General features: G+C 37.6%; 4 protein-coding genes across 4 annotated transcripts; 1 reads left to right on the forward strand and 3 right to left on the reverse strand.

The window, feature by feature from the left end:
• Positions 1 to 3,501: 3,501 nt before the first annotated feature.
• On the forward strand, positions 3,502 to 5,375 carry LOC140234204 (uncharacterized). The gene is given in 2 exon segments (XM_072314270.1): positions 3,502 to 3,661; positions 3,664 to 5,375. Coding segments are annotated over 2 exon segments (1,872 nt in total).
• Positions 5,376 to 35,588: 30,213 nt separating this feature from the next.
• Positions 35,589 to 37,253, reverse strand: LOC140234518 (small ribosomal subunit protein RACK1-like). Its single transcript, XM_072314559.1, has one exon. The coding sequence runs from the start codon at positions 37,181 to 37,183 to the stop codon at positions 36,227 to 36,229; it is 957 nt and encodes a 318-aa protein (XP_072170660.1). The 5' UTR covers positions 37,184 to 37,253; the 3' UTR covers positions 35,589 to 36,226.
• Positions 37,254 to 62,419: 25,166 nt separating this feature from the next.
• LOC140233679 (minor histocompatibility antigen H13-like) lies at positions 62,420 to 79,612 on the reverse strand. Its single transcript, XM_072313778.1, has 9 exons — positions 79,418 to 79,612; positions 75,905 to 76,003; positions 74,460 to 74,542; positions 71,820 to 71,908; positions 69,806 to 69,891; positions 68,243 to 68,426; positions 66,896 to 67,016; positions 65,899 to 66,087; positions 62,420 to 62,566 (listed from the first exon to the last, which is right to left on the reverse strand). The coding sequence occupies exons 1-9, from the start codon at positions 79,610 to 79,612 to the stop codon at positions 62,482 to 62,484; spliced, it is 1,131 nt and encodes a 376-aa protein (XP_072169879.1). The 3' UTR covers positions 62,420 to 62,481.
• Positions 79,613 to 89,193: 9,581 nt separating this feature from the next.
• LOC140233990 (phenolphthiocerol/phthiocerol polyketide synthase subunit C-like) lies at positions 89,194 to 105,963 on the reverse strand. The gene is made up of 5 exons (XM_072314077.1): positions 105,858 to 105,963; positions 101,856 to 102,143; positions 96,508 to 97,976; positions 95,358 to 95,451; positions 89,194 to 94,817 (listed from the first exon to the last, which is right to left on the reverse strand). Exons 1-5 carry the CDS (start codon positions 105,961 to 105,963, stop codon positions 89,194 to 89,196), a joined length of 7,581 nt encoding a protein of 2,526 aa, XP_072170178.1.
• Positions 105,964 to 133,804: the final 27,841 nt, after the last annotated feature.

Consider the following 133,804-nt stretch of genomic DNA (forward strand, 5'->3'; position numbering starts at 1 on the left):
TACAAGTTTTATATTCCATTTGATTTAAATTTTCTTTTTTAACACAATGGTCAGTTTGAAACAAAATTGCACAAAATGTATAAGGACGTATAATTGACGTGTAATATGAGGAACCCACCATGTGCCCACAAAAAAGCAAAGCTTGTAGGATGTAGGTTCCAAAAATATAATATGTGACCCTGCACCTCAAAACAAACAAAAAGTCGCCAGACATGAATTTTAGTTAAGAAATATTCTGAAAGAGCAGACTTTGAGCTTTAAAATGATGTATAACTCAAATCAAATGGACTCTCCTAACTAATACTAAATCTGAAGAGATTTTATTGTGTTACTGAAAACCATATAATTAGTCTTATTTATATTAAGCGACAATTTATTTTCCTGGATCCACTCAAATACCAACTGCAGTTCATTATTTAATAGAATTGAGCAAAACATAAGGATCTGAGTGAAAATAAAAGAGACGTGTTATCTGCAAACAGAAGAAAAAGACAGCAGAGAGGATGAGTTCCGGAAGTCATTGATATATATATATATATATATATATATATATATATATATATATATATATATATATATATAATATAATATATAATAGAATCAGCATGTTGACTGTGCGGTAGGCCAACTTGTTGCAGCGCCCAGAGGTGATCGTGATTACAGTTCAGAGAAGATCTTACTTTAAAACTGCTGCTTAAAGAGGAGGGGGGGGGGGGTACAGTTCTTCATCAACAAACTGTAGCATACATTTTTCTCTTTCTCCCGGTACATTATAGGCGCACGTGCTTTTTCATTATCTAGATGGCCCGTCAACATTGGAACGGACAGATATGACCTAAGATGATATAACTATTGTAAGAATCACGCTCTCTGTGAAGACCATTTCGAAGCAGAATGATTTGTAAAGGAAGACATGTTTGCGAAGATGATGAATTACAAGACGACGAAAAAGATGCTCAAGCCAAACGTCATTTCTTCAATTTTGGTTCATCGGTCATGCACATTACACTATGATAACTTATTTAGCTTCATAAAGTCATTACGTACGAATGAAATAAATGTAATAAAATGTCCTGCTGACATTAACATACTCTCCTATGCGAGTGTGAGCTAAGTAAGATACTAAGTTCAGTGCAGTGTGTGTACTACGAGAGGATCGGTTGTGAGGCTGCTACGTCACTCACAATAGTGTTGTGGGTAATTGCGCAATATTATTGTCCATATCTAGGCTGGGTCTTCCGGGAATAAAAAAAAAAAGAAGAAATCCTTAAAATGCTTCACTGGCACGTTTTGTAAGATTGAGACATATTTTCAATGCATACTTTCTCTCGGAAAGGCCGATAAACCGTCCGATCCTTCCCTTTAATCATGAGAACAAAAAATATTTTGACATGAACTACGATTTCAAGTAACAGTGACGAGTCCAAAGTTCACAACAGCTCACATCCGTTTGTTGTAAGAATGAATAATGGCATTACTATCGATGTTTAAGTAACCGGATTTAACCCTTTGTGTGCCACGTTTATTTAATGTCCATAGGCATGTATATGAAAATAATTACGCGCATAGTAAATTGACTAACTGGCACAGAATCGGTTAGCAGAGCCTGATTTGGTGTACACCATTACGGCAGACATCTTTCGATATTTCAGTTCAGTGCAGAAACTCCGTGAGTACATGCCAAGATTATCTATCCGAATACACATTCAAGGGTAAGTGAAGTGAAAAATTAATTTCCTACTTCAGTTTGTAATTACTGCACTATTCGTCTACATTTCTGTTCAGATTGATTCCTATACATGGAGTTTCGTCTGCATTGATTCAGTAGATTATCTCATATCCCGAAAACACTAGTGAATTATTTTTTGCATATGAACCTGTCTTTCATTTTTATTTTTGCGTTATTTCGAAAGCTTTTCCAGTCGCCTTTTGTTAGTGATACTATCACTTCTACAGGCTTCTTCTAGGTAAGCAGGGCATGTGTATAATCATATATGAAGAGTTTGCTCGCAAAAACCGATAAGTCCACTTTTGAAGATTTTGAAGTACGGTCTCTGTGATAAAGTACGAAATAATACCTTTTAAATGATAAATTGGCCACTACATTTTTGAAGTTATGGTCAAAAGAAGCATTTTTTTTTAAATCATTCTCTGTATTTTTCTTGACCTTTAATCGCAAAAATCTCAATTTGGCAAATATGGACTTATCGGTTTTTGCAAACAACTCTACATATATATATTTTTTTTTGGTGTGTGTGTGGATAATGTATTACAGATAATGATGTTTTATCGTCTCCTCCCCCTCTCTCCCCCTCTCTTTCACTCCTCTAATCTCTCCTGTTCGTCTCTCTCCCTCTCTCTCGCTTTTCTTGCTTGATTTCTTTGTCACTGCGTAATATTATTGTTTGTTGGTTACAGAACTACAACTGGCAAAAATTACAAATGTATTATTACACATCATTGCCGGAATATTATCTTGACCACGAAACATATGCATTAAAAATGGATTTGTTGCACGTTTAGTCGAAAGTGGTAATCATATCATGATTGAAACGTAGGCCATATACAGAAAGTCGAGTTCACGACTCAATCAGATGCAGTGTTTTTGTTTGATAGATACTTTACTTTCTGCAAATCAATACATACATAAATTACATAATCATGAACATGGGAAACATACAAAGTATATTTGAAACAGAGTCGCTTGACTTGCATAAACAACGATATAAAAGGAAATTAATGATATAATATTACAGTATGCATGTCTATGCAGCAGGGATTACAATAACAATATTATATTTAAGAAGCGTTAATGCAGAGGGCCGCCATTGTAAGCATTGCTTGAAAAGATGGCCGGCCCGAGAAAAAGGTAAGGACGTATAAGATTCGTAACAATACAAATTCTGCTGTGAAGATAGGAGAAAATAAACTCTGATGTGTGATGGTGGTGAATGTGCGTGCAAGTGCTTGTAAGTGCACAGGGGCAGATAGGCTGGAATTTAGAATAATAAAATTGGTTTGCTGGAAGAGGGAACGACATACGATGTTGCTATCGGGAGACCAACATGAGTCAATAAATTATTCGTGCTTAATTCGTATTTGAAGTATATACTGTAGTAAAATATGCTTCTATGTCCCGGTCTGTCGCAGTTTTCGTTTAAAATAATGTTTTGCCAGTCCGAATTTAAAACTATAATCACATCACATAGCTAGTGTATGCCAATACCTGCTAAGAAACCTCGCAAAGTGAGATCTAGGAGTTAAAGTGACGTTTGAGCTTTGGAATTTAAATTTTCCCTAATATGTCATAGTTAGGGATTTCTTTCTTTTTTCAGAATTCTTCTACTGAAAAGCTCGCAACGAGAAATTAGACCGAATTAAAAGAGTTGAGGTAAAGGGTTTACTTGCTGCTTTACATTTCCCTAATGTCATGCTAAACAAAAGGGATTTGTTTTGTTTTGTTTTGTTTTGTTTTGTTTTTTTGCTTCAGAATACTTCACAATGTCTTCACTGGAACAAGCTGTCACGAAAAGTCTGCAATGTCCACTGTGTATCGATCTTCTGAAAATGCCGAAACTTCTGTCATGCGGTCACACTTTCTGCAAGAACTGCCTCTGTCTCCTTCAAGCTTCAGGCGGGAATCCCAATCATATTTCCTGTCCACGGAGGTGAAAGAAGGGAATGTTTCGAACCTTAAGACTAACCTTCATGTCCAGTCTTTGGTAGACGAGATGGCAGGAGCAATTCAGTCATGCACGATATGTACCTCGGCGGATCGACCTAGCGCAAAGACCTACTGTCAAAATTGTAAGGTTTACATGTGTGATGAATGTCGCGTGAAGCACAATGAGTGGCCAGCACACACCATCCACCAGGTGGTCACCGTTGAAGACATCAAACAGGGGAGGGCGCTCATCAAAAAAAAAAAGGTTTTATGTCCAAGTCATGACCAGGACGAAGGAGAGCAGTACTGTTCGGAAGTCTGCCTTGATTGCCTGAAAATCATGTGTATGAGGTGTCGAATGCTGGATCACGAGCGGAACGGTCACGAAGTCTTGAGTAACGCCGAGTACAATAAAAGAAGATTACACGAAATGAATGGGCTAAATGAACAAAGTAAAGTTTATAAAGATGATTTACAAACTTTCATGAAGAACGTAAGTCAGAAGAGAACAAAAACCTTCGCACATATCGAAGAGAAAAAGAAAGAAATCAATAAGACTTACGACGAATATGTGAGGAAACTGACGATGAGGAAAGAGAAACTGATTCGTCAACTTGAGGAACAGAAGACGCAGGCAAAACAAAGGTTCAAGGATATGTTAGAGGATACTGAGGCGTGCATTTCAAGAATCATAGGTTCCCTGGAATTGACAAGCAAGAGTTTAAAGGCGCCGCTAGAGGGCGGCACAATCGCTATGCACCAGTCACTTTTCGACGAATTGAAATTTGCGATTGGGAAAGATAAACCAGATCTAACTAACGCCAGTTCTCTCGAGGCACGTGTAAAATGTCTTCAATTTAAATCAAACCCAACGAGAGACGAGCTCCATCTTGGCAAACTTCTGAGAGTAGAGTGGAGACTGGTCGTGGAAAAAGAACTTTATAAAAAGGATTGTATGAACAGAATGGTTGCAGCGCCTACCGGTCCAATAGCGGTAGGATTTCGCTTCGGTGGGGTTTATTATTACACGCGAATCGGCGAGCTATCGCCGACAAGTGAACATGAGGACATAAAAGTCAGCACATTAGGGTTTCTCTCAGATGGTCGCTGCATCGTTGTTGACCTGTCAAACAACATATTACTTTTTGCTGTAAACGGTGAAAAGTGTGATGTAGAATTTGACACTATGACGCACAGTGAGGGCGGAATTTGCGAAGTTTCAGTAGACGGTGAAGATCGCATTTATGTCAGCTACAGGAAAGCTCAGCTGATCAAAGTCTTTGTGAAGTCAGGAGGTAAGGCTGTACATGAGATGCCTTGCAAAGACTACACACCTCTACAGCACCACACGTTTAAATCAAAGAAGGAGCTTGTCATGAAAACCCATTATAACTCCGTCAGCGTAATCGACGAGTTCGGTACGGTGAAGAGCACCGTCACGAAGGATGCCGACATCTACCGTGGTTACCCAGCCGTTTGCAGCGATGACTCCATCTTGATAGCCTGGCTTAATGTGAAAGAAAATCTCCTTAGCATCGATCATTACACTGCTGACCTGAAGCACAATAAAACGCATTTTGATGGTCAGCGCATTGACATCCCTGTGAAGCGAAAATGGTTCAACCTTCAGGAATTTAAATGTACGGGGGACGTTGCTTTTAGTACTACCGACAAACTCTACATCTTTCAGAAATCAATAATGGAAGTATGAGATAAAATACATTTTTCACGCTGACGATGGTTTTGAATAACACACACATACACACACACACACACACACACACATGAAACGGATTCATACATTCACAGAGTCAATGCATTAAAACGATAAAGGCAGAGATATACATTCAGGGATATGTTTATCTCATTCCTAATGTTTATCTCAACATTGCATGCCTGACTCATCAATAATAATATTCTGACCATGTTATGATAAGCAATCATAGAAGATATTGCGCCATTTTAGATTTCAGTGATATTTTCTGTTCCCCATTATACATAATATAGTTCGCAAAATAGCAATGATAATACAAAGAACTATAATAATCAAGTAAAGATTTAGTTCATCGGAATGCTAACCCGAAAATGCATTTCTTTGAAATACTTCTTCATTCGTTATAAGATCAAATAACAATGCTCCTTTTTCCGCAATTGACAAATCTGTAAAGTGGCTAGGTAACACTTATAATCTTAAAACTCTTTGTTCTGATTGTTTGAGATATACAGAGGTGGCGAGGTTGCTCTTATTTATGACCAACTGCATTTAAAATCGACAATTGATATTCATACCGAATGCTGCATATGTCATTGTAAGTGTGTTTGTGGAGTTCACTGAAGATGAGATGAAACAATAGGATAATCTGAATATTGTTTTGGCCACAAACTTAACAGAAGCAATCTTTTGTTTTGTTTTGTGTTTTTTTTTTACAGAGAATTTTTGACAAATGTCTCCATAATAGATTAACTCAAAGAGAATAAAGAAAGTTATTTTATGAGGAAATGATACATCATTATTTTGATTGCTTAAAACAAAAGAAAATGTATCTTATTCTATTCAGGATAATAAAGAACTCATCAATGATAATACTTATCTGATATCCATATGCCGTATTCATTGGTCCACAATAAGTTTCCTCAATGAAACATGCAAATGCTCATTCACATCTTTTTACAACATTTCTTCCACAATATTTTCCCTTTTTTTTTTCGGGAAGGGATAATAACAGGGCGGCTATTCATGTGCGGAGAATGTAAGCCTCATGAAATAATAAGCCAGTTCGGAGTTCCACTTTGCGCATGAGCAGAAACAAGGTCATTCGGACAAACATGCATGTTGGTTTTTAAATTCACTCGGATAAGCATCTGTGAGGTAATGATTATTCATATAATCCTTATAAATGCCGCTTGCCAGCACATCCACCTGACAGCAAAAGTGGTATTTGGCAATATCAATAAAAAGAGATTGTCAATACATCCAATGCAAAATAATGAAATGGATGCTTTCTCAAGTGTAATTGACAGATCATTCTGCTCATCTGGTCTTCGTAAGTTTATTCTTTGTTTGAACAGGATTGATGAATCCCATGTATCGTTACGTAAAACTTATATGCATTATGTCAGGTGTATGAAAGCGAGTGAAGTGCCCCTAACCAACTGGGAAAAAAGAAAGGTCATTCGTACCAATGTGCTCATGAGCTAACTCCGAACTGGCTTATTGAAAACGATATCAGTTAATCGTAATGAGAAAAAAAAAATCCATTATGACTTCAAAAATAGGCAAGACTTGCCCATCAAACGACCCCAACACTCACACACATTATGTACACACGTTATGTACACACATTTTGTATACTGGCGGTGAGTTGGCTCAGTCGGTAACGCGTCTGCCACCGACCCAAGCGACCTGGGTTCGAACCAGAGTCTGGACTGAGCAATGCTGTGTGTAATCATGCAGTCTGGCCCTCCTGTAAGAGGCAAAGCACTGTCCCTCGGATAGGACATGAAATGGGGGTGCCCACTACACCTAATTGCATGAGAATGAACTCGTAGTTCGTAACTGATAATATCACTCTGTTCTAAACAATTTTCTGTGGAAAATGTAAATATACAACAAAACTGTATACAGGGATGGTGCAGCCCCTAGTCCCATGTGCATTAAGTGTTACATACAATGCTATATCAAATCATTGCAATAACCGTAATTGGAACATAACTGTTTCAATCAATACGGTTATTGGAACAGTTATGTTTCAATTATGGTTATAGGAACAATTATGTTCCAATAACGCTTCTTGTTTCAATAGGCCTATATAATGTGGCTCAGGTCGAGATAAAATTGCACGAAAGACTCACAATTATGTCTATAACTTTAGTAAGAATAATCATGATTACGATTATAGTGCTTAAAGTCAAATTCAATCCAATACCTATGTACAGCAGAAGAAAATATGGAATCTCTAACAGAATTAATTGTTAGTACTTACGTCACTTTGAGTGCTATTAGATTTATACACTTGTCTATCCCCTTAAGTTTATGTAATAATACTAATGTGCGTGTTCATTTGCAAGAGCGCGCTGTCACTCCTACATCTGCACATTGGGAGTAATTGCACGTCGCTCCATTATACTATGGTATGAAATGAAAGGAAGTAAAATTTATTCATTTACCAAACAAACAATGAGAAACAAACATGAAATAAAAAAAAATAATGAAAATGACAGTACGGTAAATAAAAGCGCTGGCAATAGCTTAAATGCTAATCGAGGCCAGTCTTTTCAATAATGCAAATTATATTACCTATTATATGCGATTTTACAGACGTAATGCTATATATACATATTTATACGTTTTTATTGGGAAGCACTTAAACAATATTCGATAAAAGACAGATTCTTAATGATCTACGAAAAAGTTTTATGTGATTTTACACTCATGAAAATCTCTCCAAATTACACTACCCGCATATGGCATGGATAATTGTTTACCAATTTCAGATTCATTTTTTACTGCCTCATAATTCATATTTGGTTTCAGTCTTGTATCATAACCATGCTCAATTTCAAAACAATAATCAGACATAACGCGCGACAAATTGTGATGAGGGCACACATTACGGATCCAATAATATTACAAATCGGTATTAATCTATAAACATCTAGCATTTGTACATTATGATATAAAGCGCCAGTATGCTCTTTATGTCCTTTGAAGCAGATTGCACTCGCTAATTTCCTTTAAACAAATGTACAGATTGCAGATATGCATGGTATGTACATCTCCAAACTTCTAAATCATATTAAGTTATACGTGGAAGTTTAAGAGTGTTAGACAATAATTGTAAAATTTTTCTTGGTACAAGTTGTCGAATTCTAAATACAATTCTAATTGTTTTCCTGATTGAAGAAGAGACAAGCTCAATATATATATATATATATATATATATATATATATATATATGAAGGGTTTGTTTGCAAAAACCGATAAGTCAATTTTTGAAGATTTTGAAGTACGATCTCTGTCATAAAGTACAAAATAATACCTTTTAAATGATATATTGGTCACTACATATCAAGGTATATATTTGAAGTTATGGTCAAAAGAAGCAAATATTTTCTTATTATTCTCGTTATTTTTCTTGACATTTAATCGCAAATATCTCCATTTGGCAAATATGGACTTATCGGTTTTTGCAAACAAACTCTTCATATATATGTATATAATTTCATATGTATATATGTATACAATGTACTTGATCTCATACCTGTGCGTACTATCATATTATTCCCAGTTATTTCCAAAATATTTGATGTCTACGTTTACTTTTAAAAACTACATATTTTGCTTTGGACGTGTCATAATTTGTTAGCATAACACCATTCAAAACGTCTAATAAATTATGTTCAACTACCTCCAATAAGTCAATATTCTTATTTCCAGATGGAAAAGAATGAAGTACAGACAGATAATGCCTCATAAGCGTAATAAAACGTAGCGATGGATTTTGGTTGATGTCATCTTTTCCCAACAGCTGCTTTTACGTGTCTCTTTCAACATAATTATGTAAATGTACATAATATTTACATGCATAAATGATGCATATTGATATGCAACACAAAAGCTGGATCATTTTGTTCTAGCTTTTCTTATCATGTCTTTACTCATTAATACCAGAGTTTGTGATCTCGTTTACTTTGTATTTGCTGGGATGCTGTCGATCTACTATGAACATGATGTCAAACAAAACTGAGAATTTAATGGAACTCCTGTTGAGAAAAATACAAACCCTATAAAGCTCATAAATAAGGTCGGTATTGTCTACGACTATTTTGTAATGTGGACGTTCTCGTGAAACAATTTTAGTTAGACGACAAGATAAGATTGTAAGCCATGCGTTCCGGTGTGTATTTATCATTACAAATCGTTCTAACTCACTGCGTCTTGATTTTATTCATGTCACGCGGCTCTCTCTAGGTTTATATGGTTGGAATTTTGCTGAAGACCTGCCAGCGGTCGCTTGTTCAAAGGGTGCCTCCCTGGGTTATCATACGAAAGCATTGTGGTTGTTACTGAAGGACGGGGTACTTGTAATATGCATGGAAACGCATATATTAAAAGCTATAGCCTGTCCAAGATACTGATAAAGAAACTGTGAAAGCATTACACTTGTGGAGGTCCCGAGGAGGGTAAAGATACTAATGATGTAAGTCTTTATCATCGAGTCTTCAAAAGCTTGCAGGGAATGATATACGCCTTTTAGAGCCTTTTCTGAGGTACCTCGTACAGAGAATGATGACCGGTATGTCCGGAGGCAAGAGAGTCTGCTCCCCAGAGTTCTGGGGGAGGGACACCACCATGGGGTCTTGGCGGGTATGCTACCTGCTGGCCGTTACACTCAGGACTCTCGCCATAAAAGGGTTCATACGTAGACTGGGTGGTATTTGGTTCCTGTCGCGGGTTGCAGATGGCTCCGGAAATAAGGAAGTCCGGAAATTCGTAGGTGCTGTTGAGCAACGGTCTATTACACGAGGTAAGTTCATAGGGGCACCAGTACTCCGACTCGGGATTGTAGCCCGAGGGATATTGATCGGATGTAGCCCCGCAGATTGGATCGTCAGCTCTGTCATATTCTTCTTGATCACCTGTTGGGTCAGACGTATCCAAATCGTGATAGAACAGGGATAAACCTGGACTCTAAGGGCTGGGTCAAGTTGCTTTCTGGTAATCATTGCAATAAAGTCATGTCGAATAGTAAGAGTAGGAAGACACAATTTTCCTGGGAACAAGTCAATGCAAGAATCATAGTTGCGGAATATATTTTCCTGGGAACAAGTCAATGCAAGAATCATAGTTGCGGAATATATTGATGTCAATTGAAAAAAAAAAAAGAATATTGATCACCGATGTGGAGTCAAATAAAATACTCCTTCTGATCCCTCAATAAAAAAAAAAAAAAAATCAAAAACAAACAAACAAAAAACACTCGAAGGTTTAGAGTCGTGATGTTTATACCAGACAAACAGTTAATGTCGAAGTAATATCAAGAACACTTTCATCATGCAGAACTTGTAAACTTGCCCAACTCCGTCAGTCTGGTTTTGATTTAAGAAAACGTTTTTTCATTGAAATTGCCCTATAAATCTTGGTGCACACAAATAAAAAAAAAATGGAGAGAAAAGAGGCCTTACCGGATTTGAAAAGGTGAGTCCAATACATCCCATCTTCATCAACTCTCATGTCTTCGTACTTTTCGTCATTGCTCATGCCTGTATTCGGGAGAAGAAGAGATGCAGGAAACAAAGATTTCGAAAAATAAAACGAAGACTTTCTTTTCCTTTGCATACGTAGATCAACAAACTACATACATAGACAATTACATATTTTTTGTTTTAATAGATACTTTATTTTCTGCAAATCAACAAATCAATCAGCAAATCAATATACATAAGGCACATGATCATGAACATGTGGGAAATATACAAAATAGATTCAAAACAGAGTCGTTTGACTTGCGTAAACAAAGATATAAAAGGTAATTAATGATACAATATACAGTATGCATGTCTATGCAGCGGGGATTACAACAATTATAATTATGGAGCGATAATGCAGAGGGCCGCCATTGTAAGCATAGCTTGAAAAGATGGCCGGCCAGAGGAAAAGGTAGGGGCGTATACTGGTAATACTACAATACAATACAAATTCTGCTGCGAAGATAGCAGGGGAAAAACGTGATGGTGGTGGATGTGCGTGCAAGTGCTAGAAAGTGCAGAAGGGCAGATATGCTGGAATGTAGAATAATCGAATTGGTTTGCTGAAAAGGGGAACGGTATGCGATGTTGCTATTTGGGAGACCAACATTAATCATATGAATTATTTGTTTTTAATTTGTATTTGAAGTATACTGTAATAAAATGTGCTTCTTTAAGTTTGCTTTAAATGAAAACAAGGAGGCACATTGTTTCAACCCCTCAGGAAGAGTGTTCCATGTATCCGGACCGTGATGTCTAATCGATTTTTGAGCAAGTAAAAGCTTTGGATTACTTAAATGAAAATCATGGGAACGACGGGTTGGGTATGAATGAATATGGTCATTGGTTACTAAGGCATTATGAAAAAATGGTAATAAATTTCGAGTGTGTTTATACATGAATATAGCAGTTAGATATATATGTATGTCATGGGCTTTTAAAGTTTTTAGGCGATGAAATATAGGATCGGTGTGAGCCAAAAAATTTGAGTGTGTGCATATACGAAGAGCCTTTTTCTGAAGAATAAAAATTGTATTTAATTTACTTTTGCTACAGTTGCCCCATACAATATTGCAATACATTACATATGGTAAAAATAAAGTGTTATATAACATTATTAAAGTTTGATCATTAATCAAATACTTTATTCTCCTTAAAACACCAGTTGTTTTAGATATTGCTGTAGTAATATTCTGCACATGAGTATTCCAAGTTAAATTGCTATCTAGGGTCACTCCTAGAAACTTGGTTGAGTGTTTCTCAGCAATGTTTATACCATCAATATAAATACTTTTGGGAAGGGTGGGTTGGGATTGAAGAGTATGAAAATGTACAAAACATGTCTTATCAATATTCAATGAAAGCTTGTTACTTCTAAACCATTTCGAAATATTACCTAATTCCATATTAAGTGTATCAATCAGTGTTGCAATATCCTTATGAGAATAAAAAACGTTAGTGTCGTCTGCAAATAAGATGAAGTTCAAATGTGGGGAGCAATTGGTGATGTCATTAATGTAAATCAAAAAAAGTAGGGGCCCGAGGATAGATCCCTGAGGGACACCACATGACACGTTAGAATATAATGAATGACTAGATTTAAATGCAACATATTGTTTGCGATGACTTAGATAACTTCTGAACCATGACAAAGTAATCCCTCTCACGCCATAATTCTGTAATTTTCCAAGTAAAATGTCATGATCAATAGTGTCAAATGCCTTACTAAGATCCATAAAAACTCCAATTATATGTTCTTTTTTACTAAGCGCATCAATAATATTATCGACAGATTTGATTATAGCATAATCGGTAGAAAATCCTTTCCTAAAACCAAACTGATTCGTATTCAATATATCATTTCCAATCATAAACGAGTAAAGACGCTTGTAAACTACTTTTTCTAAGATTTTCGATAGAACAGGCAACAATGAGATGGGTCTATAATTTTTCACCATTAATGGATTTTCTCTTTTATAGATGGGGATAACTTTGGCGATTTTAAAAGAGTCTGGAGACTTGCCATTAAGTAGGGATAGATTGAATATATGGGTGAGAGGGGCTGCTAGGGTGTAAATTATCTTTTTCAATAAATTCACCCTCAAATTATCGGGCCCACAGGATTTACTACATTTCAAAAGTCGAACAATATCAATAATTTCAGATTCATTAATTGGAGTAAAAAACAAAGAATTTTGATTATTTTCAGATAAATATTCTTTATAATTTTTTATATCATTTATGGGAATAGATGCTGCTAAAGAAGGACCAACATTAACAAAAAAATTATTAAAAATATTTGCAATTTGGTCAGGATTAGTGATAACATTATCATTATGAGTAATACTATCAGGACATTCCATAGGTTTCTTTTTAAGTATTTCATTAACAGTCCGCCAAAGAGCACTTTTATCATCCTTGTTAGATTCGAGTTTATTTGAAATATATGATTTACGTGAAACTCGAATTAAAGTAGTTAATTTATTTCTATATGTTTTATACCTTTTCACATTTTCAGGAGTGGGTTTTCTCAGAGATATCTTATAAAGACGGTTTCGAGTAAGAATGGAATGTATAAGACCTTGAGTAATCCAGGGTTGCCGGGCTCTTTTCCTTCCATTTCTCTTTGTAGTTAAAGGAATATGTTTGTCATAATAATCTAATAATTTTTGTAAAAAAATTTCATAAGAAGAATCAACGTCTTGGAGTTCAAAGACGTCATCCCATTGTTCTTCAAATAAATCTTGATTCAATGAATCAATACTTTGTGGTGTTTCATTTCTATACATTTTCAAGTATTGTTTGGGTTGGCGGCGTATTGGGGTTGTTACAGATTTGTCTTTAATCATAAAAATCGGTAGATGATCAGATATGTCTGAATAAAGAATGCCGTTCGTGCAGGTTTCAGTAATGACATTAGACAGTATATTATCTATTAATGTTTTACTATGGGTGTTATTGTTTATTCTGGTGGGTTTATTGATGTGGGGATGCAGTGAGTTGGAAAGTAATATGTCATGAAAATGGGTGGGTTGTAATAAATCTATATTGTAATCTCCCATCAAAAAAAAAAAATGATTTTCTCTCTCCAAGAATTTCATTAGCACATTGATCGAAATTGTCAAAAAAAGATTGAATATCATTTTGCGGAGGACGGTAGATGGTACCAACTATAATATTTTTCTCATTGTCATTTAAAATTTCAATAAATAAGCTTTCTGCTCCTTGAATATGCAAATCAGTTCGAATTCTGAACTTAATTTGATTATTAACATACATGGCAACCCCACCTCCTATGCCATGCTTTCTGTCATTACGAATAAAATTGTAATTGTCAATGCCAAACAGGTCCGGGGAATTGGAGTGCAACCATGTTTCGGTAATTCCTATAACGGAAAATGGAAAATCATTGAGAGAATTTAGAAATAATTCAAACAATTCAAAGTTTCTATTCAAACTCTTTGAATTAAAATGAATTAAGCTAAAATTAGCACAAATCTGTGCTAAATTTCTATGTCAACATCAAATTGTAATTATTACCTTACCGCGTCTACTGCATAATCAGTGTTAGAGTTGATGGAAATTAGTACTGGTTAATCTTTTTCTGTTTCTCAAAACAGCATTGTTACGACAGCCTTAAGTCATTCATTAAATTCTTGTCTACCTATTCATTTATTTTCCCATTGTCAAACAGGAAATGAAGTGCGGTCGTCATAATACTAATGATGAATCATGACACAAACTATATAAAATAACTTTAGAACCCCAAGGTCATGATTGTAACGACGATAAACAATGACTTAGATGAATGACGAAAAAAAAAGCAATACACAACATATTTCCATTGCTTGCTTTTGAAATAGGAGAACATACGTCTTGAAATCTAGTTGTCAAAACTTCGTGTTCCTAACCAACCAAAAATAAACAAAGTTTGACATGTACAAATGCCACTCTTGAGGAAATGGGTTGTGAAGTTAATTCTATTATGCGAGGAACGCAAACAAAAAGCAAATGAAAGGACTACATGGATCCATCCCTGGATCAATTGTGATTAATAATTAATCTGCTTTAAGACTTGACATATTTCTAACAGTGTTCCGTTCGTGATTAGAAGTATCAGAGCACCTGCATGTTGATTTCAAATGATTTTCATAAAGCTAACATGAAACATTAAAAAAATCCACGTAATCAAAAAATAACGTGCATTGAAAACAATACCCTCGTTCCTTCCCCCCCCCCCGTCCGTCTTTTTTCATTAATCAAGCTTTGTAACTATTTGGTTTTCCTTCCATTTCATTTTCACATAGGACATTCTTGGTACAGGGTGCCTCAATGAAACTTAGATTCAGAAATTCTGTCTTCCCATTAATCTTCCTCGCATAAACCATTTGCGAGAGAATGTAGCAGTAAAATTATTTCCGTGCATGCGGTAACTTCTTCAAGTTCTATTTTCCCAGGATCGACAAAATGGTGAAAAAATAGTTTTGATACCAATCTTTTATACTTTTACCAGTGAACCTACATTGTTTGCTCTGCTCCACCTTCATTGCACCAGCCTTTAAGAGGTCGAATCCGGAATCCCAACTACAGGCACTGCTCTGTCTGCTCGCACGGGAGTGGCAGCTCAAGTGTGCTATGTTCAAGAACAACGGGGAAAAAATAGAAAATTTGCTCGATTACAAACCAGCTAATCTCCGCGATACGTTGAAGGGACAGATGCAGAGACAAGGTGTTTATATATATATATATATATATATATATATATATATGTGTGTGTGTGTGTGTGTGTATGTATATATATATATATATATATATATATATATATATATATGTACATAATATTTATGTAAAGTTCCTAAAATTTGATTTGATCACCAAGGCATGGACCAATAATGGCAGAGTTCGTGGACTGGTAAGAGACGAGATTGTGAACATCCGTCCTCGGGCAGACCTTGAAACCCTATGCTATTTATTTTCAGAACACTTTTGCATTTTTCAATATCATGTGGTTTAGATTGATTTGTCAAACTACATGATCATGTGACAAGTCACAGACGTCTATATAAACAGAAAGGCATATTTTGTGTCTCCTGTTTATAAAAGTAGACACACCTATCGTGTTTAGATGTTTCTCATGAAATTTTCGATTCTGATTTTAAAAGAAGGATTAGATGGAATTGGATAGAATGGCCATTTAATACACTTTAATAAATCGATTTCAAATTATACGATAAAAGGGCTCTGAGAATCATTTCAAATGGAGACTATCGTTTCAATTCTCAAACGTATAATATATTGAAAGCTGACTACGTATTTCATCATTAGAAAAATCAAGCACTAATTCTCATCTTTAAACTTCTTGACAACTTTTTTTTTTTAAATTCTAAGAAAATGTCATGAGGGGTGAGAAAAATCACGTGCATAATGTATTGTACAGGTGGCCTTACCTGACCCTGCCTGGCAAGATAGTGATGTGTCATGCCAGGTCTGCCTGGAGATGGTTGACATGTCCATGTATTGATTCCACTCTGTGGTTTGTAATGCTAGAGAAACAGAGAGAGAGAGAGAGAGAGGGAGAGAGAGGGGAAAAAATCATGGGTGTTGCCAAGATAATATAGCACGAGAGAAAGACCAAGACAAGGGAACAGTATGTCTATCTGTGTTGTGTCGGTTTATTAGGAAAATTGAGAGAGCGTTGGCCATTTACTAATTAAAGAAGACAAAGAAAGGAACAGTATTCCCTCTTTCAATGGAGCAGCTAGCTCTACCGATCAATTAAAAAAAAAACTTAATTATCATTTTTGCTGTTTGACTATTTGTGACCGTGCATCACCAAACGAACAAAAAGTCGCACACACTGGTTTTGTGTGAGGACTGAAAATAGGTAAAATGGGTCCACCCAGCCGATCTTGACTTTTCCATATTTTCTGAAAGGGCAAGTCTTCTTCTACATTGTACTTAAATTTGGGATCATGAAACGGGCAGGAAAGTGTGTTTTAAGCAGTTTATCTCGAACATTTTTCTTTTTTTTTTGGTAGAATAGTGTGATTAGGTGCGTCTTGAGAGTCCCCTTTTCATTTCTTAAAGACCTTGTACACACTCTTCACTTTCAACTCTCATAACTTTTGACAGGAAAGTGCTACTGCTTGAAAGTTGGCATTGATTATAGACAGAATGTGTTAATAAGGCATGTTTAATTTCAGCTTTATCTGATAATCTCTTCATTGTTGTTACTCCAGTGGTTTACATCCTGATTTTTGTCCCATTCATCGCACAGCCAGCACGGCTTGGTAAAGATCAAGCGCTTGAATAGACACTGTACTTCAGAGCCTCTTTCCTCAGTTCACATTTTTCCTGAGTGTGTGCTTTCTTTCAGATATTTAGATAGGTTAGGAGAGTCCATTTGATTTGAGTAATGCATCATTTCAAAGCTTAAAGTCTGTTCTTTTAGAACATACTCTTAACTAAAATTTCATGTCTGGCGACTTTTTGTTTGTTTTGTGATGCAGGGTCACATTTGTGTTAACGCAGTGATCACTGGTGATATAGTTTATACTATGGAGAGTGTACCACATACTTCATTATTATTATCATTATTCTTGATTTATTTCACTCATTTTACTCATTTAGTTTTAAATGCGTCATGTTTTGTAATTTGTGCATACACCATTAAACTCTTTTTTTGTTGTTTCTATTCCTCTCTGTCAATAGTAAGAACTTGATTTATGGAACAGGAACGTGACCAAAACTAGGTCTTCTATGCACAATCCTTCTTCATGCAGTGACGAATGTATAATGCTAATGATCTTCACATAATGACAGAAAGAATAAAAAGTATACATATATGTGTATCTATCTGCGTATTTCATCTGTATGGATATAGATTTAAATATATACACATGTTTGCATGTATATGTATGGATAAACTGCTTGGAGGGAATTTTAAAGAAAAACACTTTTAGGTCAGAAATTTTGAGTAATTTGTAAAGGCATCTATAACATGACGAATCAATGCTAGAATTCATACTTAATTCGATATACCCTCGTCAGGAGGATCTTGGTAAACACAAGTCAAATTATTTCGATTGTTACATAGATAGTGAAGGAGAAAACAACAACAACTACATTTTGTTTTTCTCGTCATCTGAACCTCATGAGCAAAGTACACGGGTATTTAGTCACTTGATTCTCATCATGATAAAACATGATATATGAGAGTATAACGAGAACGCATCTCTGATAACATTAAGGAAATAGAATCGAGGAAGTGGAAACTCAGAGAGCAGTTACAGATTAGTTCGATTGCTTTAATGAGGTGGCTATTGGCAATTTGTTACAGCAATTTAGCAGTTTCCATCGTGTTTGTTATGCCTTTGTTTATGCGTACAGTGTATTTGATTTTGTTTGTTTGGTTTACTGGGGTTTATTCTTTTTTATATCATTGTCTCACTTGGCGGATTCGGCGTTGCGTAATCGGCGATGTCTTGCATCTGAATAGCATGGTCTGAAGGCAAATGTGCTGTGAATTAGACATGATATCAAAAGTAAACCAACATCATTATACAGGAAAAAAATACATGACTCTGAAATAGGATTTCTTCTTTCAAATTTAACCATTGTCTCCATAAAACTACCAGGTGACTGTACACCTCAGAAATTCAATTTCAAACCGACTGAATGTCACACTGTTTATAATTATATGATTAAATTATGTTTTTTTGATTTGGTTTCTTTTTCCAGAATGGTGATTAATAATGGCAAACAAACAAGGTAATGATGAACTTAATGATGAACCCATGAAAAACAACAAAATATATTTGAGGCAGGTTTTACTGAACTTGCTGAAAATAGTGCTTTAGAATGTTGTGTAAGGAAACAATTAAAAAAATATAGCTTGAAAAGTATTTATTTCCATATTATAGATGACGTAATGGCCAAACCTACGGAAAAGTTCCTTTCTAGAAATAACTGAATAATTCTACATACACTGAAATAAACTATATTTTGGTCTTTGGCATTAACTTGCCATCCACATGATCCAGACGCAGCAATTTATGGAATTCATGTTCAAACAAAGAACGGACGTGCGTACACCAGGTGACGGGAATGGTTCATCTATCTACATTTTCGGCTGGATTCATTATATTTTTTTTTCTCCATTCTCTTCATTTAATCTCCAACAAAGTATAGGGCCTAATTACAGAATAACATTGCAGACACATGTGACTTTACAAATAAGATTTCTTGAAGATGAAGGTGACTGCTGGAAATTTTAGCTTGTAATTTGCATTCCCCCCCCCCCATGAACAATGATTAATTATATTTCATATTTTGCCTGGACTGATTAGCAATTATTTTTTTTTTTTTAAATCAATATTGAAAAATTCCAGGCTTTTATTTATAGCGCTTTGTTCCTGTCTGTTGGATGTGCTGGCATGCAACATTTATTAGGATTACATGAATAATCATTACATCACAGAAGCTTTCAATTTCAAAACTATGATCCCAATTGGGACAAATGATCTTTCTGCTCATGCGCTTTTAAGTTTAACTACGAAATGGCTAATGCAGTCAGTCACGCTCAAGTATGTTCATGCACACATACTGGCACGCATGTCACGCATGTTACATAGACAGATAGAAAAGATGCTAATTGCAACAGCTGTTGTCATTATGTCGCAACACCGTAGACGTTCGTCTACAAGTCAGCACTCCCGACCCCGCCACCACCACCCCCCCCCCCATCTCTATCTTTCTTTCTGTCCTCTTGCTTCCTCGTAACTACTGGTTTAATAAGTTCTCTTCTTATGTTGTATACTTTGTGTAATATCTATAAGAGGTCATAATCATCTATTTCCAAAAGGGTCCACCAAGATTAAAGTTGTTCAATTCATAATTCGATTCATTTACGTCCACAAATGACATGAATGATGGGTAAAATTACAAAATAATGACATTGCAAAAATTACAGCTTTCAAAGTGGAGAAATCAATAATAGGCCTAAAACGCCTTTGAAGGGGCAATCTTTGTTCTTGTTTTCGCCGAAAATACCGGCTTCCTGAATATTTCAGCTTTATATTAAGCTGCAATTTCATTATTTTTCTAGTCCTTACAGAATCGGACACAATAATACGTGTTCCAGTAATATAATGATTATACAAGTAACATGTTACATGGCCCTACATGTCTTGGTTCATGACCACAGAATAGCGGGAGAAGAAAAGTAGAAATCGAATACACGGAGGAAGATTTAGAATGATTGCAAAGGAACAATTGGGATAGAAATTAAGGGAGAAGATGGATACCAATTAAACAAAATAGCAGATCATGGCAATGCCAAAGAAGATAGTAAGGTAGAGATGCAACTGGTATATAAGTAAGGCGGTAATAATGTTATACCTTTTCGCCGCCTCCGCTGCACGTAGACTAGGATGATCCCAAGGAATGCACACAGCGCCACGGCGATCGCTACAACAGTCAGCCAGTAGGGAGTCTTAGACGCGAATCTAGGAGGCGGCCCGGCAGTTGATGCACCTACTTGTATGACAAGAATATGCGGGCGTTACAGTGGGGGTGGAGTGTGGAGGGTTCAGGACATAAAATAAGAAATACATGCACACATTATCTTTCTCAGGAAAATGATATAAACATCTATATTATTATTATGTTATACAACATTTGGCTATATAACATTGCACTTATTACATCATGGCACATTATGCCATTTATTTTAGACAATTATTGTAACGTGTGTTCTGTTGGTAGATCCTGATGAAGGCCTGATGGCAGACCGAAAGCTCGATTAAAAGGGAGAACAAGAGAGCAATATTCGTCTCAAATCTAATTTCTTTCACTATAAACATTTGATATTATAAGTATAAGAAACTATACTGCATGGTTCCACCTAATAATTATCTATCACAGCATTCTATCCAATAATACCATGAGACTTCATCTTCCCTTCTGGAAAGAACACAGTGCCCCACAGTGTATTCACAGTGTGTTCACATAGTCGACTATATGTGAAAAGGCCTGAATTTAACAGTGTGGGGATGATTTCACACTGCGGTGTGGTTTTCAAAGAGTGTTCCCGTAGTAATGCTTGGACCCCGTTTACAGTGCGAGCCCATCACCTTCATTTCAGTTTAAACGCGCAAAAGGCCTAATGCGGGGCCGAAATTGGCCGCGCATTTGGCCACGCTCTGGAGGTGGTCTCGGCCACGGCCGAGCCGCGGCCGAGCCCGGCCTTTTCTCCGTGTAAACGCAAACTGGGCCAAATGCGCGGCCAATTTTAGTCTGGCTTCCAAACCCTCTGCCCGTACTATTTCGCTATTCAGGATATTAACCAACTCAACGTCGAAAACTGGTATAGTTTAAGTTGGTTTTGTCCTGCAAAGGATTTTTCCTTTGGCAAAGACCTCTGCCTGAACGGTGACTTCGTCGCCACGGAATCCAGTTGACAAAGGGTCTGAAAACCAGACTATACCAAATTGCGTTTGTTTACAAGCAGAGCGCCACTGCGGCAAAATATTGAAAGGTTTGAATTAAAAGCGCGGCCGAGCTCGGCAGTGTAAACGGACAAAACTGCGGGGCTCTGCCGCGTCTCGGCCCAGCCCCACACTGTAAACGGGGTCTTGGTTTCACACTTAATTGATGACTCACATTGTGCTCACACTGTTAATACGCTCGAATTTAACAGTGTGAAGAGATTTCGCACTATGTTCACACTGTGTTTCTCACATTGTGGGACACTGTGTTCTCTCAAGCATGGTTACCTCAGATTTCCGTTCAGGCTTCACCATTTCGTTTGTTTTAACTTGCTTCATCATAAAGCCCAACTTTAATAACAATGATTGCCTTTTAGGCATCATCATTATCCATATTCATAGCAAAACAAGCTTCAGTACTCTATAGTAGCTTAATTTGATGGAATCCAAATGCTTGAAAAAGAACCCACTCCAGCGTATAAGAAAAATTGGAAAATGATGATGTTACTATCAAGATATCTATGATAAAACTAACAGTTTGCTGAATGATTCATTTTAACTCCATCGTTCATAGAACTATTGTAAATTGTAAATCTTTTCACTAACCGATTTTAATCGTTAAAGTATGTATTTTTCAGACCTTTTTCTTTTTTCCTCAAAATTCATATCTTCACTTTCCAACAGGAAACATCAAAAGATATATCCTTTGTTAAAAAATTCACATGATCTAGCTATGCTGGTCAAAATATTGGACATGGACTTTCTACTCAGTTTAGTTAAAAACAATGAAGGCATTAAACCTTCGGAGGGAAAAAAAAAAGTATAGTAGAGTCCGAAACTCTACGATAGTGATCAGAAGTGAGGGCTTAGACTTCCAATTTCTCAAAGTTATATCCGTTGTATAGATGTAGTACATGGACTTACACCAGCGTGAAACATGTCAAATAGGCGTACCTTGAATAATGTACATGTCAGTGTTTACTTACTTCTGAATGTCTGTGTTGGCGTGCATGTTGGCGTGCATGTTACATAATATTCGATGAAATTTGTATAAATCATACATATATTTTTTTTTTCAAAGAATTATGATCCAAGATCAACTCTTGACTATTATCTTTTACATCTGCAGGCCTCGAATTAAACTCATCAAGTAGTCTCTACTGGTATGATCTTTTAAAAAATATTAATGATAACAAAAATGATAAAGATTACATTCAGTCTGTATACCTGACTAGAGCTACTGAGTAAACTTTCGTTTTACGTTATTAAGGATAGACCAGCTATTGTGGATAGCGCCCTCAACCGATGATTCTATCATTTAGTTGTTTGATTCCTGGTCCATTCAATTGGAATCAATTCAATTCAGTTTAAATTTCATTCCATTTTCGAAAAAAAAAATTCACTTTTCTTGTCAACAGAGAATAAGGTTTCATAAGCAGAACAAAGTAAACTGAGAAAAATATGAAATAATTGTGGAACCTTGTAGTAATAATGTTGTCATGAGAACCAATGTGATTAAGGTGAAAGAACAAAACGCAACCTCGAAAAATGGAGGGACCCTCTATAAAGACAAAATCTAGTAGAATGTGGGCCCCTCAGTAGAAAAACAAGTTGATGCACAAAGATATAATGAAAAAACTACAGACTAACGAATGAACATTAAACGGGATTGGAACAACAATGAAACTAATAAATGGAGACTCAAAGACAAGACAGAATGAGACAAGAATAAGATGACAGGAAGACAATACATCGGACAGAAAGGCACAAGAGATCAAGCGATCATTTATGTAAATACAATCTACAATGGACCTTAAGTGAGTGGAATGATGTACTTTGTTAGTGCATCTAGTTCTTTTTTTTTAAGTCATCAGTAGAATATCATCTTCGAATTTCATTTCATCAAATACATCATAAAGAATACTAAAGAAATATGAAAAAAATATGCGAAGAAACAATGAGTTGTTAAACGTGTCCCCAATTTCAAAATGAGTCATAAACCTAACAATTAAGAGACTTTTGACGATTCTGCAATCGAAACAAGCGATTGTAGGTGATTAAAAACGATGGATAAATGAAGGGGAAGTTTGCTCTATCTAATGAAACTTGAACTAACACAAAAACAACAAAACAAATTGAATAAATGCAAATAATACGAAACCGCATAATTTTGGTTTCTAATACGTGGTAGGTAAAGGGTCTCAACCAACTATATAGTGAATTACTTTTAATTTCGATATTTCGTTGTAGACACATGGCGCTAGGTCAGCCAAATTACCAGACGAAGACTAATTATAGTTGCAGTTACACATTAAGTTAAGAAATCAAGGAGAGCAAGGAAGAAGATTATAAATCCATGGTGATAATCATTAGGGGATTGGATGTGTTATTGCAGACATCTCTTCTTTCTTCTCTCCTCTTCCTTTCCTGTCTTTTGTTCTTCGTAGACTTGTATTGTTACCGTCTTCTCTCCTCTTCGGTACTGTCTCGCGTCTTATATGTGTATGGGTAATGCGTGTACGTGTGTGTTGTCCTTGTCATATCTTCCCAGTACACGTGGTTCAGTGAACAGTGTCCGGGCATTAGCACTGATATTCTATTTTATTTATTTTTTTTCCCGACCTGCGTATCTCAATATAACTACATGTATACCCTACAAATGACTTAATTAATCTATATCAAATACAATACATGTAGTTATAAAAAAAACCCTCGAATAATATATTATTTACTCATTATTTATGCAGCGATCCACGTCCCACAAGCTTTGCTTTTATTAAAGTGGATCACTATTTTCCATAAACGAAACTATTTTCCGCATGCCCACGAAGTATCATTATTTTATGCATTGTTCCTCCTAATTATTGTATGTATATATAGATATACACATATATACGTTGTTACATAATTTCTAACGGATACTACATGAAACTTTTGCAAATGTTTGAACTACACATGTATTATTTCATGACATGTTACTTTGTACTATGCTTTGATTTTCGTTGATTGGAAATAAACTATGACTGAATTGAATTGAATTGAATTGAATTGAATTGAATTGAATTTCGTAACCCTTGATGCGGAATCTCAAAGCCAGGCGCTGTATGTACAGAATGCGACACTTCGCGATGGATGATGAAGTCTACTGCCTGGACTGTTTTAGCGCTCACACGGGTAAATATTTCCCCCTTAGAGACGTGTTTTAAAATTCTAAATTCAAAAAATTCTGTAAAATAGCTGGGAAAATGAGGTGTTTCATCTTCACTAACTGGATAAGTGAGACACACCCTTTCATCCATCAAATCTCCAAGGGGGGTTCTTCAGCTCAAACTCTGTCCAAGGGTTCGCAAAGCCAGACTACCAGTTCTTTTTCACTCCAAAAAATCACCTATTTTCTGCACATTCACCGAACGAAATATAGTCCCTTCAAATTCTATGAGTAAAGCTTTCAACTTCCAACCCAAAATGTAGTTCGTAGTGGAATTCATACGCAATATTTGCAGCTATTCAGGTTTTTGCAAAACTGCATTTCTGTTTTTCATTTAATGTTTTTCTTCATTTATTTTAGTATCTTTGGTACGATTTAGTGAAGCGGTCAGGGACATTTCATTTTATTTGCACAAACTGAAAAAATAAAGGTTCAAATTTGCACCCTATTTGTCCCTATACCAGCACCCTGGGGTGCACATTTGTACCTTTTATTATGCAAGTAGAAAATAATAAATCTCTTTGTAATACATTGTATTTATATTTGTACCTACAAAGATGCGGACATATCCATTAAAGTGTAAGTTTGATTTACGAGTAAAACCTTGGTACTCGTGGTCCAAATGTTTAATTACCTCCGCCAAGGGAGGAGGTTATGTTTTCGTTACCGTTGGTTTGTTTGCTTGTTCATTAGTTAGTTAGTTAGTTAGTTTGTCTGTGTGCAAAATAACTCAAAAAGTTAGTTAACGGATTGGAATGAAACTTGCAGGGAAGTTCGAGAATGACACAAGTAACAAAAGATAAACTTTTGGTAGTGATCCGAATTTTTTTTTTTGTGTGGAAATTTATGAAGGATTTTTTATATTTTGGCAGGTAGGGTCAATGACAATGACAATGACATTTTTTTTTCTTATGTCACCCAACGTCAGGGTATTGAAGAAAATTCAAACCAACATCGTAACAGATAAAATCAGTTAATTAATACATTAATACATTGTAAATTATATATATATATATATATATATATATATATACAGAAAATTGCATGATATTTTTTTAATATATATCTATATATAGAGAGAGAGAGAGAGAGAATGGTGCAGGACCCAGAAGAGAGAAAGAGTGAGAGAGAGAGAGAGAAGGAAAGAGAGAAGCAAGACAAACAAAACAGTTTAAAAAAAGCAGGGCAACAATAACGCAGATAAAAGCAATTTCAATAATATAAAGCATAACATTGTAAAAAGCTATATTTACATGAAAAAAATACAAATAATGATATTAATAATAATTATTTCTTATGGAGCTTCATTATTTCCTTACAAAATTTAGCTAAATTTATCAACTCACTACGATTTCTGGAATTAAATAACTGAGACATCTTTAAAGTGTTTGGTCTTATTCTATAATAGGATTTAATGAATTTATTCCTGGCATTATTCAATGTATGACACTCAAATAAATAGTGAAATTCATCCCCTAGTCTATTAGAATTACATAAATTACAAAATCGATCACAATGTTCAATACCAGTATACCTACTCGTTACAATTGGCAATCTGTGGTTGGCGCAGCGAAATTTGGAAAGAAGTTGTCTGAACATGCTAGGGATTTTTAACAAATATGGATCTAAATATAAATTCATTTTATAGATTCTGTAATTTGTACAACATGAACTGTCACTTATCTTAGACTGCCAATTCTGTACAAATTCGTCTCTTAATCTAAGTTTTTTTTCGAACACCTAAAGCACGAAGAACTTACGTATTCAAAGTTATTCCTAACAAAAGACATTCCTAACTCATTTAGTTTATCATAAACTTTTAACAACCATGGTGATGAATATATCTTATAATTATGCAAAAGTGATATGATATTACATACAATAGATTAATATTTTCTTTCTTTTCCAGTAATAATCTTTAACCAAAATGCGGTGCAAAGTTGCACCCAATAGGATGGTTGTATAGGGACAATTTTTGGGTTCAAATTTGAGCCCGTATTTCTTAGTGTGTAGGTGTGAGTCCTTCAAGAGTCAATCCGCCCGACGCGCTTCATGCACTGCGGACACGCTCTGTACAGCCGCTTTTATGTCCGACCGCACGAAATACCGATGTATTTCTATTATCATGATAATTATTAGGTGATCCGAGAATCCTCTCGGATCACTTATTGTATCTGTACGGATTTCTTTCTTGCTTGCTTTCTTTCTTTCTTTCTTTCTTTCTTTATTTCTGGACAAAAGTTGTGCAGAGGTTAGCTCAGAAAGTGCATTGCGTATCAATGTCAAATTTATACCATATCTGTATCGTGTCCCAAAGACGACAGATCAAGTAAAATCGGTGTGATCAGTCGACCGTGACGTCACTATGACGTCATTATATGAAAACACATTTTCATTCATATCTCATTATTGGAATGGAATTTTTCAATCAAATTTACGTCACATATAGTTCAAGTCAAGCGCATTATACTCATATTCTCAAAATTCATATTTACCCTTAAAACGTGCGCGTACGCGCGCGTTGAAATATTTGTATGCTCCAATCGAGCTCAATTTTTTTTTTGCACACGTTTCAGACCATTTGGAGCATGTTTTGAAAAATTGAAAAAATCGGACGGACGCGTACGCGCGCGCGCATATACGCACGCACAGCTCATATACAATAGAAATTTCCCCTTTTTTCACTTTGATCAGATGTCTGAAATGTCAAGGAATATTTCTACCAAGTTTCAAGTTAATCCGACTCAATATGACGTCATACGGGCCCGTCAAAGTTGAAATTCCTCGCGCGCGTCAATGGCGATATACAGTGCAACTATGCCAAAAAAACTGCCAATTTTTAATCCGATTTTACTCGTCAGGATGGACGGTGACCCCCCATTTTCTTTACATATTTTGAAAGCTAATGAGTTGTACATGTCATTTCATTGGGTGGCGATACTGAAAAAAAAATGATTAAAAGATATCAAATTTCTTAATAAAGTAAAAAAGTAAATTTTCAAAATGACGTCATCAAAATTCAAGTTCACTCGAGCGTATCTCTTTTATCCTTTGCCGATTTTCACCCAAATTTCAGCACGTTGTAGCTTATTTATTGTTCTTTCATAATTATACTTACAAAATTTTGATTGGATGACGGCATCACCTCGTAAAAATGGATTGAAAGTATCCTTTAAAAGTTGACCATTTACGTGTTATCTCTATGGGAGTGCAGTTTTTCTGGAAATTAAAATTGAAATTACTATTTTTATCGAGCACTAGCTCACTTATGCTTCAGTGAATTTCTCCCAGATTTTGATATGTTGTAGCTGAGACTTTTGGCTATCGTCAATGTGCCCTTCATTTTTTCATACGCTGTCGGGAACACGTCCAAAAACTTGGTTGAAATTAAAGCTTATCTTCGATGTATTTTCATATTAATTTCCTTTTGCAACTTTCTTTGCAATAACTCAAGAAAAACAAGCCCTATCTACCCAATATTTCGCACATGTTTAGTTCATGTTACGTACATCATTTCATAAAACAAGTTTTACTTGATCGGACACAATATTCGGTATGTAAATTAGGGTCAAAGCTCATAAATGGTTCATCCTGTATCTAAGTGAATACACGTCTTATCTCTCCCATATTTTGCACACGCAAAGATCATGTTACAAGAATCATTTCACAAAATAACCACTCTTTGCTCAGATGCCATCTTGTCTGTGCAAAGTGGGGTCAAAAGGTCATATGTACTTCTTTCTGTTTCTTCGTTATGACGTGTTATCTCTATGGGAGGGAATTTTTCTAGCTGTGAAAATTGACATGATTGTCTTTATCGAGCACTAGTTCCCTTACCCTTCGGTGAATTTTTCTCAGATTTTAATATGTTGTAACTGAGACTTTGCGCTATCGTTATGTGCCCTTTGTTTTTTCATATGATGTCGGGATCATGTTAAAATACTTGGTTGAAATGAATTGAGATATTTCTATGTTTCTGAAACTTTCTTTGCAATAACTCAAGAAAAATAGTCCCTATCACCCCCATATTTTGCACATGTTTAGTTCATGTCACGTACATTATTTCATAAAATAACAACTACTTGATCGGACAACATCTTGGGTATGCAAATTAGGGTCAAAGGTCACAAATGTTTCATCCTGTATCTTGGTGAATACATGTCTTATCTTTCCCATATTTTGCACACGCAAAGATCATGTTACAAGAATTCACAAAATAACCACTTTTTGCTCAGATGCCATCTAGGTTGTGCAAAGTGGGGTCAAGGGTCATACATTGTACTTGTTGCTGTATCTTCGTTATAGTGTATACAGATTTGGTACCAAAGATGGCAGATATGACTCCCTTTTTTAAATGAGAATCCAAACATCACACGGCCAATGTCTCTGAACACAGATGAAACCTGCATGGTTATGCCTATTGCGATCAGGACTTGGATCACCTTAATTTGTCAGTGATGACAAATTACAATCTCTAGTTATGATTATCATTATTATCATTATTATTATTATAATCATCAGATAAATGTAAATATACATATATATATATATATATATATATGTACATATTATATATATATATAAATATATATATATATATATATATATATTTTTTTTTTTTTTTTTTTCGGGAGCACCAATTGGTGGAGTGTGCACGATGTCAGCGGCTAGGCGCGTTGAGTGTGGAGTACATGCGTGTACGTGTGGGGAATGCGGACGATTAAAATCGGCCAGTATCTGGACCCTGTCGCATAAAAGATAGATCAAGCATAAGTCAGATAATCAGAGATAAGTCTGCGAATACTCAGTTGTGATTGGCTGATGCCTGACTTATATTTGATTTCATCTTTTTATGCAACAGGACCCTGGACTAATGATGATGTAGCGCTTGGGCGCATTATGTAGTTGCGTCAAGCAAGCGACGAGACCGTTAGAAATACAGCTAAAGGCTATAAGAGAAGGATCATGCTGGGTCTATACCGTACAGGGGGGTGACTCACCTCCCTGGTCTATAGAGAGTCATGAAACTTTTGGCAGAGAAATATAGTAAGGCAGGAGTAGTGTGAGTTTGGTCTTCGAAACAAAAAGTCCTTTGTCAGAGAGAGAGAAAAAGAGTATGAGTTAGAAATAGAGAGGAAGGGAGAGGGAGAAGAAGAAATGTATACCAAGATAAAGTATCCTCGAATGTTTTACGTAAGTCAGGCTAGTTCAAAACTCACTAGAAAGTGTGGCCTACACGGAAGCGGCTAACAAACCTGTGGTATCGTAGGGTGTGAAAAGCAACGACTAACGGCGGATGTGGCTAATGGGGTCATGCAATCGTTTCGGTTGTGATATGTGATTACGATAATATAAAAATCAAATTGGTCATTTTAACTTTTCAAGCCATACTGACACATACTATTGACAAGAAAGTCATTTGATTACTGCTATTTCAAACTTTTTAGGAGCATTGAATAAACATGGATTAATTGACTTTTGTATTTTTCAAGTTGTTCAATTCCAAATTGATTCATATGCGCATTTAGATTGATGCATCCCATGTAAAGCTTCTCAACCCGTTTCACACGGGAACCTGGTGGCCTGTGTATTAAGTCTATGGGGATTTCAGAATTTAGTATGGAATGGGTTTATATGTCACAGATTTTGTTGTTGTCCATCGCGCTCAGCCAAGTGAAGTTTAGAGAACAACAGAGATGTAAATGATAATAAGGTCTTATCTATCCAGTGTAGCTTCTTCAGTGTTACCACTGCTCAACCAGAGGGCCCTGTCATTATTATTACCCCAGGGTTGTCAGGTAGCCATTTAAACACCTGGGTAAAGAGAGACATAGTGAGCAAAAACGTCTTGTCCAAGGACGTAAGCTTTGGGCGGGAATCGAACTCGGGTCCTCCGATTGGGAGTCGCGCTGCCAATGTACTCTATAGACTGAATAAACATTTAATTTCAAAGGCCAATTCAACTGCAGGACTTTCCTTCTTGAAATGTTAATACCCAAGGAAATTCTGCAGTTAACAGGTTAAGTACATGGCTGGTAATGTCGATATAAGTTGTCAATATTGTCTACAACTGAATAACAACAACAATAATAGTACAATTCAATACAATACTCGATAATTCATTCATCACTGTTCATTAGGCGCTTGATATGGATGTTTCTATAGCGCTTCTATAATATGTATTGTGACTGAATGGGCATATATGAAAATACCTGCCAGCAATACATGTGATGCAGGTGTCGATCAGTTCTATGACAAAACATCCTACCATGTAAACATTTTCTAACAACGCCTAAAATAAGGAGATATCACTATTTTCCGACTTAACCATAACTGTAGACGGTTTAGTCTATCATTTTTAATATTATAACTATTGTTCTTATTTTGTGTATTTAACAATACTTAACATTGATTAATACTGATTCACATTTTTACATTGGTTGTTTCTATCCGTAACTCACATTTTAGAGGCATTTTAGAACTATTTTGAAGCACTAAAGCAGGGTTTTTGTTTCATCTGCAAAACTAAAAAAAAGGTAAATAATGCCTTGAAAGGGATGACACAGTTTTGATTAAGATGGGGCTTCAGGACCTGTTTCAATTTTTTTTTTCATTATGATTTCTGAGATAATGAGAAACCTCTTATGAAATATGGAAGAGCGTAGAATTCTAAGTGGAATTCTAAGTTTATTAAAAAAAAAAATGGTTTCAGAAAGGCTGAGATATCCAAAACAAAGCGATCCCAATATAAGGTGAGACCGACCTTTTATTAGGATCGCTTTATTTTACTTTGTTTTTGGACATCTCAGCCATTTCAAAACCGATGTTCATCAAATAGACTTTGAATTCCTTTTAGAATTGCATGCTCTTTAACATTGTGTAAAGTGGTTTCTACGTATTTTGCAAAAAGTAACAGACTGAATCCTCACCTCAACCAATTGGATCATGATGAAAACATTAATTCGTACCCTACAAGACACTCAACAGATTTTCATTTACATAATCCAAAATCCCTTATAGCTCACAGGTCAGTGAGGTATCACGGACCAGATACATGGAATGAAAATGCCTTAACCAACTCCCTGAAACACAAACATCAGTGTTTTCCTTCAAAGCTAGTTTGAAAACAATGTATTTTTACTCAATATATTTAGTAAAATGAAATATGATAATTGATATGATTTTATTCATTTTTGGTCTGATTTTGTTAGCATCTTTGTATTGACATATTGAAGAAAAATAAATATATATTATATGGCCCCGACACAAACATGTAACACACCTACTACTGCACACACACAGCACTCACTCACATCTTCCTTTTCCCACTAAAGCGCAACATTGTAATTGAAAAACAAATAAAACTACTTTTTTCGTGAGAGGCAAACCTAAGTGATATTCCCAATGAGGCCATCACCCCAATCAATGCATGGATGTTTATGCTGACGGTCTGCTGCTTCCTTATTGAATCATATATGTACTGTCTTTTTGTGTTATACGCAACAATAATCATATGTTTTACAAAGATTTTTGTCATGCATGTAGTATAAACTGCACTTTTGTATTGATCTTTTGTCATTTGGTTTTGTTTTGTTTGAATTGTTATTTATTTTGATTTTATTCGATTTGATTTGAGAAGCAAAATAAGTACGAACGAACGAACCAATCACTATCCGTGTAATCACAACTCACTCTGCGAGGCGTCTATCAGGCACTGGTGACATCTTTCCAGTCGACATCCAATCGCCGCGTTTGCAGACATACAGCAGGTGTACGTTGTGCTCTCATTCGAGTTGCCGACATCCATGGACACACGAGAAGTGGGGACAGTCCCATTATTGTCTACAATCTTTTTCCATCGCGTTGACGAATTGGTGGACGGTGAGGACGACGAAATTCCAGGCCCAACCAGAATGAGTCTGCGAGCCGACATCGCCGGGATCGATGGACAATTAAGTTGACCTTGAGAGGTGAATTAAATGTCAATCGGGGCTGCTGTTACATCCTCATATGATTATGTACATTTTGCAAACTAAAATGGTAAATCAAAATTTTAAATGTTGTCACTCCTCCAACTGTTTTTTTTTTCTGAAATAATGTTAGATTGAACAGTCAAAATGTTGAACTACCATTTTAGAAATGGTTAATCCAGCATTTTGCAGCATCCACCAAGTTAAATTTGACACTTAAAAACAGGTTAGGGGAGTGACAACATTTACCATTTTATTTTGAAAGAGTCTTCAGACAATTACTTTTCATCATATGGCGTTCTGGCAAAATTAATATTCAATTGACATAGTTTTCTACATTATTTTCCTCAACCCTAACTGCTGAATAAGAAATTTAATGTAAAGTAATTTCTACCTTTTTACCTATTTCCCCCTTTCCATCCTTTCTGTTTAAAGATAATTATGATATGAGTAAAATGTAATAATCATCCTTATGCATATTAATATGTTAAAGGATTATTTGTCAGGATACAATTCACATCCTCTCTTATTAAGACTTCAAACTACGGTCCAGTCATTCAAGAGAAAAAAATAGGTTTGTGTTATCTACTATAGCCGTGCATTTTTGCATCCACTTTTGTAATAAATTTTTATGCCTTTCAAATGGGTTTTTTTTTTTTTTTTTTAAGAATTTGCTCTTCTGCTATATTCTTTTTTATTTGGTGAAGCATAACTACAACAACATAATGAATTATTCTTTATTCTGTGCTAATTGCAAAAAGCCTGGGATAGCTTTGATGAGGGTGCATGAGCTTTAAGAAATAGCCTTCTATATACCAACCTCCTGTCAGTTTGTCGTCAATTCCACACGATAATTCCAAGTTCTCTGGGCAAACTGTAATAAAAATCATAATCAGTAAAAGAAGATAATTCTGACAGATATTTCCGTGCGTCGTTGAATAAACTTCGCGTCACGTTTTCGCACCCGTTCTTCCCTCCAGAAATAATGGCTACCATTTCATTTTTGTTTTTCTATAAAAAAAAAAATGATAGTAAATGCTTAACAGAGAAAAATAGAAACAAATAATGATAAGTGATAACAAAAACAAATATATATATATATATATATATATATATATATGATAAAATACATAATGCACATGGGTATGCAATATGTATCTACTGTTTCTGGGTATGTTTATAAGAAATTAGAGAGAGAGGGAGAGAGAGAGAGAGAGAGGGAGAGATACTGTTTTACACTTAAAAAAAAAGAAAAGAAAACTACCCTTGGAAAAAAGGAGCAAATGATAATGGTGTTATTTCCTTTGGCGTGGAAGGGGAGGGGCGGGCTGGTGTGTATAAGGGTTGTTTTATCGAGGTCTAATTCACCTGAGATTCAACTTTTTGTGAATATCTTTCAAAAGAAAAGCAAAACAAAACACTTTTAAATGCAAGAATAATCTGTCCTCTTCTTATTCCGCTTCGTCGATTAATTTGATTCACATTGTTCATACTGTTCAGTGTCAAAAGGTTTTACTTACACGAGATATTCAGTACAATAGAGTCTGTAAGGTTGCGGTCCTGGTAAGGGCTCTCATGAAAGCAAGTGATGATCGTCCCATTCAGCACACGCGTGGGAATGATCATGAGCTTGCTGATGATGTCGGATTGTCCAGATTCTACGACGAGCTTGGTTTCGACGACGGCCTGGCTGCTATCGCTCACGATTCGGTCGTCAACGATCCAGAACAAGCTCCTTGGCGTGTAGACATTCAGCATGTGGCATGTTAATGTGTACTTCCGACCTTCTTCCATTGGCTGCTCGCCCCCATTAATGATTTGAAGATCAGGGGGATCTGGGATGAAGGTTCGTATCGAGAACGGCAGGTTAAAGCAACCTGTTGCTAATTTGTTGGTTATGAAGTAAAATCAACTCAAAATTAAACTCAAATTAAAACCCAAAGATAAACAAGCACAGCTTCAGTACTTCAAAATAGTTCAAGAAATGTGAGTTACGGATATACTAACGTCAAAAAATTGATCAGTACAGTCAATGTTAAGTATTGTTCAGTATTAAAAAAATGTGACCTACAGTTTATCAAATTAGTGTTTAGTGTAAAGCGTCTAGAGTTATGGTTTATTGAAAAAAAGTGATATCTCTTAAATATAATTTGTGGCTTTATTGCCAGATTTGTATTAGGTAGGTTATTCTGTGATACAACCGACCCATTCATATGCATCAGATGTGATAATTCGAACATTTTTCTTTTTCTAATCACTGCTACTAACGGTAAACAGTGTTTTCTTTTTTTTTTAAATCAACTGAGGTATTGGGATCGAGGCTGCAAACTAGATTCCATTTCAAATTTTGAATGCAGAATATCAGGCTAACTAACCAATCAGAGTGTAAAGATTCCAATTAAAGCTAAATGAAGACCGAAAAAAAGACAATATGGCAAAGGCATGAGGTATTTCAACTATTATATACTGCAAAATTGATATATCAACTTTTTGAAAAAGCGGAACATGACTATTAAACCAAATAGAGGGAAAAGATTGAAATCTAATTTGAAAGAAAGAAAATGGGAATGGCGTAAGATCTTGTGTTGCGGAAAGGGAAAATTACAGCTTCAGGGGCATATTCACTGTCATGACCGAGTAATGCGGTGAAAAAAGTGGCGAGGGCTAACTTTCACGACTTGAAACCAGAATGCTGTGATGTTACTGTATTTACCCGACTCAATATCACAGTAAAATAAGCAAGGCAGAATGAGATAAACTTATATAACATTCAAAGAGAAGATTGCATGGGTGAATTTTCAATTTTTAAAGTATGCCTTACTTTACACCTTCTAAAGTACACTTCAAGTACAGCTATTACCCTGGTAATATGAGTTACTATGCAAGAAATGTGTTGGTTCGAGGTATTTTTTTTAATCAGTAACAACACCAAGAAATTGATATATCATCCACAAAAGTTTTCAGGAATACTTGCTGATTGATATCGTTTTAAAGATATAGGAAGTGCGTGTGACAAGGATTTTCCTTGTTTATTCATAGCTTGACACAAAATTGCTGTGACAATATACAATGTACTTCTCTTCTGAACTCCATTGTTATGTGTCGGTAAAAACGGCCAGCATGCAGGCACATTTTTCTTGAGAATGGACAATCATCTCCTAGACAAGATTTTCTTTGCACTTTGTAACTCACTGAAGTAGTCTTCCTTAAATTAAAAATATATTGTGGAACTTATTTGAACTTTGGCTTTTTTATATGTGCTGTAGTAAAATTGGCTTGAAACCACCCATCCAATGGCTCTATGAATATGTGTAGAATAACAGAATAGTACTTCAGTAAATCATATACAATACTGTCCCTGGCCAGAGCTTTTGATCAATTAGATATGGACATCATTCAAGCAATAATACAGCTCATGGGAATGGGAGTATCTCCGACGAATGAAATAAAGTGAAAAATCATGATTGGCTTTCACCTAACATCAACGATGATTTTCGTCAAATAGCCATGGGCTTTGTTGACATAGCCCACTGGCTACGAGTCTCACATGTGGGTATTAGTGGGAGCCTATGCTGCACACTTTACTACGGATGCTGGTATGATATAGCTGACTGGGCGATCAATTTCAGCGATGGGAAGCAGCAAGTGTCTAGCTGCTGGCGATGGTGACCTGCCACACACGGAAGAGGTTGTCCGTGTATCCGGCAAACAGAGTCTGGCCGTCAGCTGACCAGGCCAAACTGATGCATTCCGTCCTGCGGTTTGAGGGTCCAACAACCTCTGGTCGGAGCTCATCCACAGTCGACTTGGTCTCCAGATCCCAGATCTTGATGGTGGGTCCAGCGGCAGCGCAGAGCCAGTAGCGGTTGGGGCTGAAGCACAGGGCGTTGATGCCTTCCTGACTGTCCAGAGTGTACAGATGTTTGCCCTCGTTCAAGTCCCACAGCATGGAGAGCCCGTCCTTGCCTCCTGATGCACACAGAGAGCCATCGGGAGAGACTGTCACACAGTTCAGGTAGCAGTGGTGACCGTAGTGGTTGGTCTTCAGACGACAGTTGGTCAGGTTCCACACCTTGACAACCCTGTCCCAGCCACCAGAGACGATGATGGGATTTTGTGAGTTTGGAGAGAAGCGTACGCAGGACACCCAGTTTGTGTGGCAATCATCATAGATGGTGTACTTGCAGACACCCAAGGTGTTCCACAGCTTGATGATGTTGTCCCTGGAGCCAGACACAATCTGACGGTTGTCAGCTGAGAAGGCAACACTCAAAACGTCCTTTGTGTGACCCACAAATCTTCGTGTAGTCTTGCCACTATTGAGATCCCACAGACGGAGGGTGGTGTCCCAAGATCCAGTCAGAGCAAACTGGCCATCAGAAGACATGACCACATCAGACACAAAGTGGTTGTGTCCACGCAGGGCTTTCCTTGGGGTTCCATAGCTCATGTTATCACGAGGAAGGTCCCACACAATCACCGTCTTGTCTCGGGACGATGACAAAATCATATCAGGAACCATGGGTGTAGTGGCAATCTGGGTTACCCAGTCAGAGTGCCCCTTCGGGGTTCCTTGAAGACGAAGTTGTTCTGGTGGTCCAGACATTTTGGCTGTTTTTCCAACAGATTACGATGGATTTTGAGAAAGGCAGCGGCCTTTCAGTATTGCAGGTTAGGCTTGCGATTTGGAGGTTCATGGTTGTACTCAAAAAATAAATCATGTTGATTGACCTATTTAAAGTAACTTGCACGATTCATCGAAATTGGGTGTGATAATACACCACGAAATTGATATATCATCTACAGCATTTTTTTAAAAGAAATTCTTATTCATTAATATCTTTTTAAAGACATAGGAAGCGGGACTTGGAGATCAGTGGTTGTACTCAGAAAGTAAATGATGTTGATTGACCCATTCAAAGTAACTCATCGATTCATCGAAATTGGGTGAAAATGTTACTTAATACCGGCCATACCAATGATGCACAAGGTACAGGCATACCTGTGACTGTAAGAACGACGCGTGTTGAGAGTACGTCTGAACCATCGAAACCTGTCACTGCGCACGTCACACTCCTCCCATCATCCTCTGCCCGCACTCGAGGGATTGTCAGGTGACTTGTCACGTTGAACAAAGTGCGTGGAAAGCCTGACACAGGGACAGGCTTTTCGGTCACGTGATCTCTCGACACGACGTCTCCGATGCGCCAAGTGATGGTGGCTGCTGGGAAGGAACTGCCGCAGTGACAATCAAGGATCAGCGAACTATCTTGGCTGACGGTGATGGGGTTTCCATCAGGGAGGTACGTCAGTCCAGCTGGGGCGCTCCCAATGCTTACCGTGATGTGCGTAGGTAGAACTTTGTCAGAAACAAAGCAAGATATTAAAATGCTGATGATGTGTCATTTATTTTGAATTGCTATTGGTAAAACCAAATGCTACTGATCTTGAAATACATCCACTTCAGGTGTTTGAGTTTGAATTTATTTATAACAACAACATATTATTTACAAGAAGGTTTGAATACATGTTTATATACATCAATATTAATGCATAGCACATGTAACTGTCTAAACGATATAAGAAACATAATGAATATAATCTATAATATATAATGGATAAATGATTATGTAATCTAAAACTATCAAAGAAAAAGCTACAATATGGCAGTGTTGCTAAAAGAACCAAGAGGTAGCGCAGGTGCTAGTAGGTGTTGGTCCTTTTAAACACGTATTACATAATGAACTACATTTAAAAAATACTGTTATAACGTTCTTGATTTGAAGTAATTAATGTGTTTTGCTAGATTACTTCGGAAAATTTTCCTGGTATTAATACTCCTTAAATTTTCTGTCAAAGCATTCCACAATTTCACTCCTATATAAGAAAGTGAGAGTTGACCATACATAGTTTTACATTTTTGTGTTCAATGAATTCCATCAAACAAAATCTAGAAGCTTCACAACAATCGGATGACAAAGTTAATAGATGGAAACTGAAATAATAGGAAGAAGAAGAAGAAGAAGAAGAGAGTTTTAGGGTTTTACAGTCTGAAATGCCTTTCATGTACCTGTGTACTAATATTCAACAAAGAAAGAAAATATTTTTATGCATTAAATCAAGACATCAAAATGGCTTGGGAATGATGGTTATGGTACTTGGATTAAAAATTGTTGAATAAATGTGAGAAATCATTAATATTTTGTGTTCAAATCAACGCGGCTGTCATGAGATGACGACATGACTCTTTAATCAAAATGTGTGAAATCTCTAGTTGTGGAACTGTCCCATTTAAATGAAACTCGCTTTTTAGTGTGTTTGACTTTTTGGTCTGAAGCGTGGTGGAGAATTCACTTTGAACAACCTTACCGCCACGCACTATTTCACCACGTTATGTTACATGCTCACATCGAGTTCTAAACATCAGGCTGTACCTTGTACAGCAAGTGTGACTGATACTTCCAATGGTTCGGCTAACATCGAGTGGTTTCCAAGGCAACGAATGACCGAGCCGTCGTCTTCCACGCTAGGGGTGATGAACAATCTCACTTCGGAAGCCGACGGGCCGGATTGTTGAGTAGACGCCGGTTGTGGTACGAAAGATGGTCTGAGGGCGTGGTCAAAGCTCAAAGTCAAAGTGGTAGGAGGCAGAGAGGGTGGCGATGACCGACATCCGATTTCGTAATTCTCGTTTGCCGTCATATGAACGACGTCATTATACACGTCCCCGCCCGGTTCGCTGGCGTCAAAGATAGTTACCAACTGAGGGACGGCTGTTTGTGAATTCATTATGAACAATTAATTTCAGCATTAGGGGCAGAATGCCCTACACATTAGGTAATAACTGGAGGCTACTCTTATCATTATCCTCCTCCTCCCTCATCCATTATTGGTGACATTGTTGACGGATTATCGGCATGATTATTGTGGCAATGAACACTGCGACATATAGATTTCTATATATCAAAATCATATGTTATTTCTTGCATTTACCTTGTCTTAAAAAAAAAAAAAAAAGATTCATTTGTTTTTATTGCCTGACTTGGACTAACACTTAACGTCTCAGGTGTGATTTACAACCAAACTGACATTTCTTGAACGATTGAAAGATAAGAACAAAACTAAAGATGAGACGCTTTACTTAATGAGATTTCGCCTCTCTTCTCTACTTTCCTTCTTTGACGTTAATTACGATCTCAATGAGTCAAATTACATAGACGCTTTCGAACAGTGTAGGATCGCGTCCCGAGAGCAGCGAGAGCGCTTTCCGAAAGGCTTGCTTATACCGTGGTTCCATGACATTTCTCCTGCAGCAATTGCTGTCATAAAATTTCTGCACGATAAGCCAGACTAAATTCTACCAGCAAACGTAACCCTAAAATTAATCTTAATCCTCACCTTAATCAATATTAAACCTAAAACTCTATCACAACCCTAACCCTAGCGCTAAGTCCTTCGAGAAAATAGGACCAGAGCGATATTGTCGCAGGTCACGGAGCAAAAGTCTGTCACCACTTACCATAGACTGTTAGAGTCACTTGTTGCGTCTCGAGTCCAGTGGGAAACGTGTAAGCATTACAGATGAAAGTCCCCTCGTCCTCAAAATTGACGTTGAAAATCGTGAGAAAGCCCCCATCTCTCCAGCTTACTATCAAGTTCACTTTAGACGTCGGCCACTCGTACCTATCATTAGTTCAATCAAATAAAAGTCAGTCACTACACATGCTATGTTAATGGTACTGCCGGAGCCAACGAGCGAAAAGTCTTCCTTGAATGAAATAGGTTGTTATTTGAGTTTTTGTGAACTTCGTTCACTTTCCATGTTGTTTTGAAACATTAAAGACATTATTTACCATTTGCAGCATATAACAAAGACCCCGCTTTCATGCTTGACAATAGTCTGCAAATGTGAGTTAGGGATAGAAACAACCAGTATACAAGAGTTAATCAATATCATCAATATCAAAATAAAATTATTTCTAGACTAAATCGGCTGAAGTGTTATGGTTTCGTGAGTAAAATACAGATATCTCCTTATATTTTAGGCTTTATTGCAAAATTTTTATATGGTAGGATGTTTTTTGATACACCTGACATACACTATGCATCAAATGTTGTAACTCGAAAATTTTTTGAATAACTTCTCCCATTGGTAAACAGTACCTTTAATGAAATTGAATCCCAATTGAAGTGATTTGGAACAGCTAAGTTTGAGTTTCAGTGAAACGTTTTTAACTGTACAAAAGTGTGTGTATGTGATGTGTGTGTTCAAAATTGGATTTCAACACTGATAAGAACCCCCTCAAGATATGAATCTCATGACATTAATTCAAGTCTTCTATGATTTACAAGGTTTTAAAAACATTTTTTTTTTTGATTATTTCATTTTTTACAATACTGATTTTCCCAGCATCCTTGTGAATGATGTATGACACATTGTCAGAGCCGGGCGCCTTGTTTTTGTTTTTGTTTTTTTCCAGATAAATGGCGCTATTGATGTGTTCCATCATGCATGATCATGATCATGATCATCACCATCATTTTATAAAACCCTTCATATAGAAAAAAAAACACCCAAAATCTCACGCGTCCAAAGAGAAAGAGAAAAGAGGAAAACACTTTACAAGAAATCTCCAGAGAAAAAGTCGTTTACATCCCGCAATTTTCTAATTTTCGGGCTGGATTTTGACGAGACAATAAGTCACAAGTACCCAGCCCTTCACAGGGACTTTTGGGACCACGTATGGGGTCTCTCCGTCCCTTAGGAACTGAGAGGAAGGGTGACATGCACTCTAGTCAAATTGGAACTACAACAAATAGAGAAAAATCAAACTCACACTCCGGCAGTTAAAATCCAGGCATTAGTATAAAAATAATACACATCTGTGGGGCACTCATAAGAGTTCCCCACACGACGTACCTTTATAACAGTCTGAAAATGCCCGAGGTGTCTTTCGAGTTGGACCGTAGCAAAGTGGTAATTATACCATGGACCTACGGTCCATGATCATACTATCGGAATGGCCGACCAAAAATAACGTGTATCATTTGTTTTATGAAATGATGAAGCAGATCCTTGTCATCTGATCAATCACCTTCATGGCGAGCAAATTATTAAGAGCGATGAAATCAATCACCATACATAGCCACGTGAAAGTTCTGATGACCGGTCATTATACTTTTTATACTTCTCAGTGACCGGTCATCATGGTCATGAGCAAAATTACATGTTATAGACAAAAGAAATGCTTCGTTACAAGTTCACCTTTAACCAATCACATTTTGATCAAGATCTGCAGCACATAATTTTACAAATAACAATATAGTTTCACATGTTTCAGCCACAGAGTCATGATATTTATCGTAAAGAGTACGTGCAAATTAATTGAGATAAGGTTATACCATAGACTCAAAACCTATCTCTTTTAAAGATATCATCAGGTTTGAGTTTTTGATCAAATAGCGTTTTTGATTGACAGCGTAACCCTATCAGGCCCTGGCAGTAATTCTCGCTAGGCTATTTCAAAGGAACACAGGAAAATTTGAGACGAATGATTCTATGTCTCTCTTCGATTGCATGTCTAAAGAGGGATAAGTTATCAGGATTTGAGTGCAGGTCTCTGCGGGAAATGAGATCAGATACCACGCATATGTATCAGACTTGCGTTGTTATTGCCACATACACTTCACCACTATCGTAAAAACAAACTCTAGCATTCTCTGATTTCCTCATATCAGGTCCACTTTTGACGACACCTCTTCAACCTATTCGATTCGTCCCATTTTGCTCTTATCTATCAATGTCTACTTCTGTTATGAGGAATTACATACAATCATTCATAGACATTCAAAAACAACATTACAAGTACAAATTGTTGCAGATCACAACTGGAAAGAAGTATGTGATCAAATGGAAAATGACGTGCAGAGAAAAAGCCAGTAAGGCCTGCAAGCGCGAGTACACTGTTGTCAAGGTTATCTAGAAGTATTATGTATATAATGAATATGTTTATGTAGATGTATATGTATACCTATCTATATCTATATCTATATGTGATATGTAGGCCCTATATGAAGAGCTTACTTCCAAAAGGCGCTAAATCCATAATTTTCAATGGATCTAGCGCTTTTTGGAAGCAAACTCTTCAATATATACTTTGGAGATGAGATCCAGATCTACATGTAGTAAGCTTTCCCAAGAAGATACACAGAATTTAAACTTAAAGGGATCAAACAGTTTTGGTTGAGACCTAATTTCAGGTTTCTAACATTTTTGGTGAGATAATGAGAAACCTGTTATGAAACATGAAAGATCATGTAATTCCATGAGGAATTCAACGTTTATTTGATGAAAATTGGTTTTGAAATGGCTGAGATATCCAAAACAGAGCCATTCTAATAAAGTGTGGGACCCACATTTTATCACGATTGCTTTGTGTTACTTTGTTTTTGGATGTGTCAGTTATTCCAAACCCGATTTTCATCAAATAAACTTTGAATTCCTCTGAAAATGGTATGCTCTGTACTATTTCATTAGTGTTTTCTTGGTATCTCGCAAAAAGTTAAAAGCCCAATTCTCATCTCCACCAATACTGTACCATCCCTTTAAACCAGCCGTTATTTTGCGAGAGTCACTACTGCAGTTCTCATCTAAATTGACGTTCTAGTAATCAAACATGAGTTATATTATGCTCCCTAAGCATCATACTGACTAGCAGTTATATCCAAATACTTTGAATCATGGTTTCACTCGGTGAAATGCACCTTAACAGGAACTCCATTTTATCTTTAACACGAGAAAAATATACAACACCTATGAAGAAAATGAACTTTAAATACAGCCATATCATACGATATAAACAGTAAAAATAAAATGGTCAACTCTGTAGGTTGTAATTAATATGCTCATTTTTTGATGAGGCTGAAATTTTGTTTCTTTGTTCACTATTGTTATTATTATATGTCATTTATCATTCGTTCGTTTTATTCTGTGAGTGTGTGTGTGGGGAAGGGGCTAACTAAAAATGTTAACCTAACCTTATTGTATACTGTACTATAAAAAAAAGACCCTTCGAAGCACAAATTCAATTAGTCTACACATCGCGTTACAAATTTTATCAAATGACTTTCCGAAGGTGAGGAAATATGGATTCATCAAAAGTGATTTCACGGGAGCATTTCTCCCTAGACAGACCTCTATAGTATACCTTCATTTTGCAAATATTTATCAAACATATAACATTGATGAAGAGGTATTAATAAAGAAAACCCGCTCTCCCGGCAATTTCGTAATATTATTACGCATTTGTTTATCTATATATTTAATTTTTATTCTCCTTTTTTTTTGGGGGGGGGGGGATACAAATACGTGTGCTTATAGCCGTGAAGTGGTTTGAAAATCGTTCTTGCCACATGAATTAAAGGTACCGTTTATCATTGGGAGCTGTGATTTAAAGGAAAATGTTATCATATTTGATGCATATGTGTAGGACAGTTGTATCACAAAGCATCCTACCATATACAAATATTGCAATAAAGCCTAAAATATAAGGAGATATTACTGCTTTTCTAACTAAACCATAAACTGTAGACGGTTTACTCTAGAAATAATTTGTTCACATTTTGTATACTTAACAATACTTACATTGATTATAATGTTTAACTTTTTTACACTGGTTGTTTCTATCCCTAACTCACAATTTAGAACTACTTTGAAGAACTAAAGCAGAGTTTTCGTTGTATCTGCAAAAGATAAACAATGCCTTTAAAGGTGACCAAGATACAATTTGGATAGAGACATTCAATTTCGTATTTGGACAAGAGTATCCACACGTGGATATTCAAATTTACAGGGGGATGGACGGGGAGTACCTAAAAGGACTTTTAATTTCGTTTGCAAGGGATATCTTTCCACAATATTGAGCATTCAATTTCGTCACAAACCTAACCTCATACCCATCAACAAAAAAGAAAGAAAGAAAAGAATTTATCTGTTTAGACACTGAATATGACTTTCGCCATTTTTTTCCTTGATATCAGGGCACAATAATTTAGCAGTGTGTTTCAACTGTTGCAGTCTATACCCTTATTTCATCTTCCACTTTCGCATTTTTTAACCCGATCCCTCGATAGTTCGTTTTGTCTGCCCCTATAGGTAACGATGATAAACATGATAAACCTAGCAGCGTTGAAGTTACTGCATGTTTATCTTCAAACTACACGCATTCATACTAAGATGAATGTTTGTATTATGAATTTATCAGTTTAAATGACAAATCAATGAAATCAGGCGGTAAAATCTATAATCATTAATTTTTTGTGTGTGAGTGATTTTGACTTTCATAGAGGACACTCTGGGATCAGTGGTATCGGCTTCGAACCTGTCAAGTTTTTGCATATTTTTAAAGATACGATTTCTTTATACCTATACTTGTCCCAACCCACCGGAACCAGGGGCCTGTTTCACTAACATGGAAACTCTTTCTAATTCAAGACCGATCTCATCTATACCGGGAATGATTCCTTCCAAGAACAATTCATGCAGTGATAGGTAACAGTCAACCCCGCTAGAAAGAACACAGTGTTTCACAGTGTGAAGCACAATGTGAAACACGGTGTGAAATCTCTGCACGCACTGATGTGGAATACGAGCATTTTAACAGTGTAAACACATTGTGAATCATTACTTTACAGTGTGAAAAAGAACATTTCTATGTGAACACCCTGTGAAAACGCCACACCACGGTGTGAAATAGTCTTTACACTCTTTTTCACATAGTCGACTTTGTGAACACATTGTAAACACCCTGTCCTTGACTGTGGGACACTGTGCTTTGGTTTGTTGTTGTTGTTGTTGTTTTTTTCAGCAGGGAAATGATAAGGGGCTTTGGTAATGGTAGCGACTTCTCGCACAGCACAGACAATGCTGAAAAGACTATCCTGTAAAGTAACATCGTAATTATACAATGTTGGGTGTCCAGTATTTGCTCCTATGCCGAAATTTTGGTTGGTTTGCTTGCTATGAAATTGCGATATTGTTGCCTTATGTCTATTCAGTTTCAATTTCTGTATTAATTAGTCTGCAATGAAAATTGAAATACTGGCAATCTGGGTTTAACGTACCGATATCCGTCCATGGATCCGTAAGACGCGATGCTCGCACTGTCCTGTGGATTGCTTTTGGCTTTGAACGTCCATGTCATTGAACTGAAGTGATCTTTAGAGCTCAGAGGCGGGTAGGTGCAATTGAGGGTCACATCCTCTCCCGCTATGGCCGTGACGTTGCTGGTGGTCAGTCCTGTCACCGAAATAGCTGCAGCGGAAGAAAAGGAAGAAAAAAAGCGTGTAGGCCTACTTGTGTGAGATGTTTATACTCTCCAAGAGTGAGCCGGCCGAGATATTAAGGGGTACAAACGGTATCGCATCACCAATGTTCTATCGCTGGCCCGGTATGTGAGTTTTATAAATACACAGTCACATGAATTTTGTTTGAACAGTGTGTTTGTTTGTGCGTGTTTGGGGGGGGGGGGTGGACGACCAATTGGCTCATTGAGGTTTGGGTAATGTGTGCTCACCATAAACAAGATAAAAAAAAAAAAGATGCTGAAACTATTTCTCTATCCTTGTTAACATGACTATACAAGGTTTAATCGAATATGGATGTTCTGCTTGACAGATGTCTTGGGTGGTTGCTTTCTGGTCTGGTTGACTTCTTGACCAGTCGTTATGAATATTCAAATCAGTAAGTTGATGATGTCATGTCATCACGAGTTAATGTTAATTTCATATACAGAAATGACAAAATATCATATTTCAGCCGTATGAATAAAGGATTTGCCTTAAAACCACCCAGCATGAATAAGAACAAAATGATGTTAAGTAGGATACATTTTGGTATGGGATTACTTTTTTACCTGTTTTAACTAAAAGTAACAGATTCTCCGAATTTCATATAACCATAAGGTTGTGAGGGCATGGCATCATCAACACGGTCATTTGAATATTCATAAGGAGTCTTTAAGAAATGTTTTCAGAATTAAAAGAAAAATGAAATTTTGAATTGTCTTATCTTCCTTACTTCTTATCCCATTTTGTCATCACAATTTACAACATTCTCTAGGGGTTTTTCGCTTTCTGTATTTTTTTTTTCGGGTAGTTTTCTCTTTAATAGATGGCTGACTGGCTGACCACGGGAAAGTAAAGTAGACGGGTATTCTATACAAAAATAGCAATACATCATTTATAGTACCTGACGAAGTACTTGATAAAGTTCAGCAGTAGGTTTACAAAGGAGAATGTCATGGTTTGAAGACGCAGGCAGTATATTGGTACTTATCGATGACCCGGTATTTTTTTTAAACAAAAGATATTGTTGCATGCGATGTACTCTATTCTTCGCGAAAAAAAAGTCTTTGTCAAAATATCTAAACAATAAGTTATCAATATAATCATGAATGATTTTTTTTTAAAGGTAATATTTCAATAATACTAAGGATCTCTTGTGATGATACAGCAGGAAAAAAAAAAACAGTATCGATAATTATAATTATTGTATAAGTTATCACAACATTTTTTATGACACAAATTTCATTTCATTTCATTTCATTTCATTTCATTTTAGTTTGACTAAGAGTAAAAGATGTGAATGTAAAATTTCTGGTATCAAACTTCAATGTTTTATTTAGGATTCATTATACTTTGTTCAAAATATTGCGTTTATTATTTGTACGTATTGTATCATTAACCAATCTCCACGTATTCCGCATTGAATCATAAAGGTTATTTTTTTTATCAATTATAACACTTATTTTTCTATCAACGCATCATACCTGAGTAAGGGTATCTTTACATTTTATATACATAAATTGCGATTGTTCTGTTTAGCCTTGTAAACTCAGTATTTCTCTCTCTCTCTCTCTCTCTCTGTGTGTGTGTGTGTGTGATAAATTCAAGGAAGGAAGAAGTTCCAATGATGCCAAGCATAATTATGTTTCAGACGAATCAGTTTTTTCATAAATACCTTATATTTTCAGGTGTTATTTTTTTAACAAGATTGTTCGTCAAAGGGTTATTTTCAGTGTTATTTTGGTCTTTCCATTCGAAATCCACTCGCCAATCGCTTTGTTCATTTTCGGACAGACAAGTTGAAATTTTATGGTTTTGGTCACCGTTTGCTCGTTTATGGTCGTCAGTGATTGTCGTTTGTCGGAAGTTGGAAAGCAGTCTTTTCGTATGTGTGAACGCAGGGCCTATTTCGAATGGATTCACTGGAACTGGTTGATTGTATATAAGTCACTAATCGGCTTAAATCTCACAAACACACTTGCAATTTGCGCATTTTTAAGGACACTCTTCTCTTACAAATTCCAACACGCAAAACAAAACTAACATTGGGATACCGAGCATATGCCTGTGCAGCTCCCAAACTGTCGAATGACCTACACCAAATAGAAGTCAGGAAATCTCCGACTATAGCAGTCTTTAAATCACGACTCAAAACCCTTTTTTTCGTTCAACTGGCTATCATCATCAAGTACATCAGAAGCTTTTGCAGCGCTGAAGAACGTATGTATATTTAGGTCTTGCGCTTTATAAATTTGATGTATATCATTAACAGAATTAAAATTACACGCGACCAAATAAAAAGTTCTATATCCATTACAATGTTATCTCTATCGCTTCATCTAAGTGTTTAGCAAGAAAAAATAATCTTGAATGATCCAGTTTCAAAATACAACAAAGAAATAAAGCGTCGCTAAGCAATAAAGGCAGTTACAATTCTCAATTCCAAAGATTTTTTTTTTTTTCGAAAAGGTTCGTTATTCGGAAGGTTCGTAAAGTTTCGTAAGGCTTGTTAATCCCCAAAATGAAATAAGGTTCGTTATTTCAAAGATACGTCAAAGCGAAATAAAGGTTCGTAATTCTGAGGATCCATTTATAGTACACCGTCTTACATTATGGAACCTTCAGATCAACGCTACTTATTTTATTTTTGAATAACGAATCTTCGTAATAACGAACCTTATTCCATTTTCGGCTTTAACGAACCTTATTCCATTTTCGGCTTAACTTACCTTCGGAATTATGGATTAAACTGTCTACCTCAATCCAATGGAGAGCATCTTTTATCGCCCATCTACTCTCCCTCACTAGTTGTAGAGATAGATATCAGTTTATTAGGACGCTATTATTGTTTACATTCACAATTTTGTATTCTACTTCACAGTCACGACAGTGGATACCTTAAACTTAGGAGAGTGGAGTACTGCTTTAGAATGAATCGTGTAGGGACCTAGTTTGTATGCTGCAAAATGAAGTCTTCGTCGCTGAATACTGATAATGTGGGTGGTAGCAGTGAAAACTAAAAAAAAAAAAAAAAAAAGAAGAAGAAGTGGCACAATCAATTAAAAGGTTAACAAAAATTGTGCATAACTGTAATGCAAATAAATATTTACCGCATATGCCGCAAAAGCAGAAAACATGGATCCGAAAGTAGTACGCAAACTGTGCCATTCTCCTGGAATGAGTTCGCCATAAACATGCCTGCCAAAGTTAGTGCTTCAATAACCGAGTGCAGTCCAATAAATGATTCTACAGTTTCTGCAACTATTTTTCAGGTTGTGCCACAATTTCAGCTGTTTACGTGCTGAGTGCTTGAAAGTGAAAGGGCTGCGCAGTTATTAGATAACTGGTTTCCGCTTGTGAATAAAGGAAGTAGGTCTATTTTCTTTTTAATGACTTTCATTTCGTGTTTGTCTGATCTTATTGCGGAAGGGTTCTCGGGCATATTTTATAGAGCAACTCAAGGTCATGTTACAACGTGCTCTGCTTGCAAACCGCAGGGTAAAGTTTTAGAGGAGAGGTCATTTAATAATGAAATAATAAACGCTCTCTCACTGTCACACTGTCACGACTGTACTCTTCTAAACGGAAACGGAAATTTTGTTGGTTGGAGTCCTACCAAGGCAGCGTTTCTCATTAACCAATAATGAATTCGGTTATAGAATATCATCATCGTCGGATAACGAAATGTATACTGTACAATTTTACAGCTATTCAGGCAACGTTCTTAACCCTAACTTACCTGGGCTATTTAGCGAGCTTGAATTCCTGGAGGGTCATTATGCCCCCCTTCCCCCTTCAGATCTCGGTCGTTGATCGAGCTATCACCGCAAAATTTTGCATGAACATAAAGCCGGATGTAATCAACAAGACTGTTAAGTTAAATTTTAAAAAAATTGCATTTTCTATTTTAAATCAATTAATTATGCAAATCTATGCAAACAACCTCATTTTTTGTCTGTAATTGGCTTCGGTAAGCTTATGGAATGCTGCTTTTTGGTGTAAATATTACTAGTGACATTCCAGACATTTGTGCGTAAAAAAATTCTGCGTCAAATTTATCAATTTTTTTATGTATTTCTTTGTTTTTCGAACTCTTGTTTCTGTTGCTTTTTTCAGCAGAATTTGTCATAAACATTTTTTGAAGCATAATTATACTAAAATACCACTGTGCCCAAGTATAGTTCTGTTGTTGTCGTTTCTTTCTTTTTTTCTGTTTGTTTTTTTCTTTCTGAGGTAGGGGAAATTTAAGGATATGAGGATGTAATCTGTTGCATAACATTTGTTAAATTTTGAGTTTAATATATATCAGTATACAGATTTGATACTGCAAATATGATTTTGTTGTTGGTATTGTATGATTATCATACATTTTTGTGTTTATTTGTATGTATGTGTTCATGCAGGGCCTCCAAGAATAACAGTGTTTAACCCACTGACGGAGCCACCCTGTGAAAATAAAACATATAAATAAATAAATAAAATAAAAATAAAATAAATTGATTTCAGCCATTCAAATTAAAAATATGAATTTTTATGCGAATTAATTGAAAAAACACAATTTGTATTGACTTTGTACAGAAAATCAAGTTTTTGAGCAATTTTTGGGTTGACGAAAATTTTTTGAAGGGGCGTGGCTTCTGAATGGTATGCCCGGGCGTGACAAATTTGGGCTCAAAAGTTGCGTGAGACTTGAAAGTAAAAAGTCAGCGAGCGGCGCGGTCAAAAAATTTTGCGCGCCGGAATGGTCGCGGAATTCGTCGGGGGGGGGGGGCATTATGCCCCCCCCCCCCCAGGTAAGTTAGGGCTAAAGGTAGGGAATCCCATTTGCATGCCTTAAATGAAGAGTTGTATAAATACAGTGGTATGTTGAAGAGAGTATCATTTTAGAAACTTCCATGAAGTATTGAAAGTGGAAGGTAACATTTAGTACATTTTTATTGACCGTTAGATTTTGAATTGAATTTTTTTCGGGGCTCACCGTAAATTCCAGTACATTACTAGGCTGCCTTTGCAGACCCATGCACTGCATGTGTGTCCATCATGTATATTTTGTGAAGAAAGTTCATCAAAACTTAAAAACATTTCTATATACATTCTTGCCACACACTCTATATGTTATTACATCAGCTCTTATACTTTTAGATTTGTGTTTATAGATAAACAAAAAAAATATAGAAGACTGCAACAAAAAGGCTTAAGTGTGGCTGACACACAGAACTACTGAGTAGTTGAGTTTTGTGCATTATTCAAATTGTAGATAACTGTTGACTTCCAAATTTCTCAGCAGTGGCCTAAACAAGTCCCCTGAGGTTCATATTTAATGTTTTGCTGCATTTTGGGAGGTCTGTAAAAGGTATCCCTACCTTTAAACCCTACTACGATTCCTTGATAGCAGTTTTAGGCATTATACAGTCATGTTAGAACTTTGTCACTTCATTTTCTTGTGATTTTCTGTTTGTGTTCTTTTAGGCCTATATCTTTGTTCTTTTTGCCCTTTTTGCCCTGCCTGCTTTCTGTTTTGTTCAGAGTGACTTCATATGTTTCTTCTTTAAGTTTTTGAGTGTATTGTATGAGTTGTCCACAATAATTATGGATTCCTCAATCGTTTGATTTGTAACTTATGAATAATGATGCATGTTATTGATAATAACCTTAAATTTCAAATTGCAGTAAACTCGTATGTACCGTAAATGTTTGCGTACATTTTGATTTAGTGAATTTCGCGAGATAGGGAAGATTCGCGAAATCAAAAGGCACGTGAAAGTTCTTATCGACACTATAAACACATAAGCACTTCGCGAAAAATTCATGCCTTGAAAAAGGCCGTCACACTGAATTCGCGAAAAGAAAAATCATGTTTAACAGTACTCAGTGTCATTAGTGTGTTTTTTTTTTCTAGTAATTAGAAAGTTTGATTATTCCTCTTTAATGCAGTGATGCGCCATTTGTAATGATTGTGCACTCATACAAGTAGACGTGATGAATACCTCCCAGCTAACATTTGGACGTTTTCTGAACGTTCTTGAAACGTTCCAAGTTCGTTATTTGGACGTTTTGTCAAAACGTTTTCAGAACGTCTTTTTGTGGAAGGTTTTCGACGTATTTAAAATGTTTCAAACGGACGTTATAAAAACGTTTTTAAACGTTTAAAAAACAAATAAAAAACATTTTTTTTGAGGACCTGCAGAAAACATTTTGGACGTTATGGACGTCAGCAAAACCTCTGAAAACCGTCTAGAACGTTCAAAAAACGTTTTAAGAACGTCTAAAAAGTCTTGTGACCAGTTCCAGAACGTTTAGAGAACCTTTCATATCCGTCTATAATGTCCAGAAAACCTTTTGAGAACGTCTGTTTTTTTTTTTTTATTGGGTATTTATTAAAAACATATATAGTTATGAGATTATACAGGCAAAATCTGGAATTAATGCACCCCAATCCTAATCCTATATAATCCTATCCTAACCTATTCCTAATGTCCTACCTCCCATACCTATACTACATCCTATTCCAATTCGGCGAATCTGTATCACACTCTTTTATATACCAGCAAAATGTTGTAATGCATGAACAAAAGGTTACTAAAATTAGATCGCAAACACGCCTTAATGAAAATACATTTTCATTACACAATTTCAAATAGTGAATAACTGAACAATAACGTATGTAAGTTTATGTTTAACACAGAAAGTTTGAACCCAGCATAATTTTTTAGATTTCAATGTCTTTTATCTATTTCCACTAGTTTTCAAATCTTATATTTTCTTATTTGAATACTCATAAATAGGCATGAATATTCATGACAAAGAAACCAATGACGAACACGTAGCGGACCAAATAAAATCGTATTTTAAATCTTCATTAAACACCATGTCGACGTAGCAGACCTAATGAAAACGTTTTCTAGCGTCCATCGACGTTTTTAAAACGTTTTCCAAAAACCTGTAAATGCTATGTCCCAACTTTGATGTATGTACGTTTTGAAAACGTTCATTTTACTATACGAAGACCTACGGAACCTCAAAAAAAAAAAAAACCCAAAAAACAACAACAACAACGTTCAGGAAACGTTCTGAAAACGTTATGTGTTTGCTGGGCTGTATGTAGCACGCAAGGTCAGAGGGGGAAAAAAGGCCGCTAACTTCGTTTTCAACAGTGAGATTCGCGTTTGCTTTTGAGGATAAACTGAGTGTTGGATTCCGCTCCCCCCCCCCCCCACCCCACGCCCTTTTGACGTGAACCCTTTTTGTACCAGGGACTTTAGACATGGGGGGGGGGGGGGGCGAGATACCATTAACCTTGCCCCCCCCCCCCCAAAAAAAAAAAAAAAAAAGAAAAAAAAGAAGAAGAAACGTTCCACGACTCCTGTTTCCAGCTGAAGATGTTTCTGAAACTGATGACTCCAAATCACGAGTAAGAAGCGTATCAGGGCAATTACCCCCCCCCCCCCCGGCTAAATACTGGTTAGTGATAAAGTTAGAGTAAAGATTGGGGTATAAGGGTTGCACAGGCTTTCAAGCGGGATAATGTAAAAAGGTTGGAATAAAGTATGAATAAAATCTCTGCAGAATCTCTAAAAAAAAAAAAAAAAAAAAGTAGGGAAAAAGTAGGACATGAGAGGGAAAAAGTAGGGCATTAGAGAAAAAAAAGTAGGAATATATCAGGACATATGTGCATGCCTTTTTGAGTAGTTTACGTCGATAGTCACCGGAACTCTTGATGGTACGTGTAAATCTTTATTTGAACTCACAGCCCTACTGCCTCAGCCTCACTTTTGCTCCAGGGACCTGGAAAAGCCTGCAAAATACAGCAATTACAACAACTTGTTAAAAAATGTCAGGAAACAAACACAAAAGCATGTTCACAGAACAGGCAATATGAATCTTAATCACTAACTACAATACTAGCATAGAAAAGACATAATTCTGTGATTGACATAAACACCTACCATGTATCATCCTACAAAATATGACATAAACATTCCACGATGTGCAAGTTATATACTAATGCCAAATGCACGTTATACACTTCCATTTAAAAGACGGCACCTTTCATCTACATTCATTTGAATGTTTTGAAGTTGCGAAGATATGTGTTTCATTTCAAAATGTGAAAAAAAAAATGAGATATAAGGATATTTGACAAAAGCTACTGAAAAACATGACACTTTTATCTACATTCATATGAGGTTGTGAAGATATGTTTCATTTCAAAGTGTGAAGAAGACTGGAAATAAGGATGTTTGACAAAGCTATTCAAGTGATGCTTAAGACAACGTTAGTATGCTTTCAAGTTCTAGCTGAATGACCATGAGATAAGCAATAAACCTTCCAAGAGACCTTCAATCTCAAGTAATGTAAGCACTTAACATGCCTGCTTGTGTTCAAACATTTCAAAATAACAGGATAATCTAAACTACCTAGCTACTATATGTATAGCGCTCAGTATAAGTCTCTGAGAGTACGTGTTATCATAATACATTTGTACTTTATCGCTTTACATGCGATGTGTACAGGCGAGACATACATGTACATAAAGAATGGGTTGTCTCATGACAGTGAGGCCTTACGAAGTGAAATTATATCTACCAATGCATTAACATCCTTATTTTGCAAATCCTGACCCACTACGAATCTACACACTTAAATGCTGTGAGTTTATGGCACAGTCACGACAGTGTTCACCACTGAATTTCCAGTCATATATGATTATATAGATTATCTTGGCATAATCCCCTGATATAATATATGGAAACTTTATGGCAACCTCAGTTTGAAACACTTTAACCAACAGAACATAAAACATCCAAAGAGAGAGAGAGAGAGAAAAAAAAATAAAAAGCAGATACTTTACATTTTAGTATGTATCAGGTAAATGTAATATTGTCACACGTAGAGTAACAGAAGACTAATACAACCAAATGACCCCACTTTACAAGACGTGAGGAGTATATATGTACATCTGCTTTTTGTTTCTTGTTGTCTGTACTCTTACTGACTTTATAAGTAGCAAAAATGACTCTATTTTTGATAATTTTCGGTAGATAACAAATAAATCAGTTTTCATTTCTTCGGTGTTCTGTAGATGCGAGATTCCGTGTATTTTTTAATCAATTTACATTTGAATTAAAAAATAATTTAGAAAGAGTTGTAGAAAATTATCATTCTGTACTTTCCAATGATTTTCTACCGTTTTCAATTTTTGCAAAATTCACTGGAGATAGTTAATAATTCTTTACATTCAACATATTTTCAGCTCATCATGTCCCTTTTTGTGGAATGCACATACACCAATTTGATCTTTTCCTGAAGTTTATTTTTCCATTTTGCAATTATTCCAGGCAGTTTTAAGCTCTGATACTCTCAATTGTTCTTTTGGTTTTCGCCATAAATTACAGTTTTGTATGTTGACGCAATTGGCATACACATCCATCCATTTACTTTTCTCTTCTTTAAGAACTTTCTCTCACACATTTTTCTTAGACTCTTTCAAATGGTTCAATATTTAGGCTATGTTTCTTCAAAATAATGATCCGTCAGATTTTCACCACTTTCATTAAGAAATTTCTGTTCTACCATTTTCCCGCATTATGTCCAAACTAGCTAGGTAATAAAAAGATGTTCAGACTTTAATATCAACTAAACTTTACAAGATCTGTGGAATAAAAAGACATCATGGTTTCTAATTTTTCTGCAAGTTATTTCCTCCAAACTTTACAAAGTGTTCTGGCGGTTCACATTCACACATTTGCTCGTATTTGTGGAATATGCATTCATTATCTTTCCTGAATATTTGATTTTTTTTTTCAGGTGTGCTTTAGATGGCTTTTCTCTATATATCATATTCTTGATAGTTCTGTAGGTGGACTTCAGAGTCTCAGGGTTTCAATTTCAATTGAAATATTGTTTTTGTGACTGTTTTCCATGAAGTTCCTCTATTTCCTACTTTCTTCTATGTTCTTCGAGGTAATGTATGTCTTACCTATGATACAATTCAACCTCTTAAACAATATTGGTAAGATGTAAGAAGCCATCAACTTTTAAGATTGTCCATAAAGAGGTGGTCCCCTATTAGTCCTTATCTTTCAAGATGGCTAAGTAATTACTGTTGTTCTCACTCCTTGTTAACAATTTGTGGGGTCTGTTAATTAAACATTTCTCCCTGTTCATCTGATTTTTCAGCAACTAACAGGTTTACTTTGCTCAGCTATTTAACTTCAGATGAATAAGGAAGATTTCTATTAGTTGCATCTGCCACCTGCCCATCATTCAAATGGATATCACAAGTCATATGTCTCATGTTAAACCTCACGTCTTCAAATTTTTAACTTTTGACAAATTTGGCAACTTTTTTTTTTCTTGAACTGTTGCCAAAAGATCAAACTGATGTAACCGGAGTACTTTTGATTTAGCCTCAGTAATAGGCAAGTTTCCATGTTTTATTGGGCATTACTCATCCTCAAATCAACAAGATCTAGTTTCTGTGGTGAAAAACTTACTTTCATAATAAGTTTGTCATATTGCAATCATTGTTAATTATTACCAAAAACATATATTATTGAAGGATTTCAGGCAAAGGGAATCTGAAGGTGTTATTTCTTGTCTTGATATGACCCTTACGATTTACATGGTAAACCATATTTTAGCAAAGAAAATTTCTGGTTTTCAGTCTGAGGGTTTGCATGGTAGCACATGTATGACAATGATATGCTTGAACTCTATATCCATTAAAACTGGCATAGGTGATATTTTTCCCCTCAGTTGTATTCTTTGGAAGTCACATATCAAATTCTACTTTTAAGTGTATGGCAAGCTTACCTGGTAATTTTGAGCGATGATGAGAGCTGGTTGAGCACTACTCCAAGTCCTAGTCTAGGCCGCAATATCAGTTGGGTCAATCACATCTGCACAGGAGCAAAAGCTCTGAGGCAGGCAGCAGTCTTGTGGTTGATTGGTCTGTGTTATCCCTCTTTAATGCTGAAGAGGCGCTTCCCACCAGTAAGAATCTGCAACTAGAGTCTACTCATTATTTCTGAATATCAACTATTCAAGTAGCCTAGCACATCTTTTTTTTTTTTTTTCGTTTTTTTTTTTTCGTTTTTTTTTTTCCGTTTTTTTTTTCGGTTTTTTTTTTCGGTTTTTTTTTTGTTTTGTTTTGTTTTGTTTTGTTTTTTTTAACAAACAAGTAGTTAAAAAGTAGGAAAGGTAGGATCACTTGAAAGCCTGGTTAAAGTTTGGGTTAGGGTTAGGATTAGTTTCAGGATTAAGATTAGGGTTACGGTCAGGAGAAGCGTCTGGGGTAGTCCAGGGGGTAATTGCTCTAGAACCTTAGGAAGCGCGTTATTTTCCCCCCAAGATGGCTTTCCTACATGTAGGCCTACATGTATATCGAAAACGCGAGTGCTTCACTCTACCGTATACGCTTTATGACATAATGAAATAAACACATGTACAACATATTCAACGACTTCACGTACTCAACGTTGTGACTACACATGTGCATGTACAGAGTACCTTTAATTCCCTAAGTTGAAGGCTTTCCGCCTGTGAATCAAGGAAATAATACCCCGTGCGTGTGAAGGGCGTATTGTATGTGTGAATATGGCACAAATTATGCTTAACACAGAAATTTCCTCGAAAATTTCCAGCCACTCAAGTGTGATGCAGTACTGTGTGCAAACAGAAACTCCATACTTTAATACTGTATTCTGTGGTTGTAAAATAATAGTGGGATGATGAGTATCAAGTTCATTGTGAGGAAAAAATGCCGCATTTTTGCCTGCATGCCTGCGGTCAGCACCGTTTTATTCTCATGATCTCTTTTTCACAGAATTAATGTTAAACACAGACAGACAGACAGACAGACACACACACACACACATACATATTATCGTCATAGAGATGTCTCACATAAACTCGCTTTAACTATTGTATACGATTTCTGGCCTCATATTTCACAGTTTCTGGATACAGTGTATCATATCGCTCTGCAAACACCATGTTAATAATTGTGATAATCATATCTCACAAAGGTAAACAAAGTTTGTTGTTAAACGAGAGTCCAGTGTACCTATCATTATCATTTTTTGCCCAAAATCCCCAGACCCCTCCCTTCTCCCGTCCTACGGATCGCTTCATACCCAATTTTACCAATAGTGTTCAAACTGGGAGAAACCCTCCAGAACGTATTCATCTTGTCATTCAGCACAGACATTTTCTAAGCTCAAATTCATGAAATTCTTCCGTCGACATGTTTTCATTGCAACGGATTGACAAACTGCCCTACATCGATGTACATCTTATGTTCGTCGATGTAGGGCAATTTGACAATTAGTTGCAATTTTCTAAGCTGTTAGAAGTGTAGGAGTAGATGATCCCTTCGGACACGATAGAACTTCGGCCCAGGAGAACATTCAATGATATGCTTGCATCTTACGTATGTTTATTCAGACATGCTTGGACAAGACCTTTTTGACACAAAAAATAAATATGAAGTGATACACAGTAATGACACGACGATGACGGAGTATAAATTTCGTAGGGAACAGTTCTTATAGCATATACAGAAGCCGGCCATGAGACGAGTTGCTTCATTTATTTGAAAGAATTAATAATGGATGACTGATAGAATCAAGGGATCGTTCCGGAGATCTTTGTGGCCACAAAACAAGATTCAATCCAACACAAGGAAAGGTATAGAACTGAGTGTACAGCCACAGTCAACTTCGCCCTAAGTCGCATCTGGAGGGACCAAACAATAGGTTTTGACACGGGCAGAATTTGACTTGCATGACTGGGTTAAAGCACACATCTGCCACACAATTGGACCTTGAAATTTCTTTCGACTTAGCTGAAATGTGACTTTGACTTTGGGGAAGGCAACTATATTATCTTCCCAGCCAAAAAAAAAAAAATAAATAAATAAATACATAAAACAAAATAAAATTAAATTTAAAAAAAAGAAACAGCGATGCTCATCACTTCCCCTTCATGTTTAATTTGAAATACAAAAGGAACTGTTTTATAATAATACAGCGATAAGAAAGTGCCTGTTACTATGTGCTTCGTCCAGACCCAGGTCTATTACTAAATATGATTGCAAAGGACAATGTACATGTACACGACCCTGGGAAACAAAAATGAAATTCAGGAAGTGAATGAAACAGTGCTTATCTACAGGAAATTATAACAGACAGTATACAATTGTATATCCCTGTACTTACTCTCTTTTTTTTTCTCTCTCAGAATTGTACTGAATAGCATAAATCATGACTTTTGCGGTATATTTGTAAATTCAATCTTGTTGTAATTCTACTGAAGCAATGCATAGCGTATCAAGCTCTCACGTGTGTCATGACATTTGATAAACTCTTCCTTTAAACTCTCTCTGGACCACCATCTTGATGTGCTATTGACATTGGACATAAGCATGTGCCGAAAGGACTGGAAGGGGTAAACCGAGATGCACACATGATGCCAGACATAATGTACATCAAACTTGTTGAAGGAATGCATGATATCTCCATACCCCATAAGTCATTCCATGTAGTATCACAGATCACATCCCAAATACATTTAAAGGTACAGTTGCAAAGACTGGACAGGCAGGTCTGTCGATCTGAATGCGATTTACCCTTTTCTGCTGCACACTTCAAAAAAGGCCGAAGACTGTACACATACATTTCTAATTGGAAGAGCCATTCTTGTAAGTATGAGCAGCAAGTAACTGAGGATACATATCAATATAGTTTCTGCTGTAACTTAGTATGAATGCACCTGCAGCTAAAAGTTAATTCCCCCCCCCCCTTCTCTAATCAAATTTCATGCCCAAAATCAAGGGATACGCGATGTGCTATAACACAGAACGTTATAAAATCAGTCATTCCTATCATCTGTTTGTACAAAGTTCCTTAAATATTTAACCCTAATCCCACCGGGTTTTTTTGAGGTACTTGAAAGGGGCGTGGCTTCAAAACGGTATGCCCGGGAGCGACAAATTTGGTCTCATAAGTTGCGTGATACTTGAAAGAAAAAAGTCATAAAATGTCGCGGCAAGAGCATCACGTGTTGCGGAATAATCACACGAAACGTCGGGGGGGGGGGGGAATAGAAATTCACCTGGGTAACTACTTGCATGCTAAATACTTAACAAACTTTTTTTTTTTTTTTCAACTTACAAACACAAACAAGCAGTGAAATGATCATTATGGCACTGTATCGGAGTCACAAACCTTGTTAACCTTCCATATGATATCTATGATGCTGCAAACCTGCCTACCCAATGAGAGACACATGTGGATATTCATGTATCTACCTGCGTGTCTACATGGTGCAGTTACACCACCATCACCACCACCCCCAGCAAGTCTAACATGTCCCAGGGTCTAGCAGACAATCATCAAAGTGTTCTATATAGTACGCATTCAATAGCAGTTTTAAGACACTGCTGACAAACTACAGAGTGAAAGCTGACACACTACATAACTTCCCCCATCTACTCGGTCTTCTAGTACTACAAGATTCGAGTCTATCCAAAAATCCCTATAGAGGAACACTGTAGACTTGCCAACGGTATCTTATCAATTAGTGCATTATTGTCATACACGGTGAGCATCTAAGTGCAATTAAATGATTCATTCACTGTCAGGATGGCTTTTTGTGCAATGACTGTCCACTTGAGACAAAGTTTCCTATTAATAGGGAGCTTTAGATTTTGACGCGCGGACGTTTGAGACGACGAGTGTGCTGGACATTCTCCTCTCCCCTGCGTCGTGTAGAAAAGTAGCTTCAGATTACGCTGGGACGCAACATATAAAAAATAAAATCGCACCCCCATATGATCAGTGCATGAAGTACATGTGTAGTTCTCTACGTTGCAAACTGTGCGGACGTAAAAATAGCCCAGTATGCGTAGTGAAAAACTCAGGCGACGCAAGCTAAAAATAGATCGACTTTACGCGCGCTTCTGCGCACGCTCAGAACATGTTTTTTCCCTCTGAACGTCCGCGTCTAAAATCGAAAGCTCCCTAATATTGACACGACTTCTGCATAATCACGCATTTATCATCTTTGTATCATTAGTAGTACCGGTAACTATCTTTGATGATTCCTTCTGACCAACGTGCGGGAAGTCAGTGGATTCATAAATCAATTAATGAATTACTGGAGAAGGTAAATATACAGAAACAACAACAAACAATTATCTTACGCCATCTTAAAGGGAGTCATAAAAACATACCCCTATAAATGTCTAGCACGGGTGAAATGGAAGAAGAGCATCAATATCAAACCACTGCCAAGAGATAGTAAAATTTTGAAACCTTTCATACCTATTTGACGGTCTCCCGCTCAACATAGGAATGTTCTACAAAGGCAAAGAGATGATGCCTTATTTTGAAGTGTTGAACCAAAAAAAAATTTGCATAACTGGGTGAAGGATACAAAAGTTCAGGACTCTCATAGTGATATGTCATCACTTTATTTTTTTCTTTGCTTTGCAGGCTGCAAGTCTCTAGCTTTCTTCCTCAATAGGCGTGTCTTCATCAGACCGATGTTCAAACTAGCCGGCTATTTTGCAGTTTAGGAAAAATAGCCAGACATTAAAGAATGTTCATCTTTATTATACAGCCCACTTGGGGAAATTAGCCTAAAGCTGATGCATGCGTACTTTGCATCATTGCTTGGCTTAGCCACAGAACTCTACGTACAGTTCTGTTGGGTCAGTGTGCAGTTTAAATGATGGGATGGAGAGAATTTTGGGCTGATGGAGATGTAACCCAAATAGTGCCCTAATTCAAAAATTAGCATGCTATTTCACTAACTACACCAAGATTTGTGGGCAAAATCAAATGGTGCACTATTTGCTTCTTCACCGCACTAATAGCGCGTTAATTTGACATCAGGCTAATTTCCTAACCACAAAATAGCGCACTATTTTGAAACTCAAGTCTGATGAAGACAAGGTTGGCCTAATGCTTCCCTTCTTTTAACTGACTGCATAGTGATGCACTCACGTGCCACTATGATGTACACATTTGTGTATGTATTTAATAACGCATTATTGTCATCATAATTTGCTTGTTCACAATGTCCTGAATAAGTGATTTCTTTTATGTCTGCTATAACTTACAATTCTTACTGTTTCTTAATTGTTTCCTTCTTTTCCATTTTATATTTCATTTCAGGAAAATGAAACGGCGCACAGTATACACTAAGAGAATGTTTCAATCATGAGTCCTACAGGGATTTGTGTGCAACTACTAGAAGCCCCAAACTTGGCCAAAAAAATAAAAAAGAGGAAAAGATCAGTTTTTCCAATCAAACTACAACTATAACAAAAACTAAAGGATGCCGAGATCCATGATGCTTAAACTCAGAGACAGAAAGAGCAGGACAGCGCATACGACACCAAAGATTTTGTGAAGCTGTGTTTAACATCGCACAAGGTTTTAGATGCCACGGTGCGATGAAACACCAGTGGTGAGACACGGTGTAGTGAAACACCAGTGGTGAGATTCAATACACTATGACATTGATCAGGTGGTAGTTGAGACTGTGGTCCGCTCATTTCGACTTCTTTGCTTCAGCTGCTTTGTCTTCTTTCCCACTCGTGTCATCAGCCTCTTTGGGAGCGGGGTTGTCTTCATACCTAGGGTTGAAAGAGATAGAGACAGAGAAAGGGACATAGATATAGATAGATAGATAGACAAATAGATAGATGGATAGATATATAGATGAATAGATGGATAGATAGATAGATGAATAGATAGATGAATAAATAGATGAATGAATAGATAGATAGATGGATAGATAGATAAATAGACAGATACATAGAAAGACAGATAGATATAGATAGATATATAGAAAGATAGATAGATAGTTAGATATATAGAGAGAAAGATAGATAAATATATAGAATGATAGAGAGGGAGAGAAAGACAGGTATGCAGGGAGAGATAGATAGATAGATAGAAAGTGTGACAGACAGAGAAACAAAATGCAAGAAAGAGAAGCAAAAATGTCATTGCCAAAGGGTATACAGACAATTTTAATATTTTGTTTATTAATATGTACACTCCCAATGAACTTGTAAAGCCATGACATGGTTGCAAGTCAAAGTGACCGTGCGCTTTCATGAAATACAGATCTTACCCATGCCACCATGGTATGCTTTTCATTTAATACTTAACATATCACTGTTTTTACATGTCACTGACAGTAATTATTCAATTTTTTTCAGATGTTCAAACAACCTGAATTCTCACAGCAAATCTTTCACTCGATTGCATGACACAAATTCATCAAAGTGACTGTGCTATGTGTTCAGTAACAAAATAATAAGAATGATGACAATAAAGGATGTTACTCCACGCTACTATGAGAGGGCTCAATACTGACTTCTTTTTTTTTTTTTTCTGGTGGTCTGTTCAGACACTAAAAATTGAAAAAAAAAAAAAAATTGTTTGGTGCCTAACAAAAGTAATAATAATCATTCAGGATGCTGCTATGAGCTACTGTAAGAGGGCTCCACACAATTTTTTTTTTTTTTTTTTTTTTTTTTTTTTTTTTTTGTGGCCCATTCCGCCACTAAAATTAAAGGGTGTGTACAGTTCTGGTCGAGGTGAGGATTTAGCTTTCAACCCTAAAAGGGCTGGGGGGGGGGGGGGGGGGGGGGGGCGGCGGAATCCGTCCCCCCTTGACGTTTCGCGCTATAATTCTGTAACGAGAGAAGGCCTTTGTTTGATTTTGTTTGTTCAAGTCTCGCGCAACTTTTGAGACCAAATTTGCAACGTCCACGCATACTTTTACGAAGCCACGTCCATTTTTGTAACGGAATGTCGCCCCAAAACGGGAACAATTTTGTGATTTTGTGTACATTTCCTATGGAAAACAGTGCTCAGTCATGAAAGTCATAAAAACTTGATTTTTACAATTAATCACTTTCATTGATTAATTTTATGCTAATTATGGTAAAAAAGTGGTCAGTGACAATTTCCAATGAAAAAACAAAAGTTAAAAACAAAGAAATACATAATACATAGTCATAACATACCAGTATATAATTCACATTAAGAAGCATTTTTACAAAGACAAGTTTTTGACCTGGTCTTAAACTTTCTACAGTGAAACCCCGTTATAACGAGGTCCGTGGGACCGGCGATATTACCTCGTTATAACCGGTACCTCGTTATAACCGTACGCATCAAAAACAAAGAAAAACATAAGCACGACATCATATACCCATCAATGAAACTTAAGATCATAAGAACATCCTTTGCGTTGTTATTACACGATTATGGATCATTAGTACTGAGATAATAAAGGGAAATTATTTGTGAATTAGACGAAAAAGTAGGGGTTAAAACAAGTTAATTCTTCATTGTAATTCTTGTTTGTTAATTTTTTCTAAAACTAGCGCAAATAGAGTAAAATACTAGCGCTGTTTACGTAACTTGCGAGGTATTTTTACGCTGTTGGTGCCCAGCGGGAATGCGATGATTTCATGAATCATTTCGGCTGTAATCTTGTACTGTTGCACTCGAAGGGATTAAAAACGCGTTCTTTATTTTCTTCCGAAAATATCTTCGCGATTTGTACATCCGTTCTTGAAAAATATGCGACAGGATTGAATGTGGAAGGTTACGTTGTGATCCTTTTTACGCAAATCTATACCTCATAGACCATTCTCAAAGAAAGAAAAATCTTCATTGTGAAATGCGCTCGAAGGGATTAAAAATGCGTTCTTTATTTTATTCCGAAAATGCGTTTGTTTCTTTTTCCAAACACCGATTAAGTATAGTGACATGCGTTATTCAACTATTTTTACGCTACTGTCCCCTGGCGAGATCGCTATGATTTCATTAATCATTTCGGCTTTAATCATACACACTCATATTTAAATCATCATTTTTAAAATGATAATGAACAAATCCCGATCTATTCAAATTAATAAATGCGTTTGTTTCTTTTTCTGAACACCGATTAAGTAGGTTAACATGCGTTATTCAACTATTTTTACGCTATTGTCATCCGGCGGGATCGCGATCATTTCATTAATCATTTAGGCTTTAATCATCCACAATCATATTTGCTAACCAGCAAAAGAACTGGAAGTTGGAACTAAAAATGGAAAGGATATAATGATGAGTTGTACACGCATTCCAATTGTCCATTTTTGGCCACAAGTGTCGCTACATGAAAAGTTTTTGAATGCGTTATCTTTTTTTTTTTCCTCATTGCGCTGTGGTCTTCCCTAATATCACGCACGCGTATCTCACGAAAAACACAATCAAATGATTATGTTTAATGATTCAGTAGGAACATAGGAAGGCATTCCTATGTCTTATCGCGTGATTTAGAAGAAAACGGTTCTCTGCAAACGGAAAAAAGACGTGGATAGCGTGAATTCGGTTTTCAGTGTTTCGTTTGTCGCGTGTTTGATGAAAGCGGCAATTTAGTCAAGAAATGGAACCGCGTTATATCCGATCAAATTGCTTATGTTTTTCTTTATCATGATGCACCGAAATTGTCCTCGTTATAACCGGAATCTCGTTATAACCGAACTCGTTATAACCGATTCGTTCTGCCATAGGTTTACACGCAAAGGAAAACGGGACCAACGCGATCACCTCGTTATAAGCGGTTCCTCGTTATAACCGAACTCGTTATAACGGGGTTTCACTGTACTCTATCTAGTTATTAGCCTTGTATTAAAACAGAAGGAGAATATGAACATGTATGATCTTGAACACTTTGGAGACAGCTGAATGTTTGTGATGATGGCTTAAACTCTACTAGTTCCAACAGACGAAATCCCTTCAATTACATAAAACAATAAAATAAAATCAGCAAATATAAATGTGGGAACAAATAGCCTCTACAAAGTGAAAAATCAATGTAATGAAGCAGTCCACACTGCATAATATCAGTTTGTTGTAACGAGTTTTACCCCTACAAGATCACCTGACAACAGTATCTTACTTGAACAAAGCCTTCAGGTCTCCTTTCACAAGAGCTACAAATAGCGGCAAACCAATGCAGGCAGGCACTAGGTAGAGCAGAGCCGGCTGGGCATGCTTGAAGCAGTGCATGACGGCAATGGTAGCAAGCAGGCCCAGAAGGTACGCTGTGAAGCCAGCGTAGAAGTAGGTCCGTGCCCCTTTCCTCCTACTGCAATTGACAACAAGAACACAAGTGGGGAAAAGTTGAGAAGAAAGAATATTGGGTTTTAACCTATTTCACGAAGCTGAATCTAAATCCATTTGATGCAACTCTTGCATCCAAAAGGACTTTGAAATATTAAGATAGCCAAAAATTGACATTCCTGTATATTTCCTCATGAATTTTTAAAAATTGAAAAGATTTCATGATTTCTACCATATTTTGAGGGTGCTGAATCCGAATATGCGTGGTTTTGAAGTACATTGTATCTAAAATGGCCGCCAAATATTGAAATCTTTATGAGAATATTTCCTTATAAGTGATGAAAAAACAGAAAATAAATTGATGGATTTACCCCATCTTGAGGGTGCTGAATAGAAATCTGGCTGAGGTAACCCTTGCATCCCTGAGGGTTTTGAGGTATCGAAGATGGTTGCCAAAAATGGGAATCCCATTATAAGTATGCCCTTAAATATGGTGAATGAATTCAAAAATGAAAATAAAATGAAAAATACCCATTTTGAGGGTGCTGAATCTGAATCTGATTGATGCGACTCTTACAGCCCTTAGGGTTTTGCGATATTCAAGATTTTGGGGACAATTTTGACGGCCATCTTCACGCGACGGTAAAACAGGGTTCAGCCTCTGGCACCCAGACTACCTCACCATAATTAGAGTCTCAGATGCCATATGAGGACACTGGATGGAGCACCTCACATAGGTACTGTCTCGAAAAAGCAAGGAAGAGTTACCTCAGCATCTACGTAGCTAATGAGGAATAACTACCCTTTGCTGGTAATCTCATGATTAAACTCACCTGACATCAAAACGCAGAAGGAGGGCAATGAAGATGCCTGGAATGACGATGTCCCCTAGACCCAGCATGGCAAAGTTGTTGGCCTCCAGACCCTTCTCTAGGATGTCTTGTGGGAACACCACTGCAAGTATGAAGGTACCAGGGTAAGACGGCTTCGTATCAAGTTTGAGAAATCACCATACTAAAGTAATATAAAACAATGCTTTCTTTTCCAGTTGTTGGCTGTCGTGCTCCATCATGCAAAGAACCCCAGTTTGTATTGTCCAAAGAGATTTTCCCCAGTGACTGCTAGAGAGCGGGGTCTTCATACGCCCTGTACCATTGTTTTGTGAGCGCAAGGGGAGCATTGGATGACGAGGTGGTAGGCTCACCCCTCGTGCTAACACGCTAGCAAACGAGCAACCGAGGAGCAGCCAAAATCAAGTGAGTACTTGCGTAAAAGTTCAGAAGTTCGCGTAATACGCGCTGTAGAAATGTATACTTTACGCAAAGTCCGCCATTACCAAGTGGTACAATGGCGGCCCCCATGAAATCACTGACTCCATTGTAGAGTCCGCCCTCTAGTGGTGGGGAGGAGAAAAATCTCTTTGGTATTGTCTAGGAAATCAAGGCTTTACACATATATATCACAATGTATGTGGGACTTTGCATTAAAAACATAACAAGGCTGCAAATGAAGATATTCATAGTTTTAAGGTCATACATGTATTCTGAAAGAGGCTAAGGATAATGCACATGACTTACTAAACCTGGGTGCTCCATACTGACTACAACTCTTGATGGAAAATCTGCTCTGTCAGAATTTGTTTTTGTTTTTGTTTTTTTTTTTTTATTGTGATAATGTTAAAGCTACAAGAGCTACCACTGACTGATTTTTTAAGTTTCTACAGTGCTTTTTACCTTAATACCAATACTTCATGGTGGAAAATAGAGAGACAAAAAAAAAGAAATTTTAAGATATTAGTAGTATAAAAAAGAAATGGTTATTAAAGAAATACTGTATTTACATTTACTGTTATCCTTTCCAACTCCAAACTCTGATAGAAAAGGAGTCACAATTCTGGAATCCCAGGATCAGCCATGATGACCCAAAACAAATATTTTCACACCTGTTAAAAAAGTGCAAGATTTTATGAGCCTTGTGATGCATGGTTAGAAATGTCATATGTTTTGTTTGTCTACAAAAACCAGTCCACCTCAGTTTACCTCTATTAATATACATTTGGTCTAGAAGTGAGAGGTTAAAGTAATGATGATTATCATTACAAACAGACAAATGCATATATACACATTTCCGTCTACATATTTGTAAACAAAAGAAAATGATTACAATTATTAAATGCTCACGTTTGATTGGTGCTTCAAACGACTTGGCAACTGTGACCATGACGTTAGTACCGAAGACCCAGAAGATGTCGTAGATGAAGAGCCCCCCTAACAAGATGCATCCTGTCATAATGGTGTTCAGCTGGAGAAACTCTACGCCATTCAGAGCAAAGGCCAGGCCAAAGACATTGTTGGCTACCCAGTGCTGGAAGTTAATGTTTCAAAAACACAAAGTAAAACAAAACAAGCAAAAAGAAAGGTTGAGGTCTATACGTGGTAGTTTGCACTATCTGAGCATGGAGAATATATACAACTTTATGTACATCACTAACAATGTGTGCATCAATATTTTCATACTTCTGTCATAGTGAAAACTTGCACACTAAAATTTTCATTTCTTTTTTTCCTCTAGTCCATGAATATCCACAAAATATTTGCATGTTGTACAGCTTCATGCAAGTACATGGAGCCTTTTGAAAAAAACAACAACAAACACACAACATACATTTGACAGTTGTAAAATTCTTTGCAAACTGTTAGAAATGATTGCTCTCTCTCTCTCTCTCTCTACTCTTTTATGACACTTTGTGTCAGTAAAACATTGCATGTGTCACATCTCAAAACTCTCAATGTGTTTAGGTGTTATATCTAAAAAAAAAATGTCAGTCAGCCATACATTTGGCTCTATAGGGTTCTACTCTTATCTAGCTACATTGATGGCACAAATGAATCAATGAAATACTGCTACAATGTATTTGCTCATACATGTATACAATGTGGCTCCCACAGGTGTACAGGACTGTACCTCCCCTCAGATCTGCTTTCCCTATCCTCCTGATCATTCCCAACATCTTCACACTGGGGCTGATATATTTGTTGCAGTAGCTCACAAGAGCGCTGAACTCTTGTAATTTCTACACCATGAGCTATTATAGTGAATCAGCTCAAGGCAGAAACTAGAAATGTCGCTATGGCGACTGGTATAATGCCTCCGCCATAATGCATGATTCTCCTAATACGTTGTAGGTCTAGATAGTACATGTGGACAGGTCAGGCAGCTCAGTTTTAGAATTTTTTAAATCGATCAAACAGAATGTTAATTAGTGGCTTTAAACTGAAGTTTATGGGTCTAACATCTGTAATATTATAAAAATATTTTATTTTTGTTATATCATAAGGACCTTTGTGACCTTTGACCTTTGATTCCAAAATACCAGTGAATATTTGTCTTGTCATACTCTACCCTCACACCAAGTTAAACGTTCATGTCTCATAGTATGTAAAATACTGTACCAAAAGTTTTTTTTTTTTTTCACAAAATAAGCTGTGACTTTGACCTTTGACCCTGTGACCCTAAAATCCAAACAAAGTATTATTCCCCCAGGATATAACCTCATACCAAGTTTGATGTAAAACCACCACACGGTTCTTGAGATATCGACAAAAACAAAACGGGACGGACGACCCGAAAACATAATGCCTCCTGCCACTTCGTTGGCGGAGGCATAATAAGTGCAGCAGTTGCAGGGAATGAAAATCTATTATACTGTGTAGGAACTGAATGGGGTTGGGGCTTCCACTCACCTTTTTCCAAAGATACCACACTCCAAATGCTGCTCCAACACCTAAACAGATCAAATCTTTGTTGTCGAACTCGTAGTTCATTAACTCTGTGAGGAAATGGAGAAACATACAAGTATGAGAACATACATATCATCCAGGAGTACCAACAGAACACAAGCGTAAGTTTGACATTATAGTGTACCAATACCCTGGAAATCAAATTTGTGTACAGCTAGAATACACACACAAACAACAACAACAACAAACCAGCCATATAATTAACCTGTGATAGCCCCTGAAAGTATGCATATTTCGATTAATTAGATCCATGGTGCTCCATGTGTTTAAGTTCTGCTAAGAAAGAACCAGTAATGATGTGTGCACTTTCTAGCTATTTGCGTACGTTTGTACAAATAATATCTGGATTCCATGTCGATCGGTATGTACATGTATAGTGAGGTATCAATTGAGGTATAATTGTATATATGCAATACAGTACATGTGAGCATGTGCACTGCATGTCATTATCGTTCCAGTTCAAGACATACCGGTATTTGGGGGAAAAAATATCGTTAGCACGATTGTTGGATGGAAACATTCGGGTGATCGACTAGTGCACACTGTACAATATATTTCAGGTTGTTTCTGTTTTTGTCTGATTTTAAACAGTGACAAAAATTCTAATATTTTGCAGAGGGCATGTCTTAAGTATATTCTACAAATATAACAAACACAAGGCATTGGAACACTTCAATATCCTGATTACATCTATAGAGATTTTCTGAGTGGGTAGATCAATACTTCAGCTCAGGACACATATACAATTGTACACTGGACATGCATCTTTTTTTTTTTAATTTGACAACCAAACTACTAATACTACACATTTGTAATGAATCTCTAAAATAATATACTACCAGTACTTTGAAATACACAAACAAGTATCATTTTCAATATTCAATAAAATTTGATCTTGTGTTTTGTTTTGTTTTTCTTTCCTGATGACTAATACCAACATTTGATATCTACATTGTACATGTATATCTTCATTTGAGTCAGTTTATTTTGGGGCTACAGTACATGTAAATCAAAACAAATATGAATACAATGCCCAGAATTTAAATTTGGGTCTGTAATACAGATTAAATGTAAGCCATGGATCATGCAAAAGTTGACTATGAAAACGAGTGTGACATATTGCATACAATGCCAGCAGATGTCCAGTAATAAATGCACACTAACAAGCATACGTGCAAGGTACATTGTGGTACATTTGTATGCCTGTTTCATGCTTGGGGCGGAATCCACCCCCCCCCCCCTCCCGACGTTTTGCGCAATAATTCTGCCATGGGTGAAGATCTGGTCATGAGGCTTCTTGACTTTTTTCTTTTAAGTCCTGCGTAACTTTTGAGACCAAATTCGCAACATCCCCGCATACCGTTATGAAGACATGCCCATTTTTAAAGCGGTATGCTACCCCAAAACATGCACACTTTTGTGATCATTTCCTATGGAAAACAGTGCTGTCATGAAACTCATAACAACCTGACTGGGTTTTTTGTTTTTTGTTTTGTTTTTTGGTTTTTTTTTTTTACTATTCATCACTTTGGTTGATGATTTTATGCTAATTATGGTAGACATGTGGTCCATGACAATTTCCATTGAAAAAACAATGAAAAAAAGAGTAAAAAAAGAAAGAAATACAAGTACATAAGAATTTCTGAAGACAAGGTTTAAAATGACTTCTGGACGTTTTTATGATGTTCAGCTGCTGCGTATGTTTAAATGGACTTGATTAAAATTGCTTCTGTGAAATACGGGCTATTTTTGTACTAACTAAAAAAATGGTTTGATTACATTACCCAGTTGAGGACGAGTCCCGAGTAAACTTGGGCAGGTATCTATGGGAAATGCGTGTTGTAGCAAAATCAGTCCGTCCTCAACGGGTTAAAGGGACGCAATTCTCCATCTGCACTTACGAAAGACTTTGAATGAAGTGCACTACATGCAACATATTAGTCACTCTTTTTCTTACCCTCTTTCTTGTCATCTTTCCCTTTAACAAACAGCAAATGGTAGCTCTCATTTGGCATGGATTCTGGAACCAATTTCCTCACTACAGGACTGGCGGAAGAGAAAAAACACAGAAATAAATGAAGAGGTTACTGCACTACAACTACATGTTTAGTTTCATTAGAACAATGGTCCTGTGGACTTCTCTGAAACTTAAGACAAGTACATAATGGTCGTGCACAGAAGCTTTTAAAAAATTAATGGCAAAACATAGTTTCGGTATGCCTGACGAAGCTTCTGATGGGCAACAATGAAAATTATGCGAAATACACAATGTACTATGTACGGTAGCTAAAGACTAATACGCCTATAGTATCTCCGGGCATTTCGATTACAGCTGCTACATCATGATTTTTAATCGATAACTAACTGGGTCATACAGGGTTGTAGTAGCATCCATCAGTCTTCAGCACAAGAGTGAATTGCATGCATTTGTTGGGAAATACTATAGTTGGTGTGCACAATGTATGGGGTCAGCAGGCCAGTAGCTGTAGCTGGGCTGCAGAGCACTTATTGTATTGTCCCCGTTAGCTACATGTAATAACAACCGGCCAAAAGTTCGTGATGTCAGAATCCACGCTATCACCATGTATACATACAGTGGCTGTGCTTTGGAGCAATGATTGGCATGCAACAAAGAAAAGCATGACTGATATCACATATAATGCTCTAGATCATTCATTCAAAGATAAAGTTGTGTCTGACGATCCAAACAATGTTACACTTTAGATCTCAAAATACCCCAAATCAACTTGTTATCCTTGCAGATTGTGTCAGCCAGACAAGTTTCTTGGTAGACCCTTTTAATAAAACAGATTGCAAGCTAATTCAAAATGGTGGAAAGATGAATTTCGAATCATTCCCAGGATGCTGTTGTACCTTTAAGAGCTCCATCTAACTCGTTAAGTATCACCACCAGATGGCAGCAAACATGGCTATATCCCTGACCACAGAGACAAGTGTTGAAGGATTCTAAAAAACAAAAAGGGTCTTTGTACATAGTATGTAAGTGCAGGAGCCTGTGTATCATGGAGAAAATCTGGCTAATAGTTGCGACAAGAGTTAGATTTTTGAGCCATTTTTTTTGTCTGACAGACATGTATAAAAGGTCGTGCAGCCGTGTAACGGTATGCCCAATTTTCACGAAAATGGTGTCATAAGATGCGCAAGACTTGAAAGTAAAAAGTCAGCAAACGGCGAGGTCAAAAATTTTCGCGTGGCGGAATAGTCGTGGAAAATGTCAAGGGGGGTTGATTCAACCCCCCCCCCCCCATAGCCATTTTAAGGTTAAGATGCGGTAGTGTCATATGTGACCGTGCATCACAAAACGAACAAAAAGTCGCACCCCTTGATTGCATGTGAGGACTCAAAAAAGGTGAAATGCGTCAACCGAGTCAATACTGAGTTCTTCATATTTTCTGAAAGAGCTATCCTCCTACATTATTCTTTAGTTTGGGATCATAACATTGATGGGGAAGTGTGTTTACAGTAGTTTTTCTACAACCCATTAAATATGGGGGAGAATAAAGAATGATTGGGTGTGTCTTAGAGTCTCCTTTTTTTATTTCTTGAAATCCTTTAAATACACACTCTTCACTTTCAAGTTTAATACTTTAGAAAGGGTAACACTACTGCTTTGAAAGTTGGCTTTAATCATGGACAGAATGAGTTAATAGAACATACTCAATTTCAGCTTAATCTGGTAATTTCTTCACTGTTGTTGTTCTGGTGGTTTACATCCTGTGTTTTGTTCCTTTCATACATAGCACAGCTAGCACAGCTTGGTAAAGATTTACAAGTGTAAGCGCTTGAATAGACCCTGTACTTTAGAACCTCTTTTCTCAGTTCGCTCTTTTCCAGAGTGCGCGCTTTCTTTCTAGTATTTATATAGGTTAGGGGAGTCCATTTGAATTGAGCTACATTGTATACAATGTACATCGTTTTAAAGCTTAGAGTCTGCTCTTTAAGAATCTGCCCTTAACTAAAAATCCATGTCTGGCAACTTTTTGTTGGTTTTGTGATGCAGGGTCACATATGTTGTATTAAAGACAATAAACAAACACAAAAAGGCCAAGATATACTACACTGTATCTTGTAGCCAGTAGGTAAATATTTGTTTGGTAATCTATTTTGTGTGTGCAATTTCCAGGTAAAGGTCGAGCTTGACCTCTTTAGCTAATAGTGTTCCCCTTGGAAAGTTTGCAGTGAATAGCCACATAATAAAGACAATGCACAGCCATCAAGTCAAATTGGCAACCATGATTTTCATATTGCTATACTAGTAACTGCCAAACTACACAAAAATAAACAGAATTTGAAAGGCAAGAAGACTTTTCCTCTGTGTGTATGTGTGGACATTGTATGTATCATATGTGCATGTGTATCAATGCAAAATGGGGGGGGGGGAGATAAAGCTATTCTTCAGAACAGGAATAATGATCTACATAATCTTTGATCCTAGTGTGTTGAAATAAGGCTACACTGAACTGAAAACTGAAAAGGATAAGAAATTTATAGAGCGGTGTTTGGCATAAATATTCTAAAAAGAATGGAAAACACCCCTAAACACAAAACAACAACAACAACTGCTCAAATGACTTACCTTAGAATGTGAGCAAGGGCTAGGACTCCTAGAAAGAAGAAGTATATCGTCAGGAGCAGGTTGATATATTCCTTGGAGAAAATCTGTAAAGTGACAAACATGCCATGACATGGAAGATTACTTACACTGAAAGTAAAATGAGAAATGAATAGTGAAAGGACATCAAAATATTTGACTGAATTATCATGCACAGCTAAGATATACATAACACAACTATTAAATCCCAATGTTGATACATGTAAATCATCTAACATTACTGGATTTGTTGATACTATTCTTTTTCTTTCTTTCTTTTTTCTATGACTGTACCGTATGTCCCCCCTCAAAAAAAAAAAAACAACAACAAATTACAATGGTACCCTCCACAACGATAGCTTTAAAGGGAAGGTAAACCCAAAGAGTAATGTGGATTGAGTGAAAGCAGCAACATTAGTAGAACACATCAGTGAAAGTTTGAGAAAAATCGGACAATCGATGCAAAAGTTATGAATTTTTAAAGTTTTGGTGTTGAAACCGCTGGATGAGGAGACTACTAGAGGATATGACGTATGAGTGGACAACAATACAAAGAAAATATAAAGGATATTCAACAAAAATTAACTTTTCTAGAATTATGAAAGAGCAGTGGACCAACCGCTTTCAGAAAGCAGGGGGAATAATTGCTACCCTTAACATATGTCAATATCAAGTTGATGGAATTTGTAATTTTCATGAAAAATTGATTTTTGTAGTATTTTCTTTATATTTTCTTGATACTGTAGTCCACTCATACGTCATAACCTCTAGTAGTCTCCTCATCCAGCGGTTCCCACACCAAAACTTTAAAAATTCATAACTTTTGCATCGATTGTCCGATTTTCTTCAAACTTTCACTGATGTGTTCTACTAATGTTGCTGCTTTCACTCAATCCACATTGTTCTTGGGGTTTATCTTCCCTTTAAAAATAGTGTATCAATCCAAATACAATTTCAGGGTATGAAACTACAGTATAACTCATTGCCCACATCATACAGAAAAACCCCATTCGATTTGCTTCAGTTGTAAAGCATGTCATGAGTCTGATTCTCTCAAGATTAGCACTTGGATGCTCTTTGAAATGCAAATCAATGTGTGAACACAATAGACAGAACTTGAAAGGAAGAGATGTTTGACTCTTTGTCTTTCTTGTCTCATTTCTCTTTGACCGCTTAACCAAATTGAATGGAGTTTTCTGCAAATAAGATGTTATATTTTAAGACCCTGAAGTAGCATTTAGACAGCTTAATCATATTGGGTGTTACCAATGTGAATAGTGGATTGTAATTTTTTTATATTTTTTATTTATTTATTTATTTATTTATTTCTATTTTTTTTTTTAATCTTTTTTTTTTTTTTTTTTTTTTTGGGGGGGGGGGGGGGGACTGTATGGTTGGGAGGTGCTCAAGTACTGCACTCAAGACAATACCTGGAAAACAAGATATATTCCAAACAGTGTTGCACTGGCTATGATGGGAAACATGGCTGCGTCTTTGTCGGACATGATTTCTGGTGTTTCTCCATTCTCCTGCAAGTAAAGGAAGAGATACACATTGTATGTTGACATTGACTGTTAAAGTAGCATTTACCTGTTGACTATATTCAAAGCAGGATAAGCATATTATGGCTACAAAATACAAGAAGAACCATAAGTCATTTCATAAACAGAAAAGAACATTTTTATTTTTAACAAGAAATTTGACAGAATCACATACAAGGTCCAAAAAAAAAAGGAAAGAAAGGTAAATGAAACTTGAACAAAGAAAATAGGATTCCAGTGGGATGGAATCACATTTTCTTTGCTTAATTTTCATAACTTATACAATGTACATCTTTCTGGTCCGTTTCCCTTTACTGCATTTAAAAAAGGAAAGGTTTTCAGTAAAAGAAGTAAGGATATTGGTTTCTTGTGATGCTTTGAGCAGGGTCCAGCTGCTCCTGAATACAACTGTACACAATTTGTACATGTGTAATATATTCTATCTGTGAAGTCTAGGTTGCCTATGTACGTGTAGTTCTACTTCACATATACAAACTTGTAACATGTAGAGGCTAATATACACATGTACTGTAGATCTATACTATAAAAACATAGACTTGTCAATTTTCAGGATAGAAAGGTTCCTGACTTCTTTGTGGTGTGTGTGTGTGGGGGGGGGGGGGGGGAATTCAAAAGCTGACCAGATTTCATTAAGAACTACATAATTGTATATGATTTCTTTTTTACATGAATTTACTATACTTTTCGTGATCCAACAGGGCTGAGCTTTGTGAATGAAAATTAAAGTGTCCTTTCAAAATTGATTATGGGAAATCATCAGCAAACCAAAGGATATGGATCAAGAATCCATACAGAACATCCTGTAACATACCCAAGCAACATGCAACAGCAGAAAAAGAATCTGTAAGGCATGCCAGTACCAGATCAAACTTTGAAAGCTAAGAAGGCCCCTTCTAAAGAAAGTGTACGGTAACATTTTTAATGCATGTTCTTTGCATTCAAATATAGAGCAGACAGAAGTACAGTTTGTACATTTGCAGTTTGCGTTCAAATTCTATTATCGATGGCGATGGCTCCAGTTCAACAGGAACGATAATAATATCTATGATCATGCATGTTTAAATGTTTATGCGAAACTGGGCCAGGCACCCCACTTATGGCTTACTGTTTGTCAATTGTAGGACTGTTTTTGCTATTCCCACTAAAGTCCCAGCATAGAGTTCTATCCCGATTATGCGGTGGTGAGAACTCTATACACTTACTTGTACAGACTACAGTATCAATGAGTACAGAAATGCAGCAATTCTCGCTATCGCCAATGACGTAAAAAGTACCCGAATGTTGATTTAAATGTCAATTACGGTGCATTATGGGATAGTCCGGTAGCAAAGTCACTTCCGTTCGTACGCGCGTGATACGTGACTAATGCTAATTACACACACAACCGACTGTATTCTACATGTATGTACTTCCGGTTTTCTCGACTTGAATTACAGCTTTAATATGATTTGAAATTTCTCCATTCTTAAGAAATTGCTGTTAATACAACTATTGGTTGTTGCTGCGAAGCTGCCACGTGTTGTTCGCACGACAATAAATGAAAAAAATCTGCAGAAATAGGACCCTTTACTGGCATGCGAGACGTGACGTGGCCGCGTGGGTGAAGTTTGCGGGTGACTCCACAGCGCAGTACGTGTACGCGTGACTTACTAGTACTGGTAGTAGACCTACAGTGTAGTGCCTACGTACTTACTCAGAAGAAGTTGCTTCGGAGACAGGATAAGTTCGAGATCACGGTTCGTTCTCGATTGTGTTCGCGACATTTCGACAGAGAACAAATAAAAAAAGATGGGCATTTATTTATTTATTTATTCAGTTTTATTTAAAAAAAGAACAGGGTAGTCACGTTCAGGGCCCAAGGGCCTGCTTTTCAAGTGAGCCCTGTTACAAATAGTACATAGCATATTGCGAGTAAAAATCACATAATACAACAGCAACAAAAAAAAAGCAAACGAACACATAGAAACAAGCAAGATGTGATATCTACATACACGTAAGTAAAAAAGATACAAAACAAGACATTCTACAACTACCTGTTCTTAATCCTGTCCATGACGATACGCAGTTGGGTGAATATTTTCCAGCATATTTTCAGCGTACAGTGTATGCAGAGATGACTGATCTGTGATGTGCACATCGCATGATCAAGCAGTACGCTGTACTGGTATGTGTTAGCTTATGCGTGCAGTGGTGCATGCTATCCAAAATGCAAGGCCGGCCGCCGGCCTAGATAGGGCAATGCATGCGGGGACTACAGTGTACAAGTATGACAGGCCTGGCCACTCGGTGCAAGATTTTACCCTAATCATGGAGCTACTAACTTTGTTAATAGGGAGCTTTTGATTTTGGCGCGCGGACGTTTGAGCCGACGCTTGCGCTGGACGTTCTCCTCTCCCTGCGTCGTGTGAAAAAGTAGCTTTAGATTATGCTGGGACGCAACGTATAAAAAATAAAATCGCGCCTCCATATGATCAGTGCATAAAGAAGCTCTCTACGTCGCAAACTGTGCGGACGTGAAAATAGGCCAGTACGCATAGTAAAAAACTCAGGCGACGCAAGCTAAAAATTGATTGACTTTACGCGCGCTACTGCGCACGCTCAGAACATGTTTTTTTCCTTTGAACGTCCGCGTGTCTAAAATCTAAAGCTCCCAGCTGGTCACTCGCTGGCTCGGGCGGTACAGCCGCCTAGATGGTCTATATACTGTACTAGTATCTGTGGTCGGCGCAGCGCTATAGCCTAGGTAAGGTACATGTACGCGCACGCTAGCGCTGTGCAAATTATGCCCCGCGCCGGAAGTGCCCTTGCTACGAAGTGCACTAAATCTTGACGAAAAATCCACATCATCCGGGTACTTTTTACGTCATTGGCGATAGCGACAATTACAAAATGCAATGTCTAAATTGATGTGTAGGCCTACTGTCTGTAGAACATACACATGTAGTTCTATGGCTTATCATTTAGTAAAAATGTCATTCTTCTTAATCTTATCCATGACTTCATAAGTTAATCATACACTGTCATTGCACTGCGGAGTGTCTATTCAAGAATGTTTGAGCAAAGTGAACAACGTACTGTAATGCAAACTAGTGTTTCTATAATTATCATGATAATCAGACCACTTAGGACACCCTACGGCCTAACATATGAAACTAATGCTGCCGAACTCATGCCTCACGTAACATACGTGTAGGCCGGTTAACATATGGTCACACTGAACCACGACCACGCACGCCGCGCTGCATCCAGCAGCTCCAGTACACTTTGTAAACGCCGGTATTCATTGACTGAGTCTCTTGATAGGCTTGCCTTGTCTATACAGTGCTCAATACAGAGCAATACATTACAAGCGAAGCGCAGTAGGAAGCCAGGCAAACTCACTCTTTGCTCTTTATGATATCTCACGGAACGGAATGAACCGAAAAATATCGGAATCAATGCCATCATGACCAAACTGCCATAAGCCAGGGCCATACCCTCAGAGGTTGCTGGAATTTTAGCGGTTCCATTTCCAGCTGTTGCATTGAGAGTTGCGTTGATGGTTGCCGAGATCGTGTCCGTTGCCTCCTCCGCCATGATTGAGAATGCAGACGTGTTGCAAATTTCAGCTGCTTACCGAGGATGGCGCTATTTGATTTCAGTCAAAAGTTTATGCCAATCTGCGACGAATTCAGAATCGGCGTGTCTGAATTCGGATACGCATTATAAATAATGGGCATGAGATGGCGCTATACAACGCGGTACCCCGGGTTACAACGGTACCCCGGTGTACGGCGTGCCGAATCAGTTTGGTCCCATAGAGCTGTATATAGATACAGCTCTATGTTTGGTCCAAAGAAGTCGTTGGAAAAAAGAAAAAGAAAAAAAAAAGTTGTATCTTAGGCAATAATAGGTAGAGTTTACAGTGACTTACTAGTAACAGCAAAGAACATGTATTAAAAAACTTTTCACTGGTTTTCCATCCTCTTTTTATTTTTCCCCAAGCTTGGGAGGGGGGATCTTTCTGAAGAAAAATACACATGCAGAAATTCACACATAGTCACCCACTCATACAAAGGGTCATCGTCCGAGGTGAGGCTTCTTTGGTGGAACTACATGAACTACTATGGCGATAAAAACCCTCGGTATCAATGCCAGATGCATTCAAATGAGGATAATGATAATCTTTAGGTTATTGAAACAGTCAAAGAGGAAAAGGATCTTGGGATGTATTTTTCTCCTAACCTCAATTTACTCTTCATGTGCACAAAATCGATGCCAAAGCAGATAAAGTACAATGAACTTGTTCCGATCAAAGGGATTTTTACTCACTTGACTAGAGAAGTATTGTCTTTATCGGTTACAGCTCGTTATTCCTATAAAGATTCGTTATTCCGAAGGTTCATTGTTCCGAATTTCATTTTCGGATTAACCAATCTTCGGAGTAACGAACATTCGGAATAACGCCACATATTTTCGGATTAACGAACCCTTTTTCATTTTCGGATTAACGAACCTCTAGGTATAGGGAATTTGCGTGTTTCGGATTAACGACCTTTCGGAATAACGAACCTTCGGAATAGCGAACCTTCGGAATAACGAACAGCACCCGTCTTTATCATAGGCCTATTTAAAGGATCTATGTCAGACCGCTCTCGGAATATTAGGCCTACCCTTGTGTCTGGAATGCAGGGCCGGCGCAGTGTTTTCAAAAGTGTGGCGGGTTTAAAGAGCTAACAAGCAAAAAAAAAAACAAAACAAAAAAAAACAAAACAAAAAAAACCCAAAACCAAAAACCAAAAAAAAAAAAAAAACCAAACCCCTCCCCCCCCCCCCAAAAAAAAAAAAAAAAAAAAAAAAAACGGTCCTCAGCTCATCTCTCCCCTCCCATTTCCGGGTGTTATAAAAAAAAAAAAAAAAAAAAAAAAAAAAAAAAAAAAAGGTCTTCAGAGAAAACACATAACCTTACCGCTGCCATACTTCAAGATCTCTATCTATTTCTATGTTAGTGCCACTTACGTACTTCCGAGTTGAAAAAAGTGTGGGGGCCCAAAGTGATGACACCTTATGTATTCCTTTGTATGGTGCACAAAAAGTGTGGGGGCCCGAGGCCCCACGGCCCCCACGGCTGCGCCGGCCCTGGAATGAACATACAAAGAGTGATGCAATGAAAAACAACAAAGCTAAAAAAATTAATAAAAAATAAAATTGGTTCAGAGGGAGCGACTTAGTTATTATCTAAAGTTTTATTGTCATATTCAATGAGAGACTCATAGTCTTTGGGGAGTCTAAATCCCTATAGAGTATAGACGATTCAAGTCTTCAAGATTTTGCTTTTTTTTTTTTTAATGGAAGATTTTGATCAACTTGAAGAGTTTGTTCGCAAAAACCGATAAGTCCATATTTGCCAAATGGAGATATTTGCGATTAAAGGTCAAGAAAAACAAAGAGAATACTAAGAAAATTTTTGTCTCTTTTGACCATAACTTTAAAAATGGATATACCTTTAGTGACCAATAGGACCCTATATCATTTATAAGGTATTATTTTGTGCTTTATGACAGAGACCGTACTTTCAAAATCTTCAAAAATGGACTTATCGGTTTTTGCAAACAAACTCTTCACTTGTTCTCTCTGTTATCAATGATCATAAATGCGGTCATAAGTTTGTGTTGTAGAGGTACATTTTTTCAGCCTGAGAGCACTGAATTTTTGAAATAGCCTAAAGTTTGACGTGCTGATACTGTCGAGGCAACATCAGTAACTGTTTTAAACGCGTTCAAGGCTAAGCTCAATAGTCACTGGAAACAGAATCATCATGAATTTACAAATGACCATCCCGTGTATGGATACAGCAGCGGTTCCGTAACATTATTTTGCTCCTGCAAACAATAATCTATGCTCCCATGAAATACGAATTTTTTATCTGCACGCTAAGCCAAATATAGTTTTTAACTACAAACATAACCAGGAAACACTACTGTAATTCTCACATCAAGATAAACCTATAAAACCCTATCACAACCCTATTAAGTCCTTGGAGAAAAGAAGACCGGAGCAATTGTCGCAAGAGCAATATTTAATATCGTGTCACCGCATAGACAACAGCGGGTGCTGTTCGTTATTCCGAAGGTTCGTTAATCCGAAACACACAAATTCCGTATACCTAGAGGTTCGTTAATCCGAAAATGAAAAGGGGTTCGTTAATACGAACATTTGTGGCGTTATTCCGAAGGTTCGTTATTCCGAAGACTCGTTAATCCGAAAATGAAATAGCGTTCTTTGTTCCGAAGGTTCGTTGATCCGAAATGAAATAGGGTCCGTAACGAACCTTCGGAATAACGAGCTTTGTGTCATTTTCGGATTAACGAGCCTTCGGAATAACGAACCTTATTTCATTTTCGGATTAATGAACCTTGGGAATAACAAACCTTATCACATTTTTGGATTAACGAACCTTCGGAATAACGAATCTTCGGAATAACGAACCTTCGGAAGAACGAACCTTCGGACTAAAGAACCTTCGGAATAACGAACTGTAACCTACAGCAGCTGCACATGAAACTCTTCAGGCTGAGGATTGGATCTCGTGAATGGTCCTCTACAAGTCTTTGACTTACTGGGCGTCATCATAATTAGGTGGGTATAGCTAATTCAGTAAAAAAAAAAAAGAAAAAAAGAAAAAAAAAAGAAATCTACTCTCGTGGTGCTATTTAACGACAGTTGATTCAAAGTAAGTTTAATCCCTAACAAACTTTAAGTTATCAGTTGAATTTTGATAACGCTTTAGTTTCACGTGATTATAAAACGTATAACGCCGAAGCATCGATTATCTAAATATAAGAATATGGAAAATTGAAAATTATGAAAATTATATGGAAAATGGTCTATTTACTCCATTTCAACGAGCAATGTTTGATTTATTGAGGAAAAAAGTTTTGTATCTCTTTTTTAAGTGCACATGCCGTGTGTTTTTCATTTTGCTTGTACTGATCTTTTACCACAAGACCTTCGATTTCTACTAGATCGTAAACATAAACATAGCCATGATGATACGGTGTATTTTCCTTTGAGGAAGGGGGTGGGGGTCAAGAAGGTATGGGGGATTGGGAGAAGATCCTGGGACTTTTAAAGGACAAGTCCACCTACATAAACATGACGATTGAGAGAATGCAGCAATATTACTAGAACACATAGGTGAAAGTTTGAGGAAAATTGGACAATCCGTTCAAAAGTTATGAATTTTGGAAGTTTCAGGTCCGCGATCGCTGGATGTGAAGACTACTACAGCTTGTGATGTGTACAACCATGTAAAGAAACTATAAAGAAAATTCAACATAATAGATTATTATTTTCACTTTTCTCGCATAGTAGAAGAGCACATGACTTGCCTCGTTCAGAAGGCAGGGGGAGTAATATTACCCTTAACATATATCAGTTACAAGTTGAGGGAATGTGTACTTTTTTCAAAAAATGAAATTTTGTGGAATTCTCTTTATATTTTCCTTATCGTTGTACGCACGCGACATCATTAACTGCAGTAGTCTTCTCATCCAGCAGTGACTGCACAGAAACTTTAAAAATTCATAACTTTTGAGCGGATTGTCCAATTTTCCTCAAACTTTCACTGATGTGTTCCACTTATATTGCTGCAGTATCTAAATCCACATGTATATGAAGGTGAACTTGTGCTATGATGGGTCTGACAAGTACAAGAGTGTTATCAATTGTAAAACGAGTGAAGTCCATTCGTGTTGATTTGACATACAATTGCCATTTTATGCGATGGAAGCTGCTAGCAAAAACCCAGAGAGAATAATACGATATTATTTTTTTATTGTCATAACGTCAAGAATACACCTGTAGTTAATGTAACAAAATGAAGAACCATCGGATATGATTTATTTTACTCTCTGTGATGATGGGATTACTATATCTACAGATGGTACTTAAAGGGATGGTACAGTATTGGTGGAGATGAGAAATGGGCTTTTAACTTTTTGCGAGATACTAAGAAAACACTTATGGTATAGTACAGAGCATACCATTTTAAGAGGAATTCAAAGTTTATTTAATGAAAATCGGATTTAGAATAACTGAAACATCCAAAAACAAAGTAAAACAAAGCAATCGTAATAAAGTGTGGGTCCCACACTTTATTAGAATCGCTCTTTTTTTGATATCTCAGCCATTTCAAACCAATTTTCATCAAATAAACGTAGAATTCCTTATAGAATTACATGCTCTTTCATATTTCATAAGAGGTTTCTCATTATCTCACCAAAAAATGTTAGAAACCTGAAATTAACTCTCAACCAAAACTATACGATCCCTTTAACCCGTTTCGCGATCAAACTACTTACCATGTTTTGCCTCTATTTTCTTTCCTGTTAATGTTGTAATTATAAGAATATGTACATTTGAATACACAAAGTATAAGGTATAAACAAGAAATGTATATAGCGATGTATACACACGTAATGAAATAATAATCATATTTATGCATAAATAATTCTATGAAAAATTCTATATAATAATCATATAAGTCCATTTTTGAAGATTTTGAAGGACGGTCTCTGTCATAAAGTACAAAATAATACATTTTAAATGATACATTGGTCACTACATAAATAAAGGTATATTTCTGGAGTTATGATCAAAAGAAGCAAAAATTTTCTTATTATTCTCTTTATTTTTCACGACCGCATTATTCATTTTTCATTATCGCAAATATCTCCATTTGACAAATATGGACTTATCGGTTTTTGCAAACAAACTCTTCATATATATATATATATATATATGTATATATATATATGTATATTTCTATTCAAAATCAAAATGTATTTTACGGTGTTTTCGATAGATAGACCCTATCTCACAAAAAAAAAAACACACTTACACACAATTCAAATGCACTGTTTTGTTATGAATATGCTTTATTTTGCAAATGATAGTACATGTTTCTCAAACATGATGCAACATGGATTTTTTACTATCTTAGCGTTACGAAGATGGCATGGAAAATTTACAGTTAAAAATTCGTCATAACGTTACATACAATACAGATATACATGATGAATTGACTGTCGGTGAATGAACACGCGAAATGAATTACAAGTATACTTGAGTATGCTTCATTATAAGGAAATCATGGCAACAATATTCGAAGTAGGACTACTCTACATAATAACATTTGCTGTGTGAGTTATACAGATTCTAGCGTCGTCTATATAATCTTGTTAGATGAAATTGCAAATATAACACTGCAACATTACTATGACAAAACATATATAGGAAACGTATACACTGCACTTGCAAAATTACAGTCATAATGCAAAATCAGTATGCAAATTATCTACAAATGAAACTTCCAAAACAATGTTACGATCTGACAATTAGAGGGTAGTTTCTTTGCCTCGAAATTCCGGGCGAATACGAGGAAAAGTTTTCTACGCATTTTAATATCACTGTATCATATTGCCAAGAGTTTATATTTAAGCAGTTTTTTCGTTTACACTGTGTTCAAGTCATTCGTTGTTTATTGTAGTGTGTGATCAGTGACGTATTAGTGAAATACTAAAATATCATCTGAGTATTCATGCGGGGTACACTGCAGCAAATGAAGGAAAACAAGCTAATATATCATTTAGACTGTATGTGATATGAACTATACAGCTATAATAATTACTTGACTCTGGAGGTAACTGACAAGGTCCAAGAAAGGCCATTGTAATTATACACTGCAAAGCAAGTCCGATAATACATATTCCATATGAAATAGAACGAAACGATTTGATATACAAAATATGAAGTATAATATGACTACAAAGAATATCTTATGCATTATACTAATCACACGTATCAGACATACCTATAGAACTATAAAGGATATCTTACGCAAGGGAAATAAAACATTAACGAGAAATTTGAGAATACAGTGTATATAGACCTTTTGAAACTACATCAATGTAAGGTTGGTGGAAAGTGCAATAAGAGTTTAGCAATGTTTATTACAGACTGGAAACAATTGTTTATATAAAACCAAAAATATCAATTTGTTTTAAGCGCATATATATTTTATAAGAGTATATCGTAGGACTATAATAGCAGAATATCATCATGGCAGTCAACAATTGGTAAAGCTGTCTTTTTCTTGTATAAACTTTACCTGCGAACAGAATTAGCTTCGGCATTCTATAAGCTACGCTGAGATACAACCCTGTGTAAGCATATTATTCAATTCAATTCAATTCAATTCAAATTCATTTCCGTTTTTCGACAATAAAAAATAACAGAATATACATCTCACTTTCTTTAGTGGTAGAAATTGTGTAAACAAAACAATGTGGATTTAACAGAATAAACAACAATAATTGTAAACCTATAGTAACGATACAATGTAATGGGACTGAAGTAAAATGAAGCAAAGTGAAATATCAAAATGTACTTTGTGAAAAATGGAGGGACCCACTGAAAAGAGAAAAGACGATGCTTATAGACAATGCTTGTGGTAATAGTGACACCCCCTCAAAACCTTGCTGTGAGGTGCCAAATATCAATTCTGCATGCAGCTCTGAAGAAAACACGTTACTTTTTTTTTCCACATAACATGTTAGTTAAGGTATAAATTGGTACTTTGAATATAACCATGATTTCCAAACAGAAAAATACAATTTTGTGTGCATTATCATAGTTTATAAAAGTACATGAAATACGTCACAATGTATCCTGATTGAACAGTGTGTTGAATGACACAGCTTAAAACATTCGCGGTGGCACTTTATAGCAGAATACGTAAGAAATGACAAAATAAGACGAAAAGAGTATGCCCATAGGCTATATAAATTTCAGTAACGTTATTGTTATTACGTCATGTGCAGCTTTCCTCAGGCGTCAAAATTTATGCAAAAAAAAATCATAAATCTGCCACGCGATGGCGTAACGTCAATGAACTGCTTCTGAAGCACTATACTAGACTGTCTTTTATGCAAACATAAGATATAAGTAAGAAATCGCTATTATGACAAAATATTCTTGGGTTGTTATGTTTAGAGGAAATAGATGTTTACATTGAAGCAAAACAAAATATTTTGTTTCGACAATGATAATAACTTTGCAAAGAGGTGTAATATATGAAGATTTGTACGGGGACCGTGCTGTATTATATTCTTCCTTTTAAAATACAATTGACAACATGTCAGCAAATTCTATTATTGACAAAGATAAATGCAGTTCAATCCCCATAATTCTTCTCCTTACATTGGCATACAGTCATACATTTTCACAATGGTAATAACTCTTTAAATCGTTCCAATTCACATCCACGACTTACAGTACACAGGAGAAATATAACACAAATATTCATCATAAGTAAACTTTTTAAATACTGGATGGGCATGACAAGTTATTCAAAACACTCAATCTTACCTAATATCTTTTGATAGACATTGACATCACAAACCTTCTTCGTGTAATAATCTTGCTATCATGTTGTAGCCCTTAGTATCATAAATTTGTTATCACTTCAAAAAAAAAAATACATAGTATAAATCTACCACTTCAAAGTCAAACGTCAGTCGTAGCATGCAAGATTCAGTACAGGTACAACCATTGATATTAAACTATGACGTACGGACATAAGCGCTATTTACATTTAACTCGATAGGAGTCGAAGCAAGCCAAAGTTGTGCGTAACAATTGGCATAGCAAGGGTTTCCGTATAGATAGGAATTATATTTTCTTTCATCTTCAAACAATATGAATTAAGATAACTTTACCGACTGTAGTTTTTAATTTTTGTTATAGTGAAATATTATATGATTTAACAAATCTATGCAGAAATCAACTTAGCAATGCATTTCTTTGTCTCACTAAAGGTGTGTTATATTCAAGAAACAGTGAATGCACCTTACAAAATACAAGTAGGCCTACTCTACAATAATCCACATATTTAAGTGGTCCTTTACAAACCAAAAGAAGGTAAAGCGAAATATAAGAAAATAGTCTTTAGAACTGATTTCGTGATAATGAAAGGAATTTTGAGCATGACATTCTTGGATATTTTAACTACTTACATGAAAATGAATTCCACAAAAATCTTGACTGCAAGTAATTTTCTTTATGAAGCGTTTGAGCAATCCACATGTAAAAACAAAATTAATGCCTGCGATTAGCAACATATTTTATGACATTTACCCACGATATGTGTCACATAGATAAACATTTTCGCAATCTTTCAGCTGATACAGTTGCATCACTTTGTGAGGTCATTCTCCACAGTTCTTTTTTTTTTCCTTTTCGTTTGTCTGGAAACATTTGGATCAGGAAGACACACATGTTGGTAAAGATCATTCATGAAACATAACGTTGATTGGTCAAAAGACCGATAAACAAAAAATAATAGAATGTTGAAACGGAGATAAATGATTGTAAATACATATAATCAATGAACAAAATAGATGATCAGTATAATAATTATACACGTACTGTCACTTTAGAAAAAACGAATAGGCAACCGTCTAGGATAAATACATTTGAACTTGAACTTGATAAGATGAAAGATATTTAAGATAACCACACACACACACACACACACACACACACAAAGGAAGAGGAATGTGATTCAGTTCTGTAGTTACGAGGCATACATAACACAATTGGGAATGTCGTTTTTCCATGGCAGTCAGGTTCCTTGCATCGTTAATATCGCTTCAAATAAAAACAACGACATTGTCAACATTCCACCTCAGTATAGTCAGTCGATTGGTTCACCTCCCTGGACGAATCAAACTAATCGTAAATCTTACGCTGTTTTAGAGAAAGACTTGTCTTTAAAAGAGACCCTGTTTCTGAATATTTACTATCTAAAACAATATAAAGAAAAAGAGTATTGCTCTTGTAGAAGGAATATACTTAGGAAAAAGACTGTACAATATCATCATAATTAAGTAGGAATATTTGAAAGTGAATTGACAGAGCAAGGAATAAAACATTGCAGAAATTGTATCAGATAAAACTAAAGAGATGGGAAGAGAGAGCGAGAGAAAGAGATAGAGATAGCCAAATAGTGTGTTGGGAGTATTAAGGAGAGAGAGAGAGAGAGAGAGAAAGAGAGAGAGAAGGAAAGAGGAAAATTGGGACGGTAAAGAGACAAGGGAGTGATAGACATATCGATTTTACCTCTGCCAAAAGTAACAACCGCTGCCTTTCATAGCATTCTCCGGGTTGTCATCAGACAACCGAATGCCTGTGAGTGTTCGCATGACACACTTCAGCACATGTTTGGAAGCAGAAAGGATGTACATGTGCTGGCCAGGAAACGTCACCTTTACGAAGTTAGCTCTTGGACTGACCTCCTTCTTCCAGTCATCCAGTACTGATGGTCTGATAAAAGAGTCATCCTTGCCTCCGAATACGGTCAGATTGCCAAGGAGCTTGTCCTTGTGTGCATAGCGATACTTTTTGCAAATGAATATGGCAGCTTTGATACTGGGGATGAGAGAGGTTCTTAGATTGACGTTGTTCATAGTGGACGGCTCGAACAAGCTGAACTGGAAGGAATGACCATTGGAGGTAGGAACCTTAGGTGAATCAGCGTGATTGTTGATGATCTGTTGCATTTTCCGATAGAGAAGCTCGTTTTCCTTCATATCATCTGGTCGAGGGTATGCCATTGTTGGCGGGTACCATGCGCTGAGAAACAGGTGTGCGGGAGAAATGTTGTAGTTTTCTCTTAGGTGATGTGCCAGCTCAAATGCGATGAGTGCACCGACACTGTGTCCAAAGAATGCAAAGTGACCTCGAATAAGGGTCGGCATCAAAGCTTCAGCAATCTTGGTGATGATGTCCTGAAGGCTCTGGAGAGGTTTCTCCTGTTCACGACGTTCCCATCCTGGAAGCTGAATAGTGATCATCTGGATATTCTGGCTAGCAAGCTTTTTCTTCCATGGAAGAAACATAGTTGGACCTCCACCCACCGATGGGAAGCATATCAGTTGTGCTGACGGTGAGTCCAGCTTCTCATTTACATCCAGCCAAAGTGCATCACCGGGACCTTCAGTCGTTGCAATGGCGGTTGCTTCCTCCCCCTCCAGTCCTTCAGATACGATGCGTGAATAGATGACCTCAGTCAGATTTCTGAGAGTTAACGTGTCATTCAGAAGCGACATGGCTGTCAGAGTCACACTAAACTGGTCGTGAATATCGTTGCTCAGGTCGGTAGATAAGTGAGAGTCCAGACCGAGTGACATCAGTGTAGCATCTTGCGACACTTCTCCACTGTAGCCAAGGCGTTCGGAGAAAAAAGCGGAAAGAGACTGCATGATCAAGGATTTCCCTTCCGCCTGGGCAGCCCGCTTGATTTGCTTTCTGATATCCCGCTCGCTCTCCAGAGACATGATTTCAGGTGGAAACAATGATTTCAGTACTGAAAAGGTTCCACTTGGATCGGAAAAGTGATGTGATATCATGACATGAAAGCCCTTGGCATATTCGAGTCGATCAAGAATGGCTGATACTCCAACCACCGTGTAGTCAGTGGACAGAATGCATCCCAAAGCGCCCAAGATTTCCGACGGTGACAAACTTTCAAGTCCCAGTTTCTTCCAGTGGTCAACAAGGCCTTCTCTCGCGGCGAATCCTTGTGAGTTGATTACACCAGGTAGCAGTGATGTCGCTGGTAGACCACAATTTCGTCTCATCGTGCAGAGGGACGACAAGAAGGTGTTTGCTGCACAATAATTTCCCTGTCCCCTATTTCCGATCATCTCTGCCAGTGAAGATACCATCACAAAATGCTTGATTGGAAAATTCAGCTTCGTAGTGAGTTGGTGCAGTAGCAATGCTCCATACGCCTTGGGCATCATAACCATATTCCAGATTTCCTGGGTAAGACTTTGAAGGTATGTATCACTGTACAACGTTGCCGAGTGAAAAACTCCTTCAAGTGCATGGTCCTCATCCTGCTGAATGGCTAGTAGAGCTCTCTCAACATCTCCATAAGAACTCATATCCGCCGCAATGTGTGTGATGTGAATCCCTCTGTCTCGAAGCAAGTTTAAGCGCTGAGAGGTTTCTGCTCCCGGTACATTCCTTGAAATAATGTAGATATGGCGTGCCCCAGAGCTTGCAAGCCATTCAACAATGGAGAGACCAAATCCCTTTGATGCGCCTGTCACAAGATAGGATGCCTGTGGATTGGCTGAGAACGTGGACCTTTCGAAGTTCAGTGAAACTGGTATTTTGTCTTCGTCTATGTAGATAGTGACGTTTTCTAGGGATGTTGAAGCCTTTGCACATTTTGAAATTGGTAAAGCTGATGATGCAGGTGGCATGTGAATATGATAATTCTCATGAGCATCGAACAAGTGCAAGAGACTAGAGATAGAGTCTACCATTCCAGTGAGTTGTCCAAGGCTGGTGTCTATTGCAACCGAGTACAAGTTCGGAGGCATATCTTTTATCCTCATCTCATTGAAAACTTTTCCTCCGACCTGAACGACTGTCCCAAGAGGACGAACCTTTTGGAATAGCTTGGTTAATCTCTTCTTGTCTGGCAATTCACCTACAAGTACCAAAACGTCAGCAGATTTGTTATTGATCTGTGCGTCGATGTTGTCAGTGGTTATGGACACAACACGCTCCTGCCCGAGAAGTGCAGACGCTTTTGTGATTCCGCTTTCACATACCATATGGACATACACCGTAGCGTCCTTCTTCTCTAGGGCGAATTTGGTTGCTATCATCCCAGCATGATCCTCTACTGAACTGAAACACACGATGACCTTGCTCTTTTCATTCGACTTTAGTGCACCATTCAGAGCAACGAATAGAGGGAAATAATCCTTGACAATGCTTACAGCTGTGACAGGTGTGAGGTTGTCAGGTATAGGTACCAGATCTGATGCTTCAGCTGCAACAATGGCTGATAGCTTCTCGCCCGTTCGTACCCCAAGCACCGTGTTACCCACTTCACATCTACCCTGCTCACTGTTACTCCTGACTTGCCCAGCAAAGAGATAACAGCAATTGTAGGGGTCTCCTTGCAATTGTTGCACAGAAAATGCAGACACATTTACGTTGACTACATTTTCTTGACCATTCAGAGATGTCCCCTCACTTTGTTCAGCAACTACTCGTTTCTGGATCAGCGTTTTAGTCAGGTCAATGTCCCACTCGCTTGACTTTGCTGCCGCGAAAGTAGATTGGGGCTGAATAACTACTCGATGGGCATAGGTGTTGAAGGTTGATCCGGTACTGCTTCCTCCTTCAAACGACTGCTTATGTCGCAACGCAATGTGATTTTCTGTTGACGTTGCATTCTGCATGTACTTGAATAGCCAAAGCGCTGCTTCTCCGGGTTCTTGAATAGAAGGCAGGTCAACGGTAATGACTCTCATTTCTGGATCTTCGTGCATCAGTGTCAGTGAGAGAGATGAGGTAGGGGCCATCATTGGATTGACAACATCCTTTTCAGTCACTGCCTGAGCGCCACGAGTCACGATCCAGACTCTCGGCCTTTTCGCCATGTTACTCGAAACCAGAGCACGGTACATGTCTATGATGTCTATTCCTACCACTCGCTGCGCCTCCAAAAACTTTTCCGCGCTGATAACGTCAACATTGTCGAATTGTTGTATGTCCAAGGCAGATAGCAGGATGACATCACTTGGGTCTGTCATCGCTTGGAGGATCTTGCAGAAATCCTGCTGGATGTCACATGAATTGCATGGATCAAAGATTGAAATTCTGTCCCTGTCAAGATGTCTGATTAGCTCTGAACAGATGCCTAACTTGTCTGTCACCACGACAATCGACCCAGAAACAACTGTCTCAGTTGCTGAAGTACTACCCCTGTCTGAATCAGGGGAAAGTGGCATCCACTTCCTGCTCCAAAGCTGTACCCGTTCCTCTGACTCGTAGTTCACCTTTTCAAACATCATGTTATCTACGCGAGTGAACACTCTCTGCGTAGATGCATCAGCCAAAACTGCATCCCCACAGGTAACTCCGTCCAACTCTTTGATACGGATATAGAACATCATCCGCAGCGGCGCTCTTCCCAAGACATGAATGGTTTGTAAAGCGTGAGGAACCTGGAACCAAACTTTCGGAGTGGCATTTTCTTGCCGCGCCTTTTCTTGCTCCTGGAACATTTGACAGACTCCGAATCCTTGGAAAATGCTATCAAAGAGGGCAGGGTGAAAGTTGTAGCGATTGGAATCACTCTTAATCGGTTCCGGTACTGACGCATACATCAAGGCCTCGTTGTAGTCATGGCTGAAGTATGCAGTTTCGATGCATCTGAAAGTTTCTCCAAGATGATAGCCACGCGCCCACACAACTTCATAAAATTCTGCTTGGTCAATCATGTGTGGGAATTTTGCCTGTATGTCCTCAGACGTCAGTTTGACGTACCTAGCGACATCTGCCAAGGGCTGCAAGGAATTGGGAGCCCCAACTGGAATATCTACTGTTCCCATGCTGTTTAATTTCCAGGAGCGATCAGCGGGGTTGAAACTGCGTAGGGTTAAATTTGCCTCCTGCTGCCCGGTCTCAAGAGTAATTTCCATGGAACCGTCTACTTCGGGAGCAAAGATGAATCTCTCAAATTTGACGTCTTTGAGTGTAACAAAGTCAAGTTCGGGATAGATCTCACGGCTTGCCTCTAGCATAGTTTCGATGTGAGCTGCAGCAGGGACAATGACGTTTCCTTGAAGCTTGTGATCCCGCAGCCATGGCACAGACATTTGTGAAAATTTCGAGCTCCAAATCTTCGGCGATGTTTCTCCACTCAGATGAGAGACGTGTAGGCGTTTCCCAAGCAAAGGATGACGTTGAAGAGGGAAACTAAAGAGCTTTCTTGATTTCTGTGTAGTTCCTGAACAGAGCACGTGTTGCCATGGGTATGACGGAAGTGACACAACTTCGCAGGGTCCGTCAGGAAAGAGTCGCTTATGTTCGATCGGGTAGCCTTCAACATGGAGTCTCGAGATTGAGCGAAGGAGACTGAGTTCGTCATCTGCAAGCAAGTTTGTGTTCGAAGGTCTCTGTAAGGATCCTGTAACAACCACCTGATTGTTGCTATTTGACGGTGTCCTTAGTGTATCTCGAATGGCGGCAGATAATACTGGATGAGGTCCAATCTCCAGGAAGCAGTTGTAGCCATCTTGCAATAGCTTCTTTACAGCGTCCATAAATCTGACGGGCTGTCGTATGTTCTGCCACCAATAGGACGCACTGTTGACTTCACTCCTTTCCAAGTAGGTGGTCGTGACAGTTGACAGAATAGGAACTGATGGAATAACGTTGGAGGTTCCCTTTCCCGACGTTGTGTTGAGGTATTTCGCACTGGCGAGGAAAGACTTGCGCACGTCCTCCTGCTGGTAGCTGTGGAATGCATTGCTTACCTTCAAACCGATGCATCTCACTCCTTCTTCCTTGAGATCTTCGGTAAAGGATGCGAGGGCCTCTTTATCACCAGATAAGACAATTTGTCTCGGACTGTTGATCGCTGCCACGTTGATTTTACTCTCATGTTTGCTACTCTTCAGGCGTGCTTCGATCTCTTCAACTGGATGCAAGATGGCGACCATTGTCCCACGGCCACTTGTCTTTCTCAGCTGGTATCCTCTGGTGTAGATAAGGCGAACTGCGTCTTCGAGAGTCAGATGACCGGAGGCATACGCTGCGGCGACTTCCCCGACGCTGTGCCCCACAATGGCGTCTGGAGTGATTCCTCGAGAGCGGTAGAATTCAGTTAGACCAATCTGGACTGCACAAAGGCAGGGTTGCGCTATGTCTAGAATGTAAAATTGAGCGCAACATACGTTAATGGTGACAATGAGAATAGTGGTAATAAGCAATTAAATGGTTTTCATGCGTCTTTCTACCGTCGGTTCCTTGTGATTCATATCAAACCATATCACCCCAGTAACTGAAATCAATCCGGAAATGAAATGGATTAACTTCGGTCCCTAAATACACATTTACAGCTATTTTACTTTGAAAAAAAAAAAAATCAGAGAGCATTTTTCTATACTTCATTACATTTAGCTTGAACGACCCCCCCCCCCCTCCACAGACACAGACACAGACACACAGACACACACACACTTACAAACGTTCCGCAGCCCCTGCTATGTATACGTCTCGATCTCATTTTAGAACTACTGAACACTTTTGGGCGTGAGTGCACGAATCTGTTCGCAAGTGTTCTTAGATGACTTGAACTTGTTTTCCTTTGTTTTTATCTCTGGTCGAATTCTGCTCATTCATAGATTAAGAGTAAGATAACTGTTTCGAATAGCTTCTTGAAATGAATTAACTGTAGGGTGCTTACCTGTCTGGTTGATCTTTGTTTGGTCTTCTTCCGTAGTTAACATCTGCATCAGAGACCACTTTGCTCCGAATTTCGACAGCATCTTGTCGATATTCTGTTGACGAGGAGTAAATGTAATGAAAAGAAAAATGAGTCACATGGAGAGAATATGATCAAAAGGTTGTACAATATCTTATATTCGACTTAAATCTGCTTAATTCCTATAATTTCAAGCTAACGATTCCACAGCAAAGAGGTTACAAGCGGACCGATTCGCGAGTTCTTATGATGAGGGCTGTATATGAACATACACGTTAAACAAAAATAAATGCTTTGAATATGGGAAAAGTGTTTACTACCTAGGCAGGAATTAAATACATGTGAAATTTGATTTTGATACAATTCAATTCATATTCATTTCAACTGTTATGTACAAACATGACACAAAAACTAAACACATTGCAACTTTACACATAACAGGTAATGGATAATACACGATAATACAATAGCAAACAAAGCAATTTTCAAGGAGATACTACCAGTTGTGTAGCAACGCAAATACGCAAACTATGTAATACATCCAATCAAAAGGTACATATAATGTTCAAAATGGCATAATAATGCATATGAAAGAAACAGAACTTGAGATGTCCATGCAATTACATCTTAGTACGTTTTTTCAAAATGGCATAATAATGATGCGGATGAAAGAAACAAAAATTAAGGTATTCATGCCATTACGTTACGTTTAGTGGAAGGAGAGTACTGAAAGCTAATAAGCGTGTGTATAGAAACATTGACAAAATGATATAGAAACACACCGACACACCACACTACAGATAGGTGGTTCATTAGAGATATTTACATTAGTCAGTTTAACTTTAATTCAGTCACAGAGACTTACGTATGGAGTAATAAATACACATTCCCCTTGCCCTCCAGTGTGCACATACTCATTTAATGTCTTGGTTACAGATACATGGTATTCAATCTATGCTTGCACATACTTGCCGGTGTGGAAAGAAAGGCAAAGAAGTTGAACCCTGACTAGACCAAGACGAAAGACAGCAGATATTTGCTGGTGTGCTTTACTAGAGATACCAGGAGGTAGGCCTACTCACTTCTACACAATGACGTGAAGATGAATTACATGTAAATAGAAAAGTCATACCTTGATGATATCACCGAATTCAGGATCATCAATTGCCAGACGACGAGCCATTCCCCACCACTGCGCGCCCATCCCTGAATAAACGAACACCAAGCGACGAACAGAAATATTCGTATCCCTAGCCTGGCCTTCTATGACAGTAGAGGTGGCTTTGGTGTCTTGTTGGAGTTTAAGTCTGGTCTGGTTCCTTGCATCGCGGGGAGATCTCACGATTATACACATGCGATGGTCGAGGTGGGTGGACCTCACACCTGCTGTGTACAACGCATTGGTGTAAAATACCCCGTCATCTCCTATCACCTCGGTCAAGAACGTCTCCCAGTCCTGGAGGTATTGTGCTAGGGCGCCCTTGGTTGCTGCTGAGAGGAACAATATAGAAGGCTTCTCCGTAGCTCTGTGGTTAGTGACTGAGTTTTGTTTCTTCCTTGAGCTAAAACCTTCTAAAACGATGTGAGCATTAGCTCCGCCGAATCCAAACGAGCTGCAACCAACAATTTTCTTGGCTCTCTCTGGCCATTTTGTAAGTTCAGTTGGAACACGGAGGTTTAAGTTCACAAAGTCTACGTTCTCATTTCCTGACTTGAAGTGCACTTGCTTAGGAATCTGCTCGTGTTGTAAGCTGAGGGCTAACTTGATGACTCCAGCTATACCCGCTGCTGCTTCGGCGTGTCCGAAGTTTGTCTTGATCGATCCGATATAAAGTGGATGCTGATCAGACCGACGCTTAGTGCCCAAAGCTTCACCTATTGCGTTGGCTTCGGTCCTATCACCAACTTTTGTGCCAGTACCATGAGCCTCAAGGTAAGTCAAATCTGTGGGGTTGACTTTGGCATCGTCGTAAGCCTTTTCGAGGAGAGCAACCTGCGCGTCATAACTAGGGCGAGCAATTCCAGAAGTGCGACCGTCGTTAGAGAGTGCCCCTCCCCGAATGACGGCGTAGATCCTGTCTCCGTCTTCAATGGCCCGTTTCAATGGCTTGAGAACGACAGCCCCTACACCTTCTCCCCGGGCATATCCGTCGGCAGAGTTGTCGAAGGTCTTGCTTTTGCCGTCAGGAGAAACAACATCGCCTTGACAGAATCCAACACTTGTGATTTGAAGTAATGTAATGTTCACACCACCCGCCACGGCCATGTCACATTGCCCTTTCCGCAAGCCATCACACGCAAGAAGGATGGAATACAGTGATGAAGAGCATGCAGTGTTAACTGTCAGGCTAGGTCCATGGAAGTCGTACTCGTAGGAGATTCTGTTCGATGCCATGCATGAATTGGTGCCCGAATTCGTGTAAAGATTGATGTTGTCCTCAGGTATTGTGATTAGGATGCTGTACTCGCTTGCAGTCACGCCCATATACACGCCGGTATTCGATCCGCGAACCGACTGGGCTGGTATTCCTGCATCTTGGAATGTCTCCCAAACTACTTCAAGAAGGAGCCGAACCTGTGGGTCCATATGGTCTGCTTCCTCTGTAGATTAAGGTTTTAAAAATATGATATCATTAAAGGGATGGTACAGTATTGGTGGAGATGACGATTTGGCTTTTAACTTTTTGCGAGATACCAAGAAACCTCAATGGAATAATACAGAGCATACCATTCTTTGAGGAATTCAAAGTTTATTATATGAAAATTGGTTTTGGAACGGCCGAGACATCCAAAGGCAAAGTAAAACAAAGCGATCCGAATAAAAGGTGGGTCCCACCCCACTTTTTATTGGGATTGTTCTGTTTTGGATATCTCAGCCATTTCAAAACCAATCTTCATCAAATAAATGTTGAATCCTTCTTTAAATTACATGCTCTTTTAGATTTCACAAAAGGTTTCTCATAATCTCTCCGAAGAATGTTAGAAACTTGAATTTGGTCTCAATCAAAACTATACGATCCCTTTAAATCGTAGTTCGGGTAGATTTTTTTTTTTGTGTGTGTCTAAGACCAGGAAAGGTTGTTGAATACGTTTTATTATTATTGTTGTCGTTGTTTGTTTGTTTGTTTGTTTTGTTTTTTTCCAATGCATACTCCAGAAATAAGATGAAATGAATTAGTAGCTAATCACATAATTAACATGTTGCTTATGTAGTAAATGAATGATTTTAAATCAGGAAGCCAGAAGGCATGATGGATAATACAACTGTCAAGGGTATGCTATGACGAGGAATCAATATAAACAATCAAAAACAATTAAGTTTCCGTTGGTGTAAGTGTCTTAAACGTGCAAATTAGAATAAGGGACTAATTTGCATATGAACAAAGTCTAGTCGATGGTACCACATGCTATGTATATGACAATGACAAGTGATTGAGTGAAAGGGTTTTTGTTAAATCGTGTTGTTTTGTCTGCCACCTTGGCAGTCTTATGCAATAACCATTATTGTAGCCTTCTAATTGTGACCGTGCACCTCAAAACGAAAATAAAGTCGCACACACTGATTTTGCGTTAGGACTGAAAATAAGCGAAATGGGTCAACCTAGCCGAACTTGACTTTTTCATATTTTCTGTAAGAGCGGGTCTTCTTTTACATTATGCTAAAATTTGGTATCATAAAACGGGCAGGAAAGTGTGTGTTTTTTAGCAGATTATCTCGAACATTTTTGGTAGAATAGTGTGATTAGGTGTGTCTTTAGAATCCCTTTTTCATTTCTGAAAAACCTTGTCCACACTCTTCACTTTCAACTCTAATAACTTTTGAAAGGATAGTGCTATTGCTTTGAAAGCAAGGCATTAGTTATGGACAGAATGTGTTAATGAGGCATGCTTAATTTCAGTTTAAGCTGATAATCCCTTCATTGTTGTTACTTTGGTGGCTTACTTCCTGTTTTTTTGTCCCATTCATCGCGCAGCCAGCACGGTTTGGTAAAGATTAAGCGCTTGAATAGACACTGTACTTCAGAGCCTCTTTTCTCAGTTCACTCTTTTCCTGAGTTTGTGCTTTCTTCCCAATATTTAGATAGATTAGGAGAGTCCATTTGATTTAAGTTATACAGCATTTTAAAGCTTAAAGTCTGCTCTGTCAGAATATGGTCTTAACTAAAAATTCATATCTGGCGACTTTTTGTTTGTTTTGAGGTGCAGGGTCACAATTAGCATATTTCATAATATTTAGGACCAATGTTGCTAATCTTTATAAGGAAATCCTGAAAACATGAATAATACAACTTTTCAAATATCTATATGACGGGAGTCCATTTGAAACAAAAGTTTCCATCTTAAAATGATGTTAGTGCCTTAAAATGCAAAATGAGCATAATGAACTACTTTGCATAATTATGTAAACAATCTAGTAGATGGTATAATATTATGCATATGACGTGGAAAACTTGCTTAGATAATGTCTTTTGCTGATTCGTGTTTAAGATGTGTGTTAAAAGCAAAACGCTCAGCCATTTGTCTTTATTTATCAAATAAGAATATTCAGCTACTATGCACTATAGGTAAGATAACGAATTACGTAATATGTTGCTAATTTCGATACAGGAATTGTGGCAACACTAATGATAACATGAATTGATATTAATGATAAACCTTCGATAAAATCTTTGAGAAATCCGCTCATCATACAGCAGGGAATGCAGCAATATCATTTATAGTAAAACCCATCAGTGAGAGTTTGAGGAAAATCGGAATATCCAATCAAAAGTTCTGAAATTTTGAAGCTTCTGCTCTGTCACTGCTGGATGAGAAGACAACTACAGGTTGTGACGTCACAAATTGCTGCATCCACTGAATCTACATGTACATGCAGGTGGACTTGTCCTCTGAACATGCATTTTTGTCATGGTCAGGTAATTTGCTTATCAACAATGAATAGTCCGGTAAATGGTACCATATTCCATGTATACCTGACGTGGGAAAGTTGTTTAGTAGAAGGCTTTCTATTACTTCGTGTTCTAGAAGAGTATTGAAGTAAATCAAGCTGTGGTTGTCACTTTGGCAGCCTTGTGCAATTGGTATCTTTATTAGTCAACCAAGAGTGTTCAGCTAATCAGCGTAATATGTTATTCACGTTATATGCAAATTTTAAGCATGAAAAAACAGATTGCACGATTTCTTAAAAGATTCGTATGACTTTCGTATGACCTTTATGAGGAAGTAGAAGGACCGAAGAGGGAAGGGAATTGGAGGGGAATTTCCCCCTTCCTCTTACGGTCCCATGCTTGTGGAATTTTAGAACAATCTGGTGCACAACTATGGGTGACATAGATTATCAATATTTTGACATTTTTTAATGAATAATATAAAACGATACATTGGTTGTCTATTTCAATTGGGATAAAAGCCCAAACCCAGCAATCAGATTATCAAATTTAATTGTTGTGTTCATTCTATACTCTAGCATCTTGGGTCGCTACAAAGCAGAGGGAAGACGCTTATAATCACTCCTTTCAGAAAAACAGCAACAACAACAACAAAAAACAACTATCGAGGTAGGTCCCCTTTGCCTAGAAAAGAATGGATAACTAGGCCGTCTCTATGGGGAACAAAGTGTCACTGCTAAACAAAACAAAAGAAAATACCTCTGATATGTGACGTCAAGTATACTCGCAAACTCACAAAGAAAGAACTTCACGGTTCAATAAACATGAGAACCATCATAGCCGAATTATGAAGCAACAATCGAATAACATCAGCTACTGTTTTCGTAAGATCCCCACACCTAGAACTTAACCTGTCACTTTTTACCTGTTCACTTTGTCTCAAATCTCAACATTCTACCCCCCTCAAAAAAAAAAAAAAAAAAAAAAAAAACCACAGATTATTGGTACTCCTCTAAAAGTTTGTTCTCCCACTTAGTGAAGACGGTCTGCTCATCCATTGATCACATTGTCTTGGACGCGCGGGAAGGAGGAAACGGAAAATAATTGAAAGTCGAACGTGCTAAAGAGATTGTATAGTATTGGCAGAGACGAGGACTGGGCTTTTAACTTTTTGCAAGATACCAAGAAACCACCTATGAAAATAATACAGGGCATACCATTCTACGACGAATTCAAAGTTTATTTCTTGAAAATCGGTTTTGGAATGGCAGAGACATCCAAAAACAAAGTAAAACAATGTAGTCCTATCCATCTTTTATTAGGATCGCTCTGTTTTGGATATCTCAGCCATATCAAAACCGGTTTCATATAATAATGCAATTGTAAACGTTGAATTCCCTTCGGCATTGCATGCTCTTTCACTTTTCATAAGATGTTTCTCATCTTAGAAAAATGTTAGAAACATGAAGTTAGGTCTCAACAAAACCTATACGATCCCTTTAAGGAATGGAATTCATTTTTTCCGATTCTTCTTGCATGAAAGTCTAACATGTCTGCGTCATGAAAGACAGGGTCATAGTACAAATTTTACCTGGTGATATTTTGAAGAACTGTCTGTCGAAATACTCTGGGTTTTTTCTGAGGTATCCGCTACACTTGTTGTACATCTTCCCCGGCCGCTTCTCCCCGGGAATGATGAAGAACGACTGGTCATAGCGATCAGCGGGAGGGGGCGTTGTGCAGTCCAGACCCTTTGCAAGCATGTCCCAAAATTTGTAGACACCGTCGATGCCATCGGCGAATCGACATCCTATACCTACGATGGCGATCTTGTCATCGGCCGACATCGTTGGGTCGTTCAACGAGTCCATCGTGGATGCTTATTTCTTCACTTCCCTGACGGAGACCTAACAGAGCAGACAGTTTTTAACATTCGTTATTATTTGCACAGGGGGTTGCCGTACATACTCGAGCAGGATCCTGCTCGAGGATCCTGCTCGAGTATGTACGCCCATGATTTTTTATAATAGCTACAACTAAAACACTGATCAATTCAGTGCTTATTTACGTCGATGTAGGGCAATTTGTCAATCAGTTGCAATGAAAACACGTTGACGGAAGAATTTCATGAATTTGAATACTGCAGTACCCGCTGCATGTTATAAGGATTAGAACTAACACTTGCTGTCGGGCGAAAGCTCGGTGGTCTAGTGGAGATGACGCCTGTCTGGTGATCAGGAGGTCGTAGGTTCGAATCCTGCTCGATTATGTACGCCCATGATTTTTTTTTTTTTTAATCATGGTTACTACTAAAACACTGATCAATTCAGTGCTTACAAAAGTCGATGTAGGGTAATTTGTCAATCAGTTGCAATCAACCAATCATCCTCTTCACCTTTTCCCACCAATTCCCACCAGCAAGAAGAACTTCAATGTACTCATGGCTTCAATTCTTTCCCCCAAAGGTTAAGAAAATATGAGATATGAGCGTATCACTGCCACTTGAAGGGCACCTTTATAGGAAATAAGAATGTTGAATATATGTAATGTTTTCTTTCATTAATTGCAAACCAATTCAATTCCTCGTTGTTAATAATAATAATAATAATTGCATTTATATGGCGCGTCATACTGGTGTTTCTAAGCGCACTTGTGCTACACGTATTCATACAAAAAGACTAGAAAACTAGAAAACACAATAACATTAACAAAACTAGCATATTAACAGTAACAAAAGAAGAAGAAAAAGAAGAAGAAAAAAATATAAATGATACAATGATGATACAAGAATTAATAACTGACTGTGTGCGCCTCCAGGAAAAAAGAAAATTGCAACTGATTAAACAGGTGAGTTTTGAGAAGAATTTTAAATGATTCAACAGATTGGGTATTCTGAATATAAAGAGGGAGTTTATTCCAAAGAGTTGGGGCAATGGAAGAGAAGGCTCGGTCACCATAACGGGTTTTTGTACGTGGCCATGAAGTAATTGGAGAGAGGAAGATGAACGGAGGGGTCTGGCAGAAGAGGAGGAGCGAAGAGAGACTATGTTTTGAAGATATGTGGGTGCAAGATTACGTGTGATTTTGTACGTCAGAAGTAGGATCTTGAAAGTAATACGGGAATGACCGGTAGCCAATGGAGTGAGCGGAAAACGGGAGATATATGGTCATGTCTCCTACTAAGGGAGACATCATCACAGAGTTAAAGAAATGATGAATCTTCTTCTTTTTTTTTTAATTGCTTGATCATTTACATGAGGATGACCTGTAATTCCCCAGGGAACAAGTAACTATACACAGCCCGGTCGCTGTAAGTAGTGACAGGGCTGTACCGACGTGACCTACTAACACGAAGAGAGTTCAGCGATCGTATGCGATCGTATGCGATCGCTTTGAATTTTGATACTTTAGATCATTTTTTTTTTTTTTTTGGTCACCTCAAACTAAACTAATGCGAATCTTCAATAATGAGACTTCATATCTATGCTATCAATATTGAAATGCACATTTCACAACTTACCGAACATGATGATTCATGCAGCATAAGCGAACGGTACATCGTCTTTCACGCCAGGCCATTTTGAATATCGGGAGGTCACATGATCTGAATGCCCTTTCAAAAGGTCGCGCTGTCGACCGTGCGTGCAGCTGCTGCTACCAAAGAGATTATTGGCGTATACCACCCGATATTCAAAATTTCCTGGCGTGAAAGACGATGCACCGTTGGCTAATGCTGCATATTATCATAATTTTCGGTAAGTTGTAAAATGTGCATTTCAATATTGATAGCATAGATATGAAGTCTCATTATTGAAGATTCGCATTAGATGAGTTTGAGGTGACAAAAAATGATCTAAAGTATCAATATTCAAAGCGATCGCATGCGATCGCTGAACTCTCTTCGTGTTAGTAGGTCACGTCGGTACAGCCCCACTCTCGCTACTTACAGCTACTGGGCTGTGTAATAGTTAGGGAACAATTAGCATGACGTTATTTTGTGTGATTCACGAGTTTATATTATTTGATTTGATTTGATTTGATTTGATTTTATCGGTTCCTGCATTATGTCATTGCTCATGCAGATACATACACATATATCATATACATTGATGGTACCATACATGTAAATGGATATACATAAACATTAATTGCTAACAAGGTAAGTTTCTTCATTGCCTTTAGAATGTACAGCAATACAGTTTCTTCATTGCCTTTACAATGTACAAAAGAACATTATCAGTGATGCGATGAATAACGCAGGTTGGTATATAGTGGCACTCTACCTATGTACATGTATAAAGCAAATAATCAACTTTTAGTTTCAGGCAATGAGACAAACTATCACTTCCTCGGCGATCTGAATGTGTACGCTATCTCTTCTCAGCTGCGCTTCGGAAAGATAGCTACATCCAGATCGCCTCGGAAGTGATAGATTGTCCCGTCACCTTCACCAACGTTGATTATTTGCTTAATATCAGGATTCCCAAATCATGACTGATCATCACGACAGCTTTCTGCAATAAATGAAAAAAAAATACCACTGCCTCAATTAACAGTGATACTTGCCATGAGCACATATTGCAAAAGTAAGATAAGACATTTCAGCCCAATTAAGGGAAACTGAAATGACCATTTCGCAAATTAATGCAGGTTTAACTTCACTGGAAATACTCGGAATAAATTGATTATATAATTTCGGGAGAGATGACAAAAAGACAAACAAGACAAACACACACACACACACACACACACACACACATGCAAATACGAGAAAGAGCCATCGAAAGCAGCCTAAAGTATGAAATTCGTCTTACCTGGCTGTTGGGCGAGAGCTCACGTCGCAGGGTTGATGACAGTCATAGCGACGTCACAGCAATGCGGAATGACACCAGTGAGTCGCTATGGGTTATATGAATACGATGAACGCACATACGGCCTACTTTCGTGCCTAAGTGTCTCGAGTTTTGTAACCCACAAGCTTCTGATTGGCTGCCGAAAAGAATTCTTGATTGTAATTTGGGGATGGTGCCATTTGTGACGTGTCTAGCTCCTCCCCATTTTGGGCAGAGGGGTGGAAAGTAGGTTCCCAAATTCAACTCACAAAATCTAACAACATTGTCATTTGTCATTGATCGGAATCATCGTTTAATTCACGTCATAGTCAAGTGTATGCGTGTGTAGCCTTTGTTCTTTGTTTCTTTGGTTCTTTTTGCTTACATGTTTTCGGTCTTCATGTTTGTTTGTTTGTTTGGGTTTTTTTCAGGGCGTAGTAGCCCTATTTGAATATGTTGAAAAGAGAAGAAATAAAAATAAGTTACTGAAATGTGAATTCGATGCAATGCTGAGTCATAGTACCAAATACTTAGATGGAATCATTTTTAACGTAAATATTCAGGGACGTCGATGGGGGGGGGGGGAGCTCCCCCATTATTAAAACATCTCTTTTGCTTTAGATTCGGACATTAGATTTCCAAAATGATTATTCAGAAAATGAAGATTCATGCAAGAACTAAAGAATTAAGTCTATATTCACTTTCTAATTAGGCCTATACATTTCTCGTCATCCTATGGTGAGACACATGCAAGGCATTACCGAAATATTTGTCACCACTCAATTCACTGCCGTACATCTTGTCATCGCCGGTATGGTGTAGCAGTGGAATGCGCCCCAGAGCTTCGCGCCCGCCCCGGGCTGGCATTCCTAAAATTTTATGAATACGCGTCTCCTCGGGCCCTCACCACTAGAGTTTTTAGGGGAAGCTGCCTCCTCTCACCCTGAATCAGCCCGGGACAGCCGGAAATGGATGCGGCAAGGGCGGCGACTCCATTTGGCAATAAACTGTGCCAAAACATATCCCATCATACTAACCGAAAATCAGTGGTCGTGTTTACTGCTTGTCCCATGCATGTCACGGTTAGGCTGCTATTTGCACGGACAGCATCTATTGACCTTGGTAGCCGTAGTATTTTTCTATGGTCTATTCGCCATGTAAAACACTAATTGTATGATGACGCAGTGCCTACATTACGGACGAGTGAACTCTTTTTTTCGTATCACCAGCTAGGGAGCTGGTACCATACTTCCACCTCACTGGTATATCTCGCGTTTCGTACGCATAGGCAACGTGTTGATGGCTATTCGCCCTGATCTCTATAAGAAATCAGTGTGTTTGACAACCCGTTCACCCCCCCCCCCCCCCCCACTCTTCGGTCAACGATACTCATAATCATGCTTGATCCAGATTCCTAGAAACACCCCCTTTGATACGGAGGAAAATGGGTTAAGATTTTGACGCCATATCACGGGCTTTTGGATCTAGGGAGCCCCCTCCCCCCTTCCCCCAATTTTAGGGTTTTGGAAGGGAGGAAATGACAGCACAATTACCCCCCCCCCCCCCCGCCATCACATGATTTTGGAAGGGAAGCTACCAAAATTACCCCCTAAATGAAGAAAGAGTGATGAGGTGAAGAGTGTCCACAATTTCAGCTCCTGCATGGACAGGAATATTTTAGGACGTTCTTATGCTGAATATAACCAGAAAAGAATGATGTATGTACTTCCTAGCTTCAGTACTTTCCTTCCTTCAGGGTCCAGGTTGAAATTTCTGCAGATGGACATGTCTGTTAGAGGTAAAAGAGATACATGACTGAGATTAGTCAAACGACGATTTGTAGTCTGGTTGCTATTAACCTCATTAAGCTCATTTCATTTTCATTTTATTCCATTTCCGACAAAAGTGTATAATGCAATTTGACATTTTGCACATACAATAGATATTCATATATGTTTTTCATGGTTTTCATGATTATCTTTTTTTTTTCTTCTTAGTATGAAATCTGTTGATCATAACACATTTATGAATATACCTTCTGTATAGATATTTAAATATAATTCGATATGGACTTCCTAAATAGTGTTATGAAGGGAGGCAGTTTGCTCCGAGAAGAGGAGTCCAGCACGGGCAGCGGCGGGCGCGCAGTTCTTGGAGGTGGGGGGGGGGGGGGTACACAAGTGAGCTCTATCCGCCTTTACAGACTTAGCAACCAAGAAAACGCAAACGGGGAACATCTGATTGCCGCAATACCATTGTCCTCTGTTTTTCTTTCAGTTGTGTGACTTTTTGGCTCAACAGAAAATAAAAACTTACAAAATTCCCCACTCCATTAATGATTAGCCAGCCATTCTTATTCCCTCACAAACAGTGTAATGTCTCTCATACGGCTCTTCTATTCTGTGATTCCCCAAATGAACATCCAATACATCACCAAGCAGAAATGTTGTTCATGTTTCACACGATATTTGCACCAGCTCTATAGGCATAATCGTGTGCACCGCAAATAATACAATTCAGCTCATCCATGTCACCGATAGAATGTCTTAAATTCAATGACAAAAGGTAAACTGAAGGTTAAACCAACATTAAATAGCAGCACTTGGAGCATGCTTTCATTTTTTTTTTTTCAAACCTGTCTGAAATGACAACGAATGATATATGTAGGCCTCATTGTGTGGGTATTTCCAAAGTAGTAGTAGTAGTAGGAGTAATTTTCTGTTTCCAATATGCGTTACCCCCACCCCCGCACTTTAAGGGGATCGTATAGCAGTATAGTTTTGGTTGAGACCCAACTTCAGGGTGTTGGGGTTTTTTTTTTTTTTTTTTGAGATAATAAGAAACCTCTTTTGAAATGTGAGCATGTTATTCCAAGAGAAATTCAACGTTTGTTTGATGAAAATTGGTTTGAAATGGCTGAGATATTCAAAGCAAAGCAATCCTGATAAAACTTGGGACCCACTTTATATTACAATCGCATTGTTTTACTCTACTTTTGGATGACTCAGCCATAACAAGACCGATTTCCATCAAGTAAACTTTGAAATCCTCTTAGAATGGTATGCTCTGTGCTATTCCATAAAAATCAAAGAAGAAATTGAAGATTGGAGAAAAGAATAAGAGAACACGTCAACTGGTAACCAGTCGGGATATAGTGAATCAAATGATCTGACTGAATTATGGCGCATGTATTGGGAGAGTGAATGCAGAAGACTGTCGTCAAATGAGCATATAACTTGAAGAAAATAGGCAAAACATACATCATGTATACTTTTCAAAAACACAAGAAAAAAACCACAGTCATTCTGGCATGATATTGCGACAAATAATGTGCGTGAGGTGAGTGCTGGTGCAATAACTGAATGAGCCCAGCAGGCGTGCGGTACTAGTACGTGTACTGACAAAAAGTTAAAAGCTCAGTCCTCATCTAAACCAATACTATACCGTCCTTTTATCAAGTGGACTGATCTAAAACACAACAATACAAGCTTGATTGAAATGGAATAGATATTAAGAAAATTACGAAATTGTACAGTTTAATTAATAAATTTTGCAATATCGTTCATTTTTGCCAAAGGGTTCTCGAAAGGTTGATATGAATATGCAAATGAACGATCACATGGAATCAAAACCTCAGTATTTTTCATTATTGATTAATTAATTAATTAAATTAATCCAATGATTAATAATGAAAAAATAGTGGGGTTTTGATTCCATGTGTTCATTAATTGATTAATTAATTAATTGATTCCTAGCTGAATAACTTCAAAACAATGATGTAATAAAGATGTAATTATCATCTACAACCTTTCAATGGACAATGTCAATGGTACTTAACTGCGGTTGTCTCATCTCTGCTCATTTAACTTATATTCTTATTGTCTTTCGAGCTCTGGATGCTGAAAGAAATAACCAAAGAGTACACGTCCAATACTTTGAGTCCATGACATTAAGCATGACTGACAGCTCCCAGGTATAACCATGGTAACTGGGAGGTGATATAGCGGGTGCTGTTCGTTATTCCGAAGGTTCGATATTCGGAGGGTTCGTTATTCCGAAGGTTCGTTAATCCGAAACACGCAAATTCCCTATACCTACAGGTTCGTTAATCCGAAAATGAAAAAAGGTTCGTTAATCCGAACATTTGTGGCGTTATTCCGAAGGTTCGTTATTTCGAAGATTTGTTCATCCGAAAATGAAATTCGGAAAAACGAACCTTCGGAATAAGGAATCTTCGGACTGAAGAGCCTTCGGAATAACGAACCTTCGGAATAACGAGTTGTAACCGATATAGCACACCATTTGAAAAATGTGCATGAAGTGTAGCAACATGAATCAAGGGCAGAAGACATCAGAAATTCACATTTATGAAACTTCAATTTAAAGCTGATGCGTTGAATAGGCAATGGAATACAAATGACACACACACACGCACACACACACACACACACACACACACACATAATGATCCATGACGTTGCGATATAAAGGCAAATACAGTTAATGACAAGCTTGAAAAGTTCAAAACGGAGGTCCTTGTCACTCGTTGTGTTAATCCAAGCAGTATAATTTCCACTCTTGAAAGATGTTTATCCGATATAAATTCTCACTTTCCCGAAACTGCTAATCTCGTGACCGTGGAGTATAGGTAGTTCAGAATGGTCCGGTAAATGAAAGTGCATCGAAAATACTTATTGACGATCCATTTCAAGAAAAGGACGAAACAAAATATAAAGATGGTAATCTAAGTTTCCATCACTTATCACTTCATAAGAGCTACCCACGCACAACTTAACATTGTTTAGGCCTACACCTATTATGCCTATCAGATTACACCTATTATGCCTATCAGATTTTCTTATTGTTGTTTTTCTTTGAAAAAAAAAGATTAGGACACAGCATAAATATTGCCAAGAATAATTATGTGCAAACAAGTTAATCTACGTGTCAACATAATGCGTCTGTGTTTCCATAAAAGAATTAACGAAGAGAATATTAAGTCAACACTGACAGAAATTAAACTATATTAAAATAAAATCTTGATAGTGGTTTGCCAGTTAAGGCAGTAAAAGTTCAACTAACAACTATAATAAAAACCTGTCGGCCATGATATCTGGTTATAAACTTTCACAAACAATGAAACTAAATTAACACAAGTTTGGTGTAAGAAGTACGTATTTGATCAATAGACTTTTATTCTCGAATGAAATACTGTAGATGAAGTAGGACATCGACTTAGCTGAACATTAAATATGTGACCGTGCGTCACAAAAACAACAAAAAGTCACACACCCTGATTTACATGAAGACTTAAAATAGGTGAAACGAGTCAATCTTGACTTTTTCACATTTTCTGTAAGATCAATTATTCTTCTACATTATTTTAAAGTTTGGGATCATAAATTGATGGGAAATTGTGTTTTTAAGCAGTACTTCTGGAAAGCAATTATTTTTTTTTTTGTAGAAAAGGGTGATATGGAATATTATAGAGGCCCCTTTTAATTTCCTAAAAATTCTTTACACACTCTTTTCTCTCAACTCATAACGTTGATGATGATGCTACTGCTTTGAAAGTCGGTATTAGTAATGGATAGAATGTGTAAATAGAGCGTGCTCAAATAAGTTTAATCGTAATCTGACAGTCACTTTATTGTTGTTTTCAAGGCGTTTGAAACTTTTTTTTTTGTCCTAATTATTACACATCTAGCAAAGCTTGGCAAGATTAAACGTTTGAATATAAGAATTATGACTCTATATTTTAGAGCCTCTTTTTTCAGTACACTCTTTACCAGAATGTGTGCTCTCTTTCCAATTAGATAGGTTAGGAAAATCACTTGAATTGAGTTATACATCATATCAAAGCTTAAAGTCTGCTCTTTTAGAATCTGCCCTTAAAGGGGATGGCTAGTAACTGATCAGTGGGAATGCTGGAGGATGATTGTTCCATTCGTTGTGGGATTCATTTAAGAGTACATTATATATCTATTGTTGTGTGAAAATTATTTGCTTCAGAATGGTCTCATATTCAAGTAATATGCAGTTTAATGTTTCCAGGTTAGCGTGCCTGGTCAGTATTTCCACTGATTCCCACTGATCGGTTACTAGCCATCCCCTTTAACGAAAAATCCATGTCTGGCGACATTTTGTTGGTTTTGTGATGCAGGGTCACATTGTCCTGATTATGAGGGCAAATTAATACACTTACTCTACTGCGAAAAATGTTTACCTATCATGACTTCTAATGATATCTTTGTGACGTATGAATTTTTTCGGCGTCTACCAAGGTCAATAAACTAAAGTTCGACAAAGGAGAATACAGGCAGTAATACAACGCATGGGTCTTGTTTTGGTAGGCCTATATGCCTGTGACCTTTCCTGACGTTTGATATATTATTATTATAGGTCTATACGTTTTGAGGTACAAGGATATGCCTTTGTGTTTGTGCTTTTAAGTGTGTATGTATGCAATTAAGCTTGTGTAGAGAAGGGTGAAAGACAGTTTGGGTTGGGAGTATAGTATGAGTGTCAGATTAAAGTTGGCATTGTGGGCTGATGTAATGGGGTTGGGGTGAGGGAAATTACGGAACTGTTGTAAGAAGAGAGAATAGTATGTGTTTGTGTGTGGGGGGTGTTCGTGCGTGTGTGTGTGTGTGTGTGTGTGTGTGTGTGTGTGTTTAGAGAGAGAGGGGGAGGATGTGAATAGAATGTGAAGGAAGGTATAGGAACCGGATTATTTTGGTTGCGAGAACATTTTTATCTGCTTAATCATACCATACCGTACCATATCAAAGAGAAAAAAAGAGGAGAAATGATTTATTGTTATGAACTTCTTATAAGATAAATCTAATAATAAACAAATGATAAATTAATCCGAAAATTAAAGAACGTGCGTACTTCATAACCCTATTTCCTTTTCGGCTTAACGAAATTTCGGAATAAGGAACCTTCGGAATAACGACCTATGGCCGTGTTTAACTATTTAGTTATGTATCTATCTATATGTATTTATTCATTTGTCTTTTTTTTTTTGTCACCCGCAGTTCACGAGAGGGTGGAGCAAAGAGTTTTATTCGATAAATCTCGGAATCATGTCTGCATAACATGCAAATCCATACATTTCTCAGTCTGACATTTCATGTAAAATAGGTTGCATCTATAAGTATGTAAGGACATTAAATACGTGGGATTAGATTCACGCTGATAAAAGAACTCGCAATTGCCTTTTTAAGCAGGGTTTAACCTCGTATTATATCCAATTTGAAAACGTCACGAAGTTTTGTACTGTTGAAGAATAATGTATTTCAGCATGGCGTGTGAAAGCTTACGGTGGTACACTTCAGAGTTTTCTGGAAAAACAAAAACAAAAACAAAGGAGAAATAAAAATAATACCCCCATATCACTTGAAAGTATGCCCCTCTTTTGTAACGAGAATAACTGTTGGATTTTTATTTCAGGATCCGAATAAATTTCTTGGAAATCTGTAGCATTAATTCCCCACCTCTATTATAAAGAAGTTTTCAGTTTTATCATTCAGAGGAAAGGTCTGAATTACCTGGGGTCATCCCACTAGACCGACACCCACGAGTCATATAGCCCACGAGTTCGACATTGAAAACAGGTCCATGAGTCATACACCTCACGAGTCATACAGCCAATGAGTTCGACACTAGGCAACTAAAGCCCATGCGTTCGACACTAACTAAAAACAGCCCACGAGTTAAGCCCCGTGTTGCAACACTGGGCTTACTGTGTCGGTCTGGTGGGCCTTGTTCGCTTAGTGTCGAACTCGTGGGCTGTATGACTCGTGAGCTGTATATCTCATGGGCTGTATGACTTGTGAACGGTATGACTTGTGGACTGTATGACTCGTGGGTGTCGGTCTCGTGACGTGCACCCAATTACCTACCTCTACAAGCTAAAGAAAGCCAGCTAAAGAAAAGAATCTGATTTTCAGAATTGCAAAGAGACATATGAACGTTAAACATTAGTATTTGACATGCAAATAGAAATGTTAAAGACTACAAGCAGAAGAGAGAGATAATGTAATTGTGTCAATAATCACCACCAGGCAACCTGCGTGGTAGGAAGTGTTGATGCCATGGGGGAATAGCCAGGGATTTCCCAGTCCCCTTGTTATTATTATGTGTTTAGTGGCTATGATAACAGCCAAACCAAAGCGAGCATTGCGCAAATGTCAAAATGGTCTTATATTGCTGGCAGCGTCACAACTTTCCTTTATGTATTTTTTATTCATATCTTGCTTTAGAATGAATTCATATTACAGACAAATCCAGTCTTGGATGCATTTTGAGTCCTATCCCCCTTTGAAAGTGCTCAGATAAAGGGATGTGATATATATATATATATATATATATATATATATACATATATATCTCTTCTAAATTTCTAGTCAAAGTTTCTTTCTGGGTTGCTGTTTTTATTCGTAACTCTTACCTTTTGGTCTGCTACAGTCTTAACCCTCTGTCTGCTTTGATAACCAATGGGCACAGAAAAAACAACAACATAGCATTGTAATCGGTGTTAAAAAGTCCCTGACACACTACACTGACTAAAAACAGCCCACGAGTTCGACAGATACAACACGGGGCTTAATGTGTCGGTCTGGTGGGCCTTGTTAGCTTAGTGTCGAACTCGTTGGCTGTATGACTCGTGGGCTGTATATCTCATGGGCTGTATGACTTGTGAATGGTATGACTCGTGGGCTGTATGACTCGTGAGTGTCGGTCTCGTGACGTGCACCCAATTCTCGCTATCGCCAATGACGGACAAAGTACCCGGATGTGGCTTTTTCGTCAAGATTTAGTGCACTTCGTAGCAAGGGCACTTCCGGCGCGGGGCATCCCTTGCACAGCGCTAGCGTGCGCGTATATACGTGTACCTTACCTATAGCGCCGCGCCGACCACGGATACTAGTACAGTATATAGGCGGCTGTACCGCCCGAGCCAGCGAGTGGCCAGGCCTGTCATACTCGTACACTAGTCCCCGCATGCATTGCCCTAGGCCGGCGGCCGGCCTTGCATTAGCATAATTATGATATGCACCATACACCACTGCACGCATAAGCTAACACATACCGGTACAGCGTACTGCTTGATAATGCGATCGATGTGCACATCACAGATCAGTCATCTCTGCATACGCTGAAAATATGCTGGAAATATTCACCCACCTGGATATCGTCATGGAATGCCCATCTTTTTTTTTATTTGTTCTCTGTCGAAATGTCGCGAACACACTCGGGAACGAACCGTGATCTCGAACTTATCCTGTCTCCGAAGCAACTTCTTTCAAGTAAGTACATAGGCACCAGGCCTACTACCACTACTGGTAAGTCGCGCGTGCACGTACTGCGCTGTGGAGTCACCCGCAAACTTCACCCACGCGGCCACGTCACGTCTCGCATGCCAGTAAGGGTCCTATTTCTGCAGATTTTTTTTTTTCATTTATTTATTTATTTATTTCCGTTTTATTTCAACAGGGTAGCCCTTTCAGTTAACAAACTGCTCTACCAAGGGGCCCTGCACAATAAAAAGATATTAAAATGCACAGCGTTATGATAAAAACAAACGTAAACATATCAACCAGATAGCAAAGAGAAAAAAAAAAACATGTGTAACAAAAAGTATACTATGATAAGAATACAGCATGAATAAGAAAGAAAGAAACCGAGAGAATATAAAACGCGAGTTAAAAAAAACCCCAACTATAACAACTATAACAACAACAACAACAACAACAATGTTATAAGAATCTTTTCACAAGATAACCACTTTTTGCTCAGATGCCACCATGTCTGTGCAAAGTTGGGTCAATGGTCAAATATACATGTACTTCATTCTGTATCTTCGTTACGACGTGTTATCTCTATGGTTTTTCTGCAAATGAAAATTGACATGATTATCTTTTTCGAGCACTAGCTCATTTATGCTTCAATGAATTTCTCTCAGATTTTAATATGTTGTAGCAGAGATATTGGACTATCGTGAATGTACCCTTCGTTTTTTTCATACGATGTCGGGATTACGTTAAAAAACTTGGTTGAATTTAAAGCTTATCTGCAATGTATTGAGATGTTTCTTTCTTTCTGCAACTTTCTTTGCAATAACTCAAGAAAAGCAGCTTTTATCACCGTTAAATTTTGCACATGCTTAGTTCATGTCACATACATTATTTCATAAAATAACAACTTTTTGATCAGACACCATTTTGGGTATGTCAATTAGGGTCAAAGGTTATAAATGTTTCATTCTGTATCTTAGTGAATACATGTCCTATCTCTTCCATATGTTTTACATTGATATAGCTGATTCTGGGTACATGCACTGGTCGGGGAGGAAGGTCTCGAGCCTCGGCGATTAAGTTTGCCTTTTCCTCCCCTGGCAACCAGCAGCATGCACCTGGAACCACCACAATTTTTATATCATGTATTTTAGTAGAGCAGATAAGCCCTCAAAATCACGTGAATTGTGCAAAATTTGACTAAAGCATGAAACTTTCACCAGTGTTAGTACATACCGTAAGATTTATTTTAAGATCGGGAGGTAAGTCTGATTTGACCTCTGATGACCTCCAGAGGTCAATGTACTTTAGATATCAGAAAATCGATGTTTTTAGACATTTGCAAATGATATATGTGGTTTTGTTGCACTAAACATGCATTTATACCACAGAGAAATCATTTCCAAATTCAACAGAGCACTTACAGGTTTTTACCTTTGACCTCTGATGACCTCCAGAGGTCAATGAACTTTAAATATCAAAATATCGATGTTTTTAGACATTTGTGAATGATATATGTGGTTATGATTCACTAAACATGCATCTATACTTCAGGGAAATCATTTTCTGATTCCTAGGAGCATTGACAGGTTTTAACCTTTGACCTCTGATGACCTTTGGAGGTCAATGACCTCAAAATATTATATCGCTCTGTGATGTCATTGGTTAATGGTAACCATTGTTAAGATGTACAAAACAAGCATATCTGTCTTACAATGAAATTGTCTTCATATTCTGAAGAGCAGACAGGTTTCTACCTTTGACCTCTGATGACCTTGAGAGGTCAATGACCTCAGAATATCAGAATATTGAAGTATGACATCATTGGTGAAAGGTCAAACATGGTAAGGATGTACAAAACAAGCATATCTGTGTACAATGACATCGTCTTCATATTCCAAGGCACACGTGTACAGACGAGTTTCTGCCTTTGACCTCTGATGATCTCGAGAGGTCAATGACCTCAAAGTATCAGAATAGTTTGGCATCATCAATGGTAAACATGATGATGTTTTAGAGAGCACTCGTAGGCCCTGTTTATTAACGAGCCATTACCGTTCACCTATGAAAATCACACAAGGTCAAATACCTCGAATGAAATGTGAGGATGTTAATATTGATATTGCGATAGTTAATAGTTAATAATTGTTTATAATGTAGGGCTTACAAACCATGCATTTCTGTTACCAAAAAAGTGGCTACTCATTCCGCAGAACTTTTCAGGTAATTATCTAAGTCGGGTATGTGCACAGAGCAAGGGGTGTCGATCTGTTTTCACGTGGGGGAACTTGGAAAATATGTAAAAGCATAAGTTCATGGTGCAAAGGAATGCAGCGGAGGGGGAGGGGGAGGATGTGGGTGGGGGATTGGATTTTTGCAAGTTTAGATCTGAAATCAGTGATTCAGTGTAGCTCTTGTTTAATGTGTGCGTCATCACTTATACGGAAGTTGATGGGGTGTGGGCGCATCTCACCTACCCTCCTCCCAAAGACGAAGTTTGTTTGTTTGTTTGTTTGTTTTAAGAATCTGATGCATACGTTTTTGGGAATATTTGGAAAATTATGGATCACCAAGGTGTACCAAGTCTATATGGATGGGAACCCAGGAAGCGCAGCGTTGGCGAGGGTAGGGTATTCCACTCCCATTCGACAGAGCTCTTGTATTTTGAGAAATGAGATTCAACGACCTGGCACACAGGCACTTTTGAAGGAATACCTCGAAATTTGTATCAAAGAGGTGTAGTAAGTCAGCCATCTATGGAGGAAGACCAATCGACAGAAGGATGTGGGTAGAGGTATCCCCCTCCCACATTATGGAGCTTTTGCATTCTTTTGTTTGCAATTCAATGATCTCGTGCCACTCTTGGTTGAACTACCATTTTGAAAAAAAAAAGTCCATACCCAAATGTGTAGCCATAATCAATGCATGGAGGAGAGGTTGATACAGCGAGAGGAGGGTATGAAAGGGGCTGTCCCCCAATCCTTCCCATGCGAGGGAGCCTTTGCAGTAAGAATAGAAATGCAAAAAAAAATCTAGTATACACATTTATGATGGAATATTTGGGAAATTATCAGTAAAAGGAGTGAACCAAATATAAGGGTAGAAACCGAGGAGGGATTGTTAATTGAAAGATACACTACCCCCTCCAACAAGAGGTATTTTCTTTAATATGTCTGAACTGAAATTAAAGATCTAGTACATACTTTGTGATGATATAGAACAAAAATGGGACAAAAGCACTGAGCGTATATGGAAGGGGACATAACGAAAGATAGTGTGGGGGAGGGGGTATGCAAAGGAGATTCTGCCTTTTAATCTGGTGCATACTATAGCTAAAATGTTCAGTGACAATTCATTTTCTGTCAAAAAAGTGAAGAAAAAAAATCTCAATCTCAGGAAATGCTTGGAGGCAAAGTTTTATGTCCCCACCATTCCCCCTCCCATATTTTCTCGGGAGGCGGGGCAAATGCCTCTTGCCCTCCAAAATGAACAATCGTGCATATATAGGAAAGCCTTTTCATCTTTGGAATTCAAATAAAAATATCTCTTAAAAACATTTTTCATAGAATAAGGGAAATTATCATTCCCCAAAGTATGTTATATCTGTGGAAGGAACCAAGCAGGGGGAAGGAGTCTATCGAAAGGAGATATCCCCTCTCACAGAAGGGAGATTTTGAATTTTAGAATTAAATTTTAACAATCCGATGCACACTTAAAGGGACTGTACAGTACTGGTTGAGGTAGGGATTCATGTTTTGAACATTCCTAAGTGAGATAATGAAGAGCCTCTTATGAAATATGAAAGAGCATGTAATTTTAAGAAGGATTCAACGTTTATTTGATGAAAATTTGTTTTCAAATGGCTGAGATATCCCAAAAAGTGTTAATAATAAAAGCTGACATGCCACAACTTTATTAGGATCTCTTTGTTTCACCTTGTATTTGGATATCTTAGCCATTTCAAAACCGATTTTCATCGAATAAACTTTTGATACCCATTAGAACTGCATGCTCTTTGACATCTCATAGAGTGATTTCTGAATATCTCGCAAAACGTTAAAAGCTAAATCTTCACCTCGACCAGAACTGTACACACCCTTTAAAGTGAAAAACTTGGGCAGTTTTCTGTCTAAAAAACAAAAAACAAAAAACAATAAAAACTAACAACAACAAAACATAGTCCACATCTCAGAATTTAATGGGGTGGGGGTCAACTATCCCTGTCACCACCCCACCCCTCCTCCAAACTAATGCCCCGGTATGTGCATGTGTTTTATTCCACTTGTTGAAAAGAAGAGAGAGTTTTAAGAAACAATATTGTTCAGTGGTCGCTATCCCAGTCAAGTAAATTGTTTATCAATAAGGTGATTTCCTTCACCTGTATACCTTAAGATGATGTAGGCCTGGTATTTGCCTTGCACGTTATTACATCTATTTCTTTTTTAGTATTCTCGTTTATATTTTGATGTGAAAGTTGTTTACTTTGCCACGATTTTATTTGTACATAGAAAAAATAATCCAAGACTGAAAATGAAACTGATACAATATTTATTGATTGACATGATGCACATATTGTGTATTTCTATAGCAATAAAAGTGAGCAATTCAAAAGGCGTGTACTCATTTCACATGAACATTAGCGATGATCCTCTGACCTCTGGAGGATATTGAAAGATATGCATCAAAATGTAAGAATATTGATGTCTGGTCTCATTGGCTTGTAATGGCCTGCTGCTTATGAAATAATAATTACATTAAAAAAATGCATTTTGTGTGTGTGTGTGTGTGTGTGTGTGTGTGTGTGTGTGTCCAAAATTGTATGCAGAGTATTCCACACACAGTTCAATTTTGACTTCCATCTAGGACAATGAGCGGTTACTTTTTTCTCAACTACACTGTAATATCAAAATCTATTGAAAAAACACGGTGGCGGCTGGGTCTAACACATTATCATTCCTTTTCGTTGGAGATCCATGCGGGATGGTCAAAACAAACATAAAAAATAGATATCTCAGACCTAATTGTTATAACAAAGCATCATATCCTCATATACCCAACCCAACCCTCTATGCCCAGACAATGTAAACCACCCCATGGACTTACTTGGAGCTTTAGAATATCCTTTGTCAACAGAGAGAGACATCCAAACCTTTGCAGTGCCGACTAAGATCTGCCATGGAACTGATTGGTATTGGCTCTGCATCATTGACAGCAGATCTCGTTTCCTATTCTCATTCTTCTTCTTCTTCTTCTTCTTCTTCTTCTTCTTCTTCTTCTTCATTATACTGTGTAATCTTGTAATATTCTGCCATGGAGCCTTTTCTTAATTGGTTAAAGAAGGTATCCAAAGAGCTATATGAAGCAAAAAACAACAAACAAATGCAAAAACAAAAAGACATACAAAAACAACACACATGTATCTTTACTAACAGAGCTGAATATTGAGTATCTCTCTCCTGAAGTGTTTCAAAGAGATACAAGAGACAGTGGCCGAGAGTAACCGCCACCTTTTTTGGGATTAGGCCTACTTTGTGTTCTTGCAAATGATGCGTGACATTTTTGGTCATTTGCCCTTTTTGAAGAATGCAGCAATAGAGCCACAACTTCCTGCGGAGTGGATATTGTGGGGTTCTTGATGCAGAACATCATCGCTGAATTTGCCTGAGCTGTACTTTCTTACAGGGATTGCCATTGTAGTTTTGTTTTGTTTTGCTTTGTTTTGTTTTTCAAGTGTGGCTGTAACACTGCTTGTTTTGCATATGATGGTCATTGCAGCTAAAGAGTGCATATCTTCTCTGGATCATTCCATACTTCATGATGTTTCACCTGGGTGAATGGATCCCAGATGATGCATGCATATTCCAGGACAGTCCTGAGCGGCATGGAGTAGCAAAACACCTGAACTTTATGATACTCGTATCTTCGTCTGGAGAGAGTCTTTGGTTGAAGTATAACCTTTTCAAGCTGCTGTGGCGATTTGATTCCAGCTGAGCCTCCTATTGGAACTCCAAAATATTTTGCACAATCCGCTTTCTCCATGGTTTGCCATGAATGCTTATCTATTCCCTGGGTAGGTCTCGGATGGCAATAGCTAGTTGCAATACACAGGATTGCTTCATGTGGAATGCATGTTGGGCCTCACAGTATGTCGAAGTTTTCAAGATGGTCCATGATGTCGCAGCTGTGGACTGTATACTCCAGGACCATGAGTCATTCATCGCAGTCATACTGTAACAACCCACCAGCTTTACACTGGCCAATACAGGCCCACCAGCTGGAAACTATGCAAATATTGCCCATGGGCTTGACACTTAGGAAAACCAGTCCCATAATGAGTCCGACAAATGGGGGAAAAGATCTATGAGACTTACACTGAATAGATTAAACACTCTGTATATCAGTCTCGTGGGCCTTGTTTTCCTTGAGTGTCGAGATAATGGCCATATTTGCTAGTCTACATAACTAACCCAAACATAACAGTTGTATTTGAGGTCACTGCCATCACTCAAGAAACTTAAGCTTTATTTCTGAAGTAATTGACCTCTCACATTTCAGAGACCTGTTACTATAAACCAATGCTCTGTGGAATATGCATACATACTTTGATCAAAACATCAATGCGTGATTTGTACATGGTTAAGCATTTACGATTACACCAATGAAGCCAAACATCAATACAGGTAAGCCTACACAATGTGACCTCAGTGACCTCTCATTGTCCTGAGAGGTCAAAGTTGGATATAATGCACAGGCTAATGACCAATGTTCCATGGAATGACAAGATTCTTCTATTATAGCATAAATGATTGCACATCGGGTATTTCAAAGTTGACCATTGACTATACATAGAATATCAATATTCTGATATTTTGAGGTCATTGACCTGTCACCTTCTTCAGAGGTCAAAGGTAGAGACACGGGAGTAATTTCTCTTGCTCTGTGGAATAGGAAAACAATTCAATTGTAATACAAATGAATATAACATCTACATCACGTTTGTCATCAACCAATTGCACCAAATATCAATGTTCTGACATTTTGAGGTCATTGGCCTCATCATAGGTCATCTGAGGTCATCAGAGGTCAAAGGTAGAAATCTGACTCGAAAGGCTCAGTGGAACATTGAGGCAATTCCTCTTACAAAAATTAGTTTTTAGTACATAATTATCGTGTTTCAGTTATGAGTGACGCATTAAAATATCAATTTTCTGACATTTTGAGGTCATTGACCTCTGAAGGTCATCAGAGGTCAAAGATAGAAACCTGTCAGGGCTCTGTGGAATATAAAGAAAATTTCACAGTGACAAAAATTAAGTTTTAGTACATCATTACTGTGTTTTATCATTAACCAATGATGCAAAATATCAATTTTCTGACATTTTGAGGTCATTGACCTCTGGAGGTCATCAGAGGTCAAAGGTAGAAACCTGTCAAGGCTCTGTGGAACATAAAGACAATTTCACTGTGACAAATATTAAGTTTTAGTACATCATTACTGTGTTTATCATTAACCAATGACGCAAAATATCAATTTTCTTAGATTTTGAGGTCATTGACCTCTAGAGGTCATAAGAGGTCAATTCAGACTTACCTCCCGATCTTAAAATTAATCTCATAGCATGTACTATCAATGGTGAAAGTTTCATGCTTTAGTCAAATTTTGCACAATTCTTCGGCTTATCTGCTCTACTATTTACGATTTTCTGTTTGTATTGTACATTGTATATTGAATTGCCGAATAAATAATAATAATAATAATAATAATAATAATAATAACAGAACAAAATAGTAATTAATGATATGTCAGTTCCCGGTGTCACAGAAATAATCATATTATGCATTGCACTCTGTTTTTCGTGTAAAAAATCACAATAGGGTTATTGTCGTGCGAACAACACATGGCAGCTTCGCAGCAACAACCAATAGTCGTATTAACAGCAATTTCTTAGGAATGGAGAAATTTCAAATCATATTAAAGCTGTAATTCAAGTCGAGAAAACAGGAAGTACACGTAGAATACAGTCGGTTGTGTGTGTGTAAATAGCATTGGTCACGTATCACGCGCGTACGAACGGAAGTGACTTTGCTACCGGACTATCCCATAATGCACCGTAAATGACGCTTAAATCAACATCCGGGTACTTTTTACGTCATTGGCGATAACGAGAATTACCTACCTCTACAAGCTAAAGAAAGCCAGCTAAAGAAAAGAATCTGATTTTCAGAATTGCAAAGAGACATATGAACGTTAAACATTAGTATTTGACATGCAAGTAGAAATGTGAAAGACAAACAAGCAGAAGAGAGAGATAATGTAATTGTGTCAATAATCACCACCAGGCAACCTGCGTGGTAGGAAGTGTTGATGCCATGGGGGAATAGCCAGGGATTTCCCAGTCCCCTTGTTATTATTATGTGTTTAGTGGCTATGGTAACAGCCAAACCAAAGCGAGCATTGCGCAAATGTCAAAATGGTCTTATATTAAGCTGGCAGCGTCACAACTTTGCTTTAAGTATTTTTTATTCATATCTTGCTTTAGAATGAATTCATATTACAGACAAATCCAGTCTTGGATGCATTTTGAGTCCTATCCCCCTTTGAAAGTGCTCAGATAAAGGAATGTGGTGTATATATATATATAATATATATATATATATATACATATATATCTCTTCTGAATTTCTAGTCAAAGTTTCTTTGGGTTGCTGTTTTTATTCGTAACTCTTACCTTTTGGTCTGCTACAGTTTTAACCCTCTGTCTGCTTTGATAATGGGCACAGAAAAAACAACAACATAGCATTGTAATCGGTGTTCAGAAGTCCCTGACACATAAAGGGTTAAGATTCTCTACTTTTACAAGGTCTATAAATGTTACATATATGGAGTTCCATGCACCTTTACATAAACATTTTGGTAAGCCATTATGAACATTAGCTCCTAAGAACGGGTTGCACACCCTTATTTCTGCGGCGTCAAAAATAACTCGGAAAGTGTGAAATGTGACTCGGAAATGGCGCCAGCTGGGAGTCAACTCCTTCCGAGTGAAAGCTACTCGGACTTCCGAGTCCAACGATTTCACTCGGATTCCGAGTCACTTTCCGAGTCATTTCTATGGCGTCAAACTAACTCGGAAAGTGTCAAATTTGACTCGGAAATGGGGTCAGTTAGGTGCAATCCATTCCAGCAAAATGACACGGATTTCCGAATCAAAAGATCACAATTTCGCTCTGATACGGTGTCGTTTCCCCGCATTGTAAGTAACCCATTTTGGTGTAGTAATGACTCGGATTTGGTGTGCACTTTTCTAGAGGAATGCGGAATGGAGGAATACATAGGAGTTTTCATCGGTGAGTACCCACCTCATTCACAACACTCATATAAACAATTGCCTGAAACATGGTCTGAACAGTCAGTTTTATTTAGGGCAAAATGAACTTTCGACATGGACAAATTGACTGGTAATGGCGTAGCCGTAGGCGGCCGTTCGGTAGCTCGAATTAGCAATCAAGATTGTATAAATGTGTATTTTATGCATGTACAGTGGAGGTGTAGCTAGGTAGGTTCACATCTATTGTAGATTGGTTCTAACGTATAGCATATAGCCCAGGGCTACGTACAAAAGGTACGAGCTACGGTACGGCCGCCTACGGCTACGCCATTACCAGTCAATGTGTCCGTGTCGAAAGCTCATTTTGCCCTAAATAAAACTGACTGTTTAGACCATGTTTCAGGCAATATTATTTATGAGTGTTGTGAATGAGGTGGGTACTCACCGATGAAAACTCCTATGTATTCCTCCATTCTGCATCCTCTAGAAAAGTGCACGCAAAATGTTCCATATTGAAGACAAAAAGTTGCAAGACATCTCACGGCCGCGGCGGATCGTCGAGAAATGACTCTTTTTTTTTTTCGCGGGGGTACTTCGTCACATAGGACACATGACATGTTTTGTCCAATTGTAGCGCGCGTATGTCATGTACACCGCGCTGGGTATTTCTGATGTGACTCTGCGCAGGTGTAAAAAGTCCGATAACCAAAATGATAACTCTGATTTGAGTCAGAAGTACGCGGTTGGTGTTAAATTTACAGGGATCGGAGTGAAAAATTTTTGACTCGGATTCAGAGTTGAAATTTTGACTCGGCAGAAATAAGAATGCACATAAGAAAAACGCACATCTGTTGAAATAATACCAGAGTCGGACAACATGCCTTGCTTTCATAGTATGATTACTGTAGTATACACTATTAGGGCGCACACGCATGGCTTCTTTCCATAGACTTCTCATATATCACTGTTCTTCGTTTGTTTGTTTTTAATATTTCGCTTTTGGAGCATTATTCTTACATTTCGTAGAACGTGCATACATGTAATATGCAGTTGGAGTCAGACAGACACGGTTTTATAATCCTCCGTTTTTGTGCATTTATGTATCTCATTCATCTATACTTTCGAATGTTTATCAGCAGTTCAGAGAAAGGACGGAACAAAGAAGTCTATTCTATAAAACTCGCAAGTAACATTGTTGTTTCATTTTGAAAAGAAAAGGACACACGCGTTCGTCCTTGCTAATGAGGAAATATTGCTTCAACTTATCGTCTGAAGAAAGCCTTAGTCTGGTATTGTTTTTGACATGTGTAGACAACGATGCGCAAGCCGACGTATTGGCGTTTCCGGTATCTTACGCAAATGTAACGGCAGGCGGAACGGAGTAATATTGTGTTAAACGGTGTGCATGGTGGGGGAAACCCACACAATAGTAGGTTGGTGTTGTTGTTGTTGTTGTTTCATTATTTTTTTTCCTCAGGAAGGTTACATTCTAATATGATGCTTCTTGGACCTTAGACTGCTTGACCGAAACCTGAATTGTACTCTGTGGTACACGAAAATAATGGAATAGAATTCCATCCAGAATCAATTAAATTCAACTCTGAATTGACCCCTCAACGCGCTTATTAATAAGGACATGACATTCTTAGCACAGAGAAACATTTAGGACAGTGCGGTACAGTATATCGGTGCTCTGAGGCCACTTTTCAAGATAAGATCGTTGGTTTGAGTCATGCCCGAGAATATTGAATCCTAACGATATTAACATCTTTTAGTAATCTATTCTTTTGGGAAGGATGTGATACTCACTTTTACCCATACTTAACCCAGATTATAATTGGATACCCTCCCTTGATACAGATTGGGGCAATTCGGTTCCTTAAAAACAACAACAAACAGCAACATTGCTTTCACTAAAGACCATCTTATATACTTCAAGAAACATTATGGGCGTAGTCTCGCCAAATTATCCTCGTGGATAAGTGGGAGCTATACATAGAACAAGTTGTAGGATAAACAGGTGAAAGTATATTTACATGCAGGACATAGTATATTGCCTTTTTTATTAATGCAATTCAGAATCTGAATTATTACATGAAGTGCTACCTACATCACAATGAGATTTTAACTTTCACATGTGTTTGTTAATTGAAAGTACATTCTAATGACCTATCACAAATAAATTTCTTTTTATTGAGGCCTTAGAAATGAATACCTTTCATCAATTGCTAAAGAAAAGGGTTCCTGGAATGTACTGAAATGAATGAACATCAAAGGAACATCAAAGGAATGGAACCGCACAAGAAATCAGAGTGGCATTCATAGTGTACTAAACAAGTGCGAATGTACATATTTTTTTTCTTTAAAAATAATCAGAATATAATTTCACTTAGTGTATCATACATAAAATAATATCATAATCAAAGCAGCATGCCTTGATGTACAGATATATGCATGTCCTGTACAAAAACAAACAAACAAACAAACAAAAAGAAACTGAAAATATTTGTGGCATCATCATTAATCATTCATAAGATAAAAATCCTGCAGTTCGAATTTTGTCAAGGGATCGTAGAATTCCAAGTTCCATCAAGTTCACATTGAAGACAGCTTCATCACACTTACTTTTATGATCTGAATTCTTTTAAATATAAATACATTTAAACGATGTTTAAATGATAGCTATTGTTTACAGTTTCCATCCTATCCGAAACACCCGAGAAAATTCAATATCACAAACAATGAAAGAAAAAAAAAATGCAAGCAAATCATATCGACTGTGGGATGGCCGCGATGACAAAGAAACAAAAGAAATAAAAGAAACATGAATACTATTGTGACGCATCGCGTAGACATGGACTTCAAAACAGAAAGTACTCCGACCGTAGCCAAGCAAAATGGATAATGACTAGAAATACAGAACAGAATGGAAAGGAGAATCCCCTTTCTTCTACCGACAATCGCAGGTGCTCCTGACTAGGATCATCTATTTATCTTATACACGGCATCATGTGGTTATCTCTATACATCATGTCAAATTCATGATCGTCATTGTGCGATGAATGTGAACGTGGGAGACATGTTTCGCGCCCTGGGAGGGATGAGATAATGGGAAGGGAGACGAGTGCTGCTGGGATTTCCCAATTCGACATTTGGTTATCATGCCGAATTCATGATCGTCATTGTAATGAATGTGAACGTGAGAAACATGTTTCGCGCCCTGGGCATGCTGGGAAGGAAGAGGTAATGGGCAGCCGGGACGCGAACTGGGATTTCCCAATTCGACATTTGGTTATCATGCCAAATTCATGATCGTCATTGTAATGAATGTGAACGTGAGAAACATGTTTCGCACCCCCCCCCCCCCAGGGGGAGATAATGGGGAGGCCGGAGGACGAACTGGGATTTCCCGATTCGACATGTGGTTCTCATGATCGTATAGTTGCTATAGGCAGCGGCAACAACCATGACAAACAGTATTCAGAAGTGATGTACTCTCATCAATGACAGCATGTCTCTATCTTTTCTTAGTGTTGGATGAATATCCCGCTTTAGAACGAATGAAGATTTAAAAAGTCAAAACAAGCATGTTTACTATAATAATGCATATACATTGTATTTTGAAGTCATTTGAAGGGCGGTATATTCTCAGCTACAATTTCTTTCACTTTATTTGAACCTCTTATTTCAAGCTCGTTATTATCATTCTTATTTTGTTATGTTTATTATGTTATTCCTATTGTTATTATTTTATAAGTGTTATTGTTTTTAAAAGATATGAGAAATGAATATTTTCAGTCAATTTTGCAGATATTGATTCCTGTAATCAACTTTATGAGGCTAACCTCGATTAGCACATTTTATATACTATTTGTTAGTACCCTTTACTAAGATGTATTTGTACCATTGTGATTTATCAAAATTAGATTATGTATCAATGAATTTATTGGTCTTCAATGCGATTTTTGCGTTTTGGTCTCTGTTTGTTTGTTTGTTTGTTTTATTTATTTCAATATGGTTTAAAAAAACCCACTATTAGCCTCACGGCTGTTTTTCAGTGAGTCCGTTTATATCAGTATATATATATCAATATACATGGTATAAAACAACAAAAGTAAAATACAAAACAAAAATAGCATTCACAAACACGACAAGAAACATATTGACAAGACAAAAATACAGTAACAAAGTTTGATAAGGGTAAAAAAAATATAGATACAAAAAAACAAAGGGAAAAAATAATCTAGACAAAAAAAAAATAAATCATACAAGTCTTAAAATTACCTTATTAAAACGGAGTTTGGAAAATGATACAAAATGTTTGACACAAATCTATTCAACTGGGTTTCACATCTGAGATTAAGCGGGAGGCTGTAATAAACTTTTGACGCTACATACAATGCGCTGTTTCTCTTGAAATTTGTGTTTGGCTTTGAAAAGGAAACTTTGGATACGTTATTTCTCAGTTGGTAATGTGACAATTTTGTTGTTAATTTAGCAGAAATCTCCCTAGGAACAAGTTTGCGTAGTAGTTTGAAAACCAATATAGCCAGATCTTTTTCTAATGCAAACTTCACATTCACACAGTCTATATGTAAGGTTTCATACAGTAGCTTTCGACTATACATACCATTTACTTGTAGGATTATTCTCAGTGCCCTATTCTGAACGACCTGGAGTTTCCGTATGGCGGTAGAATTTGAATGCATCCAAATTGTATTACAGTAGTCAAAATGGGGTTGTATCATGCTTTTGTACAATAAAATCGCGGTATCTAGGTCAATGAATGCGCGTGTGCGTCGTAACACGTGTAAACTACTTAATGCCTTTGACTTAACATGACTTATTTGTGGAGTCCAGGACAAATGACTATCGAGAATAACGCCGAGGTATTTACATTCCGAGAAAAACTCCAGCTTGCTGTTTTCAATAAAGAAGGACACGTTACGAAAACGGGATAATCTCCTTTGTGATCCCATCAGCATAGCTTTGCACTTTTTTACATTCAATGTAACTCGTTATGGCTCAGCCAGTTCACAAACTGAGGCTAAGTCATCATTCACCTTTCTTTCAAGCTCATAGGGGTCTTTAGTTGCTACGTATAGACAAGTATCGTCTGCGTACAGAGACACAGTACAATGACGGACAACACGAGGTAGATCGTTCGTGTATAGAATAAATAACAATGGCCCTAGTATACTGCCTTGGGGCACCCCAGATGTGACAAATGATGTGGTCGACACATGTCCATTTATAATAGTTATTTGCTTACGAAGAGAAAAATAACATTTGAACCATTTTAATACATCATCACTGAAACCGTACAATTTCGGTTTCCTGAGCAAAATATCATGGGAAATCATATCAAATGCTTTTTCTAAGTCCAAGGTTACCAATCCCACAACATAACCATTGTCTATGGCGGTGCTTATATTTTCAGTGAGTTCTAAGAGTGCAAGGCTTGTCGAGTGGTTTGGCCTAAAACCAAATTGATTCGGGCACAAGATATTGTTCTCCGTGAGATATGTGTAAGTCTGCATAAAAACAACTTTTTCAATTACCTTCGATAGGACGGGTAACACAGAAATCGGCCTACCCTACTTCGACAACAGTCAAGTGAGACTCTTGTACATAGTTTATGAATTCAATCAGTTGATTAAGTTGTTTTAATAGCATGTTAAGCACAAGATTGCTCGTTTCGTCAAATGATATCTACAGACAAGACAGAGGTTAAAAAAAAATTGCATGTTACACTTTAAGCAACGTTAATCATTCAGCAATAATGTGTGAATTGAACCTTCCTAAACGTTGTATCAAAAAACATTTGTTGTGACACGGAATTTGAAATCTGTAAACCCACAAGAGTTTGTTGCTGATACTCATGTTAAGTCTCTTTTATCAGCTGAATCTCAAGTTAATAATGTTGATGATGAAGTGAATTTGTATAACACCTTACTCACTGCCACCCTTGATAAGTTGGCACCTGAGAAACGAATCAAGGTCACAATACACCCCAATACGGAATGGTATACCCCTGAAATAGCTCAACCAAAACTGCTTCGTAGACAGTTAGAAAGGAAGTCAAGGTCCACAAAACTGGAGATTCACAAGCAGATGTATCATGCACAAAGGCGATGTGTAAACGTCTTGATTAAAGATGCTAAGTTACAATATCATTCAAAAAAGGTTACGGATTGTGGGAAAGATACAAAGAAGTTGTACAAAGTTGATAATGCTTTACTTTACCGAAAACAGCGATCTCCTTTACAAGAACACCTCACTCTTGGTGATCAGGTTGAGTTAGCCAATTGTTTTAATCAATATTTCATTGATAAAATTGTGGCAATCCAACGGAGTTTCCCAACTCGTTGTGAACAGCCAAATGACATTGTATGTGAAGTCAAGTCAGAAATGAGTGAGTTTCAGTCTGTCACTGTTAATGAGATAGAAAAGCTTATTAAGAACTCACCTAACAAATCATGTGAACTTGATCCAATCCCAACAGATGTGGTTAAGAAGTGTGGCAGAGTTTTAGCACCCGTTATCACAAGAATCATAAATGCTAGCCTGAGATTAGGTGTAGTTCCACAGGTGTGTAAAAAAGCAGTTATTCATCCAACTTTGAAAAAAACAGGCTTAGATCAGGAGTGTTTAAAAAATTACCGTCCAATTTCAAATTTACCTTATTTAAGTAAATTGCTTGAAAAGGTTGTTTTCTCACAACTGACAATGTATCTGCAAGATAATGAATTGCTTGATTCATTTCAATCTGCGTACAAGTCTGGTCATAGTTTAGAAACACAGTTAGTCAACTTATCAGATATTTTGTTCAGAGAATTAGATAGTGGTAACATCACTGCTCTTATCATGCTTGATATGAGCTCAGCTTTTGACACAGTCGATCATGCTATTCTGATTCAACGATTGAGATATTTGGGCATCAAAGGAACTGTTCTTGATTGGTTTATATCCTACTTATGTGATCGATCTCATTATGTCAGAATTGGTGATTCTACCTCTTGTAAAACTATGACAAAGTTTGGTGTACCTCAAGGTTCTGTTGGAGGCCTGCTGCTTTTTTCTCTGTATATGCAACCAATTAGTGAAGTATTTCGCAAGCATTGTATTAGTTATCATTGTTATGCGGATGATATACAACTTTATTTGTCTTTTAAACCCACTCTGTCTTCATTGTCATGTTGTAAATCTTGAAGCATGTTTGCAAGACCTGAAAATTTGGCTTCATATACATCCAATGGCCTTAAACTAAATGATGATAAATCTGAGTTTCTGTTATTGGGATCAAAGCATATGTTAAGCAAAGTTGATTATCAGTCATGTCATGTCAACATCGGTAGCACTTGCATTACTCCGTCGAAAACAGCCCGTAATTTAGGTGTCATAATTATCTAATCAGGAAATGTCATTTCGAAGTCATGTAACTCATATTCAGCGGAATGTTCGATATCAGTTACGTAATTTAAGTTTCATAAGGAAATATTTGTCTAAATCTGCAGCTGAGATACTTATTCATGCTTTGATTTCTTCTCGGTTGGATTTTTCGAATTCATTGTTGTGTAATCTTTCAAAAAAAGATGTCACAAAACTTCAACGGTTGCAAAATTCTGCTGCCCGATTGTTAACTTTTACTAATAAGTTTGATTCCATGTCACCCGTTCTCCGTTCCTTACATTGGTTACCTGTAGAAAACAGGATTATTTTCAAGATTCTGTTATTGGTACATCATTCAGTTCATTCTTTTTCCCCAATATACATAAGTAATTCTGTTCAAAAATACAATCCGACACGAAGGCTACGTTCATCATCAGATGCATTCTTACTCCAAATACCCAGAGTAAAACATGGGTATGGTGATCGTGCTTTTTCCGTTATGGGACCAAAATTGTGGAATCAGTTACCTCTTCAGTTAAGGGAACTGTCATCTACAGAGTCATTCAAATCCAAACTTAAAACTTATCTGTTCCTTTCATACTGAGGACTGTAATTGCTGTATGTCATTGATATTGGATCAATATTGTATTTTTAATTGATATATTTGGTATATATTTGCTTTTGTTTACCATTTTCTTCTTTGTTGAAATGTTTGAATATGTATATGCATGTAAATATATGATATTTTTTCATTTTTGAAGCGCCATGAGCACTGAAAAGTGGACCTGTGCGCTATACAAGTAGCCACTATTATTATTATTATTATTAACTCTTTTAAAATCATAGCATAAATGGGAAATATTCGGTGGAGATAAATATTTTCAGGTATGCCTGTAGTGTTTAATTCAACACTGACATTGCTGTCATAAGAGTAGTCCAAGGGTAATCTTACATTGCCTGTGATTCCGTCTTCGTGTTCTTACACAGGTCCCTAAAATAGTGTTTGACCTTTCAACTTTTTTCCTTGCGAGTTTTATTTTTCTGAAGCGAAATAATTCACCCTGCGACACAATACTTACATTACCTTGAACGCGCATAAACAAACGGAAAATTGACACATAAAATTGAACGATTTGGTCAAACTTTATTACCTTTGTAAAAAGTTAGTCAACAATCATTATAATTTATAATTGATCCCCAATTTTTCCTGTCACGAACTTTTTGGTTTCCATTAACCTGGTCATGTGAGCATCATAGAAGGTTCAAATTTGGTGTCAAAAACATGGTTGTGATGTCAGACATTCTAATACATCTTTTTCTGATATTGTGGATATAGATATGATGGTGGGCTACCACCTTGACACTCAAAATGGCCGCCGTAGCTAGATGTACCTGAATCTCAGGTTGCATTGTAGAAGCTTCAAATTTTCAAGAAGGCACATCTGCATGCTTCTGGTGTCCAACATTGCAGGGCTATTTCCAGATTGTGGCTCTTTAGAATGGTCTCCATCTTGAAATTCAAGATGGCCGCCGTAGGAAAAACGTATAAGTACTGACTTAATGTATCCAGTGGTAAGCGCCTTAGATGACTTTGCCAAAATTGTCCCAGTTAGGCCGAATTCATTTCCACGTCACGCAAAATGACAGCAATCTCGCAATTCAAAATGTTCGCCATTGATTTGAGCGAGTCAGTGCATGCATGTGTCTTACTTGCTGGACACGTTCTTTATCCTTTAATTCTACTTGCGGGTATACTGTGTGACCTGTGTGCCAGGCGCGTGGGGGCTGAAAACTCAGTGAAGGAATTCCTCTGTAGGAATGGCAGAAGACCCACAGAATGGCATTGTCTTGACTGTATACGGGGACTGCGAAGTACCTGCGTGGGAGTTGCCTGCGAGGTGCTGCCGCTAAGGGTCTCCCACTGGCGTTCTGCGTGGACCTCTTCGGGCATCCCCGCGACTCACCCGGAAAAAAAGTTTTGGTCATGCTCAAAACTTGGCTGCGGTTACATCGGACTTGCGTGCGCACCTCCGGGTTAATACTACAGGCAAGATACGCGCTAGGTACTGTCAGGTGCGGACCAACTGCGGAGAGCTCCGGATAGCAAATTTGTATTCCCTCAAGTCAAGCGGCAAAACTTCCCGAGATACGGTATGACAAAGCCTTGAGCATGCTCAAAACTTGTTCCGAATGAGTCATGGGGGTTCGTTCGCAGAGGTACACGCGGAACACCATTAGGAGACCCTTACCGGCAGCACCTCGCAGGCAACTCCAACGCAGGTACTTCCCAGTACCCGTCAGTCGCTCGTAACAGAAAACGGATCGGTTTCAAAGCTCTAACGCAGGTCACACGGAATAAACACAAGTAGAAGGTAAGTAGCACGCTATTAGCAGGTAAGAAACAAACTTGTGCGAAACTCGCAAACATTCTTGTCCGCCCGCGGAAAATTCTCTTGCGTGCTGGAGAATCCCTCCTGGCAACAAGCCCGCGTAGCTTGCCCGGAAAAGTATGACACGGCCTTTAGCGCACAACTTACTATTCCGCATCGTCCGGAATTAAGGGATAGATCATTGAACTTGTAGTTCCATTGGAATCTTCAGCATTTTTCTTTTGTGTGAGTGGGATTTCACAGAATTTCGGTGACGTAGTGTGATTCAAATATGCATAAACAAAGACGAGGTGCG

This window comes from Diadema setosum, chromosome 10 (assembly GCF_964275005.1).
Source record: "Diadema setosum chromosome 10, eeDiaSeto1, whole genome shotgun sequence".
Lineage (NCBI taxonomy): Eukaryota > Metazoa > Echinodermata > Echinoidea > Diadematoida > Diadematidae > Diadema > Diadema setosum.

Coding starts and splice junctions, on each gene's coding strand:
- LOC140234518 (XM_072314559.1), bottom strand. CDS start 37,183: ATGTCTGGACCACCAGAACAACTTCGTCTTCAAGGAACCCCGAAGGGG.
- LOC140233679 (XM_072313778.1), bottom strand. CDS start 79,612: ATGGCGGAGGAGGCAACGGACACGATCTCGGCAACCATCAACGCAACT. Junction 74,543..75,904: donor GAATATATCTTGTTTTCCAG/GTATTGTCTTGA, acceptor GTCACTTTACAG/ATTTTCTCCAAGGAATATAT. Junction 66,088..66,895: donor CTTCTGCGTTTTGATGTCAG/GTGAGTTTAATC, acceptor TGTCAATTGCAG/TAGGAGGAAAGGGGCACGGA.
- LOC140233990 (XM_072314077.1), bottom strand. CDS start 105,963: ATGCCAGCCCGGGGCGGGCGCGAAGCTCTGGGGCGCATTCCACTGCTA. Junction 102,144..105,857: donor GAGTGGTGACAAATATTTCG/GTAATGCCTTGC, acceptor TGAAGAAATAAG/CATCCACGATGGACTCGTTG. Junction 95,452..96,507: donor AATTCGGTGATATCATCAAG/GTATGACTTTTC, acceptor CCTCGTCAACAG/AATATCGACAAGATGCTGTC.